The 133,846-nt window shown below is 38.2% G+C and overlaps 2 protein-coding genes across 7 annotated transcripts; both read left to right on the top strand.

Moving 5' to 3' along the window:
- The first annotated feature begins 12,881 nt into the window (after window positions 1-12,881).
- Window positions 12,882-16,319, top strand: ATP5MC3 (ATP synthase membrane subunit c locus 3). 2 transcript variants are annotated; one of them, XM_045575413.1, is made up of 5 exons: window positions 12,882-13,018; window positions 13,202-13,306; window positions 14,491-14,568; window positions 15,103-15,296; window positions 16,135-16,319. In XM_045575413.1, exons 2-5 carry the CDS (start codon window positions 13,268-13,270, stop codon window positions 16,259-16,261), a joined length of 438 nt encoding a protein of 145 aa, XP_045431369.1. In that variant the 5' UTR covers window positions 12,882-13,018; window positions 13,202-13,267; the 3' UTR covers window positions 16,262-16,319. The 2 variants fall into 2 exon arrangements, with proteins under 2 accessions (XP_045431369.1, XP_036278230.1); XM_036422337.2 differs by lacking the exon at window positions 16,135-16,319 and adding an exon at window positions 15,840-16,100 and having other exon boundaries at window positions 12,966-13,018.
- A 9,043-nt stretch (window positions 16,320-25,362) lies between these two features.
- On the top strand, window positions 25,363-118,943 carry ATF2 (activating transcription factor 2). Of its 5 annotated transcripts, XM_036422327.2 has the most exons (15): window positions 25,364-25,528; window positions 38,457-38,547; window positions 42,326-42,400; window positions 46,803-46,872; window positions 56,947-57,043; window positions 60,077-60,195; window positions 60,329-60,457; window positions 63,705-63,883; window positions 64,219-64,333; window positions 66,392-66,478; window positions 81,212-81,361; window positions 85,022-85,228; window positions 93,941-94,046; window positions 97,535-97,570; window positions 99,439-101,992. In XM_036422327.2, exons 3-15 carry the CDS (start codon window positions 42,369-42,371, stop codon window positions 99,663-99,665), a joined length of 1,554 nt encoding a protein of 517 aa, XP_036278220.1. In that variant the 5' UTR covers window positions 25,364-25,528; window positions 38,457-38,547; window positions 42,326-42,368; the 3' UTR covers window positions 99,666-101,992. The 5 variants fall into 5 exon arrangements, with proteins under 5 accessions (XP_036278222.1, XP_036278220.1, XP_036278223.1 ...); XM_036422329.2 differs by lacking the exon at window positions 66,392-66,478 and having other exon boundaries at window positions 25,363-25,528; XM_036422330.2 differs by lacking the exons at window positions 97,535-97,570; window positions 99,439-101,992 and adding an exon at window positions 118,815-118,943.
- Window positions 118,944-133,846: the final 14,903 nt, after the last annotated feature.

Below are 133,846 nucleotides of genomic sequence, written 5' to 3' on the forward strand. Positions count from 1 at the left end.
GTGTATGGTTCAGAGGCATTAAGTACATTGACATGTTGTACAATCATTATCACTATCCATTTCCAGAACTTTTTCAGCATTCCAAACAGAAACTATGTTCCCATCTTACCTAATAACAGACAAACATGTAAATTGACCATACTGCCACTACGCCCACAGCCAATCAGAGTGAGTATACAAATTAGAAGGCCAAAGATGGTGGTTGCCCAGCAGCTTCAGGCATGGAGTGGCCAGGCGTGTCAGGACACCTACTAGAGAGGGAAGGTGGGGGAGGGGCAAAGGGCTCTACAGGAGCAGCACTCTGGCCACAGCAAAGACAAGACAGCAGACTCTGGCAAGAGCAAAGGCCTGGGTCCCAGGTGCCTGAGGAAAACCAGTGCTGGAAGCCAAGGGAAGGAAGGCCTATTGCACGAATCACTTTGTGCAATGGGCCTCTGGTTAAACAACAACTTCTCAGTTCCCCTCTCCTCAGCCCCTGGTAGCTTCTACTTTCTGTCTCTGTGAATTTGCCTATTCTAGTAATCATATATGTAGGATCCTGCAATATTTATATTTGGGCACCTGGCTTAATACTTTAGCATAATGTTTCCAAAGTTCATCCATATTTGTAGCATGTATCAAAATGTCATTCCTTTTTAAGGCTAAATAATTTTCTGTTGTGTTTATATACCATATTTTACTTATCCACTCATTTGTTAATAGACATTTATGTTGTTCCCACCTTTGGCTATGTGAATAATGCTGCTATGAATGTGAGTATAAAAGTATCTGTTTGAGTTCCTGTTTTTAATTCTTTTGAATAATATCTAGAACTGAAATTGATGGATCATATGGTAATCCTATGTTTAACTTTTTGAGGAACCTAATAGCAGCTACATTATTTTACATTCCCACCCATAATGCACAAGAATGCCAATTTCTCTACAACCTCACCAGTTGTTATTTTCCTTTTATTTATAACTAGAGGCCCAGTGCATGAAATTTGTGCATGGGGGTGGGGGTTTCCTCAGTTTAGCCTGAACCCTCTCCAATCTGGGACCCCTCAGGGATTGGACATCTCTTTCACAATCCTGGACCACTGGCTCCTAATCAATCACCTGCCTGCCTGCCTGATTGCCCCTAATTGCACCCCCCCCTTGTTGGCCTGATTACCCCTCACTGCCTCTGCAGGCCAACCTGATCACCCCTACCTGTCCCCCCTCACAGGTCTGGTCACCCCCAACTGCACCTCTGCTGGCCTCATCACCCCTCACTGCCCCCCTGCCAGCCTAATTGTCCCCAACTGCACCCCACCTGCTGGCCTGATTGCCCCTCATGCCCCCCCAACCTCACCGGCCTGATCGCTCCACGCAACCTGCTGTTCAGTCATTTGGTCGTCCCTCACTAACCCCCCTGCCAGCCTGGTCACCCCACACAGAATGCTTGTTCAGTCATTTGCTCATCCTTCAGGCTGGCCCTGGGTGGCTGGGGGCTGAGGGGACTGAAGGCAGGCACGTGGAGTGGCCAGACCCACCTAGGGGCGGGCTCAGCCATGCTGTGTGCCTGCCACCCTGGCACAGATGAAGGGACTCAGTGCCATCATCTTGTGGCTGTGGACACTGCTATCTTTGAGGCAGTCAATTAGCATATTCTGTCTTTATTTTAGCTATTCTGTCTTTATTAGATAGGATAGCAATTCTAATGAGTGTGAAGTAGTTTTGACTAGCATTTCCTTACTGACTAGGGATGTGCATCTTTTCATGTGTTTATTGATTATACGTGTATCTTGTTTAGATAAAAATTTATTCTATTCCCTTGTCCATTTATTAATTGGGTTGTTGGACTTTTTGTTGTTTAGTTGTAGGAGTTCTTTACCTATTTTAGATATTAATTCCTTATCAGGTATAGGATTTGTAAATATATTTTCCCATTCTGTGGGTTTTCTTTTCATTTTCTTTATATTGTCCTTTAATGCATAAAACGTTTAATGTTGATGAAGTCCAGTTTATCTATTTTGTTGTTGTCGTCTGTACTTTTGGTATCATAAGTACCAAGAAATCATCTCCAAACCCAATGTCATGAAGACCTTTCCTGTGTTTTTTTCCTAAGATTTACATAGTTTCAGATCTCACATTTAGGTCTTTGGTCTATTTTGAATTAATTTTTGTATATACTATAAGAGTTCAACTATTTTGCCTATAGATATCCTATTTTCCCAGCAATATTTGTTTAAAAGAAGACAGAAGTTTTTATTTAAGAAAATTAAAAACTATAGATATATTTCTATGTAAAAACATAGTGAAAGGTCTTGAGATATAACACTACACTGTTAACAGTGGTTACTTCTGGAAAGGAAAAGAATATTAGGAAGGAGAATATACAAGAGCTACACTTTTTGCTCTATATAATGTTATAGTGTTTAGATTATTTATAAGTACATATGCAAACATAGCTTATTAATTTTTAAAAGATAGTTGTGGTGTATTTATTTCCTGTTTGTTTTTAAAATAAAATTGGTTTGATGTCAAAGCATGGAATGAATAGGCTAAGGGTCAATATTTTGCAGACCAGAGGTCCACATTTTTAAAAATCTCTGAAGCAAGAGAACTGTAGCGTGGGAGCAAATGAGCAGGTCTCAAGGGTAATGCAGTTTGTCCAGATGATCTGGCAGCAGGAAGTAGAGACAGTTAAGGAAATTTGGTTCTAATTCTTAACCTTCAACCCACCCCCTTGACTTATTGTATTTAATCTTCAGATTTATTTGAATAGCATATGTATTGCTGATATGTGTAAGAGTAACTGAACACACAGCAGTCCCTGTGAGCTTTGCCAGAGTGAAGCAGCCAGAGTTAAGAGTCTCTTACGCAATGGTCTTTTGGAGGATAGATTGGCTTGTTTTGGCCAGACGAAAGGGATTTCATAGCAGACTAGCAGAAAGGGACGGAGGGGGGCGGGGGGAGGCTTTTAATTTTACATTACTTCGTACTTTATCCTAAAGTTTTCACCAAAGAAATTGGAAAGCAGTCTCACAGTTGTATATAATAAGTACATAAAATGCTTGTTGGACAAATAAATGAATGATATGAATCAGGAGAAAAATAAAGACAAATAGACTAAATAAGAGTAGACAAATGTTATTAAGATATTGGACTAAATAAAGTGGGAAGAAAAAAATAGAAAATGTTTCTAGACTTGCTGCCCAGGGCCACCTGGATAAGTCCCCTGAATAATTAAGAAGTATGAATCCTGAAGCCTATTACTTTTACTCTCCAATAAGCAATCAGTAAAAATGATTCATCATTGAACTGGCACTGCTTCACACTTCCTGGACCTCATTTCCTGTAAGGATTTCTACCCTAAGAGCAACTTTGAGGCAAACCTGAAAAGATTATTTCTAGCTCTTCATCTAGAAGCCAGAGTGTTTCCAAACATATTCTGTTACTTTATGCTCAAAAGCATTCCAGCACCACTACTATAAATCAGCTTCCTGTGACTGCTTGCATAGAGATATCAATATTTACTTCTGATAATTGCTATCTAGTTTCTTGGCTTTTTTTCTGTCCTCCCAATTTTTGAGTACCCAGGGTGTACCAGGTGCTATGACCTAGTCAGCTGGCTAGTATACCTGTCATGCCATCATATGTCAGGATACATCCCTACTACTTATCACTCTGGCCTTGCACTAAACTAAGATCCATAAAGAATGACCATGTAACACCAGTGACTTAGCTGCCTGAATTCCAAAATCATGTCCCCATCCCATGCCCTTGATTTGTACTTCTAGATGAATGACCATATTTGGAATCAGACAAGAGTTTTACTACTGAATTAATTTCCTACTGCTATTGTAGCAAGTTACCACAAACTGGATGACTTACAACAATAAATTTTATTACTTTACAATTTTGGAGTACTGTAACCTGAAAATGTCTCACTGGGCTAAAATCAAGGTATTGGCAGAGCGGCATTCCTTCTGGAAGCTCTAAGAAAGAATCCACTACCTTGCTTTTCCAGAGTCTGGAGGATGCCTAAATTCCTTAGCTAGTGGCTTCTTTCTATATCTTCAAATTCAGTAATAGCCAGTCCAGTCTTTCTCTGCTACCTCTCTCTGACTCTGCTTCCAATATCACATCTTCTTCAATGACTCTGAGCCTCCAGCCTCCCTCTTCCACTTATAAGGACCCTGGTGAGTAAATTGTGTTCACCCAGAAAATTCAGGATCATCTCTTATCTCTAAACATTTAACTTAATCACATTGGCAAAGTTCCTTTTGCCATGTAAGGTCACATTCACAGGTTCTAGGCAATAGGACATGAACATCATTGGGGAAGGGCATCATTCTTTCCACCAAGAGTAACCTCTGAATCTAGTCTGAAGAAGTCACAGGCTTTCTATGGGGAACTAAGCTATCATTTTAGGCCCTGAGTTTAATGTGAATTCCTCATACTGCCCCCGACCCCCTTCCAGTTAATTCCCCCAGAGCTCTCAGCATAATATATGATCAATTGATGTTAACTGGTGCTGATCAGATATAATGATATGGTGTAAAAAAACAAGATTGGGCTGTTTTGAGCTAAGAAGTTGAAAGTGAGGAAAAGGGGTAAGGGGAAGGGTTTGATTAAAGTTAACACTTGAGCCGAAACCGGTTTGGCTCAGCGGTAAGAGCGTCGGTCTGCGGACTGAAAGGTCCCAGGTTCGATTCCGGTCAGGGGCATGTACTTTGGTTGCGGGCACATCCCCGGTAGGGGGGTGTGCAAGAGGCAGCTGGTCGATGTTTCTCTCTCATCGACGTTTCTAGCTCTCTATCTCTCTCCCTTCCTCTCTATAAAAAATCAATAAAATATATTTTAAAAAATAAAAATAAAGTTAACACTTGAGAAATTAAAATTGTTAAGATCGTAAAAACACAATCCTATATAATAAAAGGATAATATGCAAATAGACCGAACAGCAGAACAACTGGTTGCTATGATATGCACTGACCACCAGGGGGCAAACACTCAATGCAAGAGCTGCCCCCTGGTGATCAGTGCACTCCCACACTGAGCCAGAAGCTGGGCTCAACATAGCGGCAGCCCCATCTCCATATCAGTAGGACAATCCACAAGAGCTCCCAGACAGTGAGAGAGCGCAGACTGGGCTGAAGGACACCCCCTTCCCAGTGCACGAATCTCAGGCCTCTAGTTTATATATATAATTTGCCATGGTCTAGTAAGTTTTCAGAAATATTTTTAAGAAATGCTGTCCATATTGTTGTATATTAATGTACCTTCTATTAGTCAGAGGCCATGGGATGAGCAGGCCAGAGAGAGGACAGTCTGACATTAAACCTCTACCCTTAAAGTAGAGGTTCTTGAACTCAAAGAAGGCATAGATGGGACAAAAAGTGAGCAAAATCAAAGGAAAGCACCACCTTGCTCGTGGTGTATTAGTTTTACTGAAGAATAATAAAGACTAGATTTAATTTAATTGGTGAGTAAAAACACTTCAAATTATATCAAACTCTGCAATAAAATATGATATAAAATTGTATGTTTTTTCAAAAGATAAAATAGAACAGGGGCCTATTTCACTAGTCATTTAAGGGTGTAATTTTGTGGTGGATTGCTTTTGTGCTTCTCTACTGGTAGGAGTTCTCTGGTAGGCAAGTTGAGGGGACTCCCTTAAATGATCAAGAAAGGCAGAAGGAATCTATCCAAAGAACAGCCAGGAACAACTGATAGAATTTATAATTAAATAACATGTGGTTGCCATGAACATATGGCCATTCTCCTGAAATGAATGTACAAAACTGAACAGAATTATGATCAGATAAAACAAGTGTTTGTCCATGTGTGTCTTTCCTATTTCAAGTTTGATATAAGATTTTGAATTTAAAACTTGTACATTTTTCTCATGCTCTCCTCTAGTTCAAATCAAGAAAGGCAAGTACTCTATAATCCTTAAGGCTTTAATGAACTTGAGGTTTCTACTTAAAGACCCCATTTTGAAGAATGTGGCTCTTTGATATGTACCTCTTAAAAATACTAGATAACCAGCCATCACTACTTTAAGTCAAGTTCCCTGGCTTGGGGATATGACATAGGAAATTAACCTCAGTATCAAAGTTCATAGTTCAGAAATTCTTAGAAAGGCAAGATGGGTAAAGCAAAGTCTAGTACTATGTTTGAACAAAAGTGGGCAGAAAATAAAGCTTTACTTAGCATGATGTCTTTGTACCATGTGGAAAACATATAATTCCTGAAATTGATAAAAGATCCTCACATATCACATGGTACTGGAAGCAGGAATATTACCCTTAATGACAACACTGGGGCTAAAGTATCAAAATAGTAATAAACAGTCCTCTCAAATACTTTATTGGCATTGTAAAATGTTATTTCTTAAGTGAAATATCTGAGTCCACTAAATATGGATGGATTTAATCTAGTGAAGGAAAATCAGAACTTTTACTTGTAAACAATTACCTTTAAAATAGATGAAATTGATATAACACCTTCCTATCATATACAAAAAAATTCCAGACAATCCTATATAATAAAGAGCTAATATGCAAATGGTCATCATGCCCTCGTGCTCACTCAGTACTCGGGAGAGAGGAATGGGGACCAGCCAGGCTGCAGCCCAGGAGGGGACAAGTCTCCTGCCCCATGGTCCCAGGTGCCAGTGGCTGTGCCTGTGCCTGTGGCCTGGGAGAGGGACAAGCCACCCACTCCGCGGACCCCAGCACCTGTGGCTGCGGCCGGCCCAGGCAAAGCTGGCCTGAGTCCTGGGTGCCTGATGCCAGCCAGAGGGAGGTAAGCCTGGGTGCTGGGTGCTGGGTGCTGGGTGCAGGGCGAGGCAATCAGGCCAGCAGGGGTGCAGTTAGGGGCGATCAGGTAGGCAGGCAGTCAGAGGTGGTTAGCGGCGATCACGCAGGCGAGCAGTTAGGAGCCAGCGGTCCCTGATTCTGAGAGGCAGTTGGACATCCCCCAAGGGGTCCCAGATTGGAGAAGGTGTAGGCCGGACTGAGGGAAAAACCCCCACCCCCGTGTACAAATTTTGTGCACCAGGCCTCTAGTATATAGATAAGAAGATACACACACACATACGCACATGCACACACATGAACAAGCACATGCACAATTCTTTAAATGCCATAGAGTTTGAATATAATTTGAAAAGCATGGAGTAGGGTTATTGCCTAAAAGTATGCCCAACCCTATCACCAAAAACTGAAATTCAACATTTAAGAATGATTCCTTTGGTTTCCTAAGTACCATAGGGGATAATGTAATAAATGTTCTCAATTTATGAATTGCTAGAATTTTTCTAACATATTGGTTTTTAAATTTTTAAAGTAATTCATGTGTATGTTAACATATTAAATAATACAGAGGTGTGTGGGAAAAAGTTTGCAGTTATTCACTTCCTTCTCCAACTCCATTGCTCAAAAATTTATTGCCTATTAATGGGCCAAGCATGTTGTAGACTAAGTGGATATAGCAATGAACAAAACAAAGTTCTTGCGCTTGTGGACTTATAGTCTAATGTGGGAGCCAAACAAACAAACAATAAATAATTCCAGGTAGCAATGAGTGCTATGAGGAAATATGTATAATCAAATAAACAAATGTTCTTTGGTTTCTCTAAGTTTGAATAGTGCAATATTAGAAAGAAAAAGACATTCTAGAGGTCATTCTAACCTGTCCAAATTGACTAAAGTCTTAGTTAAAAGAGGAAAACAATACAGTTATTATAAAATACTTTGTACATACTAACCCCTATTTATTTATTGAACAGGAATTTATTGAATGACTATTATGTTTAACACTGCTAGGTGCTATAGAATAAATAAATATAAATTAGGCCTGATCCCTGCCCTTGAGAATCTTACCAAGTGTGCCAGTTATTAACTTGTGGCGTCTCAACTACATATCCATCCTTCTCTGCCTTGCTTTATTATTCTAGAACTGGTTGCGGTAGACATTCTGCTTTGACAACTGACAAAATATTAGGCTTTGCCAATAGAGGGCGATGGAAAGACACTGTGAGTCTACAGCAAGAGGAAAAGGACTTTCCTTTCTGTACTGTTTTTCACATGGACAGGTGGATTGGTTCGCAGGTGGCTAATTACGTTCACTTCAGCAGGGCTCATGGTTCACTTGTGGTCCATACGGGTGGTTTGTACATTCCTATGGCAGCTATACCTCTCTAAATCTCTAAGGTCCTCCTTGCTGCTCACTCTTCCTTAGCCAAGGTTAGAAGCTATTCCCACAGTTGCTACGGTATCCCTTAGAGTCCACTCTACCCTTTTTAGTTAGACACCTTTTACTGGGTAACAATCTTTATATTAATTTTTTCTTGTACCTAGTAGATATACCATGGAATAAGGGAAAAAGGCTATTTCTGCTGTAATCACAGCCCAAAGACCAAAGAGCTTCAGAGACGTAGATCTGTAGAAATTTGCTTGAGTTCTATTCCACTGCATATAACTGAAGACAGACAGTAGGCAGTTAAGAGCTGCTGTAGCTATTAGAAATTAAGAACGTGGGCTCATTTTAAGTTTCCAGCTTCCCCATCCCTAATGTGTGGCTTCTGTGCTCATGGCTGCAAGATTGTTGCTTCACCTCAAGACACTAGGTCCATATTCCAGGCAGGAAAAAGAAAGAGAAAATGGAAAAAAAGAAAAGAAATGATCCCCTTTCTAAGCATTCTATACAGCAATACAAAGTCAGCTATAACTGACCATTCCTAACTAACTATAAGGAAATCTAGGAAATTCAATTTGTGGGTTTTGTTTTTTGTTTTGTTTGTTTGTTTTTTACTGTGAACAGGCTTCTGTAAGTAAGAAAAAAGAGAGAGAATGGATGTTGGATAGGCAACTAACTGTGTCTGCCATGAATTTATTGAAAAAAATAGTAAATTATTTTTGAGATGGGCAAGAGTCAGCAGAGGGCCTTGATCTCATACTCATATACTTAATCATTTTCTTTTTATATAAATAGTCTTTCTATATTAATTATTGATCATGACATAACGTTTTTCTCAATAACTAGCATATCTTACCAGAAAAAGGATGGAATAATATTTGTTTTATTAGTATATAGTCTTCATAGGACTCTTTAATATAACATTTATCCTTAAATCCTCTGGCCCTCTGAGAGGACATGAATAGATACATTTACTTTTAATTCCATGATGAATTATTTGGAATTCATTTGGTAAATATTTTATTCCAGTATATTAGATGGCATGAAAGTAGCTAAGTAACCTATAGAGGAGTCAATAAATGAAGTTTAAGGATGAAAATGTTGGCACCAGAAAGTGATTCATAGCCTAAGCAGTTAGTAGATTTGGGAGTTTGGGTTTTAAGAGATCCCAAGAAATCTTTCCTAAACAAATCATCCCATCTCTTTCATCCTAGTTCAACAATGAAGTATTTTCTGAATGAGCTAACCTTTTTTTCTGGAAATATTCCCCTTATTATATACCATACAACTTAATCCTGGGACATTTACTGATTTGTATTTTTCTCAAAAATTTTTATATACCTTAGTCCAATTTTTCTTATACCCCAATTATATTGTAAACTGTTACATCTTCCTGTATACTCTCTATGTTCAGAGAGAGGACATACTATTATGTGGAACTCACTTTTATTTAATGATCCTATAGAATTAGTGCAGATGTAGAGGCTTTTTTAAAAAAGATAAATTAATAACAAATGAAGGCTAGTAATAAGAAGTAAAAACTTTTATAGCCGAAATCGGCTTGGCTCAGTGGATAGAGCGCTGGCCTGCGGACTGAAGGTCCCAGGTTTAATTCCGGTCAGGGGCATGTGCCTTGGTTGCGGGCATGTCCCCGGTGAGGGGTGTGCAGGAGGCAGCTGATCGATGATTCTCTCTCGATGTTTCTAACTCTATCCCCCTCTTCCTCTCTGTAAAAAAATTAATAAAATATATTGTTTAAAAACCTTTTATAAGAAAAGCAAAACATTATAACAGAACTCAGACTATTTTTAACTTCTAGTTTTCATTTCCACAAATAGTATTTTTTATCTTTAATAAAAAATAAAAACTTTTATTAAAAAATATTACAACAGAGCCCAGAATATTTTTTATTTACTTTTCTGATTTTCAATTCCACAAATAGCATTTTTTTTTTATTACACTAGCATGACAAGACTGGTGAAAACTTATAGGGTATTAAAATTAAAACTTTCAAAAGTAGATAATTTAAACATCTTTCCACATGTTTGGGTTAGAATTACAAGAGTTTTAACACTAACAACCCTACTACATCCCCATACCTCAAAGAAAGGTGACTCAATCACAGACACATGTGCTTCTCTCTGTCTGGTTTGCTATGAGCTATCCCTGGAATTCTGCACTGAAAATCCCCAATATTAAGAAACTGCTATGCTGCTACCTCCACATGGATCTGGTGATCACTACTCCAAATACCTCCACATGGATCTAGTGATCACTACTCCCAATAGGAGTAGTGAATAGTGGGTGGACTTTATCTCCTGTTTCTTATCTGTGGCTGCGTAACAGACGACCATAAAATATTACAGCTCCAACTAACACCCCTTTCATTGTTCTTGATTCTGCAAGTCAGGAATTTGAGCAAGACTAGGGGTCGGAAATTTGGGCAAGGCTCATTTCTGTTCCATGTTGTGTTGACTGGGAAGGCTTCACTAAAGCTAGAGAATCTAAGAGGGCCTCACTCACATATCTGGGCACCTTCATTCTCTCTCATGAAGCTTTTTTCTGTCCAAGTTGTTCCTTAGTATTTAGTAGTCTAACCCATGTTTCTTGATATAGTGGCTGGCTTCCAAGAAAGAGAGCTATGGGACCTCTCCAGGCCTAGTTCAGAGACACAAACTGCCACTTCCAAGACATTCTCTTGGTCAGAACAAGTCACTGGGTCACCCCACATTTAACAAGAGAAACAGACTCCACTGCTTGATGAGTGAGTACAGAGGTGACTGCAGGATAGGAGCTATATGGGAAATGATTTTTCATACTTCTTTTTACCTCCCCATTTCTTTCTTCCCCTATCATCATCACCAGGCTTATCAGATACTACCAAATTATTATGTCTTATAATTTAACATATCTCTACCGTCTAAGAAAAAAAAAATACAGAGAGGATTAAACACTTCACAAATGTTCTCTATTCATCTTTATGGTCTCACTGTACTCCTCTCAGAAAGTGCCTTTTTTCTTCAAATTTCCCTAGTGCAGTTATATTCCTCCTGTCAACATGGGTTGGTATCAGTCAAGATCCACTCCCCTCCTTCTATCAGTGTAAGTCTGAGGATGCAAAACTGAGCAAAGTCCAAGTAAATTGCTTTAGAAAGCATCTTGGAGATATGGCCATGGTCCAGACTGCCCTTTAGAACCCTTATTCTCTAGCCTCCAGCTTGTGTGAGGTGGCTATGCTTCCTCATTATTTAAAATCTTTCTTCCTCCAGAAAATAATTATGGGGTGGGTCCTTTCTCTCTGTGTGTGTTATATACACACATCATGTTCAAAGATACAACATCTGTTCTTTGAACACCTATTGTTCTTCATAAATACTTAAACTCTAAAGGATAGAACTCACCAAGCACCTACTCTCTCCTCTTGTAGGCCAGGTCATCTGCTTATTGACATGCTGACAGTACAGGGCCTGAACTTAGACTTCACCTCTTCCAGCCACAGGCCTCTGTGGTGCCTGCTGAGGTGATCCTGTTAGGAATCCTGGCTTGTCTTGTACATACCACTCCCCCTCAATAGTTCCTGTTACTGGTTTATAGCTGAACAGATAGGAGCTTCCCTTACTCCATCTCCATATACAAGTCCATTTAGAATAATTTTTCCTTTAAGAGGATCTATTATTGAAGTATAAAACATGTGATGGCTAATTTTATGTATCAGTCTGGGGTGCCGAGATTAAACACGATTTCTGGGTGTGTCTGTGAAGGTGTTTCTGGATTAACATTTGAATCAGTTGCCTCGGTAAAGTAGAAGTTTGGTACATTTCTGGAACTTTTCTGTGTTCATCTGAAGAAAAATTATTTGTCCAATGTTAGCAAAAACCAGTTGTTAAAGTTGGATAGGTTTTAAAAACATTCAGTCTTTCCTTTAGTCTCAGACCCTACATGAAATACATTATATCACTGAATTCTCCTGATCATAGAGCTAGAAGAAAAAGTTGACCTCTCTCACTTTACCAAGAGGCAACTTTGTGCACAAATTCACCAAACTCTTCAATGTACTCATTTGCTCATTCCTTTGTCCCAGTACTTCTAGGTGGGGTCCTCGTTCATCCAAAGGATTAAGCAAACCGCTGGAATCGTTTTCCAGATTCCTTTGAAGAAATGTATCCACTTTGCTGGGGACCCTTATTTGTCCTGTCTTTCACACACACACACACACACACACACACACACACACACACCGTGTCACACACACACCTTGTGTCACACACACACACACACACCGTGTCACACACACACACACACACACACACACACCGTGTCACACACACACCTTGTGTCACACACACACACACACCGTGTCACACACACACACACACACACACACACACACCCACACACATACACACACATACACACATACACACACATACACACACATACACACACACACACACCGTCACACACACACAGTTCTATTTCATAGAGAAAAATGACCAGGAAGGGGACCTGAGCAACTGATAAAAGGCCAAATGTCTCAGGTGTCAACCGAAAGAAAAGTAGCTCAGATCAAAACCCGTTCATTTTTCTCTGCCGGGCTAGCTTTCAACCTCTTTTTCCTTCCCTTTACCAGCCCCAGTCCACCCGCCCATCATCGGGTGGCTGTCCGTGTCCTTCCCAACTGGTTAGCAATAAAGTTGTTACAAAGTGACCTTGAGCGTCTTCCCCGCTGCGCCCGATTCCCCGCCTTCTCCATCCGGGTGCCGCGGCGCGGATAAGAACCGCACCGCGCCTGCGCGCCCAGCCCCACTCCTTCGACCTCTGCCGCCGCCGCCGCCGCCTCCTGGAAGGTAAGCCGAGGGCGCGGAGCCGGCCCGGCCGCGGGAGCGGCGTCCACGGGGACCCATTCATTCGGCTGGCGTGTCGCTGGGCGCGGGGCCCAGGCCGCCGGCGCGCACGGGAGCCTGGCAGGACCTGGCGGGGAGGACGGGCCCTTGGGGGGCGCTTGACCTTAAGCCTCCTTTCCTCCGCAGAAAGCGGGAGAGGAGCCCACGTCGCCTGCCACCGAGTCTCCAGCCGCGCCGCCCCAGGAGTGTAAGATGTTCGCCTGCGCCAAGCTCGCCTGCAGCCCCGCTCTGGTGCGTAGCCCCGCGGGGCCCAGGGCTCGGCGCCCGGCCTGTGGGCCTGGAGCGTCCACGTTGAATGGGCCACGTCCCGGCGGCGCACACCGCCCTCTCTCTCGGGACAGCTCGCCCCTCACTCCCAACCCTGTCATTTCCCCCCCTTTCCCTCTAGTCCTGGCGCGCCTCGCTCGCCTCACGAGGGCGATGGAGGGCGGCCGAGGCCTAGCTAGCTGTCAGGCGCCCAGCGGTGTAGGTCAAGCCCTCCGGCGTCCATGCCCGGAGCGCCCCCTCCCCCACCCGGGTCGCGCTGTGCGCCGGGGTGGGCGCCGAGGCCCGGGGGCCGTGAGGACGGGGGAGGCCGCCGAGGCCTAGCTCTGCGAGCAGCGCTCTCCAACGCCTGCCTGTAGGTCAAACTCGCTGCTGCAGAGGGAGGGACTTTGCCTCGCCCTGTGTGGGTGGAGGAAGGTGGCGGAGCAGCGGAGCCTCTTCCTGCCTAGAATGTGATTTCCAAAACCATTTTGGAGGCTTTAGGGGAAGTGAAGACCTGGGGGATTTGTCTTACAGAATCCGATCTTGGTTCTGAAGGGATTTTCTGTGACCTTAGTTTAGTGGACACTCAAGGGCAGGCAGAGCAGCTGGACTGGAATATGTCCTTATGGTCAGAGTATTGCACTGATTATTCTTACTCTGATACGGAATTGCTTAAACTGCTTTTTAATTTTATGATTAACTGGCATATTGAAATATCTTGGAAATGGTGGGAGCTCATATTTAACTAAGGTGCTGTTTTAAATAAGAAGCTTTTAGAGTGACACTCCTAATATGCTCATTTGTTGGTCCTCTTAAACGTAACAAAAAATGTGTGGTGTTTATTGTCGTTTTTCTGATCTGAATTGTGACACCACAATAATTAAAATTTTAAAAGCAATATATATATTTTAAACTAATTGTTCTTAGTTTTGTTTGGTATATTACAAATAGCTTATGAAGCAAGCTTTAAAATTTCATTAGCAACTTTAAAACTATTAAAATTGCTTCATCTATTGAAAACGACCAAACTGCCAAGATAAGTGTCAGTACAGCAGCCATGAACTTGGACTCATTTTTCTTCTTGCTTTGTTAGAACTCATGGTGCAAGAAAGGTCATTGAAATCTTATCTGTATCCTTACTTATTATGTGAATTTTCTTTCATTAATAGATCCGAGCTGGATCCAGAGTTGCATACAGACCAATTTCTGCATCAGTGTTATCTCGACCAGAGGCTAGGAATGGAGAGGTAATAGTAATAATAACAGAAATTAAGTGACACTCCTAAGTAAGTCTTATGGTTATGACTAAAGTGAAGGGGGTGGGGAAACAACCTCATTAATGAATGGTTTGAAGGCAATCCTTTCCATCTGATAATAAAATGTGCAGAAGATAAGCCAATAAAATAAACTTCGGTTTCCAAAACTTATTCACCTGATTTGACTAAGCAATATAGCCTGTAGGTATATTTAAGTGCATAGGTTTGAGTTGTCTATAGTTTAAAGATTATAATAGCTGCAGTTATTGAAAAGCCTACTCTATTAAAAAGCATATGCACATATTTTGTTTCTTAATTTTCAGCTTTCTAGGGTATAGCTAGTGCTATTCTTATTGTGCCAGATTGGATTTATTTTAAGCCCTTGATTTTTCTATTGTGCCACATCACCTCCTATTCAAAATTGGCTACAAAAGAGAGAACTAGTTATCATTTTGACAGTATGGTAATTGAAATAGCTAACTGTGATAACTGATTTGACCTTTGCCTTTATTTCCTGTTCTCTAGGGCTCTACAGTATTTAATGGGGCCCAGAATGGAGTGCCTCAGCTAATCCAAAGGGAGTTTCAGACCAGTGCAATCAGCAGAGACATTGATACTGCTGCCAAATTTATTGGTGCAGGTGCTGCAACAGTAGGAGTGGCTGGTTCTGGTGCTGGTATTGGAACAGTCTTTGGCAGCCTTATCATTGGTTATGCCAGGTAATTTCAATAGCCAAATAAGAAATAATAATAGCTAATTTCTATAAAGTGCCCACTCTGTGTTTTGCATTAGATTTTGAGGGCTTTGCACACATTATGTCACTTAACTCCCCATTTGTCATAGCTAGTGTCAAAATAAATTTTAACTCGGTTTGACTTCAGAATCTACACTCTTTTGTTAAACTATACTGGGAATACAATAGTATGTTCTTTAAGAGTCCATTCCATTTTATTATGTAAGACCTTATTTCTAAATTCAGATCTTAAAAGGTTTAGAACATACTTTCATAAGAATGGTTAGTCTTCACCCAAAATGGATGAAGACTAATGGTTTATATTAACATACAGAGTCAGCTCTCCCCCTTTTCTTCATATGATTAGGATTGAGGAGGAAGGGATGTCAAAGGCAAAGCAAAAGAGATCTAGACAAATACTCTTCCAGTATTTCCAGTTTACAGAGATCTCCACACTAGTAATCTGATTATTTAACATTGGAATTCAAATAATATTTCAAAGTAATAATGTGTTGTGTGTCTTTTTTAGAAACCCTTCGCTGAAGCAGCAGCTGTTCTCATATGCTATCCTGGGATTTGCCTTATCTGAAGCTATGGGTCTCTTTTGTTTGATGGTTGCTTTCTTGATTTTGTTTGCCATGTAACAGAAATTACTGCTCGAAATGTTGGCATTCATATTAATTACGGATGTAATTCTGTGTACCTTACTGTGACTCCGAGCACTGTAGTATTGGTGTCATGAAAATAGACATTATTTCCAAAGTCATTTCATTAAAGATGAAAACTTTAATTTTTGCTGTGATTTGTACTTCCCCTACAGTTAGATCATCACAAAGAAGGACATGCATTCAGTCAAATGCTGTACAAGTCAGAGGGAACTACAGCCATTGCCTCACTGATGAAAAAGACCCTAATGTAATTTTTATGGGAATTATTTTATATAGTGTCTGAACATTGTAAATTATAGGGTTTTTGATTATTCATTAAAGCAGAAATATTTGAATGCTTTGAGCTTCTATGAAATATGATTAATGAAACCAAGATAGTGAATTGCTCAAGATGGTTTTGAGTTTTTAAGGGCTAATGATTTCAATACTTGGAAGCAGGATCACCTTCCAAGAGTAACTTTGCTGGTTTTACACAGCTGAGTCTGAAAATCATGTCAGCTTTTTAGGGATAGAAGCCTTGTTAAAGGGGAGTGGAAAGCAATTTTCACTTTTCATTAAGTTATAAGTAATTATGTGTCTATGATGAATCTTATCTATCTACTAAGAAACAGTCTGGCAGCTAGTTTCTTGCCTAAACAAGGCTCTCCCTAACCAAATATCAAAAACTAAACTGAATTGGCTACATTTTAAAGCCAAACGTTGCTAAAGCACTGCTTATCATTGATACTAACTTGTTTATAGTAGGAGTCTTAGAAATAAAGAGTTGCCTCAATAGTATTTTGCTTATAATAGTACATATTAGTTCTTGGTCAAATTTTTCCTATTAAAAGGAAGAAAGTAGTGCTACTATAGAAAGGCTGAGTTTTCCCCTATCCTAGTTTCAGGGTTTTCAATAAAGGTTAGGATGACAGTTACTATTAGGTCTAGTAATAATTAATGTCGTTTTCTAATACTTTTTTAAATCGAATTTATTTAAACAATACAACAAAATTTAATCAACAATATAGTTACCGTTGTTTTCTACTACTTGTGCCCAACGCTCAGGAAGCATTTTAATCTCTCTGTTGTAAAATTCTTGTGATTTTGATGCAAAAAATTCGGTCAATGCATTTTTGAGGCATTCTTCATTATTAAATTTTTTTTCCAAGAAGACAGTTTTGCAAAGAACGAAACAAATGGTAATCGGAAGGGGCAATATCAGGAGAATATGCAGGTTGAGGGAGAACTTCCCATTCCAACTGGCGCAGTTTTTCAGCAGTGATTCTTGCAGTATGCGGTCGTGCGTTATTGTGGTGAAGAATTACGCTCTTCCGATTAATCAGCGCGGGTTCTTTTTCTCTTAAAGCTTGGGCTAACCTTTCCAATTGGGCACTATACACTGCACTTGTAATGGTTTGGTTAGATGGTAAAAGTTCATAATGAAGAATTCCTGTAAAATTCCACCAAACACACAACGTCACTTTTTTCGCATGCAAGTCAGGTTTTGGTGTGGTCTGCGGAGCCTCATTTTTGTCCAACCATTGAGGCCGCCTTTTCAAATTAACATACAGCACCCATTCTTCATCTCCGGTAACAATTTGCTCTAAAAACAGCAAATGGTTTTGACGAGAGAGGAGCGAACTGCAAATTGTGACTCTTTGATTACGGTTGTTGTCGGTCAACTCATGAGGAACCCATTTTCCAAACTTTTGGACTTTGCCAAGTGCACGCAATTGATTGGAAATTGTTTTCTGTGAACAATTTAAAGTTGTCGCAAGCTCTTGTTGGGTAATTTGAGGATTTTGCACCAAAAGAGCTTGAAGAGCTTCTTGATCAAAATTGGACACACGGCCTCGACCACTCTTGTCATCTAACGAAAAATTTCCCTCGCGAAATTTCTCAAACCAACGCTGGCATTTTCTGGCGCTAACTGCATCTTGACCAAGAGCACTACAGATGTTTTTTGCAGCCTCACTTGCTTTTCTTCCTAATTGGAACTCGTAAAGCATGCAGTGCCGAATATGCTCTTCATCCGCCATCTTCTTAGCCCTAGTTTTGCAACAAAAACCAAACCAAACACAAACTTTTTCAAGCAAAACTTGTTACCGTATTTTTCGGACCATAAGACGCTCCGGACCATAAGATGCACCAGTTTTTAGAGAAGGGAAATGAAGAAAAAAAAGATTCTGAAACAAATAGTGTCCTAAAATATTTTATGTGCATTAAAACCCAACTTCACAGTCATAAACACATGTAATCAACCCTGTAAAGTAAACAGCAGCATTTAGAACTATTTTAGAGCCGGGCAAGCACACAGACCACACAGAGCCAGGCAAGTAAAAAAACTTGTTTTAAAAAGTATATGTGTAGGCTATATTTGGACCATAAGACGCAGGGACTTTTTCCCCCCCCCCAAAAAAGTGCGTCTTATGGTCCGAAAAATATGGTAATATTTTAGGTAGTATTACCATACTCCAGGTCAGGGGTCCTCAAACTTTTTAAAGTGGGGGCCAGATCACGGTCCCTCAGAGAGCTGGAGGGCCGGACTATATGAACTACTAATTCCTATTGTAACACCTCAGCTGCGCTCACTGCCCAAAAAACCCATAAAAATATGGTAATATTTAGGCACTTCACACGTTCTGTAGATACCACGTGTTTGAAGGTTATGTCAATACAAGTCAACGCCAAGCAAGATTTTAAACGAATGTTTAAAAACGACATTAATTATTACTAGACCCAATAAACCTACTTTTTATTCCTTTAATGCCCTCTGCCCAATTTAATTCCAACGGAGTCATCAATTACCAGGGTTTTTCAGAGTGCTGTGGAAAGACCACCTCCAGCAAAATCACCTAGGATGTCTGTTTAAAATACAAATCCTAGATTCTGGACCTACCAAATTGGAATCTTGGGCCATGAGACTCAGCCATCTGCATTTTTTAGGTTTTGTGCACACTTAGAGATTCACTAACTTACATGTACCCTTCCCACTTTCTGTAATGTGCAATGAGTCCACAAAGAGCTAGACCTAGAACTATTACCACTTTTTGGTTAATCATCTAATCTATAACATTCCTGGAGCCTTCACTATTGTTTTAATAGTATTATGCAATATTTGAACCATAATGTAAAAGTTACATGATCCAGCAATTCCACACATTGATAAAAATCCAAAAGATTTGAAAACAAGTGTTCAAACAGAAACTTGTACTCAAATGTTCATTGCAGGCTGCCCCTTACTATTCACAATAGCTAAAAGGTAAAAACAAAACAAACAAAAACCAGTTGTCCATCAACTGATAAGCAAAATGTATATCCATGTAGTAGAATATTGTTCAGCCATAAAAATAAGAATACTGATAAATGCTAATGAACCTTGAAAAGTTGGGTAAGTGAAAAAAGCCAGATACAAAAGGCTGCAACTATATGATTCCATTTATATGAAATAACCCAGAATAGGCAAGTCCATAGAGACAAAGCAGATTACCAGGGAGAGGGGCAATGGGAAGAATAGGAAGTGACTGCTTATGGGTATAGAGGTTACTTTTGGGGTAATAAAAGTATTTTGGAACTACAATAGATAGTGGTGATGGTTACACAATATTGTGAATGTACTAAATGCCGCTGAATTGGTACACTTTAAAGTGGTTAAAATGGCAAATATATTTTACTATAATTAAAGTACTGTAACCATGTAGTATAAATCATACCACATTTTTTTAAACATAGGTGAATAAATTAACTGGTCCTCTGTTCCAAGTTGGTTTAAATAAAATCAACTTGTATTTAAAAACAAGTTCTTCATACTGTTTTGGTGGCTGGCTGAGGAGGCCTGAAACTGATTCTGGGGCGGGTCTCTTGCCAGAGGTGTCCCTCCCCGAGGAAATCTAAAAGTGAAAATATCGGGGCTGTGGTTGCCTAACTTCCATGTTGCTGAGCAAAATAGACTTTAGAAAGTATAAAGTATAAACACAGCCTACTTTATCTAGAAGGAAAAGGAAATATTAAGTGGTCAATATCCTGGAGCAGGCGTCTTCAAACTACGGCCCGCGGGCCACATCCGGCCCGCCAGGTTTTTTGGGCAGTGAGCGCAGCTGAGGTGTTACAATAGGAATTAGTAGTTCATATAGTCCGGCCCTCCAGCTCTCTGAGGGACCGTGATCTGGCCCCCACTTTAAAAAGTTTGAGGACCCCTGACCTGGAGTATCTCTCTCTACTATACTTTCATTTCCAGTAACAAGTTTCTGACATTGAAAAAACCTCACTGGAATACATGGACTCTGACAGCAGAAATGTTTATTGTGCACCATCTTAAAGGAGGTACTGCTTCCCTTAGTTCATGAGCCTTACAAACAAGCTTTTCACCAGCTTCTTAGTTTCTAAACAGAGGCCAGTAAGATTGTTATTTTCACATCAAACAACAAGTGAATTCATATTGATAGGAATTGGGTCTTTTAGTAAGTCCACATTTTCTAGGCATACGTTCTTTTGGTATTGGGTTCTTACCTTTCCAAATTGCAGAAATGTGATATTTTTAATGCTTTTGGAATTAACTCAAAAGCTTGAGTGTGAAATGTATGTTTGAACTAAAGAGAAACTTGTGTAGCCATAAACACTAGGTATGTACGGAAATAACTAAAACTCAGAATGGTGAGTTCCAGAAAAGGAGCAGTAAGTACTAACATGTTCAGAGGTGGCAGAAAGGATTTCCACTGATGGAATCCTGTGAAGAAATGTAAAGCTCAAGGAACTGGTGAGATGAAGACAGGCCAGAAGAGGGTTTCTTGGCTAGTGGTTGCATCAGGAAAGGTATGTGAGAAATAAAGAGCTGCCTGCGTATGGGAGGGAAGCATTGTGACATAAGGCTGCCAAGGTAGACCTGCCAAATTATGTAAACTGGCAGGTATGAGAGAGTGGGTTTCATTCAGGTGACTACAGCCAGCCTTTGAATGTTTAGAGTTGTGTTTTAGAAAGTTAATATAAGACCAGTGTGTGGGATGGACTAGGGCCAGTAACCCTTAGTAGTTGCTATAGTACAGTGATCAGCAAACTGGCTTGCGAGCCACATGCAGTTCTTTGGCCCCTTGAGTGTGGCTCTTCCACAAAATACCATGGCCTGGATGAGACTATTTTGAAGAAGTGGCGTTAAGAAGTTTAAGTTTAAAAAATTTGACTCTCAAAAGAAATTTCAATCATTGTATTGTTGATTTTGGCTTTGTTGACTAATGAGTTTGCCAACCACTCTTCTAGCCACTGAGCCAAACAAGCTAGGGCTAGGCATGCCTCTTTTTATTGAACTTCACTTTATTGCACTTTATAGGTGTTGCATGTTTTACTAAATGAAGGTAAGACCCTCCACCTTCAAAAAGAATCCGACTCACTTTATTGCGTACTTGCTTTATTACAGTGTTTAAATATCTCCCAGGTATGCCTGTATTTTCTATTTCCCTATATCACATCCTTTCAGTTATCTTTTTATAATCTAAAAATTGGCCCAGGCTCCTGGTCAGAATCTGTACTTTCTCCTGACTGATGCTGATAATCTAACTCCTCTTAGAAATTTACTACTGTAGAGTTCCTTTCTCAAGGGATTTTAAATATTAAAAAGAGGAATTGACCTGAGACTAACAGGGACTCATAAATTCTAGAGTTTTTGATTGTCCCATGTATTAGGTTGAGCTAACATCCTACAATTGATCTTGGCAGATTCCTAAGGGGACCCCTGGTTGTTGGCTGCCTTTCAACAGCAACTTTTAGTCAGCACTTCCCAGCCATGGAGATCCCAGGATCTGCTCCTCTTGTAGGAGAGTCCCAGGGTTTGCTTCCTCAAATAGCTACAGGCTGGCTGAGTCCTCAGCCACTGAACAGCTCAGTATTTGACAGTATTGAGAGGCTACCCCTTAATATTCCCTTAATACTTATAGCCAAAGGGCAGCTCAAAGCAATTATCCACCTCTAGAAATATCTAAAATATCTGTAGCTCATAAGTCCTCAAGTCATATGAAAGGTTATAATACTGCATATTATTACATCCTTGCTATATTTTCTCCATAGCACTTACTATCACTATTTAAATCTTATTTTCATACCAGAGTCCTAGTACACAAAATTTGTGCATGGGTAAGGTCCCTAGGCCTGGCTGGCAAATCAGGGCCAATCAGGGCCTTCTGGCTGCCAGCTAGATCCTCCCTTCATTCCATGCCGCCCCCTGGTGGTCAGCACACATCATAGGGAGAGATTGGTCTCATTGAACTCCCAGGGATAATTTGCATATTAGGCATGTATATATCTGTTTCACCTTCCCCATGACAGCCTCCTTAAGTGACTGCCTTGTTTATAGTTATAGATTCAGCACCAGGAACAGTGCCTGATATACTTATGCTCAATACATCTTGGTGTTATGACTAAAGAACTATGTAGAGACAGAGCATCTGATTGATAGTTAACCCAAGGGGCTGTGTCCAAGGTTAGAAAGTACCTAGAAAGAGCAAGTTATTAGTCTAAGGGTCCAGGCTAGTTTTGGTTCCTAGCATAGGAGTTCATGGCTTAGTATTATGTGGGCCTCAGGTTGACAAATAGACTAACCATGAAGGTCAGACACTGAAATAGCAGGCAAAATTATTTACACTAGAAGTGGTTCTATCTATTTTTACTGATAACTTAGTGTGAGGGAAACAATATAATGTTGACAAGCCTCTGTCTAGCGCAGTGGTTCTCAATCTTTTTGATGCCGCAAACCTTTAATATAGTTCCTCATGTTGAGGTGACCCCCAACCATAAAATTATTTCCGTTGCTACTTCATAACTAATTTTGCTACTGTTAATGAATCATAATGTAAATACCTGTTTTCTGATGATCTTAGGCAACCCTACTAGTGGTTCTCAACCTGTGGGTCTCGAAAACACAGATATTTACATTACGATTCATTAACAATAGCAAAATGACAGCTATGAAGTAGCAACGAAAATAATTTGATGGTTGGGGCTCACCACAACATGAAGAACTGCATTAAAGGGTCGCAGCATTAAAAAGGTTGAGAACCACTGGTCTAGGGAGTGGGATGAGAGAGACTGGAGCAGGCATTGATATGAAAGATGAAAATAGAGCCCTTAGGTTCCATTCTCTGTCTCTGGGCTGTTCTCACTGAGGCCGGCATAAACTAATTGGTATGATTTAAAGATAAATACAGCCCTCTAATTTCCCCCCCACAAGGCTACACACAGTAAGTAAGTTATTTTGAGAAACCAAAGATTGGGGGTGAGAGGTGGACAACGGTCCCCCCTGCACTTGAAATTCATGGAAATTTCCATAGTGAGAACAGGCACTGAGAGGTAACTATAACATAGGTCATTTAAACAATGTACAGAAAAACCCTGGGCTGCCAGATATAAGATCACCTGCCATGGATAGAAAGTACTAAAAATAATGAACACTATGTGTAGGGCCATACTGTTTTCATCTCATCTCTTTGATATCAGGAGGGTGCACACTCATGTCTTGCCTCGTCCACCCTTTTCATGACACACACACACCTGATCTCACTGGCAAAATTCCAGCTAATGCACTGTACTGAGTTGCATCTTGAGGATACCTGTGAAAATGCAGAGTCACAGAGTATGTTTAAAGACAAACTAAAACCCTAGCCAGTTGGGGTCAGTGGATAGAACATTGGCCTGTGGACTGAAGAGTCCCAGGTTTGATTCCGATCAAGGGCACATGCCCATGTTGCAGGCTCAACCTGTTAAAAAGTGTCCAGTGCAATTACAATTTCATTTATGCTGGATACCATTATTGAAATGCAGTTCATTAACTCTCAAATACTATCCACCACAATCTCCCAACAATTTTAGTTCCACTTTGATTTAGAGATGTGAGTAAATTTTGTTAACCCATAAACTGTATTCATAATTTTGTTATGGACTAGAAATTAACACTTAATAAATGAAAAAACAAGATACTGAAAAGACTTCCCATTTATTAATAGTTAATGCAAATTTTCCACAAGGGCCTGATCATACTTCTCAACTTATGCCATGTGTATTTTTTTAACAATCAACAGCTATATACTTAACATCTAAACATTTAAATTGTATAGGTAATCATAGAGCAACATTAAAAAATAATTTTAGCACTGTACTTATTTTGGTGTTTTTAGGAATTTGTGTGTCAGTGGCAAAGAAATAAATACAGGGGTGGGCAACAGTAGGTAAATTACATCATCATTACCTAAAATATAAATCATAAGATACAAAATAATAAAGAACACAATACAATAATTAATGAATAATACAAGAATAAACCCCATGTTTTGGTACTCACAACTGTAAACCTACTTTTGCCCACCCTGTATGGTTTTTGTCTCATGTTAATTTAACATATTAAGCAGTGGGATAATATTGTGGAAAGTGGGCCATTTCTATGCCATATTCTAATTTAGTGTCCTTTGGTCCTTTCTAAAATAGTTGTTTTAAAGGGTTGAAATTATTTCTACTAAAACTGATACATATCTATAACTACTAAGTACAGGAAAATTGATAATATAGGATACACCAAAATATGGAAGACTTTCTCTTAGAAGCAAGTTCTTGCATTGTTTTAAATTACGTTGTTATAGTAGAAAGCATTACATTTCCTTTTCTTAAGTTACTTAAAACATAATTATATGCTACCATCACACTATACTAGACGCTTAGTAGCTGGAAGAATCAGTTCTAGTTACAGCTTAGTAAAATTCGAACAAATTTTACTTCGCCCTCCTGAGAGCGAAGGCTTTTCCTTTCCTTTCCAGAACTGACTTATCTGGCTTTCCCGCTTTAAGCGTATCGGGGCTGGGGGGTTATTTCCGGCAAACTCCGCCCCTTCCAATCGGTTCCCCGACGCTCCCTCCGCCGGCTTCTGGGAGGTGGAGAGGTGGGTTTAGGCTCCGGCTCCCGGCACTTTAAGCCTTCTTCCTACCCAGGGCCAGGGAGTGACAAAGACGGAAATACGGTGACTCGTCCCCGCTCTCCCTCCGGCCTCCCCTCCCCGCACGCGGTCCACCCCTTCCCGCGACCTCACCATCCACCTGCTTTAACGCCCCACACCCAGCCCGCCTCCACCTGCTGCCAATCACCGGCTTCCGCAGGTCCGTTGCTACCAAGACACACGGTTTGGGCTCCCTGGTTACGCCCCCCCCAGATCCGCTTCCCGCCCTTCGTGATCTTCGTCCAATCACCTGCCTCCGAGTGTTTCTTGGTCCCCGCCCCCTCGGTCCCCGCCTTCCTGAAGTCCCGCCCCTTCCCTTAAACCCGATGTTCTCACTGGACGCGGAGGCGCTCCTCTGAAAGAAGGCAAGGAGGGGCGTGTGCACAGAAGGGAGGGGCCCGAGAAGACAAGGGGTGGGGGATGCCGGGAGAGGGGCGGGGACAAGGGTTGTCAATCCGATCTCGCGAGAGAGGACGGAAGCCTGTGGGAGCCCGTGGCCTTTAAAGTGCCGTTCAGCCCTTTCCTCCAAGGGTAGTTTGTAAACACGGCCGAGCTCGGGTCTTGCCGGCGACCGAGAGGAGCATGAATTAGTGACCGAGGCCGGTGAGTAGCGGTGGGCAGAGGGCCGCAGGGCTGCAGCCTGGAGGGATACGGAGAAAGCAGGCGCTAACATGGCGACGTCGCTCACCCCAGTCCCCACCCCCCGCTTCCCATCACCTCGGGCGCTCCTGCCTCGGTGCCTAGCCCTCCGGGAGGCTCATGGTGCTGCCCCCTCCGCGGCCGTACCGCGTCGGCTGTCGGGGCCCGACCGGCGCGGCCGGCCCGTTAGGTAACCGCTCTTCCTCGGCCCGGCCCCTCCCCGCTCGCGCGCTTTCCTAACGCGGAGGAAAAAGGGATAACGGCTCCTCCTAGACCCCTCCCTCCCCGATTTATCTCCTTCCGTCAGCCCAGGGGTTCCTGGGCGGCAGGTCGGAGACGCTCGGGTTTCAGGGAGACCGACCTCCTTCAGACCTTGGAGCGGAAGGAGGGCTGGCTTGGTCTCCCCACCCCGGATCCGGAGGCTGGGGTCTGTGGATGCGATGCTGGCGGGGATGCAGCTGAGGGAGGCGCGGCTGAAGCAGGGTCAGGCTGCCGTGCTGCGGGAGAAGGGGATAGGACAAATGGAACGAGGAATCCTGGAGTTGGAAGTTGGCCTTTTCTGCCCGTTCTGCCCTCTCCCACTCCCGCCACCCCCTCCCCCTTACCCCCTCCCCCACTTCTTCCCGGCGGGGCGGGGCCGGGCCGAGGTGTGGGTGCCTATTGATTATTGTATTACCCCCCATCCCCACCTCCCACATTTCACCTCCCTGGATGGACTGCGGAGCTTCTGTTGGGAAATAACCTGTGTTTTGTATTGATGCCCCAGGAACCAGAACCGAGTATGTGTGTGTGTGTTCTGTATTCGCTCGTTGAACCTACACTGGAAGGAGGGAGAGGGTGGAGGAGTTGGGCACTATTTGTGTGCCCTAATGTAGTATGAAATTGTCCTCGTTTAAAACTAGTGAAGCCAAGAGTAAACACTAAAGTGCATATAATGGAGTAAAAGGGATTACTCCTGATGGGTTTTAGGCCTTTTGACTAATCTTTAAATTATAATGTGAAAGCTACAATTTCTTGGGAATTTTAAATCATGGAAACGGTAACAATGCATGAATTTAATATATATATTTGAAATGAGAACAAAAACTCTTCCTCTGAGCATATGTTGCCCTATTTGAAGAAATTCATAATCACTGGCATGGTCAGTAATAGCTTTTCTAGGCATAATATTTAACCATGTATCCTTGGCCTTTTGTACCAAAGCTCTGAAGGTGAGAAGCTTGTTAAAAAGTCAATCCTATAGAGTTAAGTGCCCTGAAAGACACCTACTGTAGCAATTATATCTCTTAATTAAATTGTTACACTGACTGAGGAACCCATTGCAAACATTTTTTTTTTTCAAAAATTGCAAGGAACACTGATGTAAAGTATGTTAAAAAATAGAGGACCAAGAAACAGAGTCAAGAAAGTTCATGCATCTTCAAGGCCACCAATTGAATTATAATTAATAGTTCTAGTCTTTGTAATTATGAGAACCTTCCAAATTTATGGTGTGTATGTTGCTTTTCCAAAACATGTTTAAGCTTGCTTCTAGAAAATGCTACTGCCATTGAGTTTTTAATTATTTAAAATACAATATTGTGATAATTTCAAATTTAGGTGTTTGTATTTACTGACAAGTAAGGAAGGAGTTTTTAGAAAGAGACTTTTGCATGTGTGTTTTTAAGTTATATAAACATGCATTCCAGAAATTCCTGCACTTACTTTTTTACTTGGGAGTATTGATTTCATGTGTTGTTGTTTTTTTTAAAATATATTTTTATTGATTTTAGAGAGGAAGAGGGAGATAGAAACATAAATGATGAGAGCGAACCATTGATCGGCTTCTCCTGCACGCCTCCCACTGGGGATCAAACCTGCAACCAGGGCATGTGCCCTGATTTGGAATCTAACCGTGACCTCCTGGTTCATAGGTCATTACTCAACCACTGAACCACACCAACTGGGCTGTTTCATGTATTTAAACTAAGATAATAGTAGAAATGGTTATTTTGTCAGCTCTTTAATATTTTGCAGGGATACTTTCTATTAATATTATGCTACAGGAATTAGAAGCAATATGAATATTAAAAAGTTGTATGATATGCATGAAAGCCTACTACTTAAAACTAGCATTGCCCTAGCTGGTTTGTCTCAGTGGATAGAAAGTCAGCCTGCAGACCGAAGGGTCCCAGGTTTGATTCCAGTCAAGGACACATGCCTGGGTTGTAGGCTTGATCTCCAGTAGGTAGCTTACAGGAGGCAGTCAATGATCCTCTCTCATCACTGATGTTTCTCTCTTCCCTCTCTGAAATCAATAAAAATATATTTTAAAATAATAAAATAAATTAAAACACTAGCATTAACTCTTAAGAAATCATCTACATTTTTTTCTACCTACATTTTTGTATTTTGAAAAAGTTGTATTTCAATGATTTTTATGTTCTCTGCTGGTATGTTAAATTGTTAGATCAAGTATGTGGATCTCACTGTGTCACCAAGGGCAAATAATAGAATCTCTCATTTAAGAACCAGTGGATAACAAAAAGTGGATATGCAACTAATCCTTATAAAAATCAATACTTATTATGCTATTCTCTATAACTAAACTGTACTGTACAAAATCCCCAAATTTTCCTTGTTGTAGTTAAACATAGTATTTCTGTATTTAACCTATACTCACCCCTATTCTTATTTTATTTTTTTATTTTTTATTTTTTACAGAGAGGAAGGGAGAGGGATAGAGAGCTAGAAACATCAATGAGAGAGGAACATCCACCAGCTGCCTCTTGCACACCCCCTACAGGGGATGTGCCCAATGTACATGCCCTTGACAAGAATTGAACCTGGGACCTTTCAGTCCACAGACCAATGCTCTATCCACTGAGCCAAACTGGTTTCAGCTCACCCCTATTCTTTGAGGCTAAGAAATTATCTAAAAAGCTGTATGTTCTCTTAATGTTTTTAATAATGAGGTAGTAGTGACAATATTTACCTATTTCTATCTAGGGGTAAACCCCATAAAACATTTTATTTTATTTTTGTTCTGATTCTTAAGCTCAGGATTAAAAGGTATAGCCCTCATGGGTTTGGCTCAGTAAATAGAACTTCAGCCTTCAGACTCAAGGGTCTCAGGTTCTGTTCCAGTCAAGGGCATGTATCTGGGTTGTGGGCACATCCCCAGCAGGGGGTGTGTAGGAGGCAGCTGATCCCTGGCTCTCTCTCATCAATGTTTCTAACTCTCTCCCTCTCCCTTCCTCTCTGTAAAAAAATCAAAATATATATTTTAAAAAATATATATAGTTTCATAGAAATTTAAGGGAGTTTATGGATTTTTAAAGTCAGCAATAATTGGAATTATTTACATATATTATAAATATATATCATATAATTATATATATTTTCATTTATTCTTTTTAACAACCTTAAAACTTGTCTTTATTTACATTTTTAAGTAAATTTAGTGGTGCTGTTTTTTTCCTTGGCATTTTGCAGTGGTAATAAAGTGATTAAAAACTTTTTGTAACAAGAAAGAATGTAAATAAGAATATTTTGGGGGCAAGGCCTTGTCACCCATGTCTGTATTCTGTATCTTAAAAATATTGGTCTCAACCATTTTTCTGTCTTGGTATTTAAGAAATAGAAAACACTCTCAATACTAGTAGTAGGTTATTACCACAGAGATTCTCAATAAGATTAATGGGGAAAGACAGGGTGGGAATGATAATAATTAGCAAAAGCCATTTGGCAAAATACCAAGTGCACTTGGGCTATTTTGGTAGTATATGGTTACCTTAATATATAATTAATTAAATTTATAAATATGTTCCCTAAATGTTCTTTAGTTCATCTAACTGAACCTAAGCCTTTGCTTTTTCAGTTTTAAAGCTTGGTGGTTTTTTTAATTATACTGTTTGGACTAGTGTGTTTTATTTATTGAACATTTGTTAGAATAGTGTTACCAGAAATCAACTCCAGTTTTGCCCTATTAACAAATAATCATTTTCATTTTATTTTTTTATTAATCCTCAGCTGAGGATATTTTTCCCTTTGATTTTATTTTTATTTTTAGAGAGAGTGGAAGAGAGAGGGCAAGGAGAGAGGGAGGAGGAGGGCGAGAAAGAGAGAAAGGGAAAGACATAATCATAGATGTGAGACAAACGAATGGATTGGTTGCCTCCCTCACTGGACCAGAGTTGGAGATTGAACCTGCAACCAAAGAATGTATCCTTGACCAGGAATCAAACCCTTGACCCTTCAGTGGTTCTCCTGCCAGTGCTCTAACAACTGAGCCACACCAGCCAGGGCTTTTTTCATTATTTTTGTTGCCTTCTAATTTGTGCATGTATGTTATGGTTTTTACAGAATTATGATACAGAATTTTGTTTGACTTTTATATCATTAACATTTCCCCCATATTATCTACTGGTAAATTTTATAATATGTGATGATTACATGACATTTACCAAATGACAGTTAAAATGTCCTCAATTTTAAATGCCCAATAGGAAAATAATTATCTTCACTTTTTGCCTACTCTAATAGTGAATTGAGCATCTCTGTGCAGGTACTTATTTTGAATTGCTTCCATTGTTTACTGTTCTCAAATGAGATGACTAGGTCAGAGGATATTGTTTCTCCAGTTGCTAATTTTTTGCTTTCCCAAACATTTGAATAAATTTACACCATCAGAATATGAATGCATCAATTTTGTTATAATTTCACTAACTTTATAGTTGTGCTTATTAACAAAAAATTAATTAGGAATTATTAGTGGGAATAAGTTTCATTATTTAGCAGTTTGATTTAGTTGACCATATCAATAATCTAGTTATTTGTCTACCAGTGCTGGAACAGATATATTCCATATTTTCTATCATTTCATTGACTTTTTCTTAAAAATTACTAAAATTTTGACAGTCTAATAATAACCCTTAAATTTTATGCAGTTTTACATAGATTATATGTGGCATGTCTTATGCTAGTTTGTTTTAATATAATACTTTGTAAACTATAGATTTATGAGCTATTAAAATTAATAATGAATTTCTGTATAGCTAACCTTTGAAATAAAGAATATGCATATTATATAGCCAAATTGAGTTATTGCTTCCTCCATATCATTTTCTGGTACATAATAAGCATGTAATCAATGTTTTAGGGAAGTTATTAGGAGCCAGGTTGTCATGGTTCTACTACTTATTATCTGTGTCACCTTGAGCAAATAATTTCCCTGTGCCTGATTCCTTATTCTTAAGAAAAACAATATATAACTTCTAGCTTGTTGTGATAGTTGAAATAATTAACATATATACAATGTTTGAAACACTGTCAGAAACTTAATGAGTGTTCAGTATGTGCTGTGGTAATTATTATTGTTAAAGTTCATGCAAAAATAATAATCTATCATAGGGGTGTCGAACTCAATCAGAGAAGGGGCCAAAATCTAAAATCCAGCCTAAATCGCGGGCTGAATGGTTTACTGAACAGTCATAAACTGTCATTGTGATGGAAATGCAGCAGAGTGCAGTGATGATAGCGCGGTGCGGGCCACATTGCAAGGCCTGGCGGGACGGATTTGGCCCTCGGGCCTTGTGTTTGACACATGTGATCTATCACAGCCCCTCCTGGCATATGTGTGGTGTCTTGAAGGCAGACATCAACCATCTATTTGGTAGCTTTGGCAATATAGTTGGTTTCCCCAGGAATTTATAATTTGTGGTAGAATTTATCACTTTAGAATGTTTGTAAATCCATGCTAGAAGATATATCATCTTTTTTGTCTCATATATGCCACAACACATGCAGTCTAGCATATTTTGTGATAATGGAATTATTTATGATTTCCATAAAATCCAATTCTTATTTTTTTTCTGTTCTATCAATCCCACTTATACACATTTCAGAGACACCTTCCATTTTTTCCCCACTATAGTGGAAGAGATGATTAAAGTACCACATTTCTAATGTTCATTTGAATTCCTTACAACTTTTCAACTAATATAACTACATCATTAGTTCTTAACCAGTGTTGAAAGTCTCTGGTGTCTTTTATCATTTTTAAGGAAGGTTTTTAATGATTGTTGAAATATATGTGTTTAATTGATGGTAATAACTCTTTCACTTCCTTGAATTTTGACATACTTTGAGAGGAGTTGAGAGAGGTGAGCTTACCAGTGTTGTAATGGGAATTGTACATAATTCATATGCTCTCTTATTTGTGGCTTCTTCATACTGAGAAATTATTTATGTACTTTTAATAGCAATGACAACTGTGAATTGTTGTAATACTTGGTGAGATATGAATTTTTCTTTTCACTTTTACAAAAGACAGATTTTTAGTAAGAAAACAAAAACAATGATAGATAAGTACATTTTATTCATCTACCTTGAACAAAAATAATTTATTGGACATTATTTTACACTAGTGCCCCAGTGCACAGATTTGTGCACATTGAAATGGAATTAATAGAAGGTGGCCAGCAGGGCAGGACTGGATGAGATGGTCTGGACATGCCCTGGAGCCAACCTCCTGAAATCCCTCCACAGCATCTGTGGAGTGAGCAGGGTCCCTCTGGCAGGTGAGGTCCCTCCACCTGGCCTGTGGGGATCGGGCTGAAACTGGCTCTCTGATATCCCCCAAGGGGTGCTGAATTGTGAGAGGGCAGTTCTTGGTTGACACACCCTGGAATTGGGCCCGGCCCCCTTCTCTCTGGTTTTGTGGTTAGACACCTGAGAACCACCTCTGCCAAGTTACCACAGCTTAGCAGCTCCTGCATTGAGCATCTGCCCCCTGGTGGTTAGTGAGCATCATGCCTACCAGCCAAACAGAGTTGGATGGTTGTTTAGCCATATACATATATACATATACATATATATATACATATATATATGTATGTATGTATGTATATATATAGATAGATAGATAGATAACAGATACAATTACCAAATCTAAAATGTTACTTGTAAAAACTTGTTCATAACCATTAGTCTGTAAGTTTTTTGTATTTATATATTTCTAATGAGCTGTTGTAATTTTAAACTATAAAACAAAAACTTGTTTGCCTTATCTTACCTAGTGATTAGAGGTCTGTGAATAATCAAAACTCACTTTAAAAATGAAATTTAAATTAGACTTATGATTTTTATTAAAGAATATTTTGAGATATGGGGCTGACATCATTTCAGATATTAATAATGTACTTTCATGAATACAATATTGAGAAAAATCTGTGATACTCTTTATTTGTCCCATTAACTTTGAGGAATTTCATCAAAACTTTAGTATATTCATAGGAGTTGTGTTATATGTGAAGGAAATCTGTCATGTCTGCTGTGATTGGGGGAAAAATTAAAAACTGCTGCTTTCCCTGTTAAAGCTGGGCTTATATTTTTCTTACATTTCAGGACTTTGATTTAACTACATTGATGAACTAAATGTCATGTACCAAATAACGTTTGGGTTAAAGGTTAATGTAAAAATCTTCTAAAAGTTAAGTCTTGTTTCACATGTAGGTCTCATTTTCTAGCTTTAAAAATAAAGAAGGCAGTAAGTGTAAGGTTGATCAAGCATTAGGAAAATGTACACTTAAAGTCAAAATAAAATGCAGTGAAACTTCTAATAAACTTACTGGTTACTTTATGAGCATCATACACTGTACTGTGTATTTTACATAAATTTCACTTATTCAGGCAACCCTGAAACTGGTATATTATTTCTTATTAGAGAGGATTGCAGTGAAATCATACTATTTAAAATTTTCCTAATAATAGAAATATTGAAAAGGGAATGAAGTCCTTCCAGCTCATAGCTGCAGGTTTTCAAACTCTTAAAATTTGTTATTTTGTTGTTTCCAAAGTGAACTCTAGGATTAATTCATGCATTTTTGTGATGCTTGACTAAGATAGCCTATATAATAAAAGCCTAATATGCTAAGTGTCTGGTTGTGCAGTCTTCTGTTCAACCAACCAAAGCATAATATGCTAATGATATGCTAAGGCTGCTCAACCACTCGCTATTATGTGCACTGGCCACCAGGGGCCAACAGTCAACCATTGACCAGTAGCTATGACAGGCACTGACTACCAGGGGCCAGATGCTTTGACTGGTTAGCTTGCTGCTGGAGTCCAGCCAATCAGGACTGAGTAAGATGGGCCAGACATGCCCTGGAGCCCTCCTGTGGTCCCTCCCCTGCTGGCTAACCTCCTGTATTCCTCCCCAGCCCCGATTGTGCACCTATGGGGTCCCTTAGCCTGGCCTGTGCCTTCTCACAATCTGGGACCCCTTGGGGGGATGTTGGAGAGCTGGTTTCGGTTCGATCCCGCAGGCCAGGGCGAGGGACCCCACTGGTGTGAATTCGTGCACTGGGCCTCTAGTAAGGAAATAATAGCACAGAGAAAAATCTGTAAGATGCTGATGCCCTTGAAGCCTTGGGATACAAAGCTTATCCTCCTGGGCACCTTAGCTTTGGGTCTTACAAAGCCAAAATCAATATGTTGGCAGAGCTGTGTTTCTTTTTTGGAGTCTCTGGGGAAGAATTCACTTCCAGTTTCATTCAGATTGTTGGCTAAAAGCAGTTGTAGGACTGAGGTCCTTCCAATCTTGCTGACTGCCAGCCAGGGCTGGTCTTTGCTGCCCCAGCCCTGTAATGGCAGGTCAGGTCTCTTCCACACTTATACTCTGTAACTGCGGCTGCGGTGCTGAATCACTGATTCCAGAGGGAGGAAGTTCTCTGTTCACGTACGTAGTTAGATTGGGCCCCCTGGATAACCCAGGTAATCTTATTTTAGGATCTGTAATCTTTTTACACCCCCAAAGTCCATTTTGCCTTGTAACATAACCTATTCACAGGTTCCAGGAATTTAGGTGTGTGCATCTTTGGGGGACCATTCTACCTACTATACTCATATGCACCTGAAAAGAATTTGATTTAGCTGAAACTGGTTTGGCTCAGAGGATAGAGCTTTGGTCTGCGGACTAAAAGGTCCCAGGTTTGACTCAGGTCAAGGGCATGTACTTGGTTGCAAGCACATCCTCATTAGGGGGTGTGCAAGAGGCAGCTGATCGATTATTCTCTCTCATCGATGTTTCTAACTCTCTATCCCTCTTTCTTCCTCTGTCTGTAAAAAATCAATAAAATATATACATTAAAAGTTGATTTGAAAAGTTGAGAAAAGTATAATTTCTAGCCTCTCTAGATACTGATACCACTATTTTGTAAGTATCCATTTTCCAGGGTGATTGATACTGTTATTGATTTTAAAAACAAACTTGACTTTCCATGCTGATAGCACTCCTGCAAACATTGTGAAGTTCCTAACACCTGTGAATACTTTCTGTACGTGTGGCAAGCATCAGCCCTACAAAGTCATACAGTACAAGAAGGGCAAAGAGTCTCCGTACGTGCAGGGAAAGTGGCATTATGACGAAGCAGAGTGGCTGAGGTGGGCAGATTAAGCCAGTTTTCCGCAAAAAGGCTAAAACTACAAAGAAGATTGTGTTGAGGCTTGAATGAGTTGAGCCTGCCTGCAGATCTAAGAGAATCCTGCCTATTAAGATATGTATATATTTTGGGAAAGTAAGAGCCACATGATCAAAGTTGCATGTTTTGTTTTATTATGTAACAATAAAATCTTGATATGTTCACTTAAAAAAACTTGAATTCATATTTTTAAAAATATTTTTATTGACTTCAGAGAGGAAAGGAAAGAGGCAGAGAGATAGAAACATCAATGATGAGAAAGAACATTGACTGGCCGCCTCCTGCAGGCCTGGCATGTTCCCTGAGTAGGAACTGAATGAACCATGACCTCGACTCTCAACCACTGAACCTTGACAGCCTGGCAACAGTTGGAAACTTTTCATGTTCCTTTTCCTTTTTCTATTGAAGTTTTATTTAATTTGCACTTCTCTAGCAATTTTACTTGAATCCAGAGTATTTGAATAATTTAAAATAATTATTAATCACCTATTATCTCTGTAACAAATATAAATTAAATTTTTCAAAGTTTCTTACCAATTTCCCCTTTGTTTTGTTCTCTTGGAGCTCTCTGTCAGGACAATTCATTTTTGGAGAATATTGTGCGAATGGAAATCATTAAATGAGAGTGTTTTTTATTGTTATAGTCATTACACTATACAATATATCTGAATTCAGAACATTCCTAAATATAGGGCAAAACAGCATTCTAAAAGCCATGCTTTGTGGGTTTTGTTTGTTTGTGTTTTGTTTTGTTTTCTTAAATTTGATTGATTTTTTTACAGAGAGGAAGTGGGAGAGAGATATTTAGAAACATTATTGAGAGAGAAACACCTATCAGCTTCCTCCTGCACACCCGCTACTGGGTTGTGCCCTCAACCAAGGTACATGCCCTTGACTGGAATCAAACCGGACCCTTCAGTCCATAGGCCAACACTCTATCCACTGAGCCAAACCGGTCAGGGGAAGCCATGCTTTGTTTTAACAAAAATATTTGTAAGAGAGGAAAAGACTCAAGTCTGAGGTTTAATGGTACCTTGATTAATGGAGGCTTTAAGACATCTTAAATTATCTTTTGTTTCCTGGGGGATTTTACAACCTGGGCAATATATTGTAATAAGATTTTATGTTAGAGAGAGATGGGTTTCTTTTGCAATGTGGAAGATTGAAGACTTAAGGAAAGTAGGCAGATCATTTTTAGGAAAGCAAACATAGGGAAGTTGAAGATACTGGAATTGATTTTCTTAAAACTTGTTCAGATTTCTTTTGGAAAATCTTATATACACTATTTGAACACTGCTGCTTGGAGAAAATGTCTCCCTTTTGCCTAGCTCCCATCCTCTCACAAGGTCAGAAGCCAACTTCTCTCTTCCAAGATTGCCTTTGAGTATTTTAGACTCCTCTGAGTCCATGTCCAAGAAAATTCCTTTCTCATACTACCTCTTATGCCCTATTTCCTGGCTCAGTATCTACCTTTTTCCAGTACTTGCCTTGCCATTAGCACTGTTTATCCCCTTCAGCAGAGATCCTACCCCTTACACACAGGTTAGTTATATTCAAATATAAAAAGTACGTACACAGTAGTCAGGATAGAGTAGAAACAAGAGTCTTCTGGTATTTGCATAAGTTTTAAACATACCATATTAACGCCATTTCAGCCAACTTTATTCAAAGTAAAAGTGCAACCCTTCTTTCCAACATTCTGTACAATAAGGAAATCTCTGAAGTTCATACATGACCTAATAATGGGGGAGGAAAGTCTACTTTCCCTTTTAACATCTTGCTTCTGAGTTCATTGCCTTTCCCTAGTGCATTTTGTAACTAAGCTTTCTGCCAAGTTCTTACCCAATCTCACCTTGGGCACTCCCTTGCTTACATAATGGTCCTGTATAGTTCTGTGTTTTGTGGACTGCTTGGATGAGTTTATCCTCCTAAAATACAACTGTATAGATTTCTTTACTCTGGCTTTGTTACTGGGGCCCTCAGATTTCCCCCTCTGTCACCTACAAATTGTCCTTGCGTATTTAGAGTGGTCCTTGTGGACCTTGGTCTTGTTCTTTGATCACTGGCAGGACTTGCTGCTTCTGAAAGCTCTCTTCAGTAGACTGCTAAGGCAGCTCTGCAGGCATCCAGCCGTCTCACACTTTAGAATGAAATGAATGAAATAGCTAATTGCCCACTAATATTCATTCTTTCTTTTTCCTTATTAGCTTAGCATATGGTGAAATAAAAATAATAAAAATGGATTTCCCAGATTTCCTGCTAGCTGTGGCCATGTGACTTAAGTTCTAGCCTATGGAAGGTAAATAGAAGTTTCCTGTGAGATTTCTAAAAAATTTCCCTAAAGGGAAGCTATTGCTTATCTCCTTATTCTCCTTCTTGTCTGATCAAAAGATGTAATGACTCTACCTTCAGCAGTTACACGTTAAGGGTGGCAAAACAACAAAAAAGCAAGAGCCTAGACCAGTGGTCGGCAAACACATTAGTCAACAGAGCCACATACCAACAGTACAATGATGGAAATTTCTTTTGAGAGCCGGAAACCAACTTCTGCACATGGGCCACAAAGTTTCAATTGCACGGTATGTGCTCACCCGCACGTGGTATTTTGTGGAAGAGCCACACTCAATAGGCCAAGGAGCCGCATGTGGCTCGCAAGCCACAGTTTGCTGACAACTGGCCTAGACTAATGATCACAGTTCTGGACTGCCTGTGTTTATGTGAGAGAAATAAACTTCAGAATCATTTTAAGCCATTGTTATTTTGAGTTTTCTGTCACAGCTGAACCTAATTTTGATTCAGGTATACAAAGTCAAGCTGTTTCCGAATAAGAATCACATAAACTAAGTCCCATAGTTCTTTCTTCTGTCAGTGTTAGTAGCACTGACAGAAGAAACACTATAATCTGAACTAACAATTTTGATGCTCAGATTTAGCACTGCCATTTCACTTGTTGTCTATGACTACCTCTCCCTTCTATTATGGTAAAACTAGAGGCCCGGTGCACAAATTCATACATGGGTGGGGTCCAGGCAGCCTGCCTTGATGGGGATCATCGGGCCTGGCTGCCCAGGGGGAGGGGATGCGGGAGGTTGGCATATTAGCCTTTTATTATATAGGATAGGATGCTTCATTTTTTTCCTTTCACCAAGATTCCCCTGCTGTACTTCTATCCTTAAAACTTGATACTCTCCTAAGTGGCAGTATACCTGGAGTTATGAAGGCCACAGATAAGTATCTTCCTGGAGCATTGAAGACTTTGGAGGGAATCCTAATTTTTATATAAAAGTAATAGCATGAAAGGCAAAATTCACATGCATTTTAAAATATAAAGTAAAATTCACATTTAAAAATATAGTGGATGGAGTTGAACTGTATGAGCCATTTTCTTTAGATCTCACAGGGTAATGAGTTTACTCTTTTCTGCCTCTTAGAAGGAAACCTGAGAAGCACTGTTTACCTGCCTAGAACTGGGAGATTCCTGGCAGCAGAGTGACTAAAGCTCATGGCCCACCAACTAGAAAGGTAAGCGATTTTAAGCTTTTAATGCAAAAGTATCTTTTTATTTTGTGATTGTCTCTCAAATATTACTGAATTCAATAGATATCTCCAGATGGTAGTCTTCAGAACGCTGGTGTTCTACTATATTGATATAAATATTCTAGTAATTAAATAGTAATTAAAAAATTCTGAAGTTCAGCAAATTTGAAAGTGTCCTTTTGGAGCTACTATGCATAGTAGCACATCGTATAATTACATTGAAGTGTTTAATTTTGTTTAACCCAGAGGTTCTTAAACCTTTCTGATTAGGGAGTCTTCTATATATATAGTACAGGGTCCTAATATGAAAGTTCCAGTTCTCCTAGGATTTCATAAGGATAGTAACAGGAGTTAATCCCTGACACATTTTCTACATTTCAAAAATATTTCACCCACTCTAAGGCAGTACCACTAACTAAAATGTCAAAGCTATTTGCTTTTGTTTTGAGTTTAGTACCATGATTATTTCATGCTGATCAGAAACATTTAATAGGAAGTTATATATTCAAACATTTACCTTTATTAAATATCTCTGTCACAGCCGCAGTGTGCTGATGTTAAAAGATACAAAGTACAATGAGTTCTGGTCTCAAGCCATTTATAATTTGGGGATGTAGCTTCTAAAAATGGAAAGAAAATACTGATTTAATAAATGTGGCCCAACAAATGTGGCCTGGTGATAGACTTTGTCAGATATATCAAGATACACAAGAAAACTGACATATTTTGTTGTATCTGAATCTGAAGATTCAGATCAAAAGAAAAACTATATGTAAATGTACATTTGGTCTAATTTTGATTAAAAAAAAACTTAGAAAATAATTTAAATGTACATATGTATTTGAAAAAGTAAAATATTTTCAGCAGGTATAAGGAGAAAAGGATGGCAACACTCGGTAATTTTTTCTTATACACTGATACCTACATTAAATAATTTTGAGCTACCTGTCCCACTTACATGTTGGTTAGAACTATTTCCATAAAATGTAAATTCCATGAGGACAGGTACTGTGTCTATATCATTGTACTCTGGAATCTAGCACACTTCCTACCCTTTTGCACCTACTCAATAAATATTTAATCACTGAATGACTAAGTAAATTAGAGATCTGAATTTCAGGTTGGGGGTAAAGTGGATGGAAGAATATCAGAACCAATGTAAGGATATGAGGTTTTATCTTAAGAGCATTTTTTCATAAGCAGGTCCTTTTCTCTCACTTTGATTGGTGCTGCTTAACTTTAGACCATTATTCTCTTTGCTGAGGTTAGCAGTAGATTGTACTGGTTTTCTTTTGTATAGTATTGCCCTCTCTAATCAGTCCTTTATACTTACATTAGTGATCTTACCAGTTTGCCTCTTTTATTATCTAATTCACCTGCTTTAAATCTTTTCACTTTTTTACAGCAGGGTTAAGCAAGCTTTATCTTTAAAGGGCCACATAGAAAACATGTAAGGCTTTATGGGAACCACATATAGTCTCTATATGTTGTGTTTGTTTTTTTTTTAATTTACTTATTAATATTTAGAGAGGAAAGGGGTAGAGAGAAACATCAGTTTATTGTCCCACTTTTTTATGCATTCATTTGGTTGTTTCTTGTGTATGTCCTGACCAGAGATTGAACCCACAGCCTTCGTGTATTAGGACGATGCTCTAACCAACTGAGCTCCCTGGTAAGGGCTCTGTTGCTTATTTTTCTTCCCTCTCCCACTCCCTCCCCCTCCCCCAACCAATTAAAAATGTGAAAAACTTTCTTAGCTGAACATTCTGGCACAGGGCCCTAGTTTATAACCTCACAGTGGAGGTGGGGTGGGGAGATAAGTATAGATTTGAACTCCTTGCCAAGGCATTAAAGGCTCTTCAAGTTGTGCTTCCCTCTCTCATTACCGCTCTTCCCTTCAACCTATGTTTCTATATTTCAGCCATCAGAAGTCCTTAGAGATCCTTCAGTGTATTCTGCTTTATTGTGCTTTCTACATGGTGTTTCCTCTGCCAAAGCATCATCTCTAACTGGCTAATGCCTCTTTCATTGAGAAGACAAAGTGCAGACATTGTTTCCTTCAGTGGTCTTCCCAAACTCTTTTTCTAGGTGTGGCCAGGTACTGTCTTAGTTAGGGGATAGAAAATCAGATAAATTCAGGTTAAAAAAGTAAAAGGAGTTTCACACTCACGATAGAGAAGACTCTCTCGTGACCCAATCATAAGCATAGTTAGGCATAACAGAAACTACATTCCTTCATACTGACTGAACTGTTTCTCATATCATTTTCTACATCATTGTGGTCTATGATCAGTATGAACTTGACAGAAAATATCCACCAGTTCTGAGTATGATTTTGAATCTCTCGTGCCCACCTGTTTGGCTGATTATGTTTTTCTTTTATAAATTTCTTGAAGAGATAATCTACTTGGCTTAACTTGGCCAGGTGTCTCCCCTGGTTCACCTGAGCCAGGTATGTTAGGGGCAAGGATATATAGGAATGTCCTTTACTATGCAATTTCTAAGGGCACTGTGGGTGCTGAGGAAGATGACTACTCTAGTATACCCCTTATTTCCCCATAGTTCCCTTAGTGTTTGTTTATATATATATAAAAGCCTAAGTGACAGGAATACTGGAATGCCAGAACGACTGGTTGCTATGATGTGCACTGACCACCAGAGGGCAGACAATCAACACTGGTGGTCAGTGTGCTCCCTCAGCCAACCTCAAGGAGCCAAAGAACCACATGTGGCTCGCCAGCCACAGTTTGCCAACGATGGTCCTAAACCACATCAATCTTGACTCCAGGCTCAGAACTGTGGCTATTTACAGATTTTCTTACAAGAATCACCCATTGTTTTTGAGCGAGACATTCTTGACGACAAAATTATAGAAGCAAAATTATGAAAAATGAAGTTTTTCTTTCTGTAACGTTGGCTTTTTTAAATAAGTGTATATAGTTATTTGCCTACTAGATGGAATTTCAGTGAATCCAAGATGAAATTGTATTAGAGTTTTAATGGACCACTGACCTGGATAGTTTCAGTAAGTTACTTGTCCTTAAGCTAATATCAAATAAGTAAGTAGTAAAATTATGGAAGTGAGAACTGCTTATATTGATCAAATACAATATGAGACAAATAGATTTTGATGAATTAGGCTGAGAACCTCAACACCATGAACTAATTTAAAAAAAATAAAAGACTTTTGAAATACTAGCTCTCATCTTTCTCATCAGTCTTCAAAAGTCAGGCTTTTCACCCTTTTAAAGTCTACTCTTTAATCACAGCCACAAAGGTCAAATGAAATGTTTCTCTTTTACTCTCTTTGTGGTAGAGTTTGATATATTAATATATAACTTTATATATATGTAAATCAGGCGTCTTCAAACTACGGCCCGTGGGCCACATGCGGCCCGCAGAGGAGTCTGATCCGGCCCGCCAATTTTTTTGGGCAGTGAGCGCAGCCGAGGTGTTACAGTAGGAATTAGTAGTTCATATAGTCCGGCCCTCCAGCTCTCTGAGGGACCGTGATCTGGCCCCCACTTTAAAAAGTTTGAAGACGCCTGATGTAAATGTTTAAGTCATTTACATGAGTGGTATTCATATTTAAGAAGTAGTACTGTAGTATAAAGATTCTTAATAGTGACTGGATTTTTAGATGACAGTAACAGTGTCATTATTTGAGTATTATTTTTTCTACAGTGTTTCAAGGACTGTTAAAGTACTATTAAGAGTGGGAAGCCACTTGGAGTTTTTTGTTTTATTTTGTTTTGTTTTTCAGTATCCTTGCAATGAAAAAAAGGACGTGATAAGTTGTTCAACTTATGAAATTCAAGTTACGTGTGAATTCTTCCAGGTATGTATGCAATATTTGATATTTTTAGCCATTTTAATATTTTAGAGTATAACGTTTTTCATGGGTTGTTTCTAGATAAATATTTTGGTGTTTTTCCATTAATAAGAAAACATTTGTGTGTTATTTAGTTGAATATACTATTTAAAAATTTTTTTCAAATATATTTTTATTGATTTCAAAGAGGAAGGAAGAGAGAAAGAGAGAGAGAGAGAGAAACATCAATGATGAGAATCATTGATTGGCTGCCTCCAGCGCAACCCCACAACCCAGGCATGTGCCCTTGACTAGAATTGAACTTGGGACCCTTCATTCCTCAGGCTGATGCTCTATTCACCTAGCCAAACAAGCTCGGGCTGTTTTTAAATTATTAAATAGAGCATTTAAATTCATTTAACTATAGTAAACATAAACATATTTTAGGGTTTTGTTTTATTTTAAAATGATTACAAATAATGATCTCATGAGATAATCTGTAAAAAAGGGTTCAAATAGCAAATGGATGTGGGAAAAATATTCTAGGTGTTCCTTTATTCATTTCACTTGAACATGTGGATGGCTCTGAGAAGTAGGACCAAAAAAAGTACGTTAGCATTTTCCAAATTTGTTTGGCAAATTTGTTTACATTTTTCTATAATAGCTATTGTCAATCCTACTGGAAATGCTTTGGGAAACATTGCTATGAAGAGATAACAAGCTCTTGTTATTGAAAAGGCCAGAATTTTTAGTTGCATCAAATACATTTGTTATATATAATTTCTAGAAAAAATGCAAAACAAAAGCCTATAAGTTGATAGAAGGAATAATTAGAAACTTTAAGTCTAAATCTAAAAGTAGGAAATAATCTTTACTTAAAAATGTCTTTTTGTAGTTTTTTTGTTCAAATCAGGATCAAAAAGGTCATCATATTGCATTTGGTTAGTATGTTTATAAAACCTCTTTTAACCTAAAACATTTCCCTCTATTACATATTCTCTTTTGTTCCCTATGTTATTTATCTATTGATGAGACCAGGTAGTTTGTCCTATAGAAGTAAGCTAATTAAAACCTGGTAGTGTTGATCAACATGTTTTTCTATCACTTATATTTCCTATAGCTGTATCTACAGAGGCTTAATTACATTAAGTTTGACTTCTTTACCCCCAAGCGTTCTTCATGTGTTTTCTATTACATCATATCCAGAAACATGTAAATTTTTTGTCCCACTTTTAGTGATGTTAATTTAAGACTGATCGGCAAGTTTGGGTGCTATCAGCCCAATTCAACCATTGTAAAGTTCCCATCGCTTTTTTCAAAATGGCTTTATCAGACATTAATGATAGTTGCCTAGCTCCATTATTTTATTAGGGGTTAAAGTGGTGAATTTCTAGCTACAGTATTTCAAACTTTCTGCACTTTACTATTTAATAGGAAATAATTTAGCCTGATAGATCAGGGTTCCTACCTCCTTTTTTTTTTTTTTTTTTTTTTTTAATCCTCATTCAAGGATGTGTTTATTGACTTTAGAGAGAGAGGGAGAAGAGAGAGAAACATCCAGCTGTTGCCTCCCATACCCAACCCTGACCAGGGATCAAACCTACAACCTGTGCCCTTATGTGAAATCAGATCCCCATCCTTTTTGTTGTACAAATGGAGCCATCTTGGCAGGGGCCCTATCTTTTTCTTCTATAGTATAAAATCTGCATTGTTTACATATATTTGTCTCTCATAAGTTAGAAGAGAGGAGAAACCAAGATGGTGGCATAGGTAAATACCTAAACTGCAGCCTCGCACAACAATTTCAAAAATACAACTAAAAGACAAAACGGATATCATCCAGAACCACAGGAAAGCTGACTGACTAGAAATTCTACAACTAGAAGGAAAGAGAAAACCTCAAGGAAAATCAGAGGAGCTGTAAAAAGCCTGAGGTTCGGAGCCACGGGCGCCTGAGAGGACAAGGCTGATGAATGCCTGGCTTGTGTTCTCTAGCAGGAAGGAGATAAAAGCTCCGGACTGTGCTGAACCCTAGTTCCTACTGCACTGAACCCCAGTTCCAGGCAAGACCCTGAGGACCCAGGTTCATACAGGCAGAATTTGGGCTGTAAGGTGGAAACTTAGGGGCGTGGCTAAAGGCAGAACTCCGGAGGCTTGCACGTGAATGTGCACAGAGGACGGACTATTGACTGTGCCGCTGGATTGCCCTAGTGAGAAGGAAACAAAAGCTCCAGACTGCACTGCACCCCAGTTTCAGGTGAGAATCTGGGAATCCAGACTGTCTGACAGCGGGTGAAACTTGAGGGTGCCTTTCTTGCAGCGTTAGAGCTGGGCTGATAGGAAGCCAAGGCTGTAGACTCCACCCTGAAACTCTGCCCTATCCCAACTGAGCACAGAGGCTTTTGCAATTTTGCTTTCTTTTCGAATAAGGCTGTCTTCCAGCATAGACAAAGCTGATCCTCACAGCCAATTGGCCTGGAGATCAACTCCTCCCACTGATACCAACAACAATCAAGACTTAACTACAACAAGGCTGTACACACAGTCCACAAAGAGGTGCACCAAGAGTGTCCACCTCAGGTAACTGGGGAGGCCGATCCACTGGCCCATATAGGAAACCTAGCACACAAAGCTACCCTACCAACTCGGAAGCAGTGAAAATGCAGAGACAAAAAAACAGATCACAAACGAAAGAAATGGAGGAAAACAAATAACTGAAGATAGAGTTCAAAACCACGGTTATAAGGTTTTTCAAGAATTTCCTAGAAAGGCTGATAAATTGAGCGAGATCCTCAAGGATATGGAAAAGGACCAACTAGATATTATACATACACTGACTGAAATAAAAAATACTATACAGACACCCAATAGCACACTAGAGGAACGCAAGAATCAAATCAAAGATTTGAAATACAGGGAAGCAAAAATCACTCAACTGGAAAAGCTAAAAGAAAAAAGAATCCAAAAATTTGAAGATAGTGTAAGAAGCCTCTGGGACAACTTCTAGCGTATCAACATCAGAATTATGGGGGTGCCAGAAGAAGAGAGAGAGCAAGATACAGAAAACCTATTTGAAGAAATAATGACTGAAAACTTTCCCCATCTGGTGAAATAGACTTACAAGTCCAGGATGCACACAGAACCCCAAATAAAAGGAATCCAAAGAGGACCACACCAAGACACATCATAATTAAAATTCCAAGAGCAAAAGACAAAGAGAGAATATTAAAAGCAGCTAGAGGAAAAACAGTTAATTACCTACAAGGGAGCACCCATTTGATTGTCAGCTGATTTTTCAACAGAAACTATGCAGGCCAAAAACTATGCAGGAGTGGAAAGAAATAGTCAAAGTGATGATTAGCAAGAACCTACAACCAAGAGTACTCTACCCGGTCAAGCTGACATTCAGAATTGAAGGGCAGACAAAGAGCTTCACAAATAAGAAAAAGCTAAAGGAGTTCATCAACACCAAACCAGTATTATATGAAATGCTAAAAGGTATTTTTTAAGAAGAGGAAGAAGAAGAAAATGATAAAGATAAAAATTATGAACAACAAATACATATCTATCAACAAGTGAATCTAAAAGTCAAGTGAATAAAAAATCTGATGAACAGAATAAACTGGTGAATATAATAGATCAGGGGCATAAAAAGAAAGTGGACTGACAAATTTCGGGGAAAGGGGAGTGGGGGTGCAGGAAGAGATGACAAAAATTGTACATCTATGGATGAGGACAGTGGGGGGGGGGTAAGGGAAGAGGGTGGGATGAGAACCAGGTGGAGGGGAGCAATGGGAGGGAAAAGAGGAACAACTGTAATAATCAGAACAATAAAGATTTATTTAAAATAAATAAATAAATAATAAAGGTGAAGAACCTGAAGCTCTGAACAACTCAGCCTGTCTACTTACAGACCACAGCTCTTGAAATTTTTCATTTCCATGTGTTCATCTTTAAAGAACATGTGCTTAATCAAAATTTTAGAAATTGGATAGAAAGGTCAGTTACAGAGCTATTCTATTGATTTCCTTGTTGTTAAGCAATAATTCTGTGTCATCCCTAGCTGCTTTGGCTCAGTTGGCCTGTGGACTGAAAAGTCCCAGGTTTGATTTCATTCAAGGGCATATGCCTGGGGTTGCGGGCTCGATCTCCAGTAGGGGTCGTGTAGGAGGCAGCTGATCAATGATTCTCTCTCATCATTGAAGTTTCTGTCTCTCCCTCTCTCCCTTCCAATCTGAAATCAATAAAAATATTTTTAAAAACAATAATAAGTTAGAAGATCGGGTTAGAATGTCACTAAAAGTGTATCATTTCACATTTAAATAGAAAAGGTAACAAACAGTGAAAATAAAAATTAGTTTTTAAATTATTCTTGAATTAAAAATCTATACTGTAAAAGATTTAGCCATCTCTTAATGTTTTACTATAGGCAATACAAGGACCTGTGGAATATGAGTGATGACAAACCCTTTCTATGCACTGCCCCTGGATGTGGCCAGGTAATACATAAATTACTTTAAATCATTTTGTATATTTATATTTGTTAAAACACTGATGACAGTATATGTTATCGTTAAAAGGATTCCCTTATAATATTTTGTACAGTTTTGGAGTTAAATAACCCAGAATAATTTGGGGAAGGAATTCTTCTTTTTCCTCAGTAGCATTATGTGAGTTTTAAAAAGTTCAACCTAATATTGAAAAAGTTATATCTTATCATGGAAAGATGAAAACCTGGACAAAATCTAGGGTTTAAAAGTATTTTCATTTGACCATTATTGGTTGAAAATCACTGTAAACTGCCTAATTGGAAATTAGATGTACCTTATCATATATGAAAATTATTTTATTTGCTCAACTTTTATGAATTTAGCTAATATTTACCTGAGAGTATTATTAATGTATTAATATTCTTAAAGCTAACATCTTTAATACAGAGCATGTGTGGAAGCATTTTCAGAAAATACTTCAGTGTTGTTTCAGAAATAATATTTCAGTCTTTTGTAACAGGCTATTAAATTATTAGCTTATGCTATTATAATTATTCTAATATTAAAATAACTACAGGTACTAAAGAATTAAAGAATAAATATAATGTGTAGTGAAATTACGGACTACTTAAATAGATAAATTATAAATAAAAAATAAGTATGAAAGTGTTTTATTCTGGCATATCACATTTACTCCTTGGACTCAGTACTGAGCTAAATGGACAAAGAAGTGGTATTAATCAAGTCATCCATTTTGCTAAAGTGGTTTGAACAGACATGATTCTATACTACCCTGGATTATAGTAAACTCAGTATGTTTGTTGCTAGAGCCAGATTTGCTGTGTTCTAGGAATTATCCTTAGAAACTCAGTTTCAAACAAACCCCTTATTCCTTCTCTTATTCTTTTCTCAAAATAGTAAGAATTGTTTGTTATCTTGTGATTGATTTTTTACTAATACACACGCCCTTTTTAAAATAAAAAGTATTACATTTAAATTTGCTTAAATTCAGCAGAACAAAAGGAAACCTATTGCTCATATAAGAATGTATGAGTATGTATATCATAAGAGATTGTTTCTTAAAAGACCTTTCTAATATTATAAAAAGGAAAATATTAAGGAGTTAGAATTGTTTTTAGACTCTATTGTGAAAGGGGTTAACATTCATATCTCCTTCTACCCCTTCTTCCCATTTCTTGATGTTTGATAATTTTGTTTGTTTTTTTACATTGTCAAGGTTTATAATACATTTTGTCTAATAACCTGTAATTCCCATATTTGCTTATCTTACTTCCATTTAAATAATATAGATAGAGAAAAAGGGAAGAACTAGGTTTTAAGGCACTGTGTATTTAGAAGCCAGAAAAAGGAGGAGAGGAAGGCTGAGAAGCAGCAAACAAGAAAATTGTGTCCTGAAAGTCAGGTAGAAGGAAGTGTTTCAAAATGGAGAAACAACGTAGTTCAGATAGTTGACAGAAAAAGGTGAGAATTCAGAATTTACTATTGGATTAAGAAATATGAAGATTACCACCGAAACCGGTTTGACTCAGTGGAAGAGTGTCGGCCTGTGGACTGAAAGGTCCCGGGTTCGATTCCGGTGAAGGGCATGTACATTGGTTGCGGGCACATCCCCAGTAGGGGGTGTGCAAGAGGCAGCTAGTCAATGTTTCTCTCTCATTGACGTTTCTAACTCTCTATCCCTCTCAATTCCTCTCTATGTAAAATCAATAAAATATATTTTTTTTTAAAAGTATGAAGATTATTATGTGAGTAGTTTCATTGAAGTGGCAGTGACAACAATGTGATTGCAGTAGGTTAAAGAGAAAATGGGGAGAACCAGAAGGGGAAAACATTGTAAGACAGCTCTTTGTTGGAGTTTAGCTTAAAGGGAACAGAAAAATATAGCTGGAGGAGAACTGAAGATGGAGCTTATTTGTTTTGCATTGTATAGTGGGAATATTAGGTCTAGTAATATTTAATGTCGTTTTCTAATACTTTTTTAAATCGAATTTATTTAAACAATACAACAAAATTTAATCAACAATATAGTTGCCGTTGTTTTCTACTACTTGTGCCCAACGCTCAGGAAGCATTTTAATCCCTCTGTTGTAAAATTCTTGTGATTTTGATGCAAAAAATTCGGTCAATGCATTTTTGAGGCATTCTTCATTATTAAATTTTTTTCCAAGAAGAAAGTTTTGCAAAGAACGAAACAAATGGTAATCAGAAGGGGCAATATCAGGAGAATATGCAGGCTGAGGGAGAACTTCCCATTCCAACTGGCGCAGTTTTTCAGCAGTGATTCTTGCAGTATGCAGTCGTGCGTTATCGTGGTGAAGAATTACGCCCTTCCGATTAATCAGCGCGGGTTCTTTTTCTCTTAAACCTTGGGCTAACCTTTCCAATTGGGCACTATACACTGCACTTGTAATGGTTTGGTTAGATGGTAAAAGTTCATAATGAAGAATTCCTGTAAAATTCCACCAAACACACAACATCACTTTTTTCGCATGCAAGTCAGGTTTTGGCGTGGGCTGCGGAGCCTCATTTTTGTCCAGCCATTGAGGCCGCCTTTTCAAATTAACATACAGCACCCATTCTTCATCTCCGGTAACAATTTGCTCTAAAAACGGCAAACGGTTTTGACGAGAGAGGAGCGAACTGCAAATTGTGACTCTTTGATTACGGTTGTTGTCGGTCAACTCATGAGGAACCCATTTTCCAAACTTTTGGACTTTGCCAAGTGCACGCAATTGATTGGAAATTGTTTTTTGTGAACAATTTAAAGTTGTCGCAAGCTCTTGTTGGGTAATTTGAGGATTTTGCACCAAAAGAGCTTGAAGAGCTTCTTGATCAAAATTGGACACACGGCCTCGACCACTCTTGTCATCTAACGAAAAATTTCCCTCGCGAAATTTCTCAAACCAACGTTGGCATTTTCTGGCGCTAACTGCATCTTGACCAAGAGCACTACAGATGTTTTTTGCAGCCTCACTTGCTTTTCTTCCTAATTGGAACTCGTAAAGCATGCAGTGCCGAATATGCTTTTCATCCGCCATCTTCTTAGCCCTAGTTTTGCAACAAAAACCAAACCAAACACAAACTTTTTCAAGCAAAACTTGTTAATTGCACTTCACACGTTCTGTAGATACCACGTGTTTGAAGGTTATGTCAATACAAGTCAACGCCAAGCAAGATTTTAAACGAATGTTTAAAAACGACATTAATTATTACTAGACCCGATATCACAGCATATTTGACCCTGCAGAGAGAGAGATTGTTACAAGATTAGTGTCCTTAAGTAGGTAAAAGAAAGGATGGGCTCTGGCGCTCAAGTAAAGGGATTGGCCTTAATTAGACCATGGGCAATTATTCCATAGTAAAAGAGAGTAAAAAGGGAGGGGTAGAAGTTTGGAAGGTTTAAATAGAGAAAAGAAAGCATACAGACATATTTCCTTCAATATAGTCACCATAAAAAACAAAATTACATTTCTGTTTATTCCATTGCACACGAAAAATTACCTTTAGAAGCTATGGCATGCTGTTTTAAATAGTATAGATAGGGGTGGCAAATTTTTAGCCATTTATTTTACTTAGCATGCTGGTTAGGTCAAAAAGTCAATCTAACAATAGCTTGAACAGTTTGTTTTTCATGTAACAGCCCAGAATTAGGAGTTCCAGGGCAGGCTGACTGCTATCCTCAACATTTGAATTCCATTTTTAGACCCTGGATGGCTGGCCCAGCTCCTGCCATCAGGTTCACATGCCAGCAATAAGGAGAGAGAATTGGAAACAGAGCACACACGCTCGCACACACATACACTCACCATTTTATTAACGTTAACTGGAAATAATGCGTATAATTTTCATTTATTTCTTTTGGTAAGAATGCAATCACATGGCCACCTTATTGCAAAGGAAGCTAGAAAAATGTAGTCTTTGTTCTGGGCAGCCAGGTATTCAACTATTGTAAAATTGGGAAATTCCTTTGGGAAAATTTTGAGTAATGGAGATTAAGGAACAGTTAGCAGTCCTTTTCATAGTTTTAAAAGATGATTTTTTACTTGGGGACATAGCAATAAGTCATTTGAAGCCCGAATCTGGTTCACCTGGGCACAATAAGTCCTCACTTAATGTTATTAGTAGATTCTGCAACTTTTAAGTGAAACGACATATAGCAATCATAAGCAAAAATGAGTGAAAGACCTTTCAAAGACTTGCTATACTGTTTTTAAAGTTGAAAATAAAGTTTTCAATGTCTGGAATTTAGTTGTCAGTAATGTATCAGTGGTGGTTTCTTAGCAGTATACCATACCTATTTTTTATCTGTGCCCAACTTGTTTCAAATAGTATTTGAGAAATTAAAGGTTCATATAATAGTTGTCATAATAATAAAAACAGTAATATTTTTAACTTAGCTAGCCACTGTACTAAGAAGGTTATGTGGATTATCATTTAATGTTTCCAACAACTCTATGAAATCGGTGGTTATAGCTCATTTCTCATGAGTCACAAAACCAGGAAGTATTGGAAATAAGTTTGTACCTAAAAGCCTGTCTTTGTGTTCTGTCCGTAAATAGAATGTTCAGGTTTCAAGGTATATTTGAATACAGGTCTTGGTATTTGTTATCTTTCAATTAACATGGTTTTTATTTCCTCATAATAACAGAAGTTCCCCGAAAATGTTGACAAGCTTAACATGGCAAAATAAAATCTAGAGAGGACTTGTTAACATTAGGAGCATTTCATAAAGTCCTTCTCCTGTCTTATTTTTTTTTTTTAAACAAAATTGGGACCTTACTCCATTTACATAGTTTTATATTCCGTCAGTATAGAGATCACATTGCATGTTTTATAAGCATTTTGTGTGGTAATTGAAACCATGGGTTTATGTTGCTGTGTCCTATTCTATTGCCAGAACATGTCCCATAATTTATTTACTCATTCCTCTATTATGGACTTTTATAACTTTATAACTTATTAAATTTGTATGATTTTTATATAATTATAAAATATACAATTTTATGAGTATATATAATATAACATAATTATATATAATGTTATAATTCCAGTATTATAAGCAATAGTGTGATGAAATCCTTTATATGCATCTCTAATTAATTTCTCAAAATACATTCTTAAAAATAGATTACTTGGTCAAAATGTATACACAGTTTTGAGGTTCTTCAGGCGTTTTGCCATATTGTTTTTAAAAGCTAAGCCAATTTTTATTCTAATTATTTAAGCACTTGCTTCATCATGAACACTCCAGTTTGGGGCATTATTACTTCTGTTTTGTGTCTGTGCCTGTATTTATTCCCTAAGGGATATAAAATAATATCGATGTTATATTAATATAACTGCTGCTGATCAAAATAGTAACCTTGCTGCCATGGTCGGGTCGCTCAGTTGGTTGGGAGTGAGTGTCTTCCCATACACCAAAAGGTTACAGGTTTGATTTCTGGTCAAGGCACATACCTAGGTTGCAGATTCAATCCCCAGTCCAGGAGCTTGGAGGAGGCAACTGATGGATATTTCTTTTTCTCCATTCCTTTCTAAAATCAGTTTAAAAAAATCCTTGGGTGAGAATTTAAAAAAAAAAAATGTAACCTGACTAATGCCAGCATCATCATTTGTTAAGTCTCTCTAAGAACAGAAATGGAATGTCTCTTTAGATTCAAATAATATTTCCTAGGAAATCAAAACTTAAACTGGTATTATCCTGATGGCCTCATAACTTAGTTGTACCTATTTATCTGTTAAATAGGAATAATAATCTATATCATGTGTGTGAATTAAATGCAGAATGACTGATTTTTAAGGAAGTTAATTCTAGTTTGTGTTCAAATGTTCATGCCTTGGAATTACAGATTTATCTATACCATATATCAGAACTTATATTGCTTTTATTATAAAAGCATCAGATTCCCATCCCTTCAATCTGTCAGGTTGCCCTTCCTTTTTTAACCTTTTAAGAAAGATTATTATCCTGTTCTATCTTTCTTGACTGCTTTTCTCATTGCTTATTCAGCTATATGCTACAAAGTCTTGTTTAACACAATACTGTGCATATTTCGCATTGGATTTGTGCTCTTGTATTCTTAATATGTTGTTATTGCTAGCAGTATCATTATAATTTTATTCAATATACATTTTTAGAATAAATGGTTTAAATTTGGCTGGGAAAACAGATTTTGCAAAAATTTTATTTTAGCATATAGTAGCTACTTTTATATAAGTATTTATTGAAAAGATGCACTTTATTTATTTATATATATATAATATATATATATATATTATATATATATAGGCATTGGCAAAAGTAGGCTTACAGTTGTAATGCAAATAATATAATTAATAAGTAAATAATAATACAAGAATAAAACCTGTGTGTTTTGTGTATTCTCAACTACAAACCTACTTTTGCCCAACCCTGTAAAATATTACATATGTCCCTTTCCTCCCCCCCCATTTCCCTCTCCTGTTCTTCTCCCCCCCCCCTCCCCCCTCCCCCAGACTATTGGTGACCACCTTTCGACAAGATTGCCTTTTGCCACTGTCTTAAAATTTCTTGTTAGAGGTAAATAAATTTTCTTATGACAATCCAAGTTTAGAGTTAAACTTGGATTGTCATAAGAAAATTTACCAACTACTTATTTTAGTATATTTTATCCATGTATATAAGTGATACCATCATATGATCAACAATTCGTTTATAAATAGCATTTAGGTAAATTTGATCTGGAGATCGAACATTCATATTTCTTTAATTTCTCCTTTTAATATTAATATGACCCAAAATGTTTTTAGGGTCTTTTTAGCAGCTGCTTTTCACTTAGGATCCATCTTGGTGCCATTTTCACATGTTTTATACAAAACAATGTTATTTATTCTATATGTAGTTGCTCTTTGATTTGAATATTTGTGGTCAAGCCATCTAAGCAAAAGATTTTGGTAGAATAAAATTCCTAGGAGGTAATTTTCTAGGTTCGTATGCATTAATTATGTTGACTTTGCTGTTTTGAAATCTATGTTCTCTAGCTACCAAAATACATTCACTCACAAATGTTTACTGATTCTCTTCCCGTGCAGAAGTCACATTGTTAGGTTATTTGTAACATTAAAGCAAATTTTGCTTTAAGATACATGTACTTTTAAACATGTAATGCAAAGTTAAAAGCAATGAAATAATGCCAGTGAACTGCAGATATGTTCATTCTTTAAGAGTTTTGTTATTCATCAGTCGGTCAATTCTCCAAATTTGCAAGGGATTCTTATAATGATAAAGCATATGAAAATAGCACTTGAGTGGAGAAAACTGGGTTATGGTTCCAGTTGCTGCTTAGTAAATGTTTGAAGAGTGAAAAAATGAATAAATTAAGACATCAGGGGGAGGGGAGGGTACTGTTGCATCTGAACACATACCTTCAGTGGGACCATAAACAGGTTTTGAAAGGGGGTCATATAATAATAGATATTTTTCTATTGGTGTATACAGTAACCTAAAGACTGAGTGGTAAACCATCCTATCTAATAAAGAGGGAATATGCTAATTGACCATCATCCCTCACAAAGATGGTAGCATCCACAGCCAATAAAAGGAGGGAATATGCTAATTGACTGCCATGTCCTGAAAGATAGCAGCACCCACAGCCCAGTCCTCTCAGCCCCGCTGGGGTGGCAGGTGTGTGGCACGGCCGGACCTGGCTCCATGCACCTGCCTCAGGAGTCCCCCGGTCTTTTCAACCCCCAGCCACCCAGGGATGTTGGCTGCCCAGCCACTCCGGGCCAGCTTGAGAGGCAGGCAAGCCTCGGATAGCAGCTGCCCAGCCACCAAAGGCTTGTGCCCTGGCAGTGGCAGCAGCAGAGGTGTGATGAGGGCATCACCTTCCCCTGATTGCTGGGTCACCTCCAACCCCTGAGGGCTCCCGGACTGTGAGAGGGGGCAGGCCGGGTTGAGGGACCCCCCTCCAGTGCATAAGTTTTCATGCACCGGGCCTCTAGTACTTAATAATACAGCAAAATATGGCCAAATTAAATAAAAGCTTACTTTACTGAATATCTATGGTTTTGATGGTTTATTTTTGTTTCTTCTTTAGACTGGGCTTGAAGATTCAACTGTTTAATTTTAAGGAGCTCATTCTTTTGAACATTTATTAAATACCATATGTTAACTTTGGTGGAGCGCAAACAAATAGGAACTCAGACTACTTTAAAGAACAGACATACAAAATAATCAATATAATATTGATAGGTACTATAACCAAGGCATTGTGTAGAGCACATGTGTCAAACACAAGGCCCACGGGCCAAATCCGTCCCGCCAGGCCTCGCAATGTGGCCCGCACCGCGCTGTCATCACTGCACTCCACTGCGTTTCCATCACAATGACAGTTTATGACTGTTCAGTAAACCATTCGGCCCGCGATTTAGGCTGGATTTTAGATTTTGGCCCCTTCTCTTATTGAGTTCGACACCCCTAGTGTAGAGCATAATGGGCATTAATTAGAGAGATTATCATTTACAGAGTGAGGATCTGGTTGGCTTGTAAGGATGATATAGGTAGATATTCAGTGTCATACTTTTAGAATAATTGGAAAACTTTAGAATAAAGAGCATAATGGTAAGAAATGTTTCATTCTTTTACATTGTTTACATTTTATGTGATCCCTTTTCAGAACCTGCTTATGGTCCCATTGAAGATGAATGTTCAGGTGGAAATAAATTCCACAAGAGAAGGAATCCATTTTGATGGTTTAGAAGAACTAAGTTAAAATATCATAAACTTAACAGCCCCTTTTGTAGGTAGATAGTCTAGGACTGTGGTCAACAAACTGCGGCTCATGAGCCACATGGGGCTCTTTGGCCCCTTGAGTATGGCTCTTCCACAAAATACCATGGCCTGGGCAAGTCTATTTTGAAGAAGTGACATTAGAAGAAGTTTAAGTTTTAAAAATTTGGCTGTCAAAAGAAATTTCAATCATTGTACTGTTGATATTTGGCTCTGTTAACTAATGAATTAGCTAACCACTGGTCTGGGGAGTGAGTTTAGATCTCTTGGCATTTTATAGTTATTGCTCTGAAATAAAGTGCTTCAAATTTTCAGTTATAAGAATTACTTAGTAGCCAAAACTGGTTTGGCTCAGTGGATAGAGCTTCGGTCTGCAGACTGAAAAGTCCCAGGTTCGATTCTGGTTAAGGGGCATGTACCTTGGTTGCGGGCACATCCCCGGTACGGGGTGAGCAAGAGGCAGCTGATCAATGATTCGCACTCATCGATGTTTCTAACTCTCTATCCCTCTCTCTTCCTCTCTGTAAAAAATCAATAAAATATATTTTTTTTAAAAAGAATTACTTAGTAAAGAGTATCTTCATTAAGGTTGAGTCCAGACATTCAGGAGATATTTAAATTATGCATTTATTATATTGGCATGCAGGACCTATCGAAGTTAAATGTAGCTTTAAAAATAATCTTGCTTCATTTTTAAGAATTGTGGTGAAAAACATCAATATTTTAAGTAAAATTTTTTTTATTTTAAAATTAACTATTATTACATTGATTGCTATTTCTTCACTGAATTGTGACAGAGGCATTCTTTTTATATGTGGTAACATAAAGAACCAATTTACTTCTTAATTCATCCAGAAGTAATATTTTTATAAGAAAAGTGTCATTTTAAAAGTGGTAAGTAACTTGAAGTCTAAATACAGTCCTTTTTTCAAAAGTCATTATACTACAGAGCATATATTTTTATTGTGATATGGCAGAAATTAATAATGGTCTATTTTTAATGTCCAATTAAATTTATATAAAGTTTGTTTGCCTCAAGTTTTGTTTTTATGTGCTCTCAAGTGAGCTATGAGACCTAGTAATATATCAGCATTGCTTATTCTTGGGTAATGGGTTTCTCTATGATTACTTGAAATCTAGTATGTTTATACTAACAATAGATCCTTTTATAGTTAACAGACTGCTATTTCATTGTTAATGGTGGTTTTACATGTTGTGGAAATGAATTTCCTTATTTTACTTATTTGATCAAATTGAAATTCTTAACTATATTTTAAAACTTTTTGCCACAGCGTTTTACCAACGAGGATCATTTGGCTGTCCATAAACATAAACATGAGATGACACTGAAATTTGGTCCAGCACGTAATGACAGTGTCATTGTGGCTGGTTAGTATATGCTTTTATTAATAGCTTATATACATATTTCACCTGGAATGTGCACAATTTTTGTGTATTCTCTGTAAATAATATAGACTGGTGATATTCCAATGACTTCATTTGCAATAAATGTTGGCAACATGTATTTTACCCATTACATATCCATGTTTCCTTCTGACCATTCATTTCACTTTTTGGATTTCAAATGTAGATTTCAATGTCAATTTTGTGGAAGTTAATTAGAAACCTGGGAGCATTCATACCATCTCCAAAGTTTAGATTTAATAGACAATTGAACTAATGTGATGTTTAGTTATTGTTTCTTTTAGCTGTTCACACCTGGTCTACAGTGCTGTGCGAAGACAGAAAATGATCACACTCCTCCTGTTGGAGAAAGAGCACTTAGCTGACTTGTTTATTAGGATTTTTGTTTCTATTTCTTTGTACTAAACATCATGTTAGTAAAATAATTCTGAGTACTCTCCTAAATTCAGTCATTTTTGTATGTTGATCCAGTATCACCTAAGCAGATGATTATCTTTCACAATATGTGAAAAGAGAATATACATTGTTTTATCGTCCTTCATACTGTGTTAGTTGCTCCTTTATAGGCATTTATATATAAGCACACATCTGTGTATGTGTATACACACATAATATGTGTAATTTTACCATATTTCATATATTTTCTAATTATTGTGATAAAATGTTTATATGAAATCTAACATATTTATGTAATTTCAGACTTTTAGTCTCATAACCACAGATTCACATAAGTATTCAGAATAACACTAAATTATTTTCTTCTATACAGCTTAGGTTATACTCTTTGTAAGTCTGTATTTATATCTGAATACTGAATATTATTAATACTTTAAAATTATCACCCGAATCTAGAGATCAATTTTACATATGCAATCTTTGGAGCAATATGAGGCAAATATTAGGTGGTTCTTCTAGTACTTTCAGCATCAAAGTTTTTGTAATGAAAAAATAAGAGGTAACAAAAAGTTGGTAATTTATCAAAATAATTTATTTATGAAAAACGTAGGGAAATGTTCAACCTGTCTTCAACTCCACAAGTTAAAGGAAGCTAAAAAGAGTGAGGTGTGCATTTCTTTAGAGTGTCATGTCTCAGATACTATAAGCTGGAACCAGAAAACAGTCAAATAAGCAGTATAACAACAACTGGAAGGTTCGCTCTCCTAGGTATGAAAGTCTTTGTTTCTCTAAAACTGTCTTAGAGCAATATTTCTCTTTGTAACTTTAACTCAAAAGTGTTTGAGATTGCTTTCTAAAAACTACTTTTCTATCTGCATTTAGTACAATAAAAAAAAAAATAGAACACATTCAGACACAGTACTTGACCATTTTTTTACTTATGTCAAGGTGAGTAATTTAGCATTACTATATAAATAGAATGCATGATATATATACTATATATTTGATGATGATCAACAGTCATAAGCCATCTGCATGTTAAAACAATTGTGCCTGTGTTGACTTTCTCAAGCTTGATCATTCCAATAATCACTGATAAATGTGACTTATACATGCATTTTATTTTTAAGACTTTTCTCTCTCAAAAACAAATTAGGAGCCTTCCATTGAGCTTAAATAGATAAACCCTTTAAGTGTGAACAGAAGACTCAAATTTATATACAGTTTACAAATTCAGTAATGCGTGTATGCTGGGTCCTTATATAATACGATTTTAGAAATATTTTGGGGGGTGAGGGTATGTAAGTTGCAGACACAATAGACTTCTTCAGTAATTCTAATAATACTAATAGTATCTAAAATAGACCTACATTATGTGTAATATGACAAGTAGGTCTTTTAGAGCTAACTATATATATATATATATATATAGAGAGAGAGAGAGAGAGAGAGAGAGAGAGAGAGAAAGCATTAGTACTCTAATGTCATGCTAGTATATGTGTGAGGGCAATAATAAAACAATAAGTAATGCCCATTTTGGAGACATAGTAATTAACAAATGTATGAATATTAATTTCACAAAAGATTTATTAATATTTTAGCTTAAATATGAGTCATCTTATACTTTTATTCTGCTTAGGCTAGATTGGTGATACAAGCTATAAAATTGATGCCCTAAAAGATGTAAAATGTGACTAGAATTTCAATGTACTACCAACTCTGATCTATATGAATAGCTTTGAGAATAATAAGATTTAAGAGGCAAAATTCATAAATTTACTATTCTTTATTACACATGGACCTTGGTCACAGAAGGTCACATAGTCATTTGTTCTGTGACCAACATGTACATATATACTAATGTAATACCTCAGTTAATGCACAGGGTATGAGTAACATTCAAATATAGTGAAAATATTTCAAGTTTTTAAAATGTAAAGTTGAAGTCCTCTGCTGACCTAGAAATTGTGCTAGAGCATTCCATAGATATGGAACTCTTTCATAACTAGCTCCTCGTACAAGCTTGACAAATGCATTAAAATAGAAAATTGTTTTCAATAGGTAGAAATGAGGATTTTGTTTTGGTTTGTTTTTGTTATAGGGCTCTTATTTTAACCTTTTTTTCCCTTGTAATATTTTGAGTTACCTGCTAAAGATTGTTCTATCTTAAGCATGCTTTCATAATAGATTATGAGCATTAGTGGAAGGCCAAGTTGAGTGTATATACATGCTCTTGTCTAGTTTCCCCCAAACTACAATACATGTATTTTAAACATAATTTTTAATGTAAAATTTAAAAAATCTATGTTGACTGATGATAATAGTTGATCTCTGAGCAGAGCATGTGTATGTCAGTCTACTCAGAAGGTATGGACTAAGAAACAAGAAGGACTTCTTTCATGGTTCATAAACTTTGAGGAAATATCTTGAACTGCAACAAAAACTTAACCAAATTATGTTTGCTTCAAAGGAAAAGGACTTTCCAAAGAGAAAATTTTAACTGACTGAAGCAGTCCTGCTAATTTGTTAATTTATTAGATATATTTTAGGGTTCTTTATGATATTTAAATCTATATGATTACTTCTTGACATTTATTTCAGATCAGACCCCAACACCAACAAGATTCTTGAAAAACTGTGAAGAAGTGGGTTTGTTTAATGAGTTGGCAAGTCCATTTGAGAATGAATTCAAGAAAGCCTCAGAAGATGACATTAAAAAAGTATGATGTTCACTATGATATTAAAGAGTACTTCTCACAGAACAATTATAGTTTATATTTCTTTTTATTTTAGATTTACCGATTGGCTTTTTTTTAAAAAAACTCCTAACATTTTTTTTAATGTTTATCTTAGATGCCTCTAGATTTATCCCCTCTTGCAACACCCATCATAAGAAGCAAAATTGAAGAACCATCTGTTGTAGAAACAACTCACCAAGATAGTCCTTTACCTCACCCAGAGTCTACCACCAGTGATGAAAAGGTTAGAAATTTGTACTTATGTAGAAATACATACTAAGTGTAAAATTAGCTTCCTATTAAGGATTAATATTTGATCTACATAGCTAATAAATTGTACATCATTCAGTGTCAGATTATATGTGAAAGCCTGTGAATAGTCAGAAATTCCGGGGAAAGAAGATTCTAGATTCATAGATAATTAGTTTTTTATTACACCCAGAAAATTTATAAGGGAGAACAGCAGTCACTTTAGATAAAACTTACTTTTTAAAGGATATATAAACTTAACTTAAAATTTCTGGGTTTTGCTATTTTATTTTTAACTACTTATAAAAGGTTACAGCTTAATTAAGAATCTTTATAATGAATATTGAACAAAGGTTATTTCAGCTTTTGTACGTTGGTTGCTGGCACATCCCTGGTGGGGGGTGTGCAGGAGGCAGCTGGTTGATGTTTCTCTCTCATCGATGTTTCTAGCTTTCATCCCTCTCCCTTCCTCTCTGTAAAAAAATCAATAAAATATATTTTTAAAAATATTTCTAATATTGGATATGTATAAGCTATAAGTCTCCCTAGACTTCTTTACTTCTTTTTAAAAAATTGGTTTTAGAGAGTTATGCCTTTATGTTGCCACATCAAAAATCTTATTAAGAATGAGTTACTAGTCCCATAACCCTTTAAATATATTTTATTGATTTTTTTACGGAGAGGGATAAAGAGAGAGAAACATCAATGAGAGAGAACCATCAATCAGCTGCCTCTTGCATACCCACTACTGAACAAAGGTTATTTCAGTTATTTTGGCATAGTTACTCATTCTCAGCAACGCATCTGAGGTATCAGCACTAAGATGTTGGCGATACTGTCTTAGTACAAGCCTTTGTAGGTGGTTTCGGGCCTGACTTCTGGATCTTGAATAGCCTAGTAACTTGAACCACCTGGTTCTCATCTTAAACTTTGTATGTCTAAATTAGAGCCCTTAATTCTTTCTACAGTTTATCCTATCTCAGTATATTTTCTCTCAATCCATTTGTTTCTCAAGCCAAGAATCCTTAATTTTTTTCCTTTTCCTACACACTGAAATCAGCAGCAAATCTTACGAGATCTACTTCCTGAGTATAACCTTCTATCATCTTCTGTCATCAGTGTCATCACTTTAGTTCAAACCATCTTAATACATTGTCACTTCCCTGCTTGAAATCCTTCAGTGGTTTGCCATTGCATTTAAGGTAACTCACACTCCTTCCATACCCCTCATTGATCTGGGTTTGTCTGTCAATCTAATCTCACCTCATGCCACTCTCCTGATGTCTTTATCAAATATTGTAAGCTTTTTCCTGCCTCAAAGACATTGCTTCCTTCTCACTATAATGATCTCCTTAGTGTCAATTCAAATACCATTTTTTCAAAGAAGCTTCACTTTACTTCACTGTACTATCTAAAGTAGCTAACTCCAACCTTCTTCCAGTTAATCTTTCATTATATTATGTTGCATTTTTACTCTAGAGCACATTTCAATCTGAAATTCTTTTTGTTGTACTTGTTTATTGTCTGTCTCTTCAGACTAGTCCTTGTGAGCATGTTGTAAATTATTAAACTTGTTGTATAAATGAATTTCTAATAGTATTTATCTTTCTATGAAAAATTGGACAGATGTTATTTAGGCTTTTAAAGGGTTATGGGCCCTTAGCGTGTCGGCCTGCGGACTGAAGGGTTCCAGGTTTAATTCCAGTTGAGGGCATGTACCTTGGTTGTGGGCACATCCTCAGTAGTGGGTATGCAAGAGGCAGCTGATCGATGGTTCTCTCTCATTTATATTTCTATCTCTTTATCCCTCTCCGTAAAAAAAAATCAATAAAATATACTAAAAGGGTTATGGGACTAGTAACTCATTCTTAATAAGATTTTTGATGTGGCAACATAAAGGCCAATTAAAAGTACACAGTTGACCCAGTTTTTATACTATCTAACTAGTTTAGGAGTTCTGGATAAAGCCCATAATCTCTTTGTTTCCTAATCTGTAAAACTGGGGAAAAGACCACCTATAAGGTCCTGGCTAACTCATAATTATGTAATTATATATTTTATATTTAAGGTATCAATATTACATTGCCATTTGATACTGAGAAATCATTGATAATGGATAACCATTTGTGTTGCTTTAAATTTAAAAAAATATTTCTATTATAAGCCAAAACCGGTTTGGCTCAGTGGATAGAGCATCGTCCTGCGGACTGAAAGGTCCCAAGTTTGATTCCAGTCAAGGGCATGTACATTGGTTGCTGGCACATTCCTGGTGGGGGGTGTGCAGAAGGCAGCTGGTCGATGTTTCTCTCTCATCGATGTTTCTAGCTTTCATCCCTCTCCCTTCCTCTCTGTAAAAAATCAATAAAATATGTTTTTTAAAATATTTCTATTATTGGATATGTATAAGTTATAACAATCTCCCTAGACCTCTTTACTTCTTTTTTAAAAATTGGTTTTAGAGAGAAGAAGGGAGAGTGAGAGAAACATTGATGTGAGAGAGAAGCATCAATCGATTGTCTTCTGTATGTGCTCTGACTGGGGATCAAACCTGCAACCCAGATATGTGCTTTGACCTGGAATTGAACCCACAATCTTTTGGTGTGTGGGAAGTCACTCTAACCTACTGAGCCACAATGACCAAGGCCTCTTTCCTCTTTTTATAATATAGTGATAGAGTAGAACTAGGCAATCCCTTCTGGATTTTAAGTTCTATGACTCCTGAGAATGGTTTGTATTTTTTTATAAACATATTTTTATTGATTTCAGAGTGGAAGGGAGAGGGAGAGAGAGAAGCATCAATGATGACAGAGAATCATTGATTGGATACCTCTTGTATACCCCACTGAGGATTGAGCCTGCAACCTGAGCATGTGCCTGGACTGAGAATCGAACTGTGACCTCCTGGTTCGTTGATCGATGTTCACCCATTGAGCCATAGCATCTGGACTGTATTTTTATCTTTTACTAAAATTCTCATGGAATCATAGCCAAGTTATTCAGCCTGACTTGTTTCTGGATTGATAGGAAAACAAGTTGTACTGATAAATATGAACATTGCATTTGAAACGTTATAGCTGCTTCTAAAATTTTCTTGTAATTAACTTTAGATGTTTATTTTTGGAGGGGTATTAAGTATCATCCTGTGGAAACTTTTCCAAATGTATTATTTTCTTTATATTAAGGAATATAAATTTACTTGCATTTTTAAATTCTACTCTTTCTCTTATCTCATTATTAAATAGGAAGTACCACTGGCACAAACTGCACAGCCAACATCAGCTATTGTTCGTCCAGCATCATTACAGGTTCCCAATGTGCTGCTTACAAGTTCTGATTCAAGTGTAATTATTCAACAGGCAGTACCTTCACCAACCTCAAGTACTGTAATCACCCAGGCACCATCCTCCAATAGGCCAATTGTGTAAGTGATTTGGGCCAGTCATTGACATGTTTACGAATTAAGTTTTTGCTGTCATTTTATTGTTTCAATTGTGACCTTAGTTTTATGTGTCTGTTTATTCTGCGTGCTTTGATAAAGATTTTTTTTTATTTAATATATTGGCAATTGTCCTGAGTAGATCCACAACTTTTTCCATTTTTTTCCTGTTATTTTTTCCACACTGCTACATGCATTATACATTTTAGATGCGATTAAAAATAAACTTTGCAAGCTTCTTTATTTGATTAGAAATTTTTTTAATGCTATAGTATAGAAATAAAAATACTCTTTAATTTCCATTTTTTTGTTTTTCTTAGTCCTGTACCAGGTCCATTTCCTCTTCTATTACATCTTCCCAATGGACAAACCATGCCTGTTGCTATTCCTGCATCAATTACAAGTTCTAACGTGCATGTTCCAGCTGCAGTACCAGTAAGTTTGAGATTTAGACTATTTATATTTTTCTTTATAACAAAACTTATCTGTGTAATCAGGAAATACCCTTTGGCTATTTAATTGGTTTATGAAAATGAATTCAACAAACTATTAGTGGCAAGTAGTATTTCCTCTTTGATATTTATAGTGATAACATGTACTATCCAAGAAAAACATAACTGGATAGAAAACATTTTTTTCATTCGCTAAAAATCTTAATTGTTTTTCTTGTACTTTTAATACTGAGAACATTATTCCTAGTCAGCCCATTTTAATTTGACTTAGATTTGTAGAATTCAAATATTAACACAGATTTCTATCCTTTAAGAGTTTATTTATAATAGAATACTTCTCAGATAACTCCATGGTATTTCAGATATTGTAGAAATTGTTTATAAAAACACTCTGAATTTTATGGACAAGTTGGGTTCATAGAATTATTTTTGCTATTCAAGCATGTGAAAATTTAAACAGTCTAAAACAATAGTTAGTCTGCCACTTTCCTAATGGGGAAAATAAAAATAAAATAGCTGTTTGAGGGGCATGTTAATTATATAAAATTTAAAAGATATAAGTAAATATCTAATTATAATATTTAATAATTTAGTGAATATTTAAAAGCACATTATTTAGAATTATGTAAGTTAGAAATAATGCTTTTTTCCCCCCTATTTTCACATTCATAAAACCATTTTATTCAAACTCTACAACTGTGTCTTCAGTATTAAAGTTTGCATCATTAGAATGACGTTTTAAAATATATGGCACAATTTTCAAAAACACATTATTTTCATTTTTACCTAAGAAATTTCAATAAAATACTTTTTAAATTTAGTATTCTCTTTCTGGAAGTGTTATCTCAATTCTTAATACTCATTCATACAATAAAAAGATAGTTTCTTTTTTTTACCTTGTAGGTACATATTTCTGATTAGTGCCATATAATCATTTATTGCACAGCTTTAAAATAGTAACATCAAACATTTTTTGTGAGAATATTCCCCAGAATATTATTGAGATTAATGTTAAATATTTATTTTTATTAATTCTATCTTTTTTTTTACTTTTTTTAAATTAAATTATTATCTGTGTACATATACCATTGCCCCCCACCTCCATACATGCCCTCCCAGTTGGTCCAAAGGTTGTGGGTTATTGTTAAGCTGATTAACATACATGCCCTCCCCAGAGTTTTGTGTCCATTGGTTGTACTTATATGCATGTATACAAGTCCTTTGGGTGATCTCTTATATTCATCAGATCTCCCTACCCTCCCCGCTGTAATTTGACAGTTTGCTTGTTGCTTCTAAGTGATATTTTAAAGTACCCAGGACTAGCATTGATAGGAATCATCTTGATTATGTATGTGCTCTTCAAATAGAACTTTGCTGTTCAAATTCATTATTTGAGAGACTTTATAAAGGCTGAATATAAGGTCACTACTTCCTCTTTTCTGAGGATATTTTTGAAGGGGAAACATTTTTGCCCTGCATTTGAGATTATGTGGTTATCCTATGAAATGTAACTGATAAAAGAAACTGAAATGAAAAAGAGGTATATTTAGTTATAAATAATCATTCAGTGTTGATACTAGGTCAAAAACAAAATGGAAAAATCTGTTTTAGGTTGTTAGAGAAATTAGAGGTTATTAGATTCTTTTTTTAAAGCAGTATATTAAATAGGCTATTTTTATGTATTTTTAAAAAGCACAATTGTTGAAATTATTTTTCATGTCTATTTGTCATAAGTTTTGACATTTTCTTTCACCTCAGAATGTAAGTGTGACAGATATGTGAGAAGTTTAACTTTGAATACTGTGAGTTATAAGAAGGAACTATTTTTAAAAATTGTGAAAGTTGAAGATTAGAGAAGCAAATGTATTAGAAATTGATAACTTTTGAAAGTAAATCGGGATGTAAGGTCAATAACAATTTAGGTAGAGAGATAGTTTCTGATTTGAAGTCTCAGATTACTATAACAGCCATTGTGCAAATAAAGTACAAATCTCATTTTTAATATATTTTCTAGCAATTTTTTAAAATATCTTTTTTATAGCTCGTTCGACCAGTCACCATGGTGCCTAGTGTTCCAGGAATTCCAGGTCCTTCTTCTCCTCAACCAGTACAGTCAGAAGCAAAAATGGTAAACAATATTTTATTCATTCTGCCCATTTCTTGAGCTGATTTTGAAATCTTTTTTTTTTTTTTCTTGTCTGGTTTCTGCCTGTATCTTTTTAAACAAACTGTCCTCCTAGTGGAGGCTATGGATATTACAGCTGAACTAGGTCTAATCATCTGAACACAGTGCTGATAAGTGGTTTCAAACAGTGATATACATTTGTGGAACAGTATTGACAAAAATTTTGAAATAGCACACAATTAGTCACCGTTGCACCTAATAAATAAAGGAAAACCATATTTTTGAGTTTGCTTTAGATACTGAGAAATTATTGTTTAAGGAAAGAACTGCAGATTAGGAGTCAGGAGACATGTGTCTTTATTTTAATCCTAATTCTGTTATTCATTACCATTAACCAAGCCAATTCTACCCTTCATATATCTTAAATTCTATCTAATGTCTTTATTTAAAATGACTTTAAATCCTACTTTATATTACATATAAATGAATTCCCTAAGAGGCTTTGTACATAATCCCTGAAGGATAACAAAGCCAGAATTTTGAATCCTGGCTTTGGCAGAGAACATTGTTTCCTCTTCTCATGTAAGTTGTGAACCTTTGAAGCAAAGGATAGTAAGAGTTAACAAAGTCTGCCCTAACCGATGTGGCTCAGTGGATACAGAGTCGGCCTGTGGACTCAAGGGTCCCAGGTTCGATTCTGGTCAAGGGCATGTACCTTGGTTGCGGGCACATACCCAGTAGGGAGTGTGCAGGAGGCAGCTGATCGATGTTTCTCTCTCATCGATGTTTCTAACTCTCTATCCCTCTCTCTTCCTATTTTAATAAAGTCTTAAATGTATATCAATTCATGATGCTCTTTCAGATGATATCCCCAAGAATATTATTTTTCGATCATTCTGCAATTAGATGTGCTCAATGACATCACTGAGCTAACTCAGTGTGTGGTCTATTTTATTAGCTGCCCAGTTCCCTGACGCGGGACCTCAGGACCATGGTAAACTAATTCTATGGTTTGTGAAGTTAGGGTGAAGACAGCAGTTTCTTTGAGCTTGCACAAAGAAAGTGTGGATTTCCATCACAGCTTCAGGAAGAGACCTTGCAGGGCCCATAAGCCAAAGAAGGGCATAGAATATACACCACTCACCTTTACATTATGCCATGATTCCCATAGAATTCCAGAATGAGAATGGAGTGTCTTTCCTTTCCCTCCATAATCAGTTTGCAGGGTAGCCAGCAGCTAGGCTGGTTTTCCAAAATGCTGTACTGTGCCTCTTCTATGCATTATCATCATCTTTTTAAATCAGTGTGAATCTCCCTCCTACAGTCTATAATACTTTAGGACAGTTTCTTCTTAACAGCAATTAATGAATGTATTATTAGGAAATCAATAGATAAATAGTTACTAGGCACCTATTATTTGCTTCACTTCAATGTTAGGCACTGTATTAACTATATACATTTATACACATAAAACCATTCTATATTGCAATGCTTTAAATTTTTTATTGCTAGTCTCCATTAGTGCAAATAATCAGTCTGAAATTGTGACGTGATAACTTTATTTAACAATAAAAGACACCATCTGATGAACTAAATAGGTGGTTGAGGAGTGTAAAAATTAGTTGGTTATTGATTGTGGTGGGAGAACTTGAAAACCTGAGAGGGAAATGTTTCTCATATCAGCATGTTTAGAGGTCAAAACTTCGGAAAACTAAGATGAATCTTGACTTGATAGCCAAAGAGCTTCACTGGGAATGTTTTTTATTTACAATTTTTACTTTAAACATTTCGTACTAATGAAAATATTATTATTGAGAACTGAGAATAGAAACGGGAGCTAAAGAGATCATATTGTACATTACATCTAAAAATATTTTTACATATTTAGTGGGCTTCCTTTCTTACAAATTAATTAGAAGGAACAAATCAGATTTAAAGAAAACATGATTTACAAGAGTAGGCTATATTTGCAGAAATTATTCAATTTAGCACTTCCCTAAATAACTTTCTCTATTAAGTCACCAGGAAATTAAATTAATAAGAATAAAAGCATTTTGTGTGCTTGTATATAAAAAAATACCAAAGCTATAATATTCACAGATTTATATATGGAATACAGTCATCAATGAAGGCCCCCAAAATAGCATGGGGAGTCACAGATTGCCCCACTCAAATTTAATGATCCAAATATTTCTTATAGAAATTTTCTAATGTGAAATAGCTATATTTAGATGATTGCCTATTTTAATTGGGATAATAGATGTTTGTCCTTTTGTAATTAAATAAAAAGACTCAAATTAATCTTTCCTTTTTAAAACTTTTCATTATGGGAAATTTCAAACATAGATAAAGTAAACAAGATAATGTAATGAATCCCCACATACCCATCACTCACCTTCAATTATTAGCAGTATAACTACTATTTGTATTTTATCCGTACCACAGACCACTCTCTACTCTCATTCACTTATTTTTAATAGCCTTTTTCGGTGTAAAATTTACATACATTGGAATGAACTAATTTTAACTGTACAGTTTTGATAAGTGCATTCATGTAACATCCTCATTATAGTATAGACCATTAACCTCTACCCATAAAGTTTATTTTTCTTCCCCATCAGCTCACCTCCCCCAAGTGTTCTGATATTTGTCACTAGCAGATGAGTGTATTAATAGTTTGCTTTTTATTGCAGTTAGTATCCATTGTATAAATAGAATATGCCACAGTTCTTTATCTGTTCTCTTGTTGATGGACACTTGAATGACCTTTAGTATTTAGCTACTGTGACTAAGACTACTGTACACATTTTTATATAACTTTTTTTGGATGTATATTTTCATTTGGTCTTTCTACCAAAGAGTAGACAGGTATTCCTTTAACTTTATGAGAAACTGCCAGAGCTTTTTCCAGAGGTTTACATTCTCATAAGCAATGTATGGGAATTCCAGTTGTTCCCACTTTTTTCCAACATTTAGTTTTGTTATTATTTTCCTTGTAGACTTTCTATGATGGTATAGCAGAATCTTGCAGTTTTTATTTGCATCCAGTATGACTAGACTTAATTGTGATATATTGTGCCCATTTTTAAATTGGGTTACTTGTCTTTTGTTGTGTTATATGAATTCTTTCTATGTATATCAGATACAAATTTTTTACAAATAATTCTTAGTCTGTAGCTTGTCTTTTCTTAGTATATTTGTACTATTATTTTTTTTAATATATTTTTATTGATTTCAGAGAGGAAGGGAGAAGGAGAGAGAGATAGAAAAACATCAATGACAAAGAATTGTTGATTGGCTGCCTCCTGCACACCCCCTACTGGGGATTGAGCCCACAACCTGGGCATGTGCCCTGACTGGGAATCTTAACTGTGACCTCCTGAACGCTCAACCACTGAGAAACACCAGCTGGGCTATTTGTATTTATTGGTTGCTACAGTTATCTAGTATTTCCTTTCACCTACTTAATTGGTTTAAGTTTGCTTATCTTTGTTAGCTTCTTAAAGTAGAAACTTAGATTATTGCTTTAAATATTTCTATCTTTTAATATACGCATTTAAAACTACCATTTTCCTCTGCGCACAAATTTGATACTCCATATTTTAATTACCGTATTTTTCGGACCATAAGACGCTCCGGACCATAAGACGCACCAGTTTTTAGAGAAGGGAAATGAGGAAAAAAAGATTCTGAAACAAATAGTGTTCTAAAATATTTTACGTGCATTAAAACCCAACATCACAGTCATAAACACATGTAATCAACCCTGTAAAGTAAACAGCAGCATTTAGAACCATTTTAGAGTCGGGCAAGCACACAGAGACCACACAGAGCCGGGCAAGTAAAAAAACTTTTTTTTTAAAGTATATGTGTAGGCTATATTTGGACCATAAGACGCAGGGACTTTTCCCCCCCCACTTCTGGGGGGGAAAAAATGCGTCTTATGGTCCGAAAAACACGGTATTCATTTTCTAATTTCCCTTGTGATTTCTTCTTTGAGCTATGGGTTATTTAAAAGTGAACTGTATAAATGGATTTACACAGTATTGACTATTGTGTCTGTCTTGTTTCAGCATAGTGCTTTTGAGACTTACTGATTGTGTGTATTTCATTCTCTTTATTGCTGAGTTATATTTCATTATATGAATATATCATAATTTGTTTATCCACTCACCTGTTGATGAACATTTGGGTTGTTTTTGGTGTTTAGATATTATGATTTAATCTGTTATTGCACAAGAATTTGTGGAGAAATATGTCTTTTCTTCGGTAAATATCCACTGTGGAGTTTTACTGTTTTTATCTGCATGACTAGAATGATACTAGCTGAACCAATTATTTGCTTTTTAAAATATAAAAAGTAAGGCTCTATTGACAAAAATGACTCTAATGTTACTATAAAGAAACTTGGTTCAAAACTTCGGGATACTTTTAGTTATTTATCTTTATCATTTACTTATTTAACAAATATTTATTAAAATCCCATGTGACAGTTGGGGAAATTTTAATATGATCTGGGTATTAGATGATATTAAGGACTTGCTGTTAATTTTTGTTAGAGCATTAATGCCATATGGTGATTATGATTATTTTTTTAATCTCCAGGCATACTGATATGTGGTGAAAAGGAGACAGACAGGAAATTATATAATTTCTGGCAGTAGAAAACAGAACGATGTGATAGAACAGTGTTTACAAACTAGAGGTATATTGGACGTATTGGGGTCAAAGTTATATTTTGCTTGATCTGTGTGTGAAAACTTTTCATTTGTTACTAATTTTTCACTATTTCCACATGAAAATCTAGGTTTCTGGCATCTCTTGAAAACTCAATCTGCATTTCTTTTTCCTTTTTTAAGTTTTAAGAATTTAATAGTCCTGTATAAGATGTATTTATCTAACCAACTAGATTTCTATTTAAGCCCTTTTTCTAATAAGATATTTCTCTCATTCCTTTTTTTTCTATTTTAATACTTTTAATCTATTTATATAAATTCTATATCAGATAAAACTAATCTATGATGAAAAGATATCAGAATAGTGGGAAGGAACATGAGAGAATGTTCTGGGGTGTGGCTTTGGTTACACAAAGTTTATACATTTGTGGAAACACTGAGTGGTACACTAACAATTTGTGCATGTTTTTATATCTATATTTCAGCATCAGAGAATGTTAAATATTTAGTTGAATATGTACTGATTTTTGCTATTTACTTAAAATACACCAAAAAGTAAGTTGACTTTATGAATGATGAATAGAGAGATGGGTTTGTGAACAGCTATGTGATAAAACAATATAGTAAAATGTCCATAGATTGTAGTCCTGAGTTTGCAGCTGTTTATTGAATGATTTTTCTATTTTAGGTGTATAAAAATGCATATAATATTTTATAATAAAATGTTGAGAAAGACTCCCTAGTGTTTCTCAAAAGACAGGGAAGCAAGGGGACTAGCCTGAGGATACATATGACAGACTTTCTGAGATAACTTGCTGATTTGCCTCTCTAGTTAATTTTGGATGAACTGACCTCTACTCCCAGTTCTTGTGTAAACTGGCAGCTTCTTGACAATATCAGCGAGCATCTGCTTTTGGATCTCGGTCTCTTTCATTTTCATAATGCTCCTTGTCTATATTAGAATAAGTGGAATTGGAAGCAGAATGAGAAGTAAGACTTTATTTTCCAAGGTTTACAAACAACAATGATTATTTAGAAGAAAATATTTGTTACCTATCCTTGAACCTCAGGTACCTATTTGGCTTATAACTTTCTCTTTAAATTATCTCAGTTGATCTTATCATGCTTTTATCTCAATCTTCATAACTGTAATAGGTGTTATCCTATAAAATAAAAGGACAGCCACCACAAGCGTAATGACCAGAGATCAGAACTACCACAGCCTTTTGCCGGGCTGGCCCCGCCACTAAGCACGTGGTTCGAGGCAATCAGGCAGGTAGGCAGAGTGGTTAGGTTCAATCAGTTAGGCAGGCCAGCAGTTAGAGGCAGTCAGATAGACAGCAGTTAGAGCCAATCAGCCCTTGCTGGGCTGGCCCCACCCCCAAGCAAGTGGTTAGGGGCTATCAGGTAGGCAAGCAAATGGTTAGGGGTGATCAGGTAGCCTGGTGAACAGTTAATCCCCAGGGGAAAAAAAAGGGGGGGGGGGGGGGAAGGGAGACATAGGCCACTGGCAGCGACTCTGCCAGGGTGTGGCTGGCCAGCTAACACTCTGCAAAGGGAGGCCCAGGCCAGCCAAGCCATCGCACCCTACACCTGTGGCCTGCAGAGGTAGGCCACCTGTGGCAAGGAAGTCAGGGGCATCACTGCACAGATGGCAAGCAGTGGCAGTGGTGGGTGTGGGGCCAGCTACTTATAGCCAGGGGAAGGAAAGCCCCAATAGGCCCTGATCTCAAGCCAGGGAGGGACCCTACCTGTGGGGTCCTGGATTGCCTATGGGGTCCTGGATTGTGAGATGGTGCAGACTGGGCTGAGGGATGCCCCCCCCTCCCCCCAGCCCCAAGTGCAAGAATTTTCATGCACTGGGCCTCTCGTTTATATATATAAAAGGATAATATGCAAAGTGTCCCTCTGGAGTTCAACTGGGAAAACAAATTCAGTTGCTTGCTGTGACATGCACAGACCACCAGGAGGAGGTGCAGGAGACGAGCAGTGGCCGCAGGGTGCTGAGGAAGTGAAGAAAGGAGGAGGTGGGGAAGTAGGGGCAACCGCGTGGTGGTGGCACAGGTTCCGAGGGAAGGAGGAGGCAGGAGGCTTGGAACCTAATTGGCCCTGATCAGCAGCCAGGCCTAGGGATCCTCCATGCACGAATTTTGTGCACCAGGCCTCTAGTTTTTTTATAAATAAAATTTAGATTAAGTAAAAATATATTTTATAATTTCCAAATATTTTAAAGCTTTTCTTTTATGTTTTTTATTTATTAACTAGAGGCCTGGTACATGAAAATTCATGCACCTGGGTGGGGGGTTCCTCAGCCCAGTCTGCCTCCTTCTCACAGTCTGGGAATTCTCAGGCGGAAGGTAACCAGGCAATCAGAGGAAGGCAATGCCCCATCATACCTCTGCTGCTGCTACTGCTGGCTGCTGCCATCCAACGCTTGCCTGCACCTCGGGCTCGCCCTGGGGGGCTGAGGGACTGGAGACTTCGGAGGCAGGCGGGCAGGGCAGGTCCAGCCTTGCCACATACCTGCCAGCCCAGTGGAGCTGAGGGGACTGAGTGCTGCCATCTTGTGGCTGTGTGGGCTCACCCATCTTTGAGGGTGGGGCAACTATTAGCATATTCCCTCCTTACTGTCTGTGGGTACCACCATCTTTGTGATGGTGTGAGGGTCAATTAGCATATTCCCTCTTTATTAGATAGGATATTTTAATTACTGTGCTTTGATATATCGGGTCTAGTAATAATGTTTTTTAACATTAGTTTAAAATCTTGCTTGGCGTTGACTTGTATTGACATAACCTTCAAACACGTGGTATCTACAGAACGTGTGAAGTGCAATTAATAAGTTTTGCTTGAAAAAGTTTGTGTTTGGTTTGGTTTTTGTTGCAAAACTAGGGCTAAGAAGATGGCGGATGAAGAGCTTATTCGGCACTGCATGCTTTACGAGTTCCAATTAGGAAGAAAAGAAATTTCGCGAGGGAAATTTTTCGTTAGATGACAAGAGTGGTCGAGGCCGTGTGTCCAATTTTGATCAAGAAGCTCTTCAAGCTCTTTTGGTGCAAAATCCTCAAATTACCCAACAAGAGCTTTAAACGAATGTTTAAAAACGACATTAATTATTACTAGACCCAATATCATAGCTTTCTGGTTAGTTTGTGAAAACAATAGATATTTCCATGCTATTCAGGTAACATGAACGAGTAACAAAATACCAATTGTCTGGAATGCTAAAGGAATTCTGATTAATTGCGTTTATTTTATTGTGCAGAAATTATTTCACACTTCACTATTGGTTTGATACTTTTATCAAATATTATTATTCTGTTTACCCTGTCTTAGTAACATAGAATAAACATTATTCATTATCTGTTTAAGAACTTTCTGTGCTTATATGTCATTATCATCAACATCAACTATACTTACATATGGTTAGCAGGACTAATGAATATACCAACCTTAGGGATTAACCAGAAATAGTTTGTTTTTATATATTAATTCATGTTTATATATTTTGCTTCAGTCTCATTTAACAGCTATTTCTGTCCATTATTATTTATTTAACAAATATTTCTTGGTTATCAGGAAATTCAGGTATGATCTGACATTTTGAGATTATTTATTTATTCATTTATTTACTTACTGGAGGCCAAGTGCACAAAATTCATGCATGGGGGCCAGGGAGTCCCTCAGCCCAGCTTGTACCCTCTCCATTCTGGGACCCCTCAGGGTTTAAACCGGCAGTTGGATATCCCTCTCACAATCCAAGACTGCTGGCTCCTAACCACTCGCCTTCCTGCCTGCCTGATGATTGCCCCTAATCGCTTTTGCCTGCCAGCCTGATCCACCCCCTCTTGCCTCCCTGCTGGCCTGATTGATGTCATACTGCTCCCCTGTCTGCATGATTGACACCTAACTGCTCCCCTGCTGACCCGATCACCCCCAACTGCCCTCCCCTGCAGGCCTGGTCACCCCCAACTGCCCTCCCCTGCTAGCCATCTTGTTACACCGTGGGGCGGCCATCTTGTGGTGGCCATCTTGTGGCAGTCATCTTGTGATGACATAGTGGCCATCTTTTGACACGAAGGTGTGAGGGTCAATTTGCATGTTACTTCTTTATTATGTAGGATAGTTAAGGATGCTGTTGTGGGGCCCTTATTTTCAGAAGCCTAGTGCTTATAGGAAGATATTATGCATTGTGTTTGTGTACACTATAAATATTGACATGAGATCCTCCTTTTCTGCTGAAGAAATTTCTTCAGAGCAAACACTTTTTAAAATTTATTTATGAACTCTAAAATAAAATTTTGGAAAAGTAAGAGTGGTAAAAACAAATGTAGGCGAGGGGCCACAGAGACAAGATTATCTAGTACTTTTTTAAATTACACAAAAATTTATAGGACCTATTTTCTACAAAATTGCACTGTATCTTACCAAATTTAAGTATAAGGATTTTGTTTGTCATTAAACACATAAACCCTATTTGCTATCTTTGTTACCCTTCTGGTAGAACAATTTTCTTATGTAATATTTGTAATAAAAAAGTAAATCTTCTGAATGTTAATCATCTAGTTTTGTTTAAGATGTGGTAAGGTACTTAAGTGGTATTCTCCAGAATCATTCCTTTAAGATTTGTGTGACAAACTGAGAAATACCTTTAAACACAGGGGGTAGCCAGTAGGCTTTCTGCAGGGGGTTTCTACTGAGAGCTGACAGAGGGCATCTTGGCAAATGTTCAGAAACCTACATTAACTTAGTTAGGCCCTGCATGGAACCTCATGTTCAGCAGAATTCTTCTGACCTGCCTCTGCATGCCAAGCTAATCAGCAAACACCTAATGAGCCTGCTCCAAAGAAGCAGACTCTCTCCCATCCTACTTCATTTTCATATGTTCTCTGGGGGAGGGGAGACAAGACTTCAGGAGGACTGATGATGCTGCAAAGACCACAATAATGATAATTAACTTGCTGAATTTAGAAGATTATGCTGTTAATTAGTTGCAAAATAAAGATAAGTAATAGAGCAGCAGATGGTAGGATAACACCCAGGAGAAGGAGGGTTATTACTCTGATGAGCTTTTGTGGCACATATGAAATATGGATCTGACTTTTTCATAAATTGTTTCTAGAGAACATTATGTGTTGTGTGTTGTTTTTGTTTTTTTGTACTCTGATGGAGTAGTTTGTTCCTACTAAGTTCTGACAGATGTGATAAATTTTTCAATAATACAACATATAACATAGAATTTGAATAGCAGATTACCCCTTAAAGTGAATGTCAAATACATCATCAGCAAAACAATCTATCTCAGACTATCTCTCTAGGAAAAACATTTTTAATATGGTAGTTGAATTTTACATCACTAAAAACTAATTCTAAACATTAAAGCTTTAGTCTGCTTAGAATTATAGTAATAAAGATATTTTGATTTTCTTCTAAACAAGGTATATATCTTTAGTTTAAAATTAAAATTATGTCAATGTTTTATTGTACATGTTGGAAAATATAGACTTTTAAATATTTAATTTCATTGAATTTTATTATCTTAAATTTTTTGTGAGAAATTTTGATCTTAGCAATGGGTTGACCAATGTCTCATTTCTTATTGAATCCTGATATGCATAGAATACTAAATATTAGACAAAAACTCTAGTTTGGAAAACTTTTGTTTAAAATATGTTTAATGAACTAGGAGTCAACAGATAATTCCTTATCCTGGCTCTGCTTCTACCTCAGTCTATGATTCTGGGAATTAACTTCACTCTTGGGCCTTCATTTCTTTATCTGTAGGATGGTGATTGGACTAATTGATGTCCAATATCTCTGCTAGCTCTAAAATTATATTATAAAATAAATATTCATTATATTTATATTTTTAATTAATTTTTGAACCAAAGTATTAGTTCTTTAAACTGTCTCTAGCAAATATAGATAGATATAGATATATAGATGATATAGATATATATATAGATTGTAGATATACTAATACAGTTGTAAAATTTATATGAATCATATTTGGTGACAACATTTTTACCTAACCCATTCTATTATTTTTAGTGTACATGTATATTTACTGCTGTTTTAAAAAGTCTGCATTGTAGAGCAGTGTTAATTAACCCTTGAAAATCTTTTTTTAAATTTTATACTCAGTGGCACACTCTCCAAGTCAGACTCATTGTAATCAATGTAACAGCATGAAGCAGACATTAGAGTTTCTGCACTGGATGAGTACTGTATACCCTAGGGCAGTCAAGAGAGGATAATGAATGAATACTGATGCTGTTCTAAATGCTCAGTAAGGTAGTTACTTGCCCTACTAAAGATTATTCAAGAGAGTGATGTTTATGTACTTCAGAGTCTCCTATGTGCAGTTACTATATTTCATTAATTCTAAGAGTTAAGCTCTTCTCTATAAAACTTTAAATGCTCTTCAATCTTGTTTTCTACCTAAGGACTTATAAAAATACATGATTTTACCAAGTTTTACATCTCAACAGCTACTTATATTTATATCCAGAAATGAAAGCCGTAATCTAACACTAGACTGGGCACTGTTTATTGTATTTTGATATCTAATATTCTGTTGTTAAAAGATATAATTATGCAGCGTGACCACCTCCCCAGATTCTCCTCCTTTGTTATGTTTATATAACCCACACTTTTAAACTCCTATCTTTCTACTTTTAATTCTTTGAACCAAAACCGGTTTGGCTCAGTAGATAAAGCCTCGGCCTGCGGACTGAACGGTCCCAGGTTTGATTCAGGTCAAGGGCATTTACCTTGGTTGTGGACACATCCCCAGTAGGGGGTATGCAAGAAGCAGCTGATCGATGTTTCTCTCACATCGATGTTTCTAACTATCTATCCTTCTCCCTTCCTCTCTGTAAAAAATCAGTAAAATATATATTTTTTTAAAATTCTTCTTTGACCATTTAGCCTAAGCATTCCTACCTGATTATAGCCAATAATCCTTTGGACACTTATTGATTTTAGTTTTAATACATCCACTTCCACATTATCCCAAGTTTCTATATCTTAATGACTAATGTGGTTGTTTCTGCTTGTTTAAGAATGAAGAAAATTAAGGGATGAACTAAGAATTTTACGTTATCTGAATTCTAAAAGATGTAGTGTATTTACATAATAAAATATGTCTGATGCTAAACCAGTGCTAAAGATGACCCCTAAGTTCATTTTTCCTAAGTACATTGTGAAAATACAAAAGTTTAGGAATTCTCCTGGCTCTTTGGCATCACCACTCACACATTTATGCTAAGAAAATAGAGGCTATTTTTTAAGAAATAAGGAAGCAGACATTAGATAAATCCTTTTATTAGTAAGGTACTTTTACATAATATACTTAATCTTTACCTTAACCCTATAAGGAAGTTACCATTATTCATTCCCAGTTTTATAGATAAGGAAATTTTGTGGTTGTCTTTTGAAGCAGTAAACCATCCAACCTCATATATATATTTTATTGATTTCAGAGAGGAAGGAAGAGGGAGAGAGATATAGAAGCATCAGTGATAAAAGAGAATCATTGAGTGGATGCCTCCTGCACACCCACACTGGGAATTGAGCCCACAATCTGGCCATGTTCCCTGATCAGGAATTGAACCATGACCTCTTGGTTCATAGGTTGACGTTCAGCCACTGAGCCACACCAGTTGGGCCAGCCTCAGATTTTACTTCTTGATCATTCCTTGTGTGTTTGTTGTTTGTTTGTTTGAAGACAAATCCAGGATTTGAACTAGCTTAATGGCTGTGTGATTTTGGGCAAATGATCAGGTTTCCTAATCTGTCCTATTAGAAACTCATTGGAGCTGAAACCGGTTTGGCTTAGAGGGTCGGCCTCTGGACTGAAGGGTCCCGGGTTCAATTCTAGTCAAGGGCATGTACCTTAGTTGTGGGCACATCCCCAGTAGGAGGCGTGCAAGAGGCAGCTGATCGATGACCCTCTCATTGATGTTTCTATCTCTCTTCCTCTCTGTAAAAAATCAATAAAATGTATATTTTAAAAAATAAAATCAATAAGAATATATAAAAAAAAGAAACTCATTGGACACAACATGAATGGATCTCAAGTACATTATGCTAAAGGAAAGCTGGATTCAATTCCATTTACATGGTAGTCTGAGAAAGTTTTGGGGATCAGAAAACAGATTAGTGGTTTTCAGAGGCTGAGTATGTGAGGGGAGAATGACAGGAAAGGAGTATGAGGAAAATTTGGGAGATAATAGAACTGTACTGTATTCTGACTGTAGAGGGTGTTTGTTAAAACTTAAAACTGTACATCAAAATGAGTTCATTTTATTTTAAGTAACATATTCCTCAGTAAAACTTTTTTTAACCTGCTGACTTTGCTCTTTAAATCATACTCAGAATCCACAATGATTAGTAGTAAAGAAAAAATGTCCACTAACCAGTTGTCCAGGTTTAATTATTGGCTAGTGGAAATTTTCTTAATCTTTTCATATATGCTTCAGTTTTTAAGGGATCTGGATTAAGTTATGCATATATGAAAATAAAGAAACTTCAAATTTTTGAATAGTTGTCAAATTTTCTAAATTGTTCTTAATTGGCGTGAATAAAATTATTACTAGAATAATTGATTTGGAGGCCTTTTTCAAAAGTTCTTCTCCCTTACTCACCCATTTCTGCTATATCCAGGGAAGGAAGAGAGAAAGATTACCAAGAATCTGTTTTAGCATGTAACCCAAACAGTTACTTCTAGGAAGTTTGGGAAGCACTGGATAAATTGCAACACACTTCTCATATCGATATCTGTAGCCTCTCTCCTAAAATTTGCACCTGAGTATGGACTTTAGGAAAATGTAATAAACACATTTCTCCATCAAATGTTGTAAGAAAACTTTATTTTGGGTTCGAGGACTATATCTGTTATTAAGAATATTATCAGCAATAATAGTTACAGGTCTCCCATGTTCCTGAGGTCTCTTTCATCACTAAGATACATAATTATATTATGCTAATTATTTCAAATTTACAGATCATTACAATAAAACTACCAAAAAAATTATGTCCTTCTCACCAAAGAAACCAATTTCTGTTTATTAGCAAATATGTTTTTCACCTATGATGCATATCAGTATTGCACCAGCTGCTAAAAGGAATGCAAATAAATATAAGGCAACCTCTGCTCTTAAAATGCCTGGGGAGATAATATATTCACATATGACACATTTCTGCTGATAGGATAATAAACTTGATTCAAATTGTGTCTTTATAAAGAGGTAGCCATAAATGTCTAGGGCCTCATTCTAACACTAGATCTGCCCCACTCTGATAGTGGGTCAGGTACAAGTCATTGTCGAAGTAAGCACTAACAATAGACTTGCTTGCAGAGATCAGATGGCCCGTATCTGGAAAAGAAAAGATTTTGGTCTAAGAATCTAAGAACCTGAGAATATTGGGATATGGGATACAGTAATGGGGTGGGGGAAATAGGTGAAAGTGTACGTAATTAACTTCTGTTATTTTATTTATTTTTTAAATATATTTTATTGATTTTCCACAGAGAGGAAGAGAGAGGGATAGAGAGCTAGAAACGTCGATGAGAGAGAAACATCGACCAGCTGCCTCCTGCACACCTCCCACTGGGGATATGCCCGCAACCAATGTACATGCCCTTGACCGGAATCGAACCTGGGACCTTTCAGTCCGCAGACCGACACTCTATCCACTGAGCCAAACCGGTCTCGGCCTGTTGTTTATTTTAGTTGAATGGTTATTTTCAGTCAATAGTGTTTTAAATTTTCACTCTTTCTCAAAATTGATTAGGAACAAGAAAGTTCAGAATTCTCTAGTAGTACTAGTCAAAAAGACTCAGGGAAGCTTTCCAAAGGTCCTTTTGTTTATCTTATTGATATTTATAATGATCTTAGGAATATAATGAATTATGATAAATCAAAGCTAATTTTGAAGTTGAATGAATTTATGCTTTCCTTTTTAAATTTCTCTTTTATTTAACCAAAGAGTATTTCAAGAGTTGGATTTGGGTGGAAAGTAGAGAATTTTTAAAAAATTTGTGTTTGCATTTCAGAGATTAAAAGCTGCTTTGACCCAGCAACATCCTCCTGTGACCAATGGCGATACTGTAAAGGGTCACAGTAGCGGATTGGTTAGGACTCAATCAGAGGAATCTCGACCACAGTCATTACAACAGCCAGCCACATCCACTACAGAAACTCCGGTAGGTGTGTTGTTTTTATCTTGCAGCACTCTTATTATCCTTAAAAAGGCAAAGACAGTGTAACTTAAATGACTATATGCTTTGAAAAAAAATATTTCTGGTTATATTGTTATTCCAAAAGTATATGAGAAGTCTTAGATAAAGGTAGTTCAAATATTAAATAAAGTCAGTCCAGTCCATCAGTCCATCGAGCAGTTATTACTACACCCTATATGTATGTAGGTCTGACATGGCACAATATCCATCAATACTTTTAAGGAAACATATTATTGTTGATTATATTCAAGTAATGTATATATATATATGTATTACATTGCTCACATAGATGAAACAAGTATTTAAAATTTGGGAAACATCACACGAAAGGAAAAGATATGCCATATAGCAATCATTTGTACTAGAGGCCCTTTTTACTCCTTTCTAGTTCTGGACTGCCTGTTAGGTGATTGATATTTCTGTATGTCTACAGTATATTTCTATAGTGTAAAGGGTTGCTGTATTTCTGTTAAATGTTTCAGAACTCAAGAAGAGCTTTTATCTTCTCTACTTAAGAATGTTAGCATTGGCATTAAAAAGCAGAACTTTCTTTCCATTTAAAGAAACACAGGTAAACAGCAAGTTTTAGAATGCCTCCTAAGCATAGGTGTTTAGATAATTACATTTTATCTTTATGAAACTTACAACAAAGTGGAATGTAGTTGTGGTTGTCATCCACTAAACAACTTTACTAAATGTCCGAGAGAGGGAAAGTAAATCAGTGTGTTTTAATGTCATAATTCTGGGGTAAGCAAGCTGGCCCACAGGCCAAATGAACCCCAGTGCTATTTTTTTGTTTGGTCTGCAAGCTAATTTTGGTTTTTACATCTTTAAAAGTTTATTGAAAAGAAATGAATATGTTATTTTCTTATTCTACCTATAGTTTCCATGAATCTAACTTTTTATATCTTTACATTTTATTACGTTAAATTAAAGCTCCACTGCTATATCTCTAGTTTCTAGAATAGTTTAATATATTTTTTTAATGAAGTGGAATGAATGAATCAATGAAAGAAGGGAGAGAAGAAGGTACATATTCTTCTAATTAGCCTCAAGTTCTTGTTAGGTGTAAAAATATAACAAATGTAAATGATAGCTCTCACATATCATAATCAGATTTAGCCTTTGCTGTAATAACTGAGTTGTCAATTAAAAAAAAAAAAAAAAACTGGCTGAAACCGGTTTGGCTCAGTGGATAGAGCGTCGGCCTTTGGACTGAAAGGTCCCGGGTTCGATTCCGGTCAAGGTCATGTACCTTGGTTGTGGGCACATCCCCAGTAGGGGATGTGCAAGAGGCAGCTGATCAATGTCTCTCTCATCGATGTTTCTAACTCTATCCCTCTCTCTTCCTCTCTGTAAAAAATCAATAAAATATATTTTTTTAAAAACTGATCTTTCTTATTTAGTCAAATGAGTAAAAAAAAGTAAAAAACAAAAACAAAAAAAAAACCTGCTGTAAGTTACAAGGGTGAAGTAAAGAAAATATTTCAAGGTTGCCTTTCTTGAAGCCAGCCATAGAAATATTTTTATAAAAGATTAACTTGGAATCATGTACATATAATAAATAATCTAATACTTGATCTTTATTATAATTAAAATACAGTATAAATGGAATAACCCTTATAATTTTCAATGCTAGTTATTTGGAAAAGGAATTAAATCATACCATTGTATTTTTTAGAGTTCATAGGTTGAGAAGTAGTTTGGTGGTTTTCTTGCAAAACTTATCTTGATCTTATATATAAAATTTTTGCTTATTATATAGTAAGAAAATTGAAGTTTTATTTGTTTACACAGTTTTAAAATATAATTAATTGTAGGTAAAGATTGTTTTCAGACTTCTTTGGATCATGGGCCTATTGCCACAAAGTGACTGTTTGCTCTGCACTATTTCTAAGAGTTCATTTCCTATTTTCATATTCAAGTGTTCTGTGGTACAATTTTGGGATTTGTATAAGAGGGTTGGAGTTATTTATTGCTCTATAGTGCTAGACACTAGACAATATCATTAGCAAGTGAAGATTTCTGTCTCTCACTGATCTGAAATAACCATGCCAATCCGTTGAGGAGTCAGGGGATAAATTAAAATGAAAATCTGGACTCCTATGGGATACTGCCCATCAGGAAAATAAGCATTAATGAACCTGACCCTTAGAAAAAGACTTCCCCTAAATTCCAAAACCTGAAGAAAAGCTGAGTAGAGTCCTATGCCACTAACAATGTTTTAGTGATGGACTGCATATATGGTGGTGGATCTGTAAGATCACAGTATATGCTTACAGCAAACCTATGATGGAAAGCGGGGGGTGAGGGGTTGGCGAGACAAGGAAACTATCATAGACATATTTCTGAAAAGAGTGACACCTCCTCAAGAAGAGCTTCGGGTACGTCCTTCAGGAGGCATTTTTGTCATAGGAGATGACAACTCCACGGGTGTTATTGCCCCTGAAGACCTTCCAGTGGGACAAGATGTGGACGTAGATGGCAGTGAGGTGGTGTAAAAGTCTACAGTAGTGTACCATAGTGTCCTAGGCCTTCACATCCACTCACCAGTCACTCACTGACACACCCACAGCAACTTCCAGTCCTGCAAGCTCCATTTATGGTAAATGCCCAATACAGGTTTGCCATTTTTTTATTCTCTATTTTTATTGTATCTTTTCTATGTTCAGATATGTTCAGATACACAAATGCCATGTGTTAAAATTGTCTATTGTATTTAGTATAGTAACATGCTGTCCAGGCTTGTAGCCTAGGAGCAATAAGCTATATCATGTGGCCTAGGTATGTAGTAGTCTGTACCATCTAAGTTTGAGTAAGTGCACTCTGTGATGTTCCCACAACAAGGAAATTGCCTAACAATGCATTTCTCAGACTGCATCCCCGGCATTGAGAGTCACCGGACTGTATACCAAAGTAGGTACATTGATGCCTTGATTTTAGAGAAACCAGTTTTTAAAAAATATAGTTTTGTTGATTTCAGAGAGGAAAAGAGAGGGGGAGAAAGGTAGAAACATCAATGATGAGAGAGAATCATTGATCAGCTGCCTCCTGCAATCCACAGCCTTACTGTGGATTGAGCCTACAACGTGGACCTGTGCCCTTGACCGGAATCGAATTCATGAGACTTCAGTCCACAGGCCAACCCTCTGTCCACTGAGACAAGCCAGCTAGGACATAGAGAAACCAATTTACAGATTTAATGTAAATGTGGTTTCCCATTTAAATTTAAATAAGCAATTATTAAATCTTTACTTTAGTACCTTATAATTAGTTTTCAAATGATTGAATAACACCTTAATGTACTTTTAAGAGTATACTTGGGAAAATGTAAGATTTTTATATGATCATTTGCATTGCATTTTCAGTTTCTTCATATTCTATATAAATGAAAATATTATAGAAACTTTAAAGACTTTATTTAATGTAAATAGTGACTTAGTGAGAATCTTATTTTAGCAGTGCTCATTTATTTCAAGGAATTTGTTAAACCACTAGGTGATCTTCACATTGTCCCAAAATATTGATATATACAATGAGACTTAGAAAATAAAGTTAGTAGCTCTCCCCTTTTGCCACCCTTCATTGCCTGTGTTAAAAAGCTTTCCTTTCTGTTTATTACAGGCTTCTCCAGCTCACACAACTCCACAGACCCAAAATACAAGTGGTCGACGAAGAAGAGCAGCTAATGAAGATCCTGATGAGAAAAGGAGGAAATTTCTGGAACGAAATAGAGCAGCAGCTTCAAGATGCCGACAAAAAAGGAAAGTCTGGGTTCAGTCTTTAGAGAAGAAGGCTGAAGATTTGAGTTCATTAAATGGACAACTACAGGTAGGGTGCATATGTATAAATTTTGTTTTATATATTTTAATACTTGTGACCACAGCTCTTCCCTTTTTTTCTACTTACCCATCTAAATATTATAGGACCCAATATTGGGTGTGTGTATGTAAAACCTAATTTTATAAACTTATTTGGATACTGAGATAAAATATTATAAAACTTTCAATTTAAAATAAGTGTAAAGTAATTTAAAATAAGTGTTTGTGTAGTGCAAAAGTACTTAAACTTTATAAAGTTGTGATATAACGTTCAAACATTTTTAAAATTAAAAATATCACTGGTATTTCACTTTTCATGTTCAATTGTTAGTTTATATCACAGTGATAAAGTTGCGTTAGTAGCAGTTTTGATTTTAAGTCCTTTTGTTCTTTGAATTATAAATTTTGTTTTGTTTTGTTTGTTTTATTTAAAGTGAATATAATGCTCAAGAAAGGTGCCAGATTGACAGCTTTGGAAACTGAAGGACTCTTATTATCCACAGAACAGGTACAATATGGCCAGTGGCAATAGAAATCATTTTATGCTGCCCTGCCAATGTGCCTCAGATACATTTCTTAGGAACTTCGTGGTTATAAAGGTTTAAGGCTCCTTCCTATTCAGTCTTTGGTAAGATTTCCAATGGGAGAGCACCAAATCTATTTCCTTCCTTCTGTTTTTTGTTTTATTTTTCTTTTTTTCTTAATGTTGTGAACATTCTCCAATAAAATATTCTAAATTACCCATCAACGAACATCAGCTAGAAAATTGATGTTAATGAATTGTAGTTATTGATCAGTTTTCTGAGTTAATTTATTCCCAGTTAAAAATAAATATTTCTATGTAATTATAATTGATGATGAGAGTTCTCTTCTTAAACCTTTCTATCTTTAAAGATATCACTAATATAAATGTCTATTTAAATGCTTGGGAAAAAGTTTTTAGCATCAGGAATAGCATTTAACATGTAATATAAATTTTATAACCTAAAAATTCTTCATATATGTGTTAGACATTTTTTAATACTGTGTTGTGCTTTGTGCTTTGAATATTGGCATGTTAGTTTAGAACAAATGGTCTTATAAAATCTATTTTAACCATTTAGAAAAAATTTAAAAATGATTTACCACATCACAGAGACTTTAAATATATACTTATATACTAAAGTATACTAAGAAATTATTACATTATCATCTGATAAATGAATTCTTAAGAACTATTTTCATAAGTTTTTAGAAAAAAAATGTATAAATTTTTTTCCTCTTAAATTCAGTGAAACAGATTATAGGTACCAATTTATTTATACAACTATAAAAAAAGTCTATTCTTTAACAGGTTTGTTACAATATTAACTTTTTAAAAACTATTTTAAGTAATTTAAAAACTAATTTTACTATTAAAATTTTAAATATATTAAAGTGACTTAACTAGACTACTTATAGTTATATGACATTAAACATATAATTCTTCGTTAGCCTCAGTTGTCTTATCCAGAGAATAGAGATAATACCTGCTGGTCTATTTATCTGGTTTGGCGCATAAATTAGTTGAATCAGAATGAATGTAGGTATTTTTAAATACATAAATTTTTAATTTTAATAAGATAAATGTATTAATATTTTCCTTTGTCATTTGGCTTACTTGCCTTAAGTAAAGATGACTTAAAACTATAAATGTTATATAAATACATGATCTCATTTACAGGTATTGTTGAACTTGAGGTTTTCTGCTTTGACCCAAGTTTTAGCAATTTTAACAGCTATTAATGAGATATTGCTATTTCCTTATATACTGCAGAACTGATCACTGTTATTAATACTGATGCTTTATTATTGGAAAACCTTGGAAAATTCAGTATTCAAAATAAATGTAATCTTTATTAATTGCATGTTTTTTCCACCATGCAAACTATAATTAAAATGTCATTGTAAAATGTGTTGCATTTTTATTTTCTAAGTGAGGTAGAAATATTTTGACTGGAGGAATAAAGGCAAGATTTATCTAGGTACAAGTTAGCTAGCACATCATTTTCAAAACAAAACTTAAAAAAAGTCAAATTCAAGAAATCACTAAATAAAGTTATATTCAATTGTAGAGGTTAATACCTCAAATTACAAACAGAACAAGTAAAATCCGTATTTTTATTAAAAACTGATGATGGCATCATCCTATATCATAAAAGATAAACAAATAAATTGACAATATCTCTGCTAAGCTCACCAGCCAATCAGGAGTGAGTATGCAAATTAACCTGACAAAGATGGTGGGTTAATTGGAGAGCTTGGCTCCCCAAGCCGCTAGATGGAGAGCAGAGAGGGAGAGCTGGTGGCTTGGAGGACTTGGCAGAGTGGGAGGCCGTGGGACGGAAACAGAGCAGGAAGGGAAAAACCAAGAGTGTGGGGAGCACCAGGAATTCTGGTGGCAGCCCCAGGACCAGAAGCAAAAGCCCAGAGTGCAGTCAGCAACAGGAATGCTGGGAATTGCAGTTCTGGTGGCAGACAGATCTCCTAGACACTGCACATGTGTCAAACACAAGGCCCGCGGGCCAAATCCGTCCCGCCAGGCCTTGCAATGTGGCCCGCACCGCGCTGTCATCACTGCACTCCGCTGCTTTTCCATCACAATGACAGTTTATGACTGTTCAGTAAACCATTCGGCCCGCGATTTAGGCTGGATTTTAGATTTTGGCCCCTTCTCTGATTGAGTTCGACACCCCTACGTGACTAGAGCAAAGTGAACCTGGAGCAAGTTACTGTTGCGGTGGGGAGGGAGGGAAAGCAAAGGTGAGAGACATAAGTAAAATCAGAGTGTCTAGGGAAAATATCCTAAAACTTCTAGGAAATTTCCAACAATGAAGCAAAGAAAAGAAAAGAAAAGAAAAAGCCTCTATTATTCTGTGAGCAACAAACTAAACTGGGTTGGGGTCTCAGACAATCCACTCATATGATTGCCAAGACAGACAAACTCCCGGATTGGAGAGGGCTCCCAGATTGGAGAGGGTGCAGGTCGGGCTGAGGTTCCCACCTCCCGGGCACGAATCTTTGTGCCCTGGGCCCCTATTAGTTAGATAAGAAAGTGTTCTCAGTTTTAGAGATACACACCAAAATATGTAAGATAGGCAAAATGATATGTTGTCAGGGATTTTCTTTAAAACTAGAGGCCCCATAAACCAAATTTGTGCAAGAGTAGGCCTTCCTTCCCCCGGCTTATGGCGCCGGCTTCCCTCTGGCACCCAGAACCCAGGCTTCATTCTGGCCACCAGCAGGCATCCAGGACTCGGGCTTCCTTTGCAGCCCCGTTCCTGAAGGATGTCTGGTCTAATTAGCATATTACACTTTTATTATTATAGATAATTCTGCAAGCCCAGCTGGTGCGATTCAGGGGTTGAGGGTCTCTCAATCCCCATTTGGGAGCCTACAGGCGGCAGCTGATCAATGATTCTCTGTCATTGATGTTTTTATCTCTCCCTCTCCTTTCCGCTCTGAGGTCAATAAAAATATATTTTTTTAAAAAAATACCTGTGCAAAAAAAAAAAAAAAAGAATAAAGTTCATTTGTATGTAATAACCTGGGAAAATGTCTGTAATACATTGTGGGCAAAAAAGAAAGTTGCTGAAAACAGTCTAAACATTCATCAGTGGATGAGTGGATAAATAAATTGGGGTATATACATTCAATGGAATATTATTTGGGCACTAAAAGGATTAAAAGTACATACTAAAATGTAGATGAACCTCAAAACATGCTTAAGTAAAAGAAGCTAGACACATAGTCACATTATATGACTATTTGTATGCAATATCTAGAGCAGATAAATTCATAGAGACAAAAATGCAAATTGGTTATTGCCAGAGACGGGGAAAAAAGAAAAAGGAGAAACTGGTTAATGGGTAATAGGTTTTATTTTAGAGTGACAGAGATGTTTTATAAGTAGACACAGGGAGGTGGTTGTACAACATGGTAAATGTACTAAATGCCATTGAATTAATTCATTTTAAAATGGTTAATTCTGTATTATGGGAATTTCACTTCAATAAATTACTCAATAAAAAGTTAATTGCATACTAAAATGTATACCATAAATCTTTTTTCATTAGTAAAAGGTTTGTGGTTAAGTTAGATAGATAAATGTGTAGGTTTGGAAATCTATAGCAATGAATCTCTACATATACTTAGGTAAAATTTTAGGAATGACATGTAAAAGTAATAAAGAGAAGAGAGGGTATGGGGAAGCCTGGATGGTTTGGGAAGAAAAGGCACTTTAATTATGACTTTCTCTAATCAAGTGGATATGTGATTTTGATTTTTGTTTTATAGTTATTTGTCAAAATAAAAAGTTTTAAAATAGTGATACCATAGTTTTCGGAGTGTGAAGAGTTAACATGCTTATAGTAGATTCAGGGAGAAAAAATATTTTTCCATTAGCTGTGAAAAATAGAATGACTTGTAAAGAAAATTGAATGTAAAAATAATAATTAAACTGTGCTTTATGTAAACACGTTCATCAATTCTACATTTTTAAAAATAATCCTTCATGTGACATACATGCTTAACTGATTGGTGTAGTGGGCAGTAACGATTCAAAAAATATTAGATTTTTAAAAATATTATTCATCCTTATTGCCCCAGTCATGAAATTTAATTATATTTTAGCTTTCTAAAATCATTGCTAAAAAGGCAATTTTATCAAATTGTATTAGAGACATTTGTGATAATCTAGACCAAGAATCTAGACAAAATTATATTTTTAAGGTAATACATGATTTCGTTGTCTTTTATTTATAATGCTTTTAACCTCTTATGCCTTTGTCTTTCAGTTATATTCATTTTGGTGGTTAGTTTTCAATTTATAACTTCAGCATATTTCCTTTATGAACTAAAGTCAGACTCCTTAACATTTACTCTATGGATAAAACTTGCAAGTGTTGTTGTAGATTTTGCTTTTAAAACTTAGGTATTGTAAAATGTATGTGAAATAAGAGGTTCAATAAATTAATAGAAGCATTCTTTGATAGCTGGTTACATGAGGAGTTTTCACTTATGGAAAAGGTTTTATGGAAATCTTTTCCAAATAGTGATAGGGAAGAGGTTTTGCTTATTGGTCTGTTGACTTTAAAGGAATAAGATCAACCGAAACCAGTTTGGCTCAATGGATAGAGCATCGGCTAGGGGACTGAAAGGTCCCGGGTTCGATTCCGGTCAAGGGCGTGTACCTTGGTTTCGGGCATATCCCCCGTAAGGGGTGTGCAAGAGGCAGCTGATCGATGACTCGCTCTTATCGATGTTTCTAACTATCTCTCCCTGCCTCTCTGTACAAAATCAATAAAATATATTTTTAAAAAAAAGGAATAAGATCAAATCTTTAGTATTTATCATTTGAAATAGAAAGGAATAGCAGTAATTCAAGATGCTGTACAATGCCTGTTTTAATTTCTGGAAAAAAAATATGGTATTACTATCTTCCTCTGCGCCCCTCCTCCTTAGTTTTTTTTTTTTTTTTTTTATCTAGAGAAGGGGGGAAAAGGTAATAATGATGCCACCTGTTTTTTATTAAGAGTTTGAGACCTAGTATTGTTTTTACTACCCTTTATCAAAAAAATCTAAGCCTTTACTTTCCCATCAGACAAAGTCATAAAATACTTTGTGAGAGAGGATATAGAAAAGTATTCTGTAACTGTGCTATGTAAATACTAGTTATTTATTATTTGTTCTGTCATTAAACATAAATGCTTAATGTGTATAGGGCATGTTATTAGACACAGGGAATATAATAGTGAAAAAGATATTGTCCTTGAACTTATAAAATTTGTTGTCTAGCAGAGGAGACAAACATGAAGAGATGGGTCATTCCCTTCCATTTTGCAAAATATTTTTAAAATAGGCTGAAACCGGTTTGGCTCAGTGGATAGAGCTTCAGCCTGTGGACTGAAGGGTCCCGGTTCGATTCCGGTCAAGGGCATGTACCTTGGTTTCGGGCACATCCCCAGTACGGGTTATGCAAGAAGCAGCTGATGGATGACTCTCTCTCATCTATGTTTCTAGCTCTCTCTCTGTCTTTCCTCTCTCTAAAAAATCAATAAAATATATTTTTTTAAAAATTAAAAATATATATTTTTAAAATAGAATTCCATCATCTATATTTCTGTTGTAGGCAAAAAACTATTTTATTCTCAAGTGTAGGTTTTGCATCCATGACAACCTTTGGAACTGTGTAGTGAGAATCTTGATATTCTATCATTGATTTTTCTGAAAACTGAACATGGGAAAAATTTGATCTTCAGCAATGAGAAATTCCCCAAAGAAGAAATTATCTAACATTATTTCTTTAATTTTGAGAGTAGTGGCTGAACTAGTAAGGTAAAGATCATAAATGTATGGAATACCTGTGGTCATTAAGATGTGGCCAGGTATCAGTGAGAAATTTTGATTGATTAGTCTGACCTGATTTCATCAGTCTGATCTGTTGCAGATAAACTGTAAAAAAACAACAACAACAACAAAAACCCAACACTTGTTAATTAGTATGTAAATTTCAAGTAGCTAAAAATAGAATGGATTGATGGTAAGAAAATGCCTAAGTAATTTACATTTTATTTTAAACCAGAATAATTTTTACAGCATCTGCTTTATCTTACCAAACAGGTTTTACTTTGATTAGAAAAAAATCAATAAATGCTCACATTTTAATGAGACTTTGACATTTTCAAAATGTTTTCATACCCTTTATTTCACTTCGCCTCTTTTTGGTATTTTTTACCTCCTGGACATAGAATTTCCATGGTCCTCTCTAAAGATAGCTATGTACTCTCAGTCTATGCCAGCCTGTGCTGTGCTCTGGGGATACAAAGAGAAAGAAATCTGGCAGAGGTGGCAAACAAATAAACCAAAAATTAGAATTCAGTGTCATAAGTACTGTGTTAATGCACACACTCATATAAGTATATAGGGTTGTGGGAACAAAGAAATGGGCATCTCTTTTTCTATGCAAACTTATGCTGTACTGAGTTGACTTAAAGATGAGTAAAATAATTGGTAAGGCAAAAAGGAGAGGAAAGATTTTCTAGTTAGAGATAGCAGTATGTGTTTAGTTAGCTATACAAATTTTCATTTTTATAGTATAAATGATTAAATATTAATAATATCATAGGTTCACACTAATGTGAAGGGTAGCTACAGGTACCAGATTATAAAAGACTGTGTATGCTTGACATACCTATCCAGCCCTATGTTATATTACAGAAATTAATAACACTTGTAGACACGAGTCTCAAATTTAAGATGACACAGCAGACAGAGGAACTTTCTTGGAAGGTATAAGTTCGGTTATTCATAAAATGGTTTCTCATCAACAGTGTCATTAATAAAGAGCTACAATTAGCAATATTGACACTGATACAATATTTCATAGAAATGAGTTTTCTAAATAACACTTTATTTTTAAGGCAAAACTTTTGCTTTCCCTTTTGTACTTTGATCACTCTAAACCCATTCTTGTCTCAAATAGAAGAATATTCTAAGCAACTTAACCCTTTTATTAATGGTTCAGTTTTATTATGAGCATCAATATTTGTTTCATGTTTTAATACAGTATTAGAGTTCATTATTATTGGGATGTTAGGAACTATTTGATTCAACAGACATGCCCTTAGATTGCCTAATTTTTAATCTTTTGATTTTTTGTTTGTCATTAAACACATCAAGAGACCTAATGAGTCTAATCTGCTAAATTATTTTACATTGAGCTTTCTGCATAGGAGACTCTGGTAGAAAATGAAGTGCCTGAGCTTTGTGTACAATCTTTTGCTGTATTTCTTCATTTAATTTTTAGTTCATGAATGAAATCTGCATAATTAAGGTTAATATAAGTTCAAATAAATAGAGGTATTTGTAAATTAAGATTTTTATGTTATCAATTTATTAAATTTATATTATTTCTAACTCTAGTATTGATAATTATCACTGATCTATATATCTTTAATATTTGTGGGCGACCCCAAAAAATTAACTGGGCTCTCAATTTGGAACTTTTTCAAAGAATTTTCCAGATTAATGTTCCCAAAACAAAAGCTGACTTGCTTGTTCTATAATAAGGAATGGTACAAATCACCATTGATTTATCAGATTTAAATTTAGATGTGTACGAATTATCTAGGTCGAAGGTAACTCTGCCTTTTAGATATTGCATCTACTTTCATTGGTTTTGTGTCCAACACAGTGTCTTGCATTGCACTCTAGATATCTGTGACTCCTTGGTTATTGGTGTTTCCCATTAGTAGCTTTTCCAAGTTTCTTAGAAACTTGAGTCTCCAGGATATATATTTCATTTTCAATTGAATAGAGGAGAAAAAATTAATCCTGACTCCCTTGATGCCTCTAATTTTTCAAACAAAAGAACATGTAACATACACATAGTAAAAAATATCCTCAACAGGTAATCTCTAATATGTAATAAGCAGCTTCAAGGCAAATGGTAATATTAAAAACTTTGAAATATGCTATCTGGTTGTGTTATCTTAAATCTTTATAAAGGTTGCAGTTTTTGTTTAAATGCTAAAATATAAAACTGATATGTACTGATTAAACATATTTAAGCAGCATATTTTGTTTATTCCTTGATATTCTGATAAAGATGTTCAGTTTTTGTTATCTTAACCTTCACTTGTTTTAAATAGTAAGAAATGTTTAATCTGATGCTGGTAAGGTACATAACTTGTTTCTTCTGCAGAATGAAGTCACCCTGCTGAGAAATGAAGTGGCACAGCTGAAACAGCTTCTTCTGGCTCATAAAGATTGCCCTGTAACCGCCATGCAGAAGAAATCTGGCTATCACAGTGAGTAATGTTCCATTACCTACAGCCTTAGGCTACATCGTGAAACACTGCCACAGTGAACCAAGTTCCATCAAAAAGCGGAGCCTGAAACTCCTATACTTAATATTAAATATCAGACTTCTCCAAGGTTATTATGGAATGAGGTATACTTCTTAGAATCTAGATTTTTAAAAATTTTCTGTTTCCAGCTTTTATTTTAGTAATTGCTGTGGATCAGCAAAATGGGTTTATAAGTACTGATGATGATTTTGTTTATCATCCCAGTATAACACTTTGTCTTAGATCAACATGGTGAAGCATTTCTTGTCCAGCCTTTGTTCAGTAATGATGTGTATTTTTTTTTAAATCAACTGTCTTTATTAAAAATAGGGTGTCCCAAAAAAATTTATACACACACCTTGAATAATTATAAAGTCAGTGTTTATTAAAATGCATTTCATTTTCAAAATTGAGCTGTCACCTGGTAAAATGTGTATACATTTTTGGGGGGACACCCTGTATGTAGTATTTATTTACAGTATCAGATCCTGTTGTTCTTCCTTAGATACCAGCATTGTGTGGGGTTTTTAATTATTATGAACCTTTGTATTGAATCTTCTAGTTAGTCATAAAAATGCTAAAATAGAACATTATCTGCTTACCACTTTCCTCTTAAATGCTTTCCCTAAAAGTGAGGTTCTTCTGTTTTCAGCATTTTTAGAGGTTAATTGTGTTTTTTCTTCTGTAATGTCCTTCTTTTTGGTAATATAAACAGTGTTGGAACCAGCTGTAACTCTTGAATAAATGGCCTGTTCATTGTACACAAATTTGTAACAAATAACAGAGTTGGGAATGCATTAGGCAACATTCATAATATATAACCCACAGCTTTCATTTTTATGATTTAGAGGTATTTCAGGATATTTGTAAATGTGAAGATTGTTTCAACCATATGTATCCACTTTATTTTAATTTGCCAGTGTCAGTAATTCAAAAGAAAGAACATTTTATATTAGATGCAAATTGTTCTTCAGGTGCTCAAGATAAAACTTAATAGTCACCATCTTGTAGTCGTTGTAAGCAGTTTCATCAGAATTGGCAATATTTTTTAATTTAAAAGATTCAAAAGATTTAGCAACTCTCTATTGCCATATATATTTGGAACATTGATTTTTGTCAGTTTTAAGCAAATAAATCTCAGACCATTTATAGGTAAGGATTTTTAAAAAATCTTTATTGTTGAGATTATTACACATCCCCTTTTTCCCTCCCATTGCCCCCCTCCACTTGGTTTCCGCCCTGCCCCAAGCCTTCGCCACCCTATTGTCTGTGTCTATAAGTAATGCATATAAGTTCTTTGATTAATCTCTCCCCATCACCACCCCCTTCCCTCTGAGATTTGTCAAGTCTGTTCCATTTTCCATGTCTTTTATTCTATTTTATTCATCAGTTTATTTTGTTCATTAGATTCCTTGTTTATTTTGATTTTTAGGTTCAGTTATTGATATGTATTTATTGCCATTTTATTGTTCATATTTTGTATCTTTTTTTCCTCCTCCTCCTCTTCTTATTAACTGCTTTACTCTTGCTGCTTTTAAGATTCTTTGTCTTTAACCTGTGGTATTTTAATTATGATGTGTCTTTGTGTGGGCCTCTTTGGTTTCCTCTTGTTCGGACTCTCTGCTTTCTGGACTTATAAGTGTATTTCTTTCACCAGGGAGGAGAAGTTTGCTGTCATTATTTCTTCAAATGGGTTTTCAACAGCTTGCTCTCTCTTCTCCTTTGGCACCCCCATAATGCGAATGTTGGTACGCTTGAGGTTGTCCCAGAGGCTCCTTATGCTCCTCCATATTTTTTAATTTTTTCTCTTTGCTCTACTTATTGGGTGTTTTTTGCTTCCTCATATTCCAAATCATTGTCTTGATTCTCAGAATCTTCTACTCTACACTTGAATTCCTGTAAATTATTCTTTATTTCAGTTAGTGTATGCTTGATATCTAGTCATTTTGACAGGAAGGTAAAACACATTGTGGAGTAAATTGGGCCCATATAGAAATATGTTTGGAGTTGGTGTTTACAATGATTGCTGCAGGGTTGAGGCCATTATGGCTTCCATCTGACTTAACATAATTTCATATAGAAGCTGCTGAGTTCAGCATTATAAATACATGCTTTTCTTTAGAGTTACCTTGAATTTTGATAGTATAGTTCAAAAGTAAATGTATAATTGATTCTATAAAATTAGAAAGAAAATTAACTCATATTGCATTCAATTAAAAATTATCTACAATTTTTAAATCCTTAGTAATTTATTAGGTAATCCCAACAGCTTTCTCTCTGTTCTCTAGGCAGAATATGTTCAGCAAATATAAGCCAATTTTTCATTTTAGTCAATAATTTATAAAGGTATTTTTAAATATTTAGGTGCATGGGTTTATGTCTTATACCCTTAAATAAACTGACTGGAAATCTAGATGAGTAAGTTTTTAGTGACTATCTATTATACTACATTGTAAAAATGAGAGACATTTTTCGTTTTGGGAACTATACCTACCTTTTTTCTTGTCTAGTCATCTAGATAGTCAATTAATAAGTATAGTTCTAGCATAAAATTTGTACTCTTCAGCTCTGTGTAGATAATTGGATTTTGTAGAAATTTTAAAATAATGTCTATTTTCAGATTTGAAGTCTTTGAAAAAATACAACTTCCCTGTTTAATAGTTAAGGTAAATAAAGAGATTGACTAAGTGAATATTTAAATTTTATAGAAAATAAGGGGAAATTCATAAATACCTAACACTTTTTGATGTTGCACACAGCAATTACTAATGGTAGAGAGCTATAGTGCTAATTCTTTCAAGACATATGAGAGAGAAAACTAAGGTCTCGTAGAAATTAAGGAATATTGCAAAATCTTGTGGGTAAAGGTGACAGTTAAAGTCACACTGTCACGGGGCCGTATCCTCAGTCATGGGAAAACTGTGGCAGTTGGCACCTTAACAGTCAAATAGTATAAAATGTGAATGAAAATGTAATATTTTCTAAATATTTGATTCCATCAAAAATAAAGCACGAGAGTGATCTTATTGCCATTAAGTCATATTCTCTAGATCACTGAGCATAATTAAAATTATATAATAGTTGTTTCTATAACCATAAGTGGGAAGGAAAGCTTCTTGAGTCCCAAATGTCCTTGAGAACTTATACAGGTGGGGCAAAAGTAGGTTTACAGTTGTGAGTACACGAAACAGTGTATTCTTGTATTATTTATTTATTATTATTATCTTCTTCCATACAAACCATTGTGAACTTACTTTTGCCATACCCTATATTTTTCAGTACTGAAAATATATATGAACAGAGGTAGAGAACTTTAGAGAGTGAATTATTAAACATCTAGTTTCTTTAAACTTATATAGGCCTGAAATGGCTCTTGAGTGCCGTAAGATCTCTTGTATCTGTCTAGTTCTTGTGATTATACTAGTAATTTTTCTCCCCTCACCTTCTGGAAGTGGATATGGGTGCAGATATATCATATTATAAATGTATTTATAAAATTTATAATTACAGAACTGATAAGTGAGTACCTGTTTTTTGTATAGGCTAAAGATTTGCTTTACCTAATTCTGAAAGACGGGAGACAGTCACTTACCCCTTAGAATTTACTGTTTAATTTTGAGTCATTGCCTTCACTATATATTTACATTTCCTTATTACACTCATCACAGATCAGCCTCTATTTCTGAAAGCATCCCTAGAACCTAACCTCACTTGCTGTCCTGTTGGAGATCAGTGGTCACATAAACAAAAGAGAGCTTTTTACTATCTAGTGTTTTCTTTGAACACATAACTATTTGTGTTGGCTAATGAAATTGTGTTTTATAACATCTAATATAATTTTAAAAGAATTACTGTGACTTTTTTATTATAACTTGAGGTCAAATTTTATCCAAGGATGTGGTTTTGAATTCATAGCAGATTATGGAGAAGATGGGATTCTTTCTCACTTAAATTTATTAAAAATCAATGAACTAGGAGCAAGTATGTCAAAATTTCTAAAAATTACTATATTTGAGAAAACCCTCAGAATAAGGAATTTTATTTGAATAAAAGTTGTGCTTTGCAAGGTTCCTCTCCTTCCATCTTCTATATTATAAATCATAGGATAAGTTCTGTTTCATAGGGTGCAGACCTTTTAATAATTGACTTTCAGAATGGGGACTTAGCCATTAAGAAGAAGGCTGGTATGCATTCTCAAATTTGATAGAAAACCTGCTTATTATCTCTTCTAAACACTAAATAAAAATTATTTTAATGCCAAGTGAATAAAACAAGGTGCAAAAGAATATATCCAATATGATACTTCTTTAGAATGTTCATTATTAAACAAGCTAAACAATATTGTTAGGGGTACATACCTACTTGGCAAAACTTAAAAGAAAAAAATACGGGAATGATTAAAGAAATAGCAGATGGTAGTTATCTTGGTAAGGAGAGGAGCTCCTAGGAAGCACCCTAGTTACTAAGGCAATATTCTCTTTTAGAGTTAGGGGCTGGGTTCATAGGTGTTTGTGTTGTCATTGTGTCTCATAATTTACAAACACTATAACTGTTTGTGTGTTGTGCCTATCAAATTTTTCACTAAATGAATTATTGGATTCTTTTCTGTAATAAAAACTATATGGGAGATTTGTTATTCAAAAGCCTACAAGTTGGTAGATTTATTTTTATAAATATTTAGAATGCCCTTTCTTGAATATCTTTTCAATTGTAGACTTTTATGTACATTTTTATTTGAATCTCAATTCATGCAACTATAACAGCTGGTGGAATTTAAATTCTAAATATTGCTTATTCTCATGTGTCTGCATCATTAGAATCAGGTATTGTAATCACCCAGTGCTGCAATAGATGGAAAGTCAGCTAGAATAAATATAGTTGTGGAGACTGCAAGGGAATAATTTGAAGATACAATTTGTATATAAGAATTCATGTTGTTTATGCATGTGGCAATACATTTTTTTATCTTTTAACAAGAATGGGACATAGACAAACATTGGTTTTGTTAAATGTGTTATTTGATATGGATTTGATTATGGCAATAAGGGTCTTTCTCCCAAAATCCTACCCAGTTTATTCAGCAGATATTTCTTCAGCTCTATTCTCTGAGGTATTGGGTACCCAGATGTTTCCATGTGTGTGGTTGTGCCTTTGTTTGGCCCGTTGAGGATAAAATGCCCACTTCATGTCTTACATCCACCTTTCAGTTATTCAATTCCCATCATACTGACTTTTCTAAATAACTGATTATATAAAATATCTTGTCGCTTTTTACTCTGTATATGGACTCAGCCTACTGATACATTCTTACAGTATTTTAAGAAACTGAGCAATTTTTCTTTTTTCCACTCAGCTGCTGATAAAGATGATAGTTCAGAAGACCTGTCAGTGCCAAGTAGTCCACATACGGAAGCGATACAGCATAGTTCTGTCAGCACATCCAATGGAGTCAGTTCAACCTCCAAGGCAGAAGCTGTAGCCACTTCAGTCCTCACCCAGATGGCGGACCAGAGTACAGAGCCTGCACTTTCACAGATCGTAATGGCTCCTTCCTCCCAGGCCCAGCCCTCAGGAAGTTGATTAGAAACCTGCAGTGCAGCAGTTTTAGATACTCATTAGTGACTTCAAAGGGAAATCAAGGAAAGACCAGTTTCCATTTATGCGAAATCTGTGGTTGTAAATTTTTTTTTTTTACTTGAAATTAAATTTGGCTCTAAAGTTGGGGTAGCAGCAGTTGATCAGACTGAACAACAGTTTTTATTCTCTGGAAAAAGGCTGATTTTGCTTTTTTATAAATATTGTTAGATTTATTAATTTTTCTGTGCTAAATGTATAAATTGTATTATAATTCATTGTGGTTTTATTTCATTTTTGATTTGGTGGTGTTTAATAAATGGGGGTGTTCCTGAATCTCTCTTCCCACTTCCATTTTTTTTTTTTTTTAACCACCTTTTATCCCTCAACTGTGATGGTAATATTATATCATTTATACCAAAGTTATGCTTAAATCCTTATTGACTTTGTACATTAACAAAGTCATAAAGTACTTGTGAGAGAAAGTTGCTTTTAACCTTTTTGCCTTTTATTTTGCACATCATGCAAAAGGAAGAACATTAGAGAACACTTTTTGAGTGAAAACATGGTAGAAGACATACAGTGCTTTTATGCACACTTATAATCTTAAACTAAATCAAGATCATGAATAGTGCATTTTTCTTTTTAAAGATTTTATGTAGACTTGAATTTTGAAATCCTTTATCATTTCAAAAAATGGCTATTTTTCAAGTTTTGACTTTAGTATTTTAAACCTTATGTTTTGAGGCGAATAAAATATGAAATTATATAATGTACAATACAGGGTTATTAGATATCTAATAATTTTTTGAAATTAGGTTTTTGGGTTTTTTGGGTTTTTTTGCAGATTTTAGGTTACAAACTGAGAAGTTTATGCATAATCAAGTAAGGCATGGTTGCCAGAAAAGCCTAAAATTACTACTTAGAAAATTTAAGACTGTTTACCCCCATTGTCTTGTACTTGCAAGCTAACTTGTACTTATTCTTGTGAAAGCACTGTCATCTTTTAGTAGCAAATTTTGATAACGTTTCTTGTGGGGAAAAAAATCAATATCTATCTTTAGAACAATGTAATTATAAAGTGGGAAGCAAGAGTGAGTGAGAATGTGTGTGAGTGTGTATGTATGTATGTGTCTTTCAATAGTTTATGCCAGCAATCTTTGCTTGAATGTTTAACGATGCCTTCAGTGTGATGCTGGCCAATAGGTGATTGCAATTTAAAAGGTCATTACTGTGCAGGCTTGGATAACTAACATTCCATGATGTAGTTTGTTTCTGATGAGACGATTGTAGGTACACTTTCCTCTTTATCCAGTCATCTGTGGGATACTGAGTTTTCTAATGTGCCATTATCTATTTTTATTCTGCAGTTACGTTCAAAATATAGTACAATATTTTAAAATAGACTAAATTGTTAAAAATTTAAAAGTAGTAGATGTGTGTAAGAGAACTTTGTAAAATAGTTAAGAGTCCTACCCAGTAGCAACTTCTGGCATTCAAGCAGGATTCCATTATGTAAATATCTGTAATGAATTTATAATAAGTTGTGTAGTTTGCTCTGCATCCATACTGCACTCTTTGCTAAAGTCTCAGTGCCATCTCCTAATGAGACTGACATTTAAAACCTACATGGAATATCCTTGACAACTCAAGGAAATAACCCACCTGCCTAAGTTCCAGACTGGGAAGCATTCAGATTATACAAATGACATTTTAGGACTTTAAGTTATGAAGATAATAGGAATTTTATTGTTTGGGTTGTTAAAACAGAACATTTTAGTTGATAATTCTACTTCTACATTTTTTAAAATTTTTAACTGATTTTATAATTTTAAAGTAATCAATTTCTAATCATGATTTTTCCGTAATTATGCTAAGGAGTTGATCTCAAAGGCACAAAATATGAATTTTCAAGAAGGCTATTTTTTATTGTAGTTTGGATGGGTTAGAAAAAACCTCAATTTTTCTCTCTCCAAAGTCCTTCAAGTGCATTTTCCTTTCATTTTATTATTTATGCAAGTTAAAGTTCTTTGATAACAGGAATTCTTGCAACTGTAAAATAAAGCTACATAGATGTAAGAAGTCATGTAAACGGTTAATGAGCTTACCAACGTTAGCAAAACTTTCATTGTAAAACAGTCTGTACTCAGCAAATAAAAATCATTATTAGTTGTATAAACACAAATTTCATTTGGACTTTCAGGATGTCACACTACTTCTGTACCTAGCATTTTGAGTCCTTATATTTGCAATGTTACACAAACTGTACTATTTTCTTTTATGTGCAGTTTGCATGAGTAAACCATCAGAGAATAAATTCTATCTTTAAATTATGTTCATAATTGGCTTGTTCTTACCTATCTTTCATAAAGTAGCATCATCTGATATTATTTTTCTTCAGGGCATTTATCACCTGAGAAGAACCTGATAGTCTATTTCTGTGATAAAATTGATTCATTCTCAAAGACCTTTTCACTGCAGGGTGCTCAGGCCTTATTCCTGTTCCTCTACATTCAGTTTTAGCCCCGTTCATGGACAACAAACCTTTAATTTAGGTCCCTGCAACCTCATCCACACACAGAGCCACCAACCTTTGGTGTCTCGGAGCATCCCTGACAAAACATCTTAAAGGTAATATGTCCAACACTGAACTCTTGATCTCCCCCCTCCCTTCCCTCAAATAGAATCCTCCCACCATCTTTCATAAGGTAACTAACAACAACTCCATTCTTCCAGTTGCTTAAGCCAGAGCAACCTTGTCATTCTCATTCCTCCTCTTTTCACAGTCTACATCGAACTCATTGGGAAACAGTTTGTTTTACCTTCAGAATAAACCAGAATTCAGCCACATCTCACCATTTACACAGCTATCACCCTGAACTGTGCCATCGTTTCTCACCCAGTGTATACACCCCAACATAGGATCAGACCTTTTGGTGTGCACAACAGAATGGCGCCCCAACCAACTGAGCCCCGGCCAGGGCTCCTATTATTATACAAGAAACATATTTACTCCTAGGCCTTCATCTTAAATAGACATAGACACACACACCCTTCGAATTATCAAATCAATTCTAAATTTAGAACAAAATTTAACCTGACTTTTTAGAATTGTCTTGACCACAGGAAAATAGTTTTGAAGCAGTTGGAGTTACATCATTTTATTTATTTTTATTTTTAAATATATTTTATTGATTTTTTACAGAGAGGAAGGAAGAGAGATAGAGAGCTAGAAACGTCAATGAGAGAGAAACATCAAACAGCTGCCTCCTGCACACCCCCTACCGGGGATGTGCCCGCAACCAACGTACATGCCCCTGACCGGAATAGAACCTGGGACCCCGCAGTCCGCAGACCGACGCTCTACCACTGAGCCAAACTGGTTTCGGCTCATTTTATTTTTTTATAGTTGTGAAAAATCATTTTTTAAACTTTTCATAAATAACTTTTCTGTAATTTTCTCACAGTTTTAAAAACAAGTGCAGGTCTATCCAGACTATCTTTAAATATAGACTTGGGTGTCACTGAAGCAAATATTAAGACCCTAGAGAGCTAGCATCCAATGAGGAACTGGGAAGAACAAGTGACAAAATGTAAAAGATCTTTCTGATATAAATGGTAAGTTGCCAATTACATATTGCCATAGAAGAAGTGTGATCAGTGAAAGTGTTTCCAAAATGATTTATTATTTCTGAAATAACAAAGGTAATACAGCATTGGAACCTACATAAAAGGGGAAATATATGTAGTTTTATTCTATTGCAGCAACCCAAAGCACCAAGTCAAATGTTAATTGTAAAATAAATGATCACATATGTTGCGACACTCAAATTAGAAGGGTTTTGTTATTCAATAGTGAACCAATGAGTTCCCCAAAGGTACATGCAAATTTTCGAATGGCTTTCTGAGCCAAGGATGCCATTAGTACACGCTTATCTTGGTCACAATGCCTTCCCTTGCCTCCTTATTTTGCATTAGATTTTATATGTAAGACATTTCTTGAGCTAGAATTTTTTAACAGAATAGTTACATGGTTTTAGCATGCATTACCTCAGTTATTTGGGAAATATTTCTGATTCTAAATCTTATTTTTAACTATGTCATGTCAAGGGTTAGTTTACTCTTTTTTTATTAAAATAATATTTTTATTGATTTCAGAGAGTAAGGGAAAGAGAAACATCAACAATGAGAATCGTTGATAAGCTGCCTTCCTACACGCCTCCCCTTCTCCCCCTTCCCCCCCCCCCCCCCCCCGGGGATTGAGCCCACAACCTGGGCATGTACCCTTGACTAGAATAGAACTTGGGACCCTTCAGTCCACAGGCCAACGCTCTATCCACTGATCCAAAGCAGCAAAGGCTCTATTAAATTTTATAGTAGGTTTTGCTTTTTGTGAAAAACAGAATGTTCCCTCCCAAAAAAGCACCTTTTAAAATTTTTGCTTTAATATTTTTAAAGCATGTAAATTAAGAAGATGGACTGTTTTCCATGCCTGGCACAAAAATTATTTAGTGGGGTTTATTTAGCAGGATTTAAGATGATAGAGTTTGAGTTCCTTATAACTGGGGACATTATCAATACCATTATTCTTCAAAAATAAACCCTTTTGCATTATCCATTATCACTGGTAGGATTGTAAATTGGTGCACAAATCTCATGCACCAGACCTCTAGTATATACATATATGCTTTTATACCCTGATACCAGACCACTAAAATGTTATATAGGTAGGTCTAGCCAGTAGGCCTCAATTCAAGATGGTCTCTATTTCCTTTCATTTTGTGTGCAAACTGGCCAATTCTTATTCTAAACACTGCTTTTCAGTGTGCCAAAGTAAGGGAAAAACACAAAGAACTTTTGAGGGTCTCAAGCCAGCAATTCCAGAGATCACAACTGTCACTTCTACTCACAGCCAGGAATGAGTCACATAGCTTGACCCAGGCACAAGAGGGCCAGAAGGGAAGAACTAGAAAGATGTAGTCAGTACAGTTGGTGTATTACCTTCGTATTTCACAGATGAGGCAATGAAAGTTTAAGTAACCCAGGCACATAGTCACACAGGCGATAGTTAGAATTTGAATGTAGGCAGTTTGGCTGTTGACCACTGTGCTACACAAATCCTAAAGAACATGAAATTCTGGAAGGTGCTCTAGGCACATGTAAGATGTGAAATCAGGGCTCAAGTTACCTCGTATAGTTCTCAAGGACACAGGGAACCGTAGTTCCTATCTCAAGAGTAATCTTTACAGTGTTCTGACTTTGGAACTCCCAACCATACTATCTTGTTTTATGTTAGCGCAAACGTTGCTAAGGAGATATCCAAAGGCCTATGGGGGTTCATTCCCTCACCTCTTACAGCAGCTTAGCAGGAAGCGCGTTCAGCAGAAAATCTGGTAAGTACCAGAGACTGAGCTCTGAGCCTCTTTATCTGTTTCTCAGGCAATCCCCCAGTTATATTCACTAAGTGTTCCTCCCTCCCTCTCATCTTCCCCATAAATATATAAAACACTTTGGGCCCCTCTCCTGGATCATGTGCACCCCAAGATCACCCTGCTCAGTAATGAGAGCTCCGTGCCAGTGCCCAGTGCCATATCTCTGCTGTAAGTTTTTCTGGATAAACTAATTTTATTCTATAACACACAGCACTAGTGACTTCTGTACCCATTCACTGTAAGACATTTTTTAACACCCAGAATGTGTGTCCTCCCCGCTACCCACATACACAGACATCCTCCCTTTAAAACATTCCCCGGGGAAGGAAGAAAATTCACAATAAATAACTCATGATACAGGAAGATCTGATATACCTGAAAGAGTTGTGAAAAAAATAAAACCAGTGAGATGCATATTTAAGTTCAAATAATTATCAATACTGTATTTGCGAGTTTTAAGTAGAACTGTTTAAGGAGGTCTTAAAATGCTATGGGCATAAATTGCAAAAATTAATGAACTGGAGTGAAAGTGAAAGCACAAGATGGTTTCAACAAATCTGGAAAGGTATGGTGGGGCAGAAGGGAAGAATGAAGCTGTACTAAGATTCTCAGTTGTTCTGAGGACCAGTAGTTGTACCCATATCCATGGCCACTTCTCAAGTAGCAAGAGAATATTTGGTGGCACTGGGCCAATCAGCTGCAGACTAATACGTCTGTCAGGCAGAGTTCATTCAGGAAAACCAAAGCTCTACTTGGCATTTAAACAGAAAGAACCCAATATAGCAAATGAGTTTAATAGATGTTGGAAAATTGAAAAGCCTAAGTAGGAACACTGAGGTAAAAGTGAAGTAATAACTTTACAAAGCAACTACAACTCCTAGAGGCGTGGGGACTGAGAGAAAACACTGATGCTATAGATAGACCCTAACGGCTCAGCGGACGGGTTCCCAGCTGTGACTTAGATCTCGGAGGGCAAAAGAAGCTGGAGACTGGGACCACCTGATGCAACTGGGGTGCAGGACCATTCTTGGGGGTGACATGAAAGCAAATAAGGAAGAAGCAGTTCCTTTCTCCTAACTTCCAGTGTCCTTCCACTGACCCTTCTTGGAACTTACCACGAAGTCAGCTGACAAAGGTGAAATGTAGTTTGCAGAGCCACAATCCCAGCGCCGAAAACCAGCGGTTAGAAGGGTGGGAGGGTGGGAATGCCTCTGAGCGAGGACAGCTCAATAGCTGCCTAACGGCTTTCCCAGCCTCCCTCGTCCCCCAACGGCCAGGTGGTGATGGCCCCGCTCACTGAATGAATGGAAATCGCAGGTGCAGCTCCTGGGTCATCCGTCCCTCCCGTCTTCTCTTTCCTTGGGCTGCAATGTCCAGCAAGAGGTGAGCCACCGGGTCACACAGGTGAGGTTAACACCTTGCAAATGGCGGAGCAATAAGATAAAAAAGACCCGAGTCCCTGAAAACACAGAGGCACATACTGAAGAAGAAACAGGTGTAACTGGGCTTGTTGAAAGTTTAAGACTTTATAGGGGGCAGGACGAAAGGGGGAAAATAATATAGTGGAAATCATGAAACTGAGGGAAACAACAGTAGAACATAAACATATAGTTGGGCAACAAAGCGATCAACCTTTAACTATATTCTCTGTAGGAGTGAGACGTGTAACGCAAGAAGAAATGTTGAAAATAAAGAAATGAAAAAGGATACGCTGGGAAATGCAAACTAATAAGATTAGAGGTCAGGCAATATGGACATGGGGCAAACTAGCGCTCAGAGGATGCAGTATTAAATGAGACAAAAACTACATAAATTAAGATGGGGAAAATTTATCAAAAATATAAGTAAACCATGCATAAGCTGGGTCGAAAAAATTTTTAATTCTTGAAATTGAACTTAGCTTGTTATACAACCCAATGTCAAGTCATTGTGATGTTAAAACTACTCTTATATTAGACAGACTAGCCAGAATCTGAGAAGTGCATCTGTGATTACAGGGCCATTATCCCTCGGACTCCAGAAGAGAATGGGTTTCCCCATGAAGGGATGAATAGTCCCACTGTCATTCTGGGAATAGCTCAGCCCACACAGTGACAAAGCTTTGGGCTGCAGAGAGAAGTGTCCCCGGAAATGGGAGGCTGGGCTTGGAGACTCTGGAGGTGAGCTACTCCCAGCTCAGGGGGTGGGGGCTGTTGCTACCGAGTTGCTGCTTTGTGCTTCTTTCCTTCTGTAGGTTTTATTTTCCATGATCCCTAAACCATCAGAAAAACCTACTTAACTCTCTAAATGTTCCCACCTGGTCTCAGCTTTCGCTGTGGGTGTGGCGGGCTGCCTGCTCTGAGTCTGCAGTCCCTGTCGCTCAGGCCAAGGAGGCCCAGGGCCCAGGTCCCCACACCAGCCTCCTCCTGCACCAGAGGTGGGGCTCCAGGCCAGGGGCCCAGCCAGGGCAGGGCTCCTTACAGCCAGGTTTTGTCCTCTGCTCTTTGGTGGGGCTGGTGTTTAGTTGCTGATTCGGAGGAGCTCTCAGCTGTGTAAACAGAGCTGATGGATACACCGGAGGGAAAGGCTCATGGAGTGCGGTCCTGGGGGGAAGGCTGGGGAAATGCTTTTTGCCAGCTGCTCCCAGGCAGCGCCCCCCTGCAGGCTGCGGGATGGGGATCCTCGGGGTGGCCTGCGGTGGGGAGGGGAGGACCCAGCACACGGGTGCAGAGGCTGGGCCAGTTTCCCTGGGCCACAGAGGGATGGTCTGTCCCATGGGATGAGGAAGAAGGGGCTGTGGAAAGAGACCTGGCCAGGCGCTCCAGAGAAACTGTGGCCGCTGAGGAGCATGGGATGGCAGGAGACGACAGATAATGGGGGTTCACTTGGGAGGTCCGGGGAGACAGTAAAGATGGCTGTACAGTCCGGGTGGGATGCGATGGGGTCCCTGCCGTGTCATGCCCACTCTTCTGCAGGGTCCCAGAGCCTCACAAAAGGTGGATGTGTTCGGGGTCCTTGGAGGGTTGCGGGGGTTCACATTGGGCCTGATCCTTAGGGGAGGGGGACCCTGGATCACAGGGACCCAGCAGCAAAAAGGTGGTGCAGGTGCAGGGTTAGGCAGTGTAGGAGGGTCTGATAAAGGGACTATGTATATAGTATATAAAAGGGGTGGGCAGGTGTTGTCACTGGAGCTAGTTCTATAGGGCAAGGCGAGTGGGTAGGTGGGGAAACTCTCAGGAAGAGAGAGGTGGGCGGAGGGGGCTGCTGACAGACCCTGGGACACAGCTGAGAGCGAGCCGGCCCACAATGGCCCACAGGGAAGAAGGAGGCTTGTCCGAGGTCACAGAGCTGGTAAGGAGCAGAATTAGAGTCTGAAGCCAGGTTGTACCCAGAGGGAAAGGAAAGCTTTGAGTGGACACATAAAAGCCTGTTTTTACTATTTCTAATGAAAAAAAAATTTTTTTTACTTAACTAATGTTCTCAAGCTGGGAGTTCTTTTATATAAGTAATCCATAATTTTGGTTTTAAACAAAGTGACTTTAGTAATAAATTTACAGAAAACTCAGTATGTCTGGAATAGGAGCAGTAGGCACTGTTAAATAAGGAATTTAAAAGCTGGTATCTTTAGTTTTTAAAGGGGAATTTGACTTTTTATATATGGATTTTTTTTAATTTTAAAAGGTGCAAGAATTGTAAATAAAAATGATTTCTCAGTTAGGCAACAATTCATACTTCTCTCAGGGCTTGCTTCCTGCATACTCTGTTCCCAAGTCCTTCAAGGGGGAGAAAAGAAAGACCTAGTCATTTCCACTTTGTTGAAAGAAAAACGAGCAGTGTGTCTAACACTGGAGGGAAGCAAACTTTTCATTTTTACCATAGCTGGTCTAGAAAATTGGAATTAGTTGGAAAGTAAATATTAAGACTGAAATGCAGCTGGTACTGTTTACTTTTCAGTACCTTTCCTTCTGACATAGGAGTCAAAAGAAATGTTACTTTCTAATTAATTGAACAGAATACCACCTAGTGGTAGTATTTTAAAAGTGAAGAGAACATAAGTTTTTTGTAGAAAATTTGAAATGGATACAGTATCAGTTTATTTTAGCAGGTAACTATTAGTTTAACATTAATTTAATATTAAAATATAAAGTGTTTACATAGGTGGTGTGTGTGTGGGTGTGTTGTTTGTTTTCTTGGCTGTAGCTGTCAAAAGCTAGACAAATAAAATCTTGTTGCACCAAATATCATTGAATACTCCTTTCTCATGGAGGCCTCCCTAGTGAGCGGCAACTATGTGTCTGCAAAAGTAAGAACTGCGTGCTACATGTTAACATTGAGCAATTTACATGTATTATCTCACTTAATCTTCACAAATGCACAAATCGGGTCCTATTTATTTCTTATGTTTTGTGAATTAAAGCACTGAGGCTCTGAGCAGATAATCTTCTCAAGGGCACACAGTTAGAAAGTAACAGAGCTAGGATTCTGTAATGGGGTAATGTTTTCATGGTGAATTTATATACAATTTCTACTTCTTTGCCCTACCTCTCACGCTAACCTACCTTTCCCGCGAGCCATCCAGCAGGAATTGTTTTCTAGGTGCATGACCTACAGGGGAGCAATTGAGATAGTTTAGAACCAAGAGGTTGTAGCTCAATTTTTACTCTCAAAATAGGCATTTTAAAGCCCGTGGTACAAAAATAGTAACAAGAGGCCTGGCTTCCTACTGTAAGAACTAAGCAAAGAGGATTCTTGCTGTGCCTCCGAGCACCGAGAGAGAAAGCTCGGAGAATTAATCACAAAGTGGACCAAGAACCACGGAGAAGAAAAAATGCAAAATGTGAATATAGGCCCTGCTTCCTGAGTTGGGAGGGATTTGGAGGGCGTTGGGGGGGTGAGTCTAGGCAGGGAACTGTCCGGTCCTGGAAAAGGCCCTCGTGCCACGTGTCCTCCAGAACTTTGTTTTTCCTGCTTTGTTCCTTGGTGTCCAACCTGCTGAGCTTTAAAATGTATTTGTAACCGAGAAACCTGGCAGCTACCAAAAACTGAGCTAATGCTGGCTCTCAGCAGACAAGCGGAAGGCATGCAGCGATCACCAGGAAAGCCGGCTCCTGCACGGCCGAGATCGGCAGCCCACTCCAGGCCGGCCCGAGCGCTGGGCTGCAGGGCCTGCTGTGGCAGTGAGGAGGTGCCCTGGGATCTGGGGACGGGAGCTCGAGTCTCACAGAAGGAAAGAGTGGGCAGCAAGCACTAAAGTAGCCAGAAGAGCCCTAGCCACCGTGGCTCCGTGGATAGAGCATCGACCTGCAGACTGAAGGGTTCCAGGTTCGATTCTGGTCAAGGGCATGTACCTTGGTTGCAGGCACATCCCAGTAGGGGGCGTTCAGGAGGTAGCCAATCAATGATTCTCATCATTGATCTCTCTCTCCCTCTCTCTCTCTCTCTCTCTCTCTCTCTCTCTCTCTCTCTCCCCCCCCTTCCTCTCTGAAATCAGCAAAAATATATTAAAAAATAAAGTGACCAGAAGAGACCAAGAACAGAAACTACCCTGTTTCCCCAAAAATTATGACAGTGTCTTATATCAATTTTTGCTCCCAAAGATGCGCTAGATCTTATTTTCAGGGAATGTCTTGTTTTTCCATGCGCTAGGTCTTATTTTCGGAGGATGTCTTATTTTCGGGGAAACACGGTAGAGAAGGCCGATTAGCTGACAGGGTCCCACTTTAGCCCAATGGGAAGCTGCCACTAGTTCTATTGCCCTGGGCACTTACTGCACTGTTGTCCCAGGAAGACTTTCTCGAGAGCCCCTTTATCTTTTGCATTATTGCTCAGGAGTTACAGCGGCAGGCGGCCCCGCTGCCCACGCTCACTGCCTCCCAGGGGATGGCGAGAGGGGTACCTGTCTGCTTCCGGTGCTGTAGTGGGAGATCGTTCCCCACGAAGACTTAGGCAACGGAAGACTCTCCCTATCTATAATAACAAAAGGGTAATATGCTACTTAGACCCAAGGTTCTTCTGGACGTCACTCCGGACACAGCTGGGACCAGCGGGAAGCCAGTGCTGGCAACCCGGGTAAGGAAGGCCTACTCTTGCATGGATTTCGTGTATCGGGCCTCTAGTGTAAGGTGACCAGACATCCCGCTTTTGGCGGGACAGTCCTGATTTTTAACAATTTGTCCCGCGTCCTGCAGCGTTTTAAAAAAGACTTTTTTAAAACGCCGTGGGACGAATCATTAAAAATCAGGATGTCCAGTCACCTTACTCTAGTGTAGAAATAACATTCTGATGCGGGGTAATCAGAGGAACTAACAGAACCCCACCCCCCCTCCTCCCAACCTGAGCTAAACCAGTGCAATCACAGCATCAGAAACACCGGGTAGGAGGTGGAACCCGAAATGCCAAGGCCTGCCTTCCAGCCTGCACTCCAGCCTGCCTTCCAGCCTGCCTCCAGCCGGACACAGTCTGGGAGAAGAAGGAAACCTTCATGGGAAGGAGGCAGGAATGCTTTTAAATGTGTTTCCACGTCCCCTGGGCAAAGGTGCCCTGCAAAATGCCTTGTAGGGAGTCCGGGTGTCCCTGCTTTCTGAGAGTTCATATCACACCACCTCTTTGCTGAAGACCACCCTGTAGCACCTGTTTTCGTTAATGGGGAGGATTTCCACTTTCACAAAAGAGGCAAAAATTGCACTCAGCATTTGTTAGCACCTTGTCCTTATAGAGGCAGCAGTGCACGGAGCATTAAGTGTGGCCTGTTTTCACTGTATGTTAGTGTTATGTGATATGAGTTCGCAGATTATTTAGAGGATCTGGGAAGACTTCATTTTTTTTTTCCCATGTAAATTAATGGTAATTGCTTCTTCGCTTTACGCCTAATTCAAAAGGTTTCATAGGAACCGCTCTGCTTTGAATAGCGGGGGGATCGTACTGAATGAGAGTCACGGTTGGCATAAGAGGCCAGGACGCTGAAGCCGCTCTGGACGCTGAGGCCTGGGCCGGCTCAGAGGGCTGCCCGCGCTGAGCGCCTGGCAGGCGGAGTGCCGTCTCCCTCCCACTCCTCTCCCGGAGCCGCCCCGCGCAGGGCTGGACTCCCAGCTGAGCGGGGAACAGCTAACGTGGGCGCAGAGGCGGAGTCTAGTGTGGTTCCCCAGGTAAGAGTGGGGAGGGTGGGCCATCAGGGAGGCAGGTCTTGGTGGGAAACGAAACAGGGTGACTGCTTTTTCGTTTTAAGACATAGGAGCCCTCGCCAGTCTGATAGAGTGGATAGAGCGCTGGCCTGTGGACTGGAGGGTCCTGGGTTCCATTCCTGTCAAGGGCACATGCCCTGGTTTCGGTTTCGGGTTCAATTTCCCAGGAGGGAGGAGGAGGGGGGCGTGCAGGAGGCAGCTGATCAATGATTCTCTGTCATTGATGTTTCTATCTCTCCTTCTCCCTTCCTCTCTGAAATCAATAAAGAAAAAATAAAAAATAAAGAAAGACATGTGAGGTAGCTCAGGACTGAGGCAGAGAGTTTCTGTGGCTCTGGGGCACGTCACCCTCGTGGCCAGGACAGAGGCAGACGCCTGCGTGAGGGGTGGCCCTCAGGGGCCCTTCCTGATCCTGGGTGTCCGTCCCCCTCCTCAGGCTCCTCCGAGAGGAGGTTTCTTCAGCAGGTCTGTTCTTCTTTGTTTAATTTTTCTTTGATACTTTTGAAAGAGACAGAACAGAGAAGAAAAAATGTGACTAATCCCCCAATCTGGGGGCCTCGGGGTACAAACCCAGGCTTCTCTGCCTCAAGGCCCATCCAGACTGCCGGGAACTTCAGCACCAGGGGGTCGGAGACGCTCACCCCTCACGGGGCTCCAGCTAAAGCATACATCTAAAACCGCAGAGGGCTTCAGCGTGGAGACTTTTTATTGGTTTATGTACCCGTGGAAATGCCACCCAGATCCAGATATACATGTGATTTAGAGTTGCGAGTCAATTCCTCACAATGCAGGTGGGGGTCATCTCAGACAGTGGTTCTCAAACTTTTGAATCATCACAATCATCTGGAGGTCTTATCAAAACACATTGCTGCCCTAGCTGGTTTAGCTCAGTGGATAGAGTGTCAGCCTGTGGACCAAAGGGTCCCGGGTTCAATTCCAGCCAAAGGCACATGCCTCGCTTGCAGACTCCTCCCTAGCCTGGGCCCTGTAAGGGCTCCTACAGGAGGCAACCAATCGATGTGTTCCTCTCACATTGATATTTCTCTGGGTCTTTCCCTTTCCCACTCTCTCTAAAAATCAATGGGGAAATGTCCTTGATGAGAATTAAAAATAAATTAATTAAATACCAAAAAAAGAAATACTAAATTCTTTTTAAAAAACTACAAAAAACAAAACAAACAAAAAAAAAAAACCACAACTGGGCCAAGGATTTGCATTTCTAACAAGTTCCCAGATGATTTGGATTCTTCTCTTCAGGACCACTCTTAGAGCTCCACCCTCTCCATCCAGGAACGTGTGTGTGTGTGTGTGTGTGTGTGTGTGTGTGTGTGTATCCACCACACTACCCCACACAAGGCACATACAAAGAAGAAAAGCCCATGAGCAGAACAATTGTAATTTAAATGAAATAGCCAGATACTTGGCTGATGGTCTTTAAATTATGGCTTTCTGTTGTCTGACCCGTAACTCTGTTTTCATCAAAGGGTCAACAAAGTTAGAAACAGATTGGGTTGGTACACTGGCTCTCTGAGACTACTTACGAGTGAATCAATCAGTACTGACTACTCAGAGCTCAAAAGAATCTGTATGCTTTTTAAACACTGAAAGACTCTTAGAGAGGGGTATTGGTAAACTGCTTTGAGATCCTCAAAAGGAGATTAACCAGTGTTAAAATTTCAACTGAGTACATTTAAAGATCAATTGGGCTTTATTCAATGATTCATGAATCCGGCAGCATCCATCTCGCAGATAGAAAGGAGTTCCCAAGAGCTGCAGAAAAGGAAAGGTTTCTACAGGCTGAGAGGAGACAGGAAGAGAAGGTTTAGTAGCAAAGAGTGGCTTGGTTCAGGCGTAGGTAACCTACCTGTGGGGGACGGAAGAGGTTTCATTGGGGATTGTCTCACTAGCACTGATCAGGTAATTTCAGGTTGACAGTTAAGGTTACCTTTCTGGGAGAGGGGCTGGCCAGTGATTTCATCAGCCATGTTTACGTAAGTATACCTCCATGAAAACCTCTGCACCACGGTGTTGACAGAGCTTCCAAGTTGGTGCACACATGCAGGTGCCGGGAGGATGGCTCACCCAGAGAGGCACGGAGTCCCTGAGCCCCTTCCACACCCTTTCTCTTTGCATCTCTTCCATGCGTCTGCTCCTGAGTTGTGTCCTTTGTGATAAATCAACGATAGCATGCCCAGATGGAGTGGTTCAGTGATTGAGCATCAACCTATGAACCAGGAGGGCACGGTTTGATTCCAGGCCAGGGCACATGCCCAGATTGGGGGCCTGATGCCCAGTGCGGGGCATGCAGGAGGCAGCCAATCTGTGGTTCTCTCTCATCTGTGATGTTTCTCTCTCTCTCCCCCTCTCCCTTCCTCTCTGAAATCTATGTATTTCAAGTAAAGTGCTTTCCTGAGGCCTGTGAGCCACACTACCAAACCTGGAATCTGAGGAGGGAGTTATGGGAACTCCGGATTGACAGCCGAGTTTGTTGGTCAGAAGCACAGGTGACAACCCAGGGCTTCTGACGGGGCAGTCTAATGGGACCTGCGCTAACTCCGGGTAGTAGATTACCCATTTGGGGAAGTGGGAGCATCGATTGGTGTGGAAAAAAAGCCGACACATTTGGTGTCAGAAGTGTTGTTGAGTAACAACAGATAAAGCACATTTAATAAACGTAAAATTAACCACCTATGCATTTTTGTTTTTATATTCATTTACTGAACCTAAAAAGTTTTTCTTAACTTTCCATATATTCCAGATTATAGGCTGATTTTCAGTGCAATTTGAACCTACAATGTACAAGAAATAGTTTTTAAATAATAATTTTTCAATATACTATCAAATATATTTTTCAATATACTAACAAATATATTTCAATATACCGATATCAATACACACACACACACACACACATATATATGAAGAATACTTTGTGTAAAATATATATATTCTTTTTTAAAAGCAGCATGGAAATGGAGTAGTGTTTGCAACAAGAGAAAGGTTGTGTGGTTTTTTTGTGTTTTTTTTTTTTTAAGAAAAGTTAAACCACTTTTTCTGTGGAGTAAACAGAAATTCTGGTCCCCCTGATTCATTTTCATTCCTTTGTGTTTATTTCGTGTGAGCTCTGCCAGCCCGCAGTGGTTCTGTAAACAGGTATTCTGGCCATTCTTTCTTTAGAAAGAAATGCACTCGCAGATAGGATCTGCGCTGTCAGCTCTGTCTCCTGTGCCCCCGGGGCTGAGAGGGAAGTGACCGAAATGAAACACAGCAATGAGATGAGTTCACATGTTCCCTCATCTCAGCATCACGCCAGGGCAGGGCCACAGCCTTCTCCCGGTCCCTCCGAGGCTGTGGTGTGAGTCTGAGCACAGGGAAAGTTGTCTCCACACTAACAGCCTGGGCACAGCCTGAAGACAGGACCAGCTGCGAACAATCTGCCCTGGGAGGCAGCCTGGCTCTCCTCTCCCGCTGGGCCTTCAGGGCAAAAGGCAAACACTGCGTGCAGCTGCTTCTACTTATCAAAAGTTGCAATTCGTTGGTCTAGTGTTTGGTTAACCTCCTTTATATCTAAACAAAATTTCCAAAAAATAGAACGTGAAAGGAAACAAAGCAGTCATGTATGATCCATCCCTCCCACAGTTAGAATCCTTTGTTCTTGTGTCCCTAAACACATTCCCCTACCTCTTGGGGGAGGGGGGGGGGGGGCAGGAACTGAGAGCTTTGCAAGGCAGCCTCTCCGTCACCCGACAGCCCTCACGGGTCAAGAGCAAGTCCTCCCCCTGAGCCCCTGAACACACAGTCTAGTCTTTAAATGTTTTATGATAGCCTTGCCATTCTGCCAGCTCAAAATGGACTTGTGGTCAGCTCAGGGTCTGTTTTACATGAACTTCTGTTAAATTATCTTAAGCCCGATTATTTGAGCCACAGTATGGGACTTAAGATGTGCCTGGTTAAAGAGTAAAAAGCTGTTTCTCAGGGAAAGTAGGCCTTTTATTCAAAATCCCACAACTAATAACTGAGGTTTTAGCATACCAATTCTTGATAGCACATCAATGTCTGTTTTAATATTTTTTATTTTACTTTTTATTTCAGAGAGGAAGGGAGAAGGAAAGAGATAGAAACATCAATGATGAAAAAGAACCATTGATCGGCTGCCTCCTGCACACCCCCTACTGGAGATAGAGCCCACAACCTGGAATCAAACCCAGGGCCCTTCCGTCTGCAGTCCAACTCTCTATTTACTGAGCCAAACCAGCTAGGGCAAAGTCTGTTTCAATCTTGACTCCATCATCCAAAAAATTGTCGGCATCAAAACAAAAATTAAAAAGCACTTCCATGTATCAGGCATTAAGTGCTTTTTAAAAATTAACTAATTTAACTGGTGAGTTAATTTAGCCTCCCCTAGTATGAATGAGCATCAACCTTTCCTTTTTTTTTCTTTTCCTTTTTTAAAAATATATTTTATTGATTTTTTTACAGAGAGGAAGGGAGAGAGAGAGAGAGAGAGAGAGTTAGAAACATCAATGAGAGAGAAACATCAATCAGCTGCCTCCTGCACACCTCCTACTGGGGATGTGCCCACAACCAAGGTACATGCCCTTGACTGGAATCAAACCTAGGACCTTTCAGTCCTCAAGCCAACACTCTATCCACTGAGCCAAACCCGTTAGGGAGAGCACCAACCTTTCCCCCACACCATGTCTCTTTGCTCTAAATGTTTAGATACCTCTGCACACCTATTAGAATGGCTGAAATTAAAAAGACTGGCCATAACAAGTGTCGACAAGCATGTGGAGGAATAGTTCTCCTACACTGTTGGTGAGAATGTGAAAATGCACAACCACTTTACAAAATACTTCTTAAAAATTTTTAAATGCATTTATCATCTGACCCCATCATTTTACTCCTAAATATTCACCCAAGAGGAATGGAAGTAGGTGTGTAAAAACTTATACATGAATGTTTATAGAACTTTGTTCAGAATAGCCCCAAACTGGACACAAATGAAATGCCAAAATAAAAAGGAGTGCACTATGATCCACTCAACGGCATGTATGAGTCTAAAATAATAATGCTGCATGGATGAAACCAGTCAAAAAAGGCTCCATTTCTATAAAATTCTTTAAAACGACCACTAACCTACAGTGACAGAAACTCATGTTAACAAAATCCATGGTCTGCCTGGGGAGCAGCTAGAGGAAGGAACTACAAAGGAGAATAATAAAACTTCGGGGGATGATGGGTATATTTACTACCTTGAGTGTGGTGTTGTTTTCATGGGTCCCCTCAGATGTCTAATTATATTTAAAAAAAAAAGTGTACATTTTAAAAATGCATAATTTGTCATATGTCAATTATACTTCAGAAAATCTGTTTAAAATGTTCTCTGCAGCCCAGCCAGTGGTTACGTGTTGACCTATGAACCCAGAGGTCACAGTTGGATTCCCAGTCAGGGCACATGCCTGGGTTGTGGGCTCCATCCCCAGTAGGGGGCGTGCAGGACACAGCCAATCAATGATTCTCTCTCATCATTGATGCTTCTACCTCTCTCTCTCTCTCTCTCTCTCTCTCTCTCTCTCTCTCTCTCTCTCTCTCCCCTCTCTCTCCTCTCCCTCCCTCCCTCCCTCCCTCTCCCTCCCTCCCTCCCTCCCTCTCCCTCTCCTTCTCTCCCTCCCTCTCTCCCTCCTTCCCTTTCTCCCTACCTCCCTCCCTCCCTCCTGCCCTCTCTCCCTCCTTCCCTCCCTCTCTGAAATCAATAAAAATATGTTTTAAAAAATGTTCTCTTCAATCTCCACTATAGGCTTAGAATGGAGGTGATCTTCCCTCTCCAATCATCACTATTGGAGAAACTATGAAATGTGTGCCAATTTCTTATTGTGTCTTTGGTAAGTTATCTTTGAAGGTGTTGGCTCTAGTGGAGGTGGAAGGCCTTGGGGGAATGCAGCATTAGTTAGTTCATGGTTTCATACACCCAACACATCCCTTCAGGAAACTGGTAAATGACTACATCAGAGTGTTCATGTTAGTAAGAACATTCAAAATCACCGAGTTCAACAGGGACAAAAAGTAACTGGAAAAAAAACTGAGAATCAGCCCTAACTGGTTTGGCTCCGTGGATAGAGCATTGGCCTGCGGACTGAAAGGTTCCAGGTTCGATTCCAGTCAAGGGCAGGTGCCTTGGTTGCGGAGGTGTGCAGGAGGCAGCTGATTGATGTTTCTAACTCTATCCTTCTCCCTTCCTTTCTGTAAAAAAAAATCAATAAAATATATATTGTATTTTTTAAAAATTGAGAATCAAAGAAATAATTTGCCTACAGTTATTTGGATTTTTTAAAAATCATGATATAATTAATTTTAAAATGATCTTATTTGGCAAATGACAAGCCCCCTCCAAATAAATCCAACAGCTATCTTGCCTGATTTTTTGTTTGTTTGCTTCTTCAGTCATCTCTGTGATTTATCTCATCTACAGATACCCTCTCCCAAGGAAAAAGGGGTGGGAAGGCAGTGGCGGGCATTGGACTGCTAGTGCCTTTCTAAATTCAGCTGTTTCTCCACCAAAGCTCTGGGCAGAATTCCTGGGACACGGTGGCCTGGTGGTGGCTCCCAGCCTCGTGTCAAAGAACCACGGGGGAGAGTGACCACGTTCGGCTGATTCTCTCCTATGGCCTGCTTTTGTCATTGGTAAGAATCAACAATAGCTGAAACCGGTTTGGCTCAGTTGATAGAGCATAGGCCTGCAGACTGAAAGGTCCCGGGTTCGATTCCGGTCAAGGGCATGTACCTTGGTTGCGGGCACATCCCCAATGGGGGGGTGTGCAAGAGGCAGCTGATCGATGATTCTCTCTCATTGATGTTTCTAACTCTCTATCCCTCTCTCTTCCTCTCTGTAAAAAATCAATAAAATAAATATTTTTAAAAAAAGAATCAACAATAACAACAAAACATACAACCAAGGGGAATTTCCAACAATCAGGCAAACATCATTTATTTATTTATTTATTTATTATTATTTTTTTTAAAATAAATCTTTATTGTTCATATTATTACAAAAGTTCATTTTTCCCCCTCCACCAGGTTCCCACCCCACCCTCTGCCCTTTCCCCAACCCCCCATTGTCCTCATCCATAGATGCACAATTTATGTTCAGTCTCTTCCTATACCCCCCTCTCCCCCTTTCCCCAAGAATCGTCAGTCTACTCCCCTTCTATACCTCTGATTCTATTATATTCACCGGTTAATATTGTTCATAAGATTTTTTTTAATTGCCTTGGTTTTTAGATTCACGTGTTGATAGTTACATATTTGTTGTTCATAGTTTTTATCTTTATTTACTTTCTCTTCTAAAAGAACCCCCTTCAGCAATTCATATAATTCTGGTTTGGTGGTGATGAACTCCTTTAGCTTTTTTTTATTAGTGAAGCTCTTTATCTGGCCTTCGATTCTGAGTGATATAATAGCTTTGCTGGGTAGATTATTTTTGGCTGTAGGTTCTTGCTATTCATTAACTTGAATATTTCTTGCCATTCTCGTCTGGCCTGCATGGTTTCTGTTGAGAAATCAGCTGACAATCGTATGGGTGCTCCTTTATAGGTAACTACCTGCTTTGCTCTTGCTGCTTTTAATATTCTCTCTTTGTCTTTTGCTCTTGGAATTTTAGTTATGATGTGTCTTGGTGTGGTCTTCTTTGGATTCCTTTTGTTTGGAGTTCTGTGCGCTTCCTGGACTTGTAAGTCTAATTCTTTCACTAGGTGGGGGAAGTTTTCTGTCACTATTTCTTTCAGTATGTTTTTGATATCTTGCTCTCTCTCATCTTCTGGGACCCCCATAATTCTGATGTTGGTTCGCTTGGAGTTATCCCAGAGGTTTCTTAAATCATCTTCAACTTTCTGGATTCTCTTGACTTCTTGCTTCTGTGGCTCTTTATGTTCCAAATCTTTGACTTGATTCTTGCAATCTTCCATTTTGTTTTTAGGACTCTGTATAATATTTTTTAATTCAGACAATGTATTCTTTATTTCTTGTTGATCCCTTATTAGTTCTTGTTGATCCCTTTTCATCTCCTCATAGGTCTTATCGACCTTTTCTAGGAAATTCTTAAAAAACCTTATAAGCGTGATTTTGAACTCTATATCCAGTCTCTTTTCCTCCATTTCTTTTGTTTGTGATCTAATTCCTTGTCTTGGCATTTTCACAGCTTCCCTGAGTTGGTAGGGTGGCTTTGTGTGCTAAGGTGTCCTATATGGTTCAGTGAGTCAGCCTCCCAGTTACCTGAGGTGGACAGTCTTGGGGTAGCCCTTTGTGGGATGGGTGGGCAGTCTTGTTGTTAAGCCTTGCTTGTTGTTGGTATCACTGGGAAGCGTTGATCTCTGGCAGGCAAACATCATTTAAACAGCAATAGTTATCCAAGTCCTTGCAGCAATCTAAGATGTAAGACATCTGGTTCATTTCAATAGCAATTTTGGTACAAGCTCAACTTTTTCCTTCAAATTTGGGAACAATTTTTGCAATAAAGTATGAAATAAAACAAAGTGATATTTATATGGTATACCTGACACAAAAATGAATTTCAGATGTATGGAGCACTTAAAACCATAAAAGTGCTAGGACAAACTATAGATGGATATACATTATACTTCTTTTATGGTGTATGTTCAATGCATGCCCTCTATTCCTTTAAGAGCTGCTCTTTCTCCACCATGCCCCCCTCAAGAGGAGCCCCCCCAGAGCTTGTGTCTCTAACACTCCCTGGACACAGCTTATTTGTTATTGGCAGGGCGGGGGAAGAGGGGTGTCAGAGAGACAGGCCTAGCTACTAAATGTGTGAATTCGCTTCTCTTTTCCATGAGTCAAAACTGGGGCACAGGGCTGCTAGTCCACTGGCCAGTGGTGTTGGAACTGGGGTGGCCACAGTGTGGATAAACACTTTATCAGAAGAGAATGAAGCAGATGCTTAGAGAAGCAGAGCAGAGAGGGCAGAGAGGAGAGGGCAGGTAAGCTGAGAGAAATGGGAACGATGCTTTGGTTCCTAGTTCCAGAATCTCAAGTGACCTGGTTAAATATCCTACCTCCAGGTTCCAGTTTAAATCCCAAGTGTGTGTGTGTGTGTGTGTGTGTGTGTGTGTGTGTGGTGCTCATAAAAATTAAAAATTTCTCTATTAAAAAAATGATAAGCAGGATTAAATTAAAAGAACAATCGAGGACAGAGAATTACATTTACATGACAAAGAGCTGCATTCTTAATATCACTGAAAGCTCATAACAAAAGGTAAAAATGATAATAGAAACACTAGCAAAGGTCTCAAAATAGGCCGTTTCTAATAGGAGAAAAACAAACAACTGATTTGTATACAAAATGTTTAAGTGCAAAAGAAACCAAAATGAAATACGCTTTTGGTCTAGCACAGTGATTTTCAACCTTTTTTGTCTCATGGCACACACAAACTAATCCCTAAAGTTTTGCAACACACCAAAAAATATATTTTTTTGCTGGTTTGAAAAAAAAAAAGGAGGGGGGATAATTTTTATTTGTTTACACCAACGGTTATAGTTGTGTTGACTGTTGTCAATTTTTTATTTGACAATTTTTAAGGGGAAAGAGGTCAGCGCCTCTGACTGAATATTGCATCTTTAAAAAATTCTTGTGGCACACCGTTGAAAATCGTTGTCTAGCAGATAAGGCAAAGTCTCCCCATGGTTTCCCACTTCTAACTTTGCATTTACTATAGTTTTTCCTTAACAGAGCCACCAGAGGGCGCCTTTTGAACACATCAGAATGTGCCATTTCCTTTCCAGGACCTCTACTGGCTGTTCATCTGGTCCAGAGAAAGCCACAACCCCCAGCACCACATCGCAGCCCCCATTACCTCACTAACTGCATCTTCTCCCACTCTCCCACCCCCCATCCCCGGCGCCCTGCCCCCTGCCCTCCAGCCTCCTGCCTGTGGCTGAGCACACCACGGCCTCTAGAACCTGCTGTTCCCTCTGCCAGAAATGCTCTTCCCCAAATATGGTCATGCCTTGTTCCTCACATCCTTCAAGTCTTCAATGAAAAGTTACCCTCTTGGTGAGAATGTCTTTAACCGCTGTGCTTCAATGGATGGGCCTCTCCCCCTGCACTGCCTGCCTCCCTCCCAGCCCGTCTTATAGGTCTCCGTAGCACTTACCACCTCCTGGTACACAACACAACTTACGTTAATTGTCTGTCTCTTCACACCTAGAATTCTAGCTCCATGAGGGCAGGGGTTTATCCACAGGCGCATAACGGGCACTCAGTAAACGTGCTGAGTGAATGAATTTTAAAAAGGATGACTTTAGCTGTGTGCAGAGTCTGGGAAATGGTCACTTTCATACTCTACTGTTGAGAATGCAAATTGGTGCAATGTTTCTGCAGGATGATGTGGCAATAGGGATCAAGAGTCTTAAAAATGTGTATCTCTTGTGTAACCATTTTTACTTCTAGAAATTTATCGTAAGAAACTGATAACGTTATTTAAAATCCTTTTGGTTGCACAACACCAGAAGCGCCTTGTGCTAGCATAAGTAATAATGGTGGAGTGACTTATTACAAGGATACATCATAAGTCATATTACAAAGGGAGAAAGGGAGAAGGCACTATGTGGCATCTAGGCGTCTCTGCCACACTCTCTGTCCCAGGCCAGGCTTCCCAGAAAACATGGAGACAGATTTGCATGCAGAACGTTCAGTAAGGAAGTGAGAGTGAGGAAAGGGGGATGGCCCAGAGGGCACCGTGGAGCTGTGTTGCGGTTGTAACCAGTGCCACAGGCAATGCCATGGATTGTCCCATGCTGAAGCCCTTGTACCCACATATCACACAGCCGTTGGATGTGGGCTGCTCGTGGAGAGGGTGTGTCACCTTGGTCCAAGCAGCTCCTTTAGTCCAAGTACAAATCCTGGGAATTGCTGGTGTGATCCATCATCAAGACGTTCCAGCATCTGGAGGAACAGGTACCTCACTTCTGACGAGGAGCATCTGGGCAGCACCCCAAGCATCTGTGCTATCTACAGAACTTAAAGTCTGCGTCCTTCCAAGCCTTAGGTAACTGGAACCAGACACTTGGATGCTGTCAGGGCTCTCTCCCTTTCTCTCTCTGTCTCTCTGTTTCTCTGTCTCTCTCTCTCAACCATTTTCACTCTAGACCATTTTTGTTTTTTATTCCATGTGGTCAAAGATTATTTCCAGCAGCCCCTAACTTAAACATGATGGTTTCACCCTCACAGAAAGGGTAACTGGCCTGGCGTGGGTAGGTGTTTGTTCATCACCTATCCCACAGCTGTGCTAGAGGGTAAGTCATGTTGTAACCATTTGAGGAGGCAGAGAAAAAAAATCTCAAATGTGAATAGGGGTCATTTTTTTTTTTTTTTTTTTTTGGTAGTGGAAATAACAATGGTTTCTCTTTTTTCACATAAATATTTTTGTAATTGTTATATGTAGAAAATATGTAAAAAAGTAACATTTTTCTAATTGAAAATAGTTTTTTAAAGCATAATATTCTTAAGGTTTCTCCATGTTGTCGCAAATGGCAGTATTTCATCTTTTCTTACGATTGAGTAGTATTTCATTGTATATATGTACCACACCTTTATCCAGTCCTCTACGGGAGGTTGTCTCCATGTCTCGGCCACCTAAATATATATTTACTCTATCATTGTATATATTTTGTTTTGTTTTAATCAAGCATCTGTATTAGCCTATCCCTATACCCCCACAGACTGTATAGGCCTGAAAACAAAAAGCAGGTCCTAAAGAACTGGCATTAAGTATTTTCAATTAAATGAAACTCTGAGTCCCACTTTGCGGGAGGGAAAAGAAGGGTGGGGTTTGGAGGCCGGGATGGTCTGGAGAGAGGAGGAACTGTAGAATATGATGCTGTCCAGCTGCCTCCATACTGTAAGCGATGCCTGGGGCTGACCCTGATTCCAGTAAGACAAGCCAACACCCGTTTTTCCCTGGAGGAGACTGCGTTGTAACAAGGAAAATGGAGAAACGATTAGCTATTTCTTTCCGTGAAGGAGTGGGATAAAAATGTCTGCTGCATGATAGAAAGCCTTAAGTTTCCCATCACAGTGGGCAGGGGGTGCTTTTTGGAATAAAGGGACAGTTTCAGTGGAAGGGACAAACTTAACCTAATGCGCCAAGGACTGGAAAAGGACAGAGAACACAGAGGCAGGGCCAGGAGGAGCGAAGACCGGATATGAGAGCCTTTCTCATTCTGGGTGTTTTCTCCTTTCTGTTAGAAGTAGCGCTTGATTTCGCCCTCTCCCTGGAGGTTATCTTTCTCTAATTCGCATTGTTCCTCAGAGGAAATCAGGAAACACAGGAAGACATACCCTCAGACAGCTCGCTTCCCTTCTCTGCTCAGAGGTCTGAGGCACTCACAACGCTTTTGAAGCCTAGGAATCGGGCTAACCCAAGCTCAGAGAGCAAGCAGTATTGACCAAGTCACTCATGGAAACAATAGACACTCAGTGGGGAGCTGTTTTTTCTATCTCAGATTGGAATTTTACAATCTAGCACTCATCTGCTGGACCTAGTTTCTTTGGACCCATTGTAAGTCCTGGGCAAGCCGTGTCTGGGCATTCTGGGAGCACGGATAGTCCAATGAGAGGCAGCTTCTAAAGACCCCTTTCCTTCTCCTCTTCCTCTCTCTGCTGCTTGGCCAGCTGGCTCCCACCAGCCAGCGTTATCCAAAGAGATCTGAGGGCAAGAGCAGCAGGTTAATGCTCTCCGAGAATTTTAAAGATTTAACCACATCCCAATTATATAATGTTTCTGTCCTTGGGCCCGCCCAAAACACATATAAGAGATTTTTATCAAAGCACTTTGAAAACTATTGAGTTCATAATAGATATGTTGGATAGACATGTCATTTGCTTTATTAATTGGATTTTATCTTTTTGCTTGGCTTAGCTCCTGGCACACTGTCATTGTCAATAAATGTTTTATCAAGTGAATAAATGCTTAATTTCTAAACTGGATTCAAATCAGAACATCAAACTCAATTATTTAGTAATTAATTATTTTTCTTTATTGATTAAGGTATTACATATGTGTCCTTATTTCTCATTGCCTCCCACCCTCACACCCTCTCTCATGCCCTCACCCCCCTGTTGTCTGTGTCCACCAGTTAGGCTTATATGCATGCATACAAGTCCTTTGGTTGATCTCTCCCTCTTACCCCCACCCTCCCCTACCTTCCCTCTGAAATTTGATGATCTGATTGATGCTTCTCTGTCTCCGGATCTGTTTTTGTTCATCAGTTTATGATGTTCATTATATTCCAAAAATGAGTAAAATCATGTGATATTTATCTTTCTTTAACTGGTTTATTTTGCTTAGCATAATGCTCTCCAGTTCCACCCATGCTGTTGCAAATGGTAAGGATCCCCCACCCTCCCCCACCCCCAGCCTAGTATTCCACTATGTAGATGTACCACTATTTTTTAATCCAATCATCTGCTGATGGGCACTTAGGCTGTTTCCAAATCTTAGCTATTGTAAATTGTGCTGCTATGAACATAGGGGTGCATAGATCTTTTCTGATTGGTGTTTCTAGTTTCTTGGGATATATTCCTAGAGTGGGATCACTGGGTCAAATGGGAGTTCCATTTTTAGTTTTTTGAGGAAACTCCATACCGTTCTCCACAGTGGCTGCACCAGCCTGCATTCCTACCAGCAGTGTGTGCATGAGAGTTCCTTTTTCTTCGCATCCTCACCAGCACTTGTCATTTGTTGATTTGTTGATGATAGCCATTCTGACAGTGTGAGATGGCACCGCATTGTCATTTTGATTTGCTTCTCTCAGATGATTAGTGACTTTGAGCATGTTTTCATATGTCTCTTGGCCTTCTCTATGTCCTCTTTTAAAAAGTATCTATTGCTGAAACAGGTTTGGCTCAGTGGATATAGCGTCAGCCTGCAGACTGAAGGGTCCCAGGTTCGATTCCAGTCAAGGGCATGTACCTTGGTTGGGGGCACATTCCCAGTGGGGGCTGTGCAGGATCGATGATTCTCTCTCATCGATGTTTCTAGCTCTCTATCCCTCTCACTTCCTCTCTGTAAAAAATCAATAAAAATATATTTTTTAAAATAAGTATCTATTTAGGTCTGTTGCCCATTTTTTTATTGGGTTGTTTATCTTTCTTTTAAGTTGTATGAGTTCCCTGTAAATGTCGGAGAATAAACCCTTATCGGAGATAACATTGGCAAATATGTTCTCCCATGCAGTGGGCTTTCTTGTTGTTTTGCTGATGGTTTCTTTTGCTGTACAGCAGCTTTTCATCTTGTTGTAGTCCCATTTGTTTATTTTATCTTTAGCTTATATTGTCCTAAGAGCTGTATCAGTGAAGATATTGCTTCAGCATATGTCTAAGATTTTGCTGCCTGTGGATTCCTTTAATATTTTTATGGCTTCCCGTCTTATGTTTAAATCCTTTATCCATTTTGATAAACTCAATTTCTTAATAGAAAAGTATTTGTTTATGATATTGGGCTAATTTTTACAAGAAAAGGTCCTCAATGAGCAAACTATATCAATGTAGTTGAATATGCCAATGATAAAAATGTGTCTGTGGCTAGACCTGTTTACAAAGAAAGGTGGTGTACTCTAGTTAATCAAGTACTGGAGTTAGGAATCAAAAGTCTTAGATTCTGAAGTCTACACCACCAGTTTGCTGTGAGGTTCAAATGAGGATACACAAAGGATTTCAATATTCCTGGCACTCATTTTAAACTGGGGGCAAAATTTGTTAGAATTTTGTCTTGGCCATCTTTCCTACCATCTAACCTTACATAATGAATCAAAATTTCTAGTTGTCTGAGTACGTGCAGAAAGATAGCAGGGTTGAGATAACATAATACACAACCTGTATGTGACAGGTTGGCCTTCTACATACGTCCCCAGCTTACACGTCCAGCCTCTCCTCCCAGGAGTCCTTGTAATAGCCAAATCGTCCTCCCTGACATTCTTCTCAGGATTTTTCATCTCTTTTCCTGGGGACTTTCGTCATGCTTTTCCCTCACTTAAACCCTCCTCTCCCTTCCTGAGTTGATCTAATTTCGGCCCATACTCTAAGCACAGCTCCATCCCTTATGAAGCCTTTATCCATTTCATCAGCTGGAGATCATCTTTCTCTCCTTTGAATTCCCACAATATTTCATCGGCACCCCTCTTGTGGACTTTGTCATTGTCCCATTTATCCCCCGGGATTGCAGGTTCTCAAAGATTTGATGGCCTATATGATTCATCTTTGAGTCCTTTGCCAGAATCTAGCACAAAGCCTGGTATAACATAGCTACTCAGTTAACATTTGTTAACTGGATGAAGGATGGATGGATGAATTCCAGTTGGTGCATTGTCCTAAATGTCTGATACAAAATCTATTTTACCGTAGTATACAAAGGGGCTTTAGGAAAAATCTGCCGCAGAGTTAGACAGGGTTTGAGCCTAGATTGTGATTTTAAGCGTAGACATATACCTCTCTCTCTTTCACTCTGTTTTTTAATTGGAGATTGTATAATTCTCATCCAGAGTTCACAGCTGTTTTGCTGATTTATAACCCACAATGTAATGAACTCAAATAAGTCATCTTATCGTGGACACCCACATTAACCAGGAAAACCATGGCTGTGTTAGGGAGATTTGACTTGTAGCCAAGTCTCCTTATACCCCTTGAAAACAAAATCTGGCAGGAATCCAACTGCTCAAGTCAAATAGACATTTAGCTCCACTGTGCATTAGTTATGCCCGATGACCTCAGAAAAACACACAAGCGGACATGCTGGCTTAGAGCACCAGAATATGATTATAGTTCAGAACAAAAACTCCCGAGCAGCCATAATCTCTGTATTTTATCTACTGTGTATTTGAAAATGTATCTTAAGCCTATAAAAATTTCCAAAAGATCTGCTGTACTATTTACCAGGAAATAAAGTATTCTTTTAAACATGTAGTCAAGACAAATTAAAGACAGACCTTTTTACCCTTTCTTTTCTCTTAGCCACTCCAAACCAGAGGTCATTTTAACACTTCAGAGTAAATTCTATCACAAAATTTAAAAAAAGGTAGTAGAACCCGTAGCTTTTAGAGGATTCTAAGCTAAGGTTTGTAGTAAAACCTGTGGTTCCATCACCTATTAAACTAAATTTTCCTCTTCAAGCTGAGCAATTAACAAAAATTTGATTATCCTGGGTCAGGAATAGAAAACCTTTTCATTCTGCTTTTGAATTCAATTTCTCTCCTCTCTCTCTCTCTCTCTCTCTCTCTCTCTCTCTCTCTCTCTCTCTCTCTCTCTCTCCACACACACACCTTCTACAAGCAGTTTCTTTTCACTTTGGAAGTGCTATAAGGGCTGAGCAAGCACTGCTCAGCAGTATACAGTTTCTCAGTCATGTCAGTTCCAAGCCTGTGCCTGACCAGGTCAGCAGCCACGCCCCCTTTTAGCGTGACTTTGGTGGGATTCTTTCCTGCCCTGTGTCAGAGAACTGAGAAGGTTTTCAATTCTTAAGTATTTTTCAAATTTTACTTCATTACTGAGATCCAAGATGACTCCTGTGGATATAATTTAGGCACCCTCTGGTGGTCAACAGAACACCACTAAGTCTCCTCAACATCACCTGAGTGATTTTAGCTGAAAGGCCAGTTTTATAGCTTATGACATAAATATTCTTTTTGTTTTCTTAAATAGCTTAATGGTCTAAATCTTTACATTTAAGGCAAGTGCTGCCTCCAATACCTGTATGTATATATGGCTTTGATCTATGAAAGTGCTGTTTATAAACCATGGAATGCCATGCAAATATCAGGTGAAGTATCCATTAAGGAAGCCTCAGATAAAAGAGAGGAAGAAACTCACCTGGATTAAGTGTTTGAGGAAAACATTATTATAGAAACAAATCTACTCTAAGTAAATTCACATTATGGACATAAATACTTAAACCAGTAATGTAAATATAGGATAGGGAGAATGTCTCCTATTGTGAATATTTTAAGTAAGTAATTTTAACTTTAATCAGCATACCCGAGGAATAGAAAATGTTCATATCACATTAGCAGAAATATGCTTTGTAATTTTTTCCTTCAATAGCAAACTTCTGCACTATTTTGGGAACTGTGCAAATAGTACTGGGATTGCTAGTGTTCAAAGCTATGTTGACATGATAAAGTGCTATAACTTTAACTTGTTATTGTGAGGCAGAAACCACCTCATTAATTTCTACTTCATTCAAAGCTGAGGAACAAATCGATGTTTACCAATGGGAATGAATCTAAAGGAGTAACAGAAGAAAACAAAGCACTTGTCGTTAGTTTGAAATGTAGAAAGGAATTTTAAAGGGTTTTTAAGTTCTGTTTAGTCAACAAAACTTAAAAACGAGAAACCATCTTAGTCAATTTAAAATGGATTTTTTAGTGCAGACTTTACATTTTGATCCTGTTAAACCTGAAAAAAGGTTGCTATCCATTCAATAAATAGAATCTTACCTAATAAAAGAGAAACATGCAAATTAACCATCACTCCACTATGCCCACAGCAGAGTGGCTATGCAAATTAACCCAACGAAGATGGAGGTTAATTTGAATACGCAGGTGCAGAGTGGTGTGAAGCCTGCTAAGAGGGGAAGGAGGGTGGTGCTATTGGAGTGGTGCTCCAAACAGAAGCAAGGACTTGCCGGCTCCCAGGCAGCCTGGGAGTGGGGACTTGCCAGCTCCTGGGCGACTGGGAGTGAAGCCGGAGCCTATTCTTGCACAAATATCATGCAACGGGCCTCTAATCTATTCTATAAAAAGCCTGTGGTTGTCACACCATCACGCTGTAACGACTGATTAGCAGGAGACTGCATGCGTGGGGTGAGCAGGGCTGTGTGTGTGTGTGGCAAAGTGCACGCAGATGGGTGGGACTTGACTCTGGAGGACTTGACGGGAGGTGTGTGCCGGTTTCTGGGTCCCACCTGCCACAGCAGCGGTGGAGGTGGCCGCTGAGCTTTCGTGTGTCCTGCCTCCTGTGGCGGTAGCAGCAGCCGCGGGCCTCTTTCTGGGTCCGGCCGAGCTGTGGGACTCTGGGCCTGGGTCTGAAGCGATTTGTGCGCTGGGCCCCTAGGCTATACTAATAAAAGGGTAATATGCTAATTAGGGTGGACATTTTCCCAGACAAAGCCGCAGAGGCTGTGAGGGCCGAGGTGCAGCTGCGAAAGGCCCAGGTGCAGGCCGGCAGCAGCAGCGGAGGCGGCAGTGGGGTAATGGGCGGCAACTTTCCCTGATCTGCCAGGTCGCCTCCCCGCAGAGGGAGGCCAGACTGTGGCTTAGGCTGAGGGCTGAGGCAGAGGCAGAGGTGGTTAGGGGCAATCAGGCCAGCAGGGGAGCAAGGTAGGGGTGATCAGGCTGGCAATGGAGCAAGTTAGGGTTGATCAGACTGGCAGGCGAGCAAGTTAGCAATGATCAGGCAGGCAGGGAGGCAAGATAAGGGTGATCAGGCCAGCAGGCAGAGGCAGTTAGCCTAAACTGGCAGTGGACATCCCCTGAGGGTTCCCAGATTAGAGAGGGTGCATGCCAGGCTGAGATACCCCCCCAACCCTTGTGCATGAATTTTTGTGCATTGGGCCTCTAGTGTTAGTATAAGATACTGTAGATGAAATTGCAGTATTAATGTTTTAATAAAATATGGCTTCCTTATTACACTAGTTGTTTATGGAACTGTAAGGTATGACTCAGACTTACTAAATATACTAGCACTTTAAATATATTGAAGAGTCAAATAAAAGAATGCCTTGCTTTACCCATTACCCAGTTAAATTAAATATTTTAAAATATCACAGCATGACAGCTAAATCTAAAAGGGACAATAGAGATAACTTAGTCACATCCCTTCATTTTACAAATGAGGTGATAAGAAGGAGAAGGAGGAAAACATTTGTCTAAAAATGTAACTAGTTGGTAACAGAGCCAACAAATCTGGCCCTTCTGGGTGCTTGTGTGTCAAACACAAAATGAAATTTTGAGTGAAAGATAAATGTTTTGAAAAATCAATTAATGTGTCGCCTTTTCTTACAAACAATCAAAGGTACCACCCATAATAATCACCCCAAGAGGGTAAGGCCCTTCCTTACATTGTATCTGCAGCCAAAAGGCGACTGTTTCATTTCCAGCTAAGTGAGAAAGGAAACACTCCATTCCTCATCAGATAATATGGCATTATAAAAACCAACACTATCTTCAAGACATAGCATTCTGATCAAGTGTAGAAAGCATTTTGTTAGACCATTAGGAAATCAATAGAAAGGAATCTCTTGTGGAAAGCTAGATGCTTGAAAAGGAAAACATGGCAACATTCAGCCCTATTGTTTCAAACAGTATCCTGAACATCCTCTGGATGTCTGTGTGTGTGTGTGGTGTGGAGTGCCAAGACTTGTGTAGGAGAGGAAGGGGAGGGGAAGAAGGTCCCCACCTGAACCTAAGCTGAGTATAGCACTAGGATTCAACTGTGTTTGACACAACTAGTGAGTGCAAAGCTGCTCTAGCAACCAAAGCCTGGTACCATGGCGGTGGGGGAGGGACTGACTCCCTGACTCCTGCCCAGGATAACACCCCAGGGACACAGAGAAGGGGTTTCCCGGGGTGGGGGTAGGGGGTGAGGTGCTGAGCTGCAGCTTTGGAGCTGTAGCACCAAAACCCCGATTCTCTGGCACCTCCTTTTAAGAGAGCTTAACAAAGAGGAGGGAAAAGCAGCCGCTTCTCTCAGCCTGATTGGATGCGTAGTTCTAAGAGGACCCTGGGAATAGACTCTTGGGACAAAATTCAGCTTTCCAAACTATAAGACCCAAACATACGAAAGTGGCTGAGAATGAAATACCCTCCTTGCCTCTCTGCTTCTATTACTAAACAGTTTTTTTTCTTTTAAAATTCGAACCATGTACCCTCTAAATTGGTGGGGAATGGAGAGTGGGGGAGGTGGTCTGGGACAACAACAGATATGTAAGATTTTCCTATTAATGTTGCCACTCACTGGTATACACATTTGGGGAAATCTTTTGATTGCTGGGCCCTCACTTTCCTTATCTGTAAATTAGGATAGTTTGGCCCCTTCTTGAAAATTCCATGCTTTTGTGTGAAAGGAGAAGTCTTTACAATTTTTTATTATAAAGGCAAAAACTTTTGAGATTGCAAAGGGTCTATCGGGGACTAAAGTAAGGTCCTAGAACAGTCTATAAATCCCCCTGGGATTGGGTGAACGTTTTTTGGTGAGTGTGTATATGTACAATACATAAGCATTTTTCCAGGAAGAGGGACAGGACTGTCTTTTCATTAGAGCCTCAAAGGGAAATTAGGTCCTTTGCCTTCTTTGGTTGAGACAGTAAAGGGTTCTTTAGTTTCGGATTTATCTGCTTGCAGAGCAGACCGGCAACAATCTTTACATGGCTGTAAAATCTGTCCCACCAAGCCATCTGGAGTTTCTCATTTATCTTCATGAGCTGAGCATTTATAATTTTTCATGGGCAGAAAGGCTGTTCAGAATCAGGAGGTTTTTTTTTTTCATTAAAGAATTACAATAAATTCTGGGGATTTCAAGATTTATCTTGATAGTGGTGGCTAAAGGAGAGCCATTTTACTACATCAGAAAATTTCCAGCATGTAGCACCTAGCACATCTGCCCATTCATGTTGAGTTATTTTACTATTTCTTTTATTCTTGAGTTAACGGACATGAAACAAAAGGCTTGGCTCCGCCTTTCTTTTTCATCTGATGTTCGAGTCAGTTGTGAAATGATGAATTACCAGTATTTCTATTTGAACAAGTCATTTATATAATATTCTTAAAAGTTAAAAACTAGAAAGAGAAGAGGAAAACGACACTAGGGAATCCGAGGAACTAAAAGAGGAAAGAAGCACGTAAGAAAGAAATAGGGACCAAAGAGAAAAATCTGCATTATTAGATGCGGAAATAGTTACCAACTCCCTAAGCAGAGACTCGAGTTAAAAGGAGAATTTTTAAAACGGGGAACCTATATCGCAACCAGAGAATACTGGATTTTTTGAATACATTCAATGAACCGAGCTTTTCAAGAACATCTTTTGGCTGCTCATCTCAGGGCCTTACACGGCTTCGCCTTAATTAAAGCGGAGGCAGAGGCCGGCGGAGAACATCACAGGGAGAAGGATGCTGCCCGTGATTCTTAGACAAACGCGGAAGCTCAGGGGACCGATCCTTTGTGGTCACGGAGCAGCGCCAATTAGTGAGGAACGCTGATGTTCCCCGAGACGGTATCAAAGCGCTCCACAGTCAAAGGAAGAAAAGGGCTCACGCATGGACCTTGTCACCATTTATGTTGGGTGACCCCAGACGCTGGGTAACGGACTGCGGCTTCCTCCCGTAGGACCAGCTCAGCAGACCTCTCTCTCCCAGCGGCTCCTAAGTCCCAGCGGAGGCGAAGGGACCTGCAGCGCCCCCCGGGGACCCAGGTTCCCCCCACTCGCCCCAGACGCTGCGTTAGCCCCGTGGGCGCCGGGGAGAGACTGTCCTCAGACGACCCCGGTCCCCAGATGACTCTGGCTGGGTCCCCGTGTTCACGGAGCATCCAGTG

The sequence above is a fragment of the Pipistrellus kuhlii genome, unplaced genomic scaffold (genome assembly GCF_014108245.1).
Source record: "Pipistrellus kuhlii isolate mPipKuh1 unplaced genomic scaffold, mPipKuh1.p scaffold_m20_p_7, whole genome shotgun sequence".
In the NCBI taxonomy this organism is placed as follows: domain Eukaryota; kingdom Metazoa; phylum Chordata; class Mammalia; order Chiroptera; family Vespertilionidae; genus Pipistrellus; species Pipistrellus kuhlii.

Coding starts and splice junctions, on each gene's coding strand:
- ATP5MC3 (XM_045575413.1), top strand. CDS start 13,268: ATGTTCGCCTGCGCCAAGCTCGCCTGCAGCCCCGCTCTG. Junction 14,569..15,102: donor CAGAGGCTAGGAATGGAGAG/GTAATAGTAATA, acceptor CCTGTTCTCTAG/GGCTCTACAGTATTTAATGG. Junction 15,297..16,134: donor CTTATCATTGGTTATGCCAG/GTAATTTCAATA, acceptor CCCTACAGTTAG/ATCATCACAAAGAAGGACAT.
- ATF2 (XM_036422327.2), top strand. CDS start 42,369: ATGAAATTCAAGTTACGTGTGAATTCTTCCAG. Junction 42,401..46,802: donor TTACGTGTGAATTCTTCCAG/GTATGTATGCAA, acceptor GTTTTACTATAG/GCAATACAAGGACCTGTGGA. Junction 94,047..97,534: donor GAAGAAATCTGGCTATCACA/GTGAGTAATGTT, acceptor CTCACCTTCTGG/AAGTGGATATGGGTGCAGAT.